General features: G+C 35.9%; 4 protein-coding genes across 11 annotated transcripts; 3 read left to right on the forward strand and 1 right to left on the reverse strand.

Moving 5' to 3' along the window:
• The first annotated feature begins 1,454 nt into the window (after positions 1–1,454).
• CLEC7A (C-type lectin domain containing 7A) lies at positions 1,455–27,776 on the forward strand. 5 transcript variants are annotated; one of them, XM_025995225.2, is made up of 7 exons: positions 1,798–1,958; positions 11,364–11,537; positions 13,241–13,339; positions 14,974–15,111; positions 16,203–16,354; positions 17,700–17,818; positions 26,888–27,776. In XM_025995225.2, exons 2-7 carry the CDS (start codon positions 11,435–11,437, stop codon positions 27,030–27,032), a joined length of 756 nt encoding a protein of 251 aa, XP_025851010.1. In that variant the 5' UTR covers positions 1,798–1,958; positions 11,364–11,434; the 3' UTR covers positions 27,033–27,776. The 5 variants fall into 5 exon arrangements, with proteins under 5 accessions (XP_025851013.1, XP_025851010.1, XP_025851011.1 ...); XM_025995226.2 differs by lacking the exon at positions 26,888–27,776 and adding an exon at positions 24,554–25,999 and having other exon boundaries at positions 1,875–1,958; XM_072766043.1 differs by lacking the exon at positions 26,888–27,776 and adding an exon at positions 22,039–22,272 and having other exon boundaries at positions 1,875–1,958.
• Positions 27,777–37,357: 9,581 nt separating this feature from the next.
• CLEC1A (C-type lectin domain family 1 member A) lies at positions 37,358–63,609 on the forward strand. Of its 3 annotated transcripts, XR_012002962.1 has the most exons (7): positions 37,358–37,667; positions 48,289–48,387; positions 49,926–50,102; positions 51,808–51,959; positions 54,114–54,232; positions 55,567–55,808; positions 56,671–57,753. XR_012002962.1 is itself a non-coding variant. In XM_025995603.2 (6 exons), exons 1-6 carry the CDS (start codon positions 37,553–37,555, stop codon positions 55,715–55,717), a joined length of 813 nt encoding a protein of 270 aa, XP_025851388.1. In that variant the 5' UTR covers positions 37,358–37,552; the 3' UTR covers positions 55,718–57,753. The 3 variants fall into 3 exon arrangements, 1 of the variants encoding a protein (XP_025851388.1); XR_012002963.1 differs by lacking the exons at positions 55,567–55,808; positions 56,671–57,753 and adding an exon at positions 62,676–63,609 and having other exon boundaries at positions 54,166–54,720; XM_025995603.2 differs by having other exon boundaries at positions 55,567–57,753.
• LOC112917576 (C-type lectin domain family 1 member B) lies at positions 60,994–86,908 on the reverse strand. 2 transcript variants are annotated; one of them, XM_025995604.2, is made up of 11 exons: positions 86,797–86,908; positions 86,090–86,188; positions 84,747–84,866; positions 84,442–84,593; positions 81,697–81,803; positions 75,301–75,401; positions 73,758–73,838; positions 65,667–65,813; positions 63,764–63,915; positions 62,211–62,332; positions 60,994–61,543 (listed from the first exon to the last, which is right to left on the reverse strand). In XM_025995604.2, the coding sequence occupies exons 1-11, from the start codon at positions 86,858–86,860 to the stop codon at positions 61,411–61,413; spliced, it is 1,278 nt and encodes a 425-aa protein (XP_025851389.2). In that variant the 5' UTR covers positions 86,861–86,908; the 3' UTR covers positions 60,994–61,410. The 2 variants fall into 2 exon arrangements, with proteins under 2 accessions (XP_025851389.2, XP_025851340.1); XM_025995555.2 differs by lacking the exons at positions 60,994–61,543; positions 62,211–62,332; positions 63,764–63,915; ... (1 more) ...; positions 73,758–73,838; positions 75,301–75,401 and adding an exon at positions 77,604–79,679.
• Positions 86,909–95,259: 8,351 nt separating this feature from the next.
• CLEC12B (C-type lectin domain family 12 member B) lies at positions 95,260–102,884 on the forward strand. Its single transcript, XM_025995605.2, has 6 exons — positions 95,260–95,419; positions 96,955–97,053; positions 98,998–99,216; positions 99,722–99,876; positions 100,257–100,372; positions 102,576–102,884. The coding sequence occupies exons 1-6, from the start codon at positions 95,326–95,328 to the stop codon at positions 102,724–102,726; spliced, it is 834 nt and encodes a 277-aa protein (XP_025851390.2). The 5' UTR covers positions 95,260–95,325; the 3' UTR covers positions 102,727–102,884.
• Positions 102,885–144,179: the final 41,295 nt, after the last annotated feature.

A 144,179-nucleotide genomic window follows, 5' to 3' on the forward strand; every position in this document is an offset into this window, starting at 1 on the left:
CCCACTGATATACATCTGAAGGCTCTATCCCCCCATGCACATGGCCCACTGATATACATCTGAAGGCTCTCATGACTCAAGTTTTATTAGATGGTAATAAGTGACCTTTTCCCAATAATAGTTGGGCCCCTCAAGGTCTTGCAAACCTGGCTTCCAAAATTCCTTAGAGAGTATGCTATTCTCAAACCCCTCCCAACTCCCAGGTATATAATCAGCTACCCTTCACAGTCCTGGGGCAGCAGCTCTTCCTGTGCATCGGTCCTATTCCTATACTTTAAAGAAACAACCATTTGCACCAAAGATGTCTCAAGAATTCTTTCTTGGTCATTGGCTCCGGACCTCAGCCCAACCCCCCCCCCCCCTTTTTTTTAGTTTAAAATCCAATTTTAATTTGTATTATATTCATCCAAACTCCTACAACAAACACCTCACCTCAACAACTTAGGTCAGTACAATTCTCAACGTTGCCCTATCCCCACTGCTGGGGTCAGGCAGGTCCATTGATGTCACTGTATGTGAGCCAGCACGTCAGAGCCAGCCTCTCTTCTCACCTGGCTACGCTGATGGGGCGGCTCCCATGCTTGCAGCTGTGATCCAGAGGGTGTCTATGCTGAATGCAGAAACTGCCACGACACTGGTCACAAGCCACCTGCAGCATCTCTTTCTTCTTGCACCCCTCTTTTGAGCAACCTCACCTATATTCCAAAACTGCATCACTGCTGTTTTCTTGTGCTCTTTCCTGAACTCCTGCTGCCTTTGTCTTTCTCAATTCAGGTTTTTTCCAGTGTTGTCCTCAGTTCCTCTTCTTTGTGTGTGGCCTGCAAACTGTAAACATGACAGGCGGGGGCAATCACAGAACTCACCTTGTTTGTTTTCCATCTCCCATGAATCATGGCCCCTTGTTGTCTGATAAGCGATGTTTTAAAAGTTGTTGCTTATTATTTGCCTGCTTTGTTTGTTTCAGGCTTTCTTTTTTTTTTTTTTTAAAGATTTTATTTATTTGACAGAGAGAGAGAGAGCATAAGAAGGGGGAGTAGCAGAGGTAGAGGGAGAAGAGGGAAAAGCAGGCTCTCCATTGAGCTGGGAGCCAGACTCAGGGCTCCATCCCAGGACCCTGAGATTATGACCTGAGCCAAAGTCAGACACTTAACCAAGTAAGCCCCCTAGGTGCCTCTGTTTGTTTCAGGATAAAGGTGGGTTTCATAATTAAGTACTTATGTTTTTCCTTCTGTTGGAGCTACTGATATCTCTGAACAAACATAGGTTGAGCTGAATGGATCTCTGGAAAAAAAAAAATTCTAGTTCAAGACCAGAACATGAATTTCTTGCCTCTGTTTCTAGCAGTTTCCATTTCAAAGCTGATGACAGAGCTGTCTTTGTATGCCAAGCCACAGTGCCTATGAGTCACCGTCCAGTCACACTTGTTATTTCTGTCTCTAGTTCTTACAGGCATTGGTGGTTTGTTTTCCTGAACCTTAGATTTAGAGGCAATTGACCTAATCTTATCAATTTTGGGGATCTCTCTCTCTTTTACTTAGTTTACATTACTGTTTCTTGATCCCAGTCATCAAAAACATATTCTTATCCTAGTTATTGTTTTAACAGTAAATAACAATTTAAATCAATTTAAACAATAAAGTTATTGTTAAACCACTACAGCTTTTGGTCTGTAGCCTATTTATGTATAACCTGAAAGCAAAGCCTGGTTTTTACATTTTTAAAACTTTATTTAAAAAAATACGCAGCAGAGACTGTAAATGATTTAATGATTTATTTATTTATTTTTATCTATGATAGACACAGAGAGAGAGAGAGAGAGAGAGAGAGAGGCAGAGACACAGAAGGGAGAAGCAGGCTCCATGCCGGGAGCCCAACACGGGACTCGATCCTCGGACTCCAGGATCGCGCCCTGGCCCAAAGGCAGGCGCCAAACCGCTGAGCCACCCAGGGATCCCCCTGTAAGTGATTTAGAGTCTAATATTTACTTTCGTTCTTTGCAAAAAAGTTTGCTGAATCCTAATGTAAATAACTTCTTGTTTATGCCATGTTTATTTCTCATCAAAAAAGTGCACAAGGCCCCTGAAATTGTACTACCTAAGGTCAAATCCTAGTCTATTACTATCTCTGTTGTCAAAGGCTAGTTTTTAATATCTTATTATCTTGATTTCCTTAATTGAACTCTTTAATTGGATATCTTATTACCTTGATTTTCTTTTTTTAAAAAAATTTTTTAAAACAACTTTATTATTTTTTTTTATTTATTTATGATAGGCACACAGTGAGAGAGAGAGAGGCAGACACACAGGCAGAGGGAGAAGCAGGCTCCATGCACCAGGAGCCCGATGTGGGACTTGATCCCGGGTCTCCAGGATCGCGCCCTGGGCCAAAGGCAGGCGCTGAACCGCTGCGCCACCCAGAGATCCCTACCTTGATTTTCTTTATAGAAAGATATGAATCATGCTAGTAACTCATAGATCCTCATATCACATCTAGTAGCTCATAGATAGATAATTTAATGGGATAATGTTTATACAATTCTTCATATAGTGCCTAAGATTTGTTAAGAGATCAATAAATGTTAGCTATTTATAGTATTAGTTCATTTTCTTCCTGTCTTTATGAAGTCCTACAAGTGTTTCTGTTTTAAGAGTAGGTCTCAACCTATTACAACAAATTGGCCAAATAACAAGACTTTCTTAACCTACACATTTAATTGTGTTTGTAAGTATTATTTAGAACTTTTTGTTGTTGTTGAAATAGTGTGCTGTGGAATGTACCCTGACTTGGCACTTGTTTTCTTATCCATAACAAAAATTACCGTTCAAAGTTTCTTCATTTCTACTTTGTAGAGATTCTTCTGAGTTAATTAGGGCTCTGCAAGGCATTTGGGTCAGTATGAGAATAGATGGTATTTAAGTGAACATTATTTCAAATACTGGGTTACCTTAGAATATTTCAGTTAAGCTGTGCTGGTTTGGAAACATGAGCAGAGTCTGCATGCTTTCCTAAATGTATCATTTAAGTTTTTACATTTTAGCAAGTAAAATGAGCAAATTTTAAATATCCAATCTTCATATCTTAATATCTCCAAATGTGCTTTCTTTGCACCTACATTTACTTCCAACCTCTGCCTCTCCATGACCATTTATTCTATCCTCAAAGTATGCGTGGTATTAACCTGTCAAGGATTCCATGGACCAGAAAATTGATGGGCCACTAGTGTCCTGGGAGCAAATTTTTTAAATGAGAGAGAAATAAGTGGTTCTGAGCATTTGCACAGTTGGGAAACTCAGAATTCTAAGTAGAAGTATTAGCCATTTGGCTTGTACCTGGACCATAAGAAAATATAAATTATTAAATTGGCTCTTGGTTAGAACATATTTAAACTTAATGGTCCATGTTATATGTCAGTGAATAGTTACATGCTTCAACTCTTCCCTGGTTCTTTTACTCCATTAAGAGCACAGCTGTCAGATAATATATAACTCTACCATTAGAGAGTAGACAATCCAATAGTAGTATAAATTATTTAAGTTCAGTAAAGCAGCCTATAAGACTGATAGCAGAAATCTACCTGGATATTTTCATAAATGTCAAATGATCTGCCTTTGCTAAGCTCTTTTTTCTGAGATATATGGGACCAAGTCTTTTATTTCTTTATAACAAATCTTGAACTTTAACAAAAAAATTTAAATGAGTATTTTTTAAAAATATGACCATAATATTAAGCATGTGTATTACATTTTGGAAATAATGTAGGATACCTACTTAATATATAATTTAAAAATAGCTAATTATATATTTCAGTAACTTAATTACCAAAATAACAGTATTGGGATATTTTGTTTTCTCCAAGTTATTTTAATTTACTTTCACAGAGAAATGTGGTTTAAATCTTTTTCTCATTACTTTTTTCTTTTTTTGGTTATTCATTCATTCAACAGCTCTCTTGAGTGCCTTCTTTCCTTAATACTAACAGCATAAATAGTAATGGATATACACAGAGCCTATTTTCATGATGCTTACAATCTAGTGTGGAGGAAGAAAGTCAACAATTAAATAAAAAATAACTACATGTATAAAATTTTATGCATTTATTTAACATGTGCGAGTACAGCTTTGGACTTTGGGAATTAGTAGTGAGCAAGACAAGGTCCCTGCCCTCTGGAAACTTATGATGGCCAAAAATTAAAATTTAGTGGTGTCTGGGTGGCTCAGTTAGTTAAGTGTCCCACTCTTTGTTTCAGCTCAGGTCATGATCTCATGGGTCATGAGAGCTGGGCTCCATGCTCAGCTGGGAGTCCACTTGAAGATTGTCTATCTCTGCCCTCCCCCTCAACTGTGCTCTCTGCTTACTCTCTTAAAAAATAAGTAAATCATTTTCAAAAATTAAATAAACATATATGGCAATAATATATATGCCTTTAAGCAGAATGAAAGTCGTATTTTTATTATGAATCAAGTAAAGCCTGCAGAAATTCTTCAGTTTTACTCATGAGTGAATAAAATAGATTTTCTCTAACTTGTCTTGAATTCTTATTGAAACCAGCAGATGGCACCATCACCTCGTTCATTCCGGCCTAATTTTGCTAAATGTTTTTAATTTACACTGACTACTCAGATCACACACCCCATGGAATCTGCTTTTAATTTTTAGTTATCCTATACCGTTCTCATTCGCATCCAAGGTTCCCAACAGAGATTTAAGACCCATCATCCCCATATTACTGGTGAGGAAATAAGCAGGAAAAAAATTAAACGACATATCTAAAGTCAATCAGTGACAGAACTGGAGCAGTCAGGCACCATGATGGGAAAAGGTCACTTATTACTGTCTAATAAAACCTGAATCATGAGAGCCTTCAGATGTATATCAGTGGGCCATGTACATGGGGGGATGATTGCCAGCACGTATCTTGGGGGGGGTTTCAGAGATAAAGGAAATTTCTAAAGGAATTTTTATGTTAAAAAGTAGACGTACAGGGTCCTGGGGTTGGGCTAAGATTGCCTTCTGCCCTTAGCAAAGTATGAACATTGAGACAGTTGAGTCCATAGAGGAATATCACTCTGCCTGTTTCAAGGACTTGTCAATATGCTTTGTCCTCAGCTAGTCCCCTGTTCCCCCATCAGTAACCTAATGCAAATAAACAAATAAACATACAAAAAATGTCTCCCACTTGAAAATGACACCAACTGTCCTTTGTTTTCCTTTGTTCTCAAGACAACTTGGTGGTGATTTGGGACTAGAAATTAGGATTGCCAATACTTGGGTTCTTTCAGAAGGCATATAATTGCTTGTTTTCTTTTTTCCCCTTAATTAGACATAACTCTGGAGACACTATAGTAGACATTGGACAAAGAATGCCTATAAAGACAGAATTCTTGTATTTTTGGAATTTATAAACAAGCTAGACAATAGATTTGGATAATTTTAGGCTACATGTGAAGGTGCATATATACATTTTACACATATATTATTACTTTTAAAAGTTTTTAAGTAATTTATACATTGACCTAAATATATTTATTGGTAACATGCAATGAATCAGAACCTAGTGAAAGGAAAAAAAGAAGAAGCTAGTGTAAGTTTTTGAACTGTTTCAATGAACAAGACAAACAAAATTCTGAACTCATGGAGCTTACAAACATGTGAACAGGAGTCTAATTATAAAGATGAGTGATATTCAAATAGTGTGAAGTGCTTTTGATGAGGGAACAGAGGGCTAGCTGAGGACAAAGCATATTGACAAGTCCGTGAAACAAGCAGAGGGACATTCTTCTACAGACTGAACTGCCTTGATGTTCATACTTTGCTAAGGGCAGAAGGCAAGCTTAGCCTGACCCCCAGGCCCCTGTGAGTCTACTTTTTAACATATAAAAATTCCTTTAGAAATTTCCTTTATCTCTGAAACCCCCTCTTCCCCCCCCCCCCCCCCCAAGATATGTGCTGGCAATCATCCCCCAAGCACAAGGCCCACTGATATACATCTGAAGGGTCTCATGACTCAAGCTTTATTAGACAGTAGTAAGTGACCTTTTCCCATCAATAGCTAGCCCCCTCAAGGTCCTGCAAACCTGGCTTCCAAAATTCCTTAGAGAGTATGCTATCCTCAAACCCCTCCCAACTCCCAGGTATATAATGAGCCACCTCACAGGCCCGGGGCAGCAGCTCTTCCTGCCCATGGGTCCAATCCTTGTGCTTTAATAAAATCATCTTGCACCAAAGATGTCTCAAGAATTCTTCTTGGTCGTCGGCTCTGGACCTCACCTATATTCCAAAACTTTATCACTTTGAAGATAAAAACAAAAAACAAAAAATTAAAAAAAAACCTATATGATATGATTCAGAATAATGGAAAGCACCCTAGTTGTATTCTACTGTGGAGGCCGAGAAAATTAAGGCCATTCCACCTTAAGTTCAGTGTTAGCACAAGTACAGCCATCTCGGGCCCCTGTGAGTAGGAGCTGAACTTTACCTTAATTCAGTTAAGCCCCATATTAGAATGAGAACAGAGCTCAATGCCCTTAAAAGCCCCATATCAGCATGTAAACAGAACTTGAGAAATTCCCCCACCCTTTCTGGAGGTCCCCTAGACCAGCCCATAAAACTAAGCTGAAACCCACCTCAGGGTCCAAGTCCCTGCTCCTCTGTGTCGGGTATATTTGGACCCAAGCTCGAGCTTGTAAATAAACCCTCGTGTGTTTGCATCGGTGTCGGCTCCTTGGTGGTTTCTCAGGTACGTAATCTTGGGCACAACACTACTTCAGCCTGGGTAGAAGTAGCTGGACTAGAATCAACCCGGAAGGACTGCCCAGAGAGAATGATGTTTGAACAGAGAACTGATTATCCAGGAAAGTCTCTCATACAGAGTTCTGAAGGAAAAGCATGTAGTCAAAGTGTAAGTGCGAAGTCTCTCAGACAGAAGCAAATTGGTGTATTTGTGCGATAAAAGAGAAGGCCAGTGTTTAAGGACCTGAACAGAGACAGGGAGATGGTTAGGAAATAGAACTAGAAAGATAGTCTGGCATCTGATTATTTAGATCCTCACAGGGCCTGAAAATATAGCCAAGCAGGTGATGTGGGGAGTAGTGAACGATCTGCAGAAAATTAAAAATATAACAAAATTTATTAAGAGTCAGTCTACTTTTTATTATCACCCATAATCCTTAACAATGCCAATCATAAAATATTCCCGGAAAATATCTTTTGTGATTTTTTTGTTTAGTTTTAAATTTTTATGGTTATTATTTAGTTTTAGAACTCTGTTTATCTATTTCTCTATACAATAAATTCTTGTTATTCATGGTAGTTATGATCTGTGAAGTGGCAGGGAACATCAAATAATTATTGCTTCTGTGGGAACTACAGGGTTAGGTTTCTGTAATGTCTGATCACAACAGTTTCTGTCAACAGATTATTACATAACCTTGTTTTATATATGTTTCTGTTTCAATGCCCATTAGCAAATATATGTTGATTCATTAACATTGATCTCAGCCAACAGCACTGTAACTCATGCCTGAATAAAGCTTACCTAATACACATATTTTCTTTGTAAGGCACATCAGTCTTCTTGAGCTTAGGAACACCAGACTGTACTTCAGCACTATGTTTGAGGGCATTTTAGGCAGTGAAGTAACCAACAAAAAGTCAAAACACACACACAAACAAACAAAAAAGCACTACAAAGACAGTGAAAAGGACATTTCTTCTTCAGTTAGGAGAGCTGGAACAAGAGGGCAGTGTCAGTTTGTTCAAACTCCTCTGAAATCAGGCATGTTGGGTCGTAGGGGCCAGAGTAAGTTACTCTCGGATGGGCCACTCTGGCATAGAGATTATTCCCAATTAAAAGTCATCAAAGCCCAGCAAACGCAGGAAAAACTCTGCCTCTCCCACAGCTGCTTAAATTCACATTGGAAAGGAGAGCCTGCCACAGGCAGGAGAGTATTAACAGAGACCAACGCCCCCTTTACTAAAGGAATTTATCTACTTAATAAGGCAACCTTGTTTTCCCAAACATCTCCTTTCCCCTTCCTGCTAAAGGCCTTCCTTCCCTTGGTGTCCTAGGACCCGCCTCCCTCACCATCCCACATCAGCTTCTTGTTGTCTCCTTTAGAATCTCCTGTCCCCTCTGTACACCTATTACATTTGATTTTCTCCTGTTAGTCCATCTCCTGTCAGTTTGATTCTAAGTCCAGCTAGAAGAACCTTAGGCAGGACGAAGATCTTCCTTTCTGACAGCGGGTCTCCAACTTTTCACCGTTCTGCGCATGCCTGTGAATGATCATGAAAGAGCCCTAATTGATTTGGGATTATGATTAAATTTTAGCACTTAAGCAAATTTGCAGTCCTGGAATCCATGAATAATGAGGATAGACTTATCTCTGTGTATATCAATATATCTATATGTTCTTCAAATTATCAGGCTGATTCAGCTATTCTGAATGTGGTGCCTTATTGATGTAACATTTAATCTGACTCTTGATTCAACTAATTATAATTTTAGTTTATAAAATGTTTTTCATTTTTAAGAGTTCTTTTCAGATTCTTCATTTTTCTTTTTTTCCTTTTTTTTAAAAAGATTTTTTATTTATTCATAGAGACAGAGAGAGAAGGGGGGCAGAGACACAGGCAGAGGGAGAAGCCAACTCTATACAGGAAGCCGGACGTGGGACTCCATCCAGGGTCTCCAGGATCGCACCTCAGACGGCAGGTGGCGCTAAACCGCTGCACCACCAGGGCTGCCCAGATTCTTCATTTTTCTTTCAAGAAAAATTTGCTGTATCAATGCAATTTTTCGTCAAATTTAATTTCACTGACAATATGAATTAGATATTTGTTGTTTTTTTGTTTTTGCTGTTATTTGTTTGTTTGGGTTAGATTGATTTGTTTTCCACCTTTTTCTTACATTAATATTTAACAACAGGTATTTTTCTGAATGTATAGATTGCTCTCCCCACTGCCTCCTGTCCCTTGAAATACTGATTTCTTTTTCTAGTTCATCAATGATTTGTGTAATTACTCTTCAACTGTTTTAATCCCAGAAAAAAAAGAGAAGACTAAAATTTGTATTTATTGAACATCTCTTTGACAACATAGTGAGCCAATTCTTTTTGTACAATTGTGATTAAATAAAGGAAGAGATGCATAGAAAATAAAACTTGTTACACGTAATTTTCCCAGTGGGGGGCCTGGATTGACACTATAAAGCCAGCTTCTTCTTACTGCCTGGAAGGTGCTCACCTCATTACTGTTCTGTTAGTAGGCTGACCTTTCTTCCTTAAGCCAGATATGTAATCTGTGAAAAATCCCTGGTTTTCCAAAAACTTCGTTAGAGAACCAAGAGGCTGATGGACAGTTGAGATTACAATCCACGTGACTACTTTGCAATATGTTTATAAAAAGTTAGCAAAACTTTCGTGACAGGCCCAAGTAAGGGGGAGAAACTCATTTACTCTCCATTGAACTCTTTTATTTTGATATGTGTTAGTAAGAACTGCAGAGCTCTTGGTCTATAACATCTCCATGCAAACTTTTGCACAAAGAGATGACATCATATACCATGGTTTCTGGCACTTTAGTGTCCCTAGAATGATATTGAACTCTGTGAAATGCCTGCCTGAGAAAGCTCAGTGCTGCCAGGAAAATTTACTGTTTATTCCAATCAAAACTTGGTGCTAGACAGGTCTCTAAATTCCCTCCAAGAGCAGTTACCTTAAAAAACTTGCAATTATAAGCCCTTTCTCTGACCTTTGAAAAGTAAATCTATCACCTGAGACTATTTCTTCAAGAACCTCAGAGCCATATCTCTGAAATGCAAACATTCAGGAAGTTAAGAGAGATAACTCTCACTATCCCAGTCCCTGTGAGGGGATGAGGCTCTAACTTCAGTGGGGCATCACCTTGTTTCAATATGCACCTCTGCCACTGTCATAAAGATAGGAGAAGTTTATTTCTCTCCTAGATAAGTACAAACTAACAAATCTTCACATGGATTAACACCCCTTAATACCACTCAGTGTCTTTCCCTTACCATACCTTTTAAAAGTTTTTAGTATTTTGTTTTGGGGAAGTGGTCTCTCTTTTCTATTATAATAGTATTTCATGATGGTACATGTAACACTATCATGAAATACTTTTCTATTGTAACAGTATCACTGGTTGAAATCTGTCCTTGTTGCTTTAATGAGTGTCTGGCTTCATTTCAGATACCTCCTTCATTCTGCTTGCTTTATAGTCTTGTAAGTGGGTTGGGTACCTTTCTAGTTTCCAGTAATGATGTTTTCCATATCAATTAATTTGGTTATTTTGCATAGTATTTCTGTTCCAGAATTCTCCATAAGCTGACACACTAGTTTCTTTTTGTCTTTGGGAGTTATCTTCCAAGATCCCCAGTGGATGCCTGTCCCACAGATAGTACTGAACCTTATATATACTGTGTTGTTTTCTTTTCCTTTTCTATACATACATACCTATGAAATAGGCCTTGTGACATAGGGTTAGGCTACTATTCGACTTTCTGACAATACATCAGGAGGATCATCAGCTTCTTGATGGCGGTTGCCTGGGGATAACTGAAATCATGGAAAGCAAAACCACAGATAAAGGGTGGGGGTATGTATTTGTTATATGAATGTATGAAAAGATCACGTATTTTGCAGCCAGAATATGCCTTGGTTTGATTCTTTGCTTCAATATTTTTATTAGTGTCTTAAAACTGGGTAAGGGACTAAAATTTCTACATCTTATTTTCTTCATTTGAAAATAAAAAAATATATATATACCATTAGATTTGTTGGAAAATTGAGATTGAATGAAAAAAACATGTGCAATGTGTACTATCTGGCTCATAGTAGTTGTTCAATAAGTAATTACTACTTTGAATTATCAATCCCTGGCAAATCCTAAAGAGATTTGTTTCTCCTCTCTGTTGTTACAATGTCTCCTTATAGCATCCTTCAATACCTATCTGTAGGTTTCCTCTTTTAGGCAATGAGATTCTTTATAGATATGTTATCCTTATGTCACCGGCTCCTGCCAGTTGAAAGGATGGGCTTTTGATAAATGTTTGGTGAATGAATGAGTACATGAATAAATTAATGCATGTGTGAATTCATGTTTCATTTTTCTTATGTTTGGTCTGAAACAAAGATTTATCTGTTGTGCTGTCTTACAATTTTCTTAAGAATCATCAGTCTTAGAAACAGGATCTAAAGATACAAATGGGAACTTACTACAGCATAGTTTTCATTTCCTGCCTTTGGCTATATCTGATTGGACTGCTTACTTAAGCTCAACCTGTTAAAACTCAGTAAATGACTACTCCACATGATTTGACTCATACATCCTCTTTTGTCCACAGGCAATTGTCTTAAAAAAAAAGAGAGGGAAGAGTTCTCAAATGCTGTGTCAGTTCAGGAACTCAGTAGAACAATGGAATACCATTCTGGGGTAGAAAATTTGGATGAAGATGGTTATACTCAATTAGACTTCCACTCTCAAGGCATCACTGGGCGACCTGTGGTCTTAGAAAAAGGTATCTTTTCTTTCTGCCTTCAACATTCTTGTTCTCATTAACTAAAATACTTATCTGGAGAAAATTTGAGAGACATGACTAGTAGGCTGAAACCCTTTTAAAAGATTTTCAGAAGTCACTGAAGATATTTTGAAATATCTTTCCTCATGGCAAGCATTTGGTGACTAATTATTAGAATTTAAATTAATTATTAAGATGCAGAAAATACAATTTCTCTGTCCCATAGGAATAGACACCTCAGCAGTAAGGAACTATAAATAAGTTTGATGAAATGCAAAGATGAAAGAATTTCAACACGAATGACTTGTTACTTGTTTGTTAGAAAGGAGTAAATCATAGAATGGAAGTCATGGAGACTTAAAGAAATATATATGAACAACATCAGGATATGTGAGATAAGAAAGAGAAGAATGAAAAGAAAGAAGATAGGTGAGGGAAAAAAAGTGTGATTTTGTGAGACTTCAGAAGTCATAGGGTTTGGAATCATGAATCTGATGTGTTCTTTGGCATAAGATGTTGATTTGGGTTTTTTTTTTTTAATCAAATGGGAATCCTTTATATACTAGTAAAGGAAAACATATGTGCTAAATGACAAGATTAATTAGTAGAACATGACTCTTAAACATAATAGAAAAGGAGTAAAATAGGGATGCCTGGGTAGCTCGGCGGTTGAGTCTGTCTGCCTTCAGCTCAGGGCGTGATTCTGGGTCCCACATCCGGCTCTTTGTGAGGCACCTACTTCTCCCTCTATGTCTCTGCCTCTCTCTCTGTCTCTCATGAATAAATAAATAAAATCTTTGAAAAAAAAAAGAGTAAAGTATGGAGAAAGGCATTACAAGATGTCTCTCTTCATTGAATGAGTCATGTAGTTTCCTCTATGGTTCTCCTATTTGACAATTCTCTGATATACTTGTAGTGCTTATTCTCAAAGACAGAACTGTATCCTTGATACCACGGAATTAACATAAAGTGAGTTTCTGGTTATCAAGAGAAAGATTATTCACAAGATTTGACATGAGAATTTGCTTTCTTCTGCTTTATGGTAACCTGCATTGCACAATTATTTTCCCTTTACCACTTATGCAATTCTTTTCTTGCTCAACCAGCTGAGGAGGACTAGAAAAACTGGGTGATGCAAGAGGCAGGGAGGCAGATGTATGTTTCTGTATATTTGTTGACCAACAATGAGTTACGTATAATGTACTAGTAGTCTCCAGACTAGGTGCTTTATGTGTTAGCTCATTTAGTTCCTACAATGATCCTCTGAGGTATTATTACCCCAGTTTTTTTTTACAAAAAGAAATAAACAGAGTAACTCACTCAAGGTTATACAACAAATAAGTGAAAAGAGAAGGTTGTCCTTAGTGTCTAGTGCTATTTCTCCTAAATAAAGCTGCCTTTTATAAAAATGAGTGGGATTTCAGAAACTCTGGTAATGTCAGGACCTCTAGACATCAATGTGAACCTGAAATTAGGAGTGTGCAGATATCAGGGCACTGTGCTGAAATTATAGTTCTAGAATCTGAAGAGATATACTAAACATGAGGGAAAATTCAGATAATCCTAGATGACTAGATTATCTGTATATCAGTGATTAGTATTTCACTTTAGAATTTTCTAGATTTTGATAAACTGGATAACTGAAGTGCTTTGTGATTTATCATATTTCTTCATTTTAATTTCTGTTCCCTCTGGCTTCCTAGTAACTTGTGCTACCTCTCCTCATTGGCGTCCCATTGCTGTGACTTTGGGAATTCTATGCTTGCTAATGCTGGTGATAGCTGTGATACTGGGTACCACAGGTGAGTATTGGTACTCAACAACAACACCACTACCACCAACAGATATTTGTAAGTATTTATTATGTGCCAGGCACTCATTTAAGAACTTGAACAGTCATAATCTGATTGAATCTATGGTAAGGTTGAATCAGTGTTATTAATTCTCATTTTATTTGTAAGAGAAGTAGAAGTGGGTGTGGTGTATTTTACTTTTACTTTTCTAGGGTCATAAACTAGTTAATGGTAAGAACATAACTAGAAATTTAGGCAATCTGACTAAAAAAATGCATGCTCCTTTTTTTTTTTTTAAAGGAGAGAGAGAGAGAGAGAGAGAGCCAGCATGAAATGGGGGAGGCGTGAGAGAGAGAATCAAACCTGCTCCACCCTCAGCACAGAGCCTGACAATCGGACTCAGTCTCAGGGCCCTGAGATTATGGTCTGAGCCAAAATCAAGAGTTGGAGGCTTAACCAATTGAGCCACTCAGGAGCCCCTAAAAAATGCACATTCTTAACTATATTTCTTTACTATCTTCCCTGAACTGTTGGTTTCAAAGTTGTGAAATTCCTAAATATACTAATGGAAGGAAACCATTGGAGGTGAAGAAGGAAGTACAATATAGTGCTTATCTTCCTAATTAAATAAATTCTTTAAAGAGACTATGAATTATTTTTATAAATCATATGATTTAGAGAGTTTTATACTTGATCTTTAATCTAAACTCCTCTAAATAATATCAGGAATTACCTGAGGTACTTACTAAATAGACATTTTTTGATGGATGAATGAATTCCTTTAGATTTTTTTTTTTTTAGATATTTATTTATTCATGAAAGACACAGGGAGAGAGAGGCAGAGACATAGGCAGAGAGAGAAGCAGCCTCCATGAAGGGAGCCCGTTGTAGGACTCGATCCTGGGACTCCAGGATCACACCCTGGGCTGAAGGCAGGTGCTCAACTGCTGAGCCACCCAGGCGTCCCTCCTTTAGATTTTCTATATCACACATTCTATGTTCAATAAAGTATTATTGTGCCTTTGGAGTCTTCTCAAGGACCTCTCCCTCTCTCTCTCTCTCTCTCTCTCTCTTTCTTCTTGCTTTTTAAAGATTTATTTATTTATTTATTCATGAGAGAGAGAGAGAGGCAGAGACACAGGCAGAGGCAGAGGGAGAAGCAGACTCCATGCAGGGAGCCTGATGTGGGACTTGATCCTGGGTCTCTAGGATCACGCCCTGGGCTGAAAGCAGACGCTTAACCAGTAAGCTACCCAGGTTTCCCAAGGAGCTCTCATTTTTAAATAACAGAAGAAAGATAAAAGATTTATTACTATTTCAAATCTATCTTGGCTCCAATTGATGCCTATTACTTTCTCTTTCATACTCTTTCTTCTCTATCTGCTTTATTTTTCTCTTTTTTACTCACCATCATGGAAGTAATTTTTTCTTTCCATCTATCTATTATTTATTCTATCATTCATCCATCTATTTATCTACATATCATCTATTTTTACCTCTCAATCAGTACTGTTATCTATTTATCAATAATCAAAAGTATACCCCTCTGTATTCCAACAAAAATATGGATTTTGGAATTATAATTTCAAATATAGTAAAATGACTTTTTTTTTTGTCACTATAATTGTTGTTGATAAATGAAGCTTTTTGGAGATTCAATTCAGGCAGCAACCCATTGAAGAATGACAACTTTCCATCAAGAAATAAAGAGAACCACAGTCAACCCACACAGTCATCTTTAGAAGACCATGTGGCTCCTACCAAGGCTCTCAAAACCACAGGCAAGGGCAGGATTAAAAGCTGCATGTAATCCTTGATCTAGGATGGTCAATTACTGGGGTGAAGGCATGAGTTAGGGTGGGTACAGGTAGTGCTTTTATATGTAAGGATTGTGCATTCAAGGAAAGCACATATCAGTATTATGTATATGCCCCTGTCATATATACAATAAAGTGGTATAAATATCCCATGAGTTGGGCAGCCATTTCTAAATTGGATTTTTTTCTTCAAATCAGTAACTAATTTATTATTCTCCACCTATTTAGATCTATAGGAAATTGTATAATTTGATGCAAAGGAAATGTACTCTCTCCTTTGAGAACTGATATTTTAAAGTAACACAGATAGGATAGGAAATTAGATGTCAAAAAGGAAGAAAGGGAGAGAAAAGGAAAGAAGGGAAATGTGCTAAGAATTACGATTGGATGTTAATTAAACACATACAAAAGATATAGACCTAATAGACACATTCCTGAAAACTCTGGTTATATTTGTTTTTCTTTAATTATATAATTTCATTAATTTATTTCAATTTTATGCACAGTTGACCTTTATTCCTAATTGCATCATAACTATGACAATATTTTAACTTCAGTTTTTCATCTCTGAACCCATATGTCCTCACTATTTGTATCAAGTAGCTAAAGATACAAAACAGAGATACTCTATCATGTGAATAACTGCTTATTTCTTTTTTGAAAAATTACATTCTTAAATGGATCTCGTACTTCTAAAATAAGTTAACATGAAATTACTGTTTATCTTGAAGATTGATTTTGAATTGATTTATTTTAAGAATTATCATGAAGAAAGGGAATTCTGGACTGAATGTGAAAGAATGGAAGACAGGCCAAGAAGGAAAGAGGGTTGATGGTCTTAAACAGTGTTTATATACTCTATTTTCATATTTTAAATGAATGAGGGCATTTCAATGTGATCTCTTCTGTAAAAATCATATCCCTATAATTTGAACTGAAAATGGAATGTATTACTGGCAATTCATTGATTACTAAGTATCTTCAGGATGAATGTGCTTGAACTGAAGGAGCAAATTGCTATGATATGAACCTCATTGTTTACTTTTGATTTCCAGGAGCTTTTTCCAGCTCTTGTCCTCCTAATTGGATCACACATAAGAACAACTGTTACCTATTTAGCACATCATTAGCTTCCTGGAATAGAAGTAAAATACAATGCTCTCAACTGCACTCTAATCTCCTGAAGATAGACACTGCAGAAGAACTGGTAAGTGTAGCCTTCAGTTATAATTACCTGTGATCTATGTTAAGCAGAAAAATCGAGGTAGAGGGAGAGATGGAATCTCAAGAAGACTCTGCACTGAGTGCAGAGCCTGATGCAAGGCTTGATCTCAAGACCCTGAGATCACAATCTGAGCCAAAACCAAGAGTCAGATGCTTGAGCAATTGTGCCACGCAGGGGCCCACATATGTTTCACTTTAAAACAAATCTATTCAAACACACTCCAAATTTTTGGGACTATAACAATCAGGCCACTACTCATTTTTGTGGGTTTGAATTTCAATTCTTAAATTTGTGTAGGAAAATAGAAAATTCTCTTCCTTGTCATCATTATTATCAGGGAAAATAGCAACAATAATCATATACATTTATAAATCATTTACTCCTTCTAAGATACTGGGAAAGACAAAGAGGTTTAAAAAGGAACCTTGCTATTTCAGTGCTTATATAGTTTGTATGAAGAAACAACTCAACAGTTGCCTAAAGTTAAATATCTGGTATTGGCAATAATGACAAGAATTCAGAGAAAGATCCGTGGGTATATATAGTTTTACATAAAAAGTGGGACTTATCACACATTGTAAATGAAGGGTATAACTCAGTTGGTCTATAAGAAGGGATTAATAGTCAGGAAACACTCTACACTATAAATCTAAACAATCTGTAACTCCTATATTTATTTTCGCTTCCTCTCAAGTTTTGTATTTCTGTCATGTGTTACCCAACAGTTGTAGCTTGCAAGAAAATGAATGGAAGTAGATTATGACAAAGAAAGAGAATGACATCAGAAGTATGTCTGGCTTTTCAGTGTTCCTGTTATTTGTCAGCAATTTAAATTTCATCGTTAAATCTCAAGCTACTTATTTATAAAACGTGCACTGGAACTAAGTTATTTTCATATTTTTATCTAACTGCAAAGCATTCCTTGACAAAAGTGTTAGAAATTTATATATTCAATTTGAGAATATAGTGACCTGTTGTCCATGAAAATTGCTTAGGGACTCTGTTACTCTTAGATCTTGTCAGGCAGGTTGCATGGAGGCATTAAAATTTTGACATTATGGATCTATTCTTCATTGGAAATTTAAACAATAGTGACTCTGAAGAAATAAAATATACTCTGACACACTCAATGGATTCAATAATTGGCACTTCTCCCTAGGTTGATGCCAGTGTATGTATGCATTCTTCACCAGGGTAATTCAACCTGTTGTTTCTTTCTCAATGTCTGTAAGAATTTTTATCTCTATCTTCTTATCTCTATCATCTCTGTCTGTCTCATTGTCTCTGTCACTCTTTGACATGTATTTGTATTTATGCTTTCCTACAGGAATTTATAGTAAGACAAGTGTCTTCTCAACCTGATAATTCATTCTGGATAGGACTTTCTCGCCATCAGAACGAAGGACCATTGCTGTGGGAGGATGGCTCAGTGTTCTCATCTAACTTGTAGGTATCTGGGAAGACAAAGCTTCGTCCCCTTTCTCAGAAAGCTAAGAGAATGCCAAGAAGTTAAGAATCTTATTTGTGGGCCATTTATGAGAAAGGAAGAAAGAAATGGTGACAGAGAAAATGAGTGAATCGGGGGGGAAAGGAAAAGAAGGTAGAGGAGAACTTTATAGTCAAAACGAGTTGAGTGATGATCTAGTGCTGTCAGCACAAATGTTCTTCAGCTTTCTTACAAGGAGGGCATCTGGCACCTATTTGAAGTAGTCCAGTTAGGAGCCATCACTGTAAGTATAAAACTGTGATGAGGAGAATGACTTTGGAGTCAGTTCTCAGCTTGAGACAATGATTGGTCCACTGTGTGTGAAATTGGATAAGTTACATTGTCTATCTGAGCCCCTCTTCCTTCACTTGTAAGTGAGAATAAAAATAGTACTTATCTGTTAGGATTTTAAGATATAAAGGAGATAAAAGTCAAATCACTTAGCATAGTGTCCTTAGCATAAGTGATACACGCTATTATTAATTTTGGAAGCAACCACATTTCACATTTTATAAAGTTCTTTTAAACATATTTCTCATTTGCATAATTATAGATTCTCCCTTATTGTATGTGGATCAGTTAGGGTTAGAGAAGATATATATAGATCTCCTATTGGTTCTAAAGGACACTGACTGATCCATACACAATGAGGAATAATTGACACATGGAGATTTATTATGAGGAATTGGCTAGCATGATTATGGAGGCTAAGGGGTCCCACAGTCTACCATCTGCAAACTGGTGACCCAAGGAAAGCCTTCAAATATGAAGGGCTGGGAACCAGGAGAGCTAATGATGTAAAACCCAGAGTTCAGGTAGAAGATGAACTACACCGAGATGTCTCAGTTCACAAAGTAAGGCAGGAAAAGACAAATTCTTCCTTCTGAGACCTTTTTGTTCTATTTAAGCCTTCACCCACGTTGGGGTGAGCAATCTACTTTCCTGTGTCCACTGACTCAAATGTTAGTTTCACCCAGAAACACCCTCCAGACATAATTAGAAATAAAGTTTAATCTGGGTATGGCTAGTCATACCCATAAAATTACCTACCCATAAAATTAACTGTCACAAAGTATTGAGGTTTTCCTCATTGTAGTTGTCATTTATTTTCTTCTTTATATCTGAAGAATAGGAAATTAAATTCTTTTAAAAAATTTCTATTATGAATGTGTGTGTATCCGTGCAAGTGCCTCTTTTTTTGTTGGTTTGTTTTCCCATTATTCTCAGTAGGTGTGCTTTCCAATTCAATTTCTGGCTTTGTTGATTCTCTTTCCTCTGTGTCTTTTTTTCTTTAAAAAACTCTTTTATTTATTCCAGTTCTCATCTTTATTACTTCTTTCCATTCAATTTCTTTGTTTTGAATTTGCTATTCTCTCTCTAATTTCTTGTATGGATGCTTGACTCTTGAAATCTCCCTTTCTTTTTCTCAAGTATGTTCATTTAAGACTATAACTTTAATGTACTTTTATTGTCATTCTGTTCAAAATATTTTTAATTACCATTGGGAGCTGTTCTTTGACCTGAGTTATTTAGAAATGCATTTCTTAATTTATAAATATCTATATGTTTATCCCTTTGCTTTAGGTTTCAGCTTAATTCCATTGTGGTTGGAGAATATACTTCCATGTGATTGTAATTCTTTGACATTTATCTGCTTCTTTTTCCCCTACTGAAAGAAGTATATGATTCTAGTTACAATTCTGTAACTAGGGGATCCCTGGGTGGCTCAGCGGTTTAGCGCCTGCCTTCGGTCCAGGGCGTGATCCTGGAGTCCCGGGATCAAGTCCCACATCAGGCTCCCGGCATGGAGCCTGCTTCTGCCTCTGCCTGTAACTCTGCCTCTCTCTCTCTCTCTCTCTCTCTCTCTCTCTCTCTCTGTGTGTGTCTCTCATGAATAAATAAATAAAATCTTAAAAAAAAAAACAATTCTAACGATTTTGAAGTGCTGATGCCATATTAGGCACATATAGATTTAGAATCTATATACTCTACAGATGTATAGCCCATTCAAAGTACTTTTTCTTTTCTGTTAATCCTCTTTTTGAACTGGTTAGTGATTTTATTACTCCATTTTTTCTTATATTAATTTAAAATTTACTCTTTTACTAATTTTTTTGTACTTGCTCTAAAGATTATAACACCTATTCTTCACTAATCAAAGTCCAATAGTAATTAATTTTTAATGTTCTTCCTGGGCAATATAAAGACATTAGAATATTCCTTTACTCTGTGCTCTTCCTCCTCGATTTATATGCTATTATTTTTGTGTACTTTAAGGTTCTCACATCTTTTCCCACATTTTAAATCTCTACAACTGGCACCTGTCTTACAACTACTGGCCTTTTATAATCACACTGTAGGTCTGAACTGAAGTTGAGCTCTGTCAAGAAGGATGAATGTTCATTTCTGCTGGTCAAAGTGAGGCACCGTAAATCTGAGATTACTTAAACACTCTGCTTAGTTTTTTGTTTTGTTATTTTTATTTTTAAAATATTTTATTCATTGATTTGAGATAGAGAGCATACCATTGTGTGTGTGTGTGTGTGTGTGTGTGTGTGTGTGTGTGTGTGTGGTGGGGGAGAGGTAGAGGGAGAGGGAGAAGCAGACTCCCCACTGAGCAGGGAGCCCGATGCAGGTCATGATCCCAGGACCCTGAGATCACGACCTGAGCCCTGAAGGCAGCTGCTTAATCATCTGAGCCACCCAGGTATCCCTGTTTTGTTTTTCTAAATACACTAGTATTATGGATTCAAATAGAAGAACTGTGTTAAGTACCACCTTGTGGTTCAACTTCTCAGGGGATATAATTTTTTCCTACCATCTTCCACTTGGTGGCAAGATTGAGACATGCACTTCTCACTGTTGCTCTTCTGGTTGTAGTTTTAGTTTTCATTTACTCCTACACCAGACTAGTCCTTTGTTCTCCAGCTTCTGCAGGGTTTTCTACTACATTCCCATCTTGCATGAATTTATTTCACAGTATTAGTTAAATTAAATGGTCTCTCAACAATTGATGGCATCTCACATTTAGTAAAGAAAAAAAATACAGGGGGTCCCCGGGGGGCTCAGCGATTTAGTGCCTGCCTTCAGCCCAGGGCCTGATCCTGGATACCTGGGATAGAGTCCCGCATCAGGCTCCCTGCATGGAGCCTGCTTCTCCCTCTGCCTGTGTCTCTGCCTCTCTCTCTGTCTGTGTCTCTCATGAATAAATAAATAAAATCTTTAAAACAGAAAAAAAAGAAAAATACAGCCCTAGAAAACAGTAGGTGTATAGATTTATACACAGTTCATCTAGATTTTTCCACATATTTATGGTTTGCATTGCTTGTTATTTATTTCTGCTTCTTCTACCTTCCGTTTCAACCATTTACTTAAAGCTGAAGAATACTCTCTACTATTCCCAGTAGGGTGGAAATTTTAGAGTTTAATTCTCTGTGTTTGTCTAAAACTGTTTTTATTCCAACTTTTCTAAAAAATATTTCCTTTGGGTATAAAACCAACTAGTATAAACCTAGAAATGTGTACTTTGTTTCCCTCAGCCATTCAAAGATATTGTTATAATGTTTTTCTATTTTTTTATTATTGTTTTTGAATGGTCAGCTCTTTGAAGGTAATATATGTTTTAAATCTAATATCTTTGTATATAGCTTTGGAAAATTCTCATCCAACTTGCTTCAAATGTTGCTTCCACACTATCTTTCTTCCCTTCTTCTGGGATTTCAGTTATATGCATTATGGACCCAGTCAAAAATTTCTGTATGTCTTATTTGCTTTATCCTTCATCCTTTTTTCTTTATAAATTTACTTCTAATATATCTTCCACTTCACTATTTTTTTTCTCATCTCTGGCTAATCTGGAGTTAAAAGCCTCCATTAAGTTTTTAATTTTCTTTAGTGAATTTTTCAGTTCTTTGTCAAATCTACTCAGTCACTATAATTCCTAGCTTTCTTCCAACATTCTCAAATTTATCTTTCAACTCATAGTATACACTGAATATAGTTGTTTTAACATTTGTGCTTGATAATTCCAATGTTTTATATTCATATATGTCTGTTTCTATTATATTTTTCTCCTATTTTTCATTCATGTTTATTTTTCTTATTTGTCTGATTATTTTGTTATTAAGTTTTAAAATTTTAATTTCACTATAATGAACATATAGTATTATATCACTTTCAGGTGTGATAATGTGATATTCATCAATTCAGTGCATTACTCAGTGGTCTTCATGATAAGTGTACTCTTTAATCCCCATCACCTATTTTACCCATTCCTCCACCCACTTCTTTTTGGTAAGCATTTGTTTGTTCTCTATAATTAAGAGTCTGTTTTTTGGTTTGTCTCTCTATTCCTTTGTTCATTTCTTTCTCTTAAATTTCACATATGAGTGAAATCATATGATATTTGTCTTTCTCTGACTGGATTATTTCTCTTAGCATTATACCCTCTGGATCCATTCATGTTTTTGCAAATGGCAAGATTTCATTCTTCTTTGTGGCTGAATAATACTCCATTGTAACATATACCCTCTCTTCTTTATCCATTCATTTGTCAATTGCCATGTAGGCTGCTGCTGTAATATGGCTACTATAAGTAAAACTGCAATAAATAGGAGTGCATGTGTCCTTTTGAATTGGGGCTTTCATATTCTTTGGGTAAATACCCAGTGTGCGATTACCGGATCCTAGGGAAGTTCTATTTTTAATTTTTTGAGGAACTTTTATATTATTTTCCACAATGGCCACACCAGTTGCATTCCTAGCAACAGTGCAAGAAGGTATCTTTTTCTCCACATTTTTATCATTTTTTTAAAGATTTTTTATTTAGATAGACACAGGGAGAGAGTGAGGCAGAGACACAGGCGGAGGGAGAAGCAGGCTCCATACCGGGAGCCCCACGTGGGACTCGATCCCAGGACTCCAGGATCAGTGCCCTGGGCCAAAGGCAGGCACCAAACTGCTGAGCCACCCAGGGATCCCCTCTCCACATCTTTAATACTTGTTTCTTGAGTTTTTTTATTTTATCCATTCTGACAGGTGTGAGAGGATGTCTCTTGTGGTTTTGATTTGCAATTCCATGATGATTAGTGTTACTGAGCAGTTTTTCATCTATCTGTTGGCCATCTGAATGTTGTCTTTGGAGAAATGTCTGTTCATGTCTTCTGCCTAATTTTTAATTGGACTCTTTGTTTTTTTATGCTTGATTATTTTTGATAGTGTGCTTAGCATTACATCTTAAATGTTCGTAGAATTAATTTGAAATTTACAGAATGGCTTTTTATTTGCTTCTGGCAGGCATTGTTGGGTATGAACAATACAAACTGCTGAGTATGATCACATTTTGATTTTAATATCACTTAACTATTTCACTTCACCAGCCCAAGCACAGTGAATTTGTTAACAATCTTGACAAAATATATGTCCTACTTTTTTATAGCACTTGTTTGTCTTGAGCTTTCTTTTTTATTTTTTTATTGAAGTTTGATTTGCCAACAAATAGTATAACACTATATGTTATATGTCATCCCATCAAGTGCCCTCCTCAGTGCCTGTCCCCCATTTACTCCGTCCCGCTGCCCACCTCCCCTTTCACTACCCCTTATTTATTTCCTAGAGTTAGGAGTCTCTCATGTTTTGTCACCCTCTCTAATTTTTCCCACTCATTTTCCCTCCTTTCCCTTATAATCCCTTTCCCTATTCTTTATATTCCCCATGTCTTGAGTTTTCTTTTGCTATTTAAACATATAACTCTTTCTAAAATCACAATGGTGGACCCAAATTGACATTTTGATATGTTACTATGCCTTGGTTTCCTGGGTGGCAGTAACTTAATGCAGGTCTGTCCAACCCCCCCCCCCCCCCCCAAAAAAAAAACAACTAAACTCTTGAACATCAAGGAAAATTTTTGGAGAGCACCAGTCAGAATTCTCCCTGAGGCCTGAATCAAAGTTGTTTCATGCTTTTCACCTCGTCATTTCTACAAAACTATTCTCTCAATCATCCAGCCTCAGGGCCAAAAAGAGATAGATACACAAGATGAAGAGTATCAGTCCATAGCTTTTACAATGAGGCTCAGTGATGCCTTTTAAAGTTGATTAATTAATACTGTTCCTTCAGCAGACTAAAGAGCAAATAGAACAGACCCATACTCCCAACTTACCCATGATAGTGATCATAATTGTCTATCACTGTATTGTGATATAATTCTGCCTTTGGAATGCATTAAAATATATGATGTTGTTTTCCCTGCCTTTAAATGGTCTTGATATCCATGATTCTTATTTAGTTCTAATACTTCTCAGTAATAGCTCTCTGCTTGACCTACTCACCAAAGGTAATTTCACTAGCCTGTGGTTTTATTTGATAATTATACTCCTAGGTTAGAGGTTGAAAGATAAGTAAAGAACAGTCTATGGAATACTAAATGATTTTTTTAATTTTTCAAGAGTTTAGTTTTATGTGACCAGTAGTATTTTTCTTAAAAAAGATTTTGAGTCATGTTTATGCCCTAATAATGGAGGCTATTCTGTTACCACCTGAGAACTAATGCAATCTAAATTCAAGGTTCCTTTTCCATAACATAACCACTTCAGAAACTCTTTTCACCAATGTTCTTGCCAGTTTATTTCAGCATTGTGTAGATGGTAGACAGTATTTCTTACATTTGTTCTAATTACCTCATTGTATTTTAACAGATTTCAAATCAGAAACACAGACACCCAAGAAAACTCATCTCACAATTGTGTGTGGATCCACCTGTCAATAATTTATGACCAACTTTGTAGTGTGCCCTCATATAGTATTTGTGAGAAGAAAATGTCATAAAACGATGAAGTGTTGGTGTGAAAGAGCAGAGAGAAGTATGTAAAACAGTAAGAAGGGCAGAAAACAAAACAGAAAAGAGAGATATTTAAGGTCAAGACAACTGCTGAAAATATCAAGAGACCTCATCCAATTTTAATCTTAAATGAGAAACGACAGTGTGGAGAAGCTATGGTTCTGCACTTACCAACTGAATTAGCAGGCCAGTATTAGGTTCTGGTTAATAGAGCCCTAGGAATGGAGTCAGGTCAGCTGAACTTGAATCTTCATTCTACCACTAACTTAATATTAATGTGGAATTAGCCACAAATCCTTGGTGTTGCAAGAAGATCTTTATTTTGGGGTCTACTAGAGATTTTTTTTGTCCTTAAAAAGTGCCCCTGAAGTACACAAGATGTGTTTCCATGATGTGTTCCTCCACTTCCAGCAGTGTATCAGACAAAAGTAGAAGGCAAAGTGTATTCCTAATAGCAAAATGAGGAAATGAAAAAATATCCTCACTACAATCAGAGATATTTTATTATTTTGTCTATCAATGTGGTTATAATAGAAAACATCATGAAAAAGCAACTCCATCTTTTTTATTCCCACCTAAGTGAAATAGCGCAGAAAATACGTCTACCACATCTCTAATAGGATCTTGTATAATGTGAAATTGTATGGTAGCTCCTCTTATAATAAAATGTTCTCCTTTTAAAATACTGTCAATCAAAAAAGATTTGCTAATGAATATAGAAAAAAAAAGTAATCTGGGGGGCCTGGATGGCTCAGTCAGTTGAGCATCCAACTTTTGATTTCAGCTGGAGTGGTGATCTCAGGGTCCTGAGATTGAGCCTCCATGCTCAGTGCAGAGTTTGCTTGGGATTCTTTCTCTCTCTCTTTCTCTCTCCCTCTGCCCCTCCCCCTGCTCACATCTGCTCTCTCTAAATGAATAAATAAAATCTTAAAAAACCCATTCTTATCACTGAGGTATTAACATTCTGGAAGGCAAACCATGACTTGCTATTTTTTATGATTACGGTTTTGCAGTTTTTAGCAATTTTTCAATAATTATTGTTAAAAGGTTATTGGAACATTGTTTCCTCATATGATGATTTGTATCTTTCTCAGTTCCTCTTAAATTTCCCTCCCTTCTGCTATTTTTATTTCCAAACGGGACTTCCATATTACTGGAGAGGTAATTACAGTCTTCCCATGGTTATTAACACGTGGACAGAAATTGTGTCAAGTTTACTGGATTTTTCACTTTAAAATAGTTAACTATATGTTATCTGAATTTTATTGTAATAATAATAAAAAAAAAACGCTGATCAAAGAAACTTTGGTTTCTAAATGCTGTGTGTTGTAAACGTTATCACAATATGCCCTCTCCCCATCAGAAAATGATAGTAACCATTGCTGATAGAAACATCGGGGTGCAGGTGTCCCGACGTTTCATTGCATCTGAATCTTTGGGATAAATCCCCAACAGTGCAATTGCTGGGTCGTAGGGCAGGTCTATTTTTAACTCTTTGAGGAACCTCCACACAGTTTTCCAGAGACTTTTTAGAAGAATAATAAAGAAAATGTATTGTAGAAATTGTTTCACAAAAAAAAAGAAAAGAAAAGAAAAGAAAATGATAGTAAGTAACCCCAGTGGCTCAGGGGTTTAGCGCTGCCTTCAGCCCAGGGCCTGATCCTAGAGACCAGGGACCGAGTCCCATGTCAGGCTCCCAGCATGGAGCCTGCTTCTCCCTCTGCCTGTGTCTCTGCCTCTCTCTCTCTCTCTCTCTCTCTCTCTGTCTCTCATGAATAAATAAATAAAATCTTAAAAAAAAGAAAAGAAAATGATGGTAAATTTGGCACTTGGGAAGAGGTAGTATAGTAATAGTTCTCCGCTGAAGAATAAATTTGGGTTCTTAAGTATTTGAAAATCAAGAATAGGAATTTTTGATGAAGTTTCCTAATGCCTTTTATTTATTTATTTTTAAAAAAACATTTATATATTTATTCATGAGAGACAGAACCAGAGAGAGAGAGGCAGAGACATAGGCAGAGGGAGAAGCAGGCTCCTCGGAGGGAGCCCGATATGGGACTTGATCCCAGAACCCAGGATCACCCCTGAGCCAAAGGCAGACGCTCAGCCGCTAAGCCACCCAGGCATCCCAGGCATCCTGCTAATGCCTTTTATTTATTTATTTTTTAACTTTTTTATTTATTTATGATAGTCACACAGAGAGAGAGAGAGACAGAGGGAAAAGCAGGCTCCATGCACCGGGAGCCCGACGTGGGATTCGATTCCGGGTCTCCAGGATCGCGCCCTGGGCCAAAGGCAGGCGCCAAACCGCTGCGCCACCCAGAGATCCCTGCTAATGCCTTTTAATATACAAACTTGCGTTGTCACTATATGAAAAGAAATGTGGAAAAGGCAAAGATAATTTAAGTTGAGAGTTAAGGCATAATGTGAGGTTTTGAAGAGATACCATATCGTATAATTTTGTTTTTGATTTAATCAGTTCCTCCTGAGTCATGAGGATGGAGTGGATGATTTGAGAAATAATAATCAAAAGTAATTCTGGATGTGAAATGTCCATCTGTACTTAAGGCAGACAACAATATGTATTGTTTAAATATTTATGGTTTAAAGATAAACATGTGACTATAACAAAATGATGGTATAAAGTAAGATGCTCTAGGCTGTCCAAGCATACTATGTCTAACTTGTTAATACATGTGTATACCACACTTTACATGGGCATGTGTGTGTGGGAATGAACAGGAAACATCCACTTTCCAAGAGACAGAATAAGGAAAATAGCTACTACCTGCACTTCTGTCTAATGGGTAAATTTGAGATGAGTAATGATCATGCTAGAGGAAACACTTACCTACTGGAGGACTACCATTTTCTCTGGCCTGAGTCATTGTAGTAATTTTCAAGGTAATCTCTCAGTGTCCACATTTGTCCTTCTAAGCTCCTTTTTCAAACATAGCAGAGTGATTCTTTTAAATTTAAAACAAATCATGTCAACCCTCTACTAAAAAATCCCCTTGACTTCCCATGTATCTCAGAGTAAAAATAAATAAATCAAAATGAAAAAGAAAAGATCTTTTCAATTGTCTGTGGGCCACTTTACTTCTTTGACCTAATCTACTTTTCACCTCTTCACTATTTCCATTTAGGACACTGGTTTTTCTCTTGTTTCATAATAACTGTCATACTTCTACCTCAGGGCCTTTGAGCTTTCTGTTCTCTTTACCTGAATGATTCTTAGCCTAGATATTACAGGACCCACTATTGCACTTCCTTAAAGTCTTTGCACAAACATCACTTTCTAAATGAGGCTAACTCTGATATTTAAAATGGTCAACCCTCCTTTTTCTATACTCTTTTTTTTTGTTGTTGTTTTAAAGACTGATTGATTGATTGATTTTTAAGGAGTGACAGGGTGGGAGGAGGAAGGGGCAGAGGGAGAGAGAATCTCAAGCAAACATCCCTCTGAATGTGTAGCCCCATGGGAGGCTTGATCTCACAACCCTGAGATCAGAACCCAAGCCTAAATCAAGAGTTGGTTGCCAAAATGACTGAGCCAGCCAGTCTTCCTTTTTGTATATTCTTAAACTCCCTTACCTTTCACATAGTTTCATAAGCCTTGTCATAGTCTAATATACTCTATTATTTACTATCTTTCTTTTGTATTATCTGCCTCCCTCTGTAGAACGTAGGCTCTAAAGGATAGAGTTGACACTGATGCATCCTAGAATCTGAGAATAGCACCTGAAATAAAGTCGGTATTCAAAAAATATTTTTGTCATTTTTGAAAAAATAAGTATTTAAGTTCAAGTAGGAAAAATGTTAACATAGGTTGTTTTGCAAAAAGTATCAAAGATCTACTTCAATCAGTAAAATTTGGAAAATTGTTTTAATTGCTATTTCATGAGAATCAAAATTATTAGTACCTTATAAAAGTATTTTTTTTCAGTCCCCACTGTTGCAATTTCTAATATTTGATCTTCATACTCCTTTCTCCTATGTGTTTTACTTCTTTCTTCCTTCCAGTTTTTTTGCTGCCTTATCTCGTGTAACATTTTCTAATACATTAATCCAATGCAAATAACTAAGTACTTTTTGATTTACTGCTTTTTACAAGGCACGATGCAAAAGAAAGTTCTCTTTAAGTTTGTTTTATGTAGAATAAGCTGATGAACAATACATAGTTTGAGACACTAATAAATCTACAATATGTGCTTCCTAATCCACCCCTCATGGGGCCTGCCTGCTCCCACCCAAGCATCTTCTCTATTCCTTTATATTTGGTATGCTTGATTTAGCTAAGCTGATAACTGAAACATAGAAAAATATTGGTAGAATAATACAATTGTATTGATTCGAGAAGAATTTTTGGACTTTAACTAAAACAGTCTTTCCATTTCCTTCTCAGCTTAGAAATTTAGGTAAAGTTATTACCTGGCTTTCTGGAGTAGTTAGCAATAATTTCACACGCAGTTAGCAATAATTCTAGAAGTCCTGACTTCCAGTTAAATGTGTAATTGTTCATGATTATGGCCTACCAAATGTCCTATAAAATGTTAAATTGAGTTCATATACTGTAAGAAGAAAGATAATTGAATTGACAACAGGAGAACACTTTAATAAAATCAGTGTAGTTAACATACAGTGTTACATTACTTTCAGGATTACAATACAGTGATTCTACACTTCCATATATTGCTCAGGGCTTACCAAACAGCGTACTCTTTATCTCCTTCACCCATACCCCATCTTCCCTCCCACCCCCTCTGGTAATCATTTATCTGTTCTCTGTAGTTGAGAGTCTGTTTCTGGTTTGTCTCTTTTTTCCTCTGTTCATTTTTTTCCCATTAAATTCCACATATGAATAAAATCCTATTTGTATTTGTCTTTCTCTGACTGGCTTATTTCACTTAGCATTATACTCTCTAGCTCTATTCATGTCATTGTAAATGCAAGATTTCAATCTTTTTTAATTGCTGAATAATATTCTTATATCTCTCTATATCTAATCATCTGACTTCTTTATTGATTCATCTTTTGATGGGTACTTGGGTTGCTTTCATAATTTGCCTATTGTAAATAAAGCTACAATAAATATAAGGGTGCATGTATCCCCTTGAATTAGTGTTTTTGTATTCTTTTTTTTTTCTTAAAGATTTTATTTATTTATTCATGAGAGACACAGAGAGAGAGGCAGAGACACAGGCAGAGGGAGAAACAGGCTCCATGCAGGGAGCCTGACATGGGACTTGATCCTAGGTCTCCAGGATCAGGCCCTGGGCTGAAGGCGGCACTAAACCGCTGAGCCACTTGGGCTGCCCATGTTTTTGTATTCTTTGGGTAAATACCTAGTAGTGTGATTACAGGATCCTAGGGCATTTTCATTTAGTTCCATTTTTAATTTTTTGAAGAAGCTTCATATTGTCTTCCATAGTGGCTGCAACAGTTGCATTCCCACTAACAGTGAAAGAAGGTTCCTTTTTCTCCACATCTTTGCCAACACTTGTTGTTTCTGGAGATTTTGATTTTAGCTATTTTGATAGGTGTGAGGTGATATCTCATTGCTGTTTTGATTTGCATTTCCCTGACGATGATTGTTATTGAGCATGTTTTCATGTATCTATTGGCCCTCTGAATGTTTTCTTTGGATAAATGACTGTTTATGTCTTCTGCCACATTTTTAATTGGATTACTTATTTTGTTGTTGTTGTTTGTTGAAGTGTATAATTTCGATCTATATTTTGGATACAACTCTTTGTTGGATACGTCATTTGCAAATGTCTTTTCCCATGTAGTAGGTTGTCTTTTAGTTTTGTTGATTGTTTCTTTTCTGTGCAGAAGCTTTTTATTTTGATATAGTCCCAGTAGTTTATTTTTACTTTTGTTTCTTTTCCCTAAAGAGATGTATTTAGAAAGATGTTGTTACGGCCAGTGTCAGAGAAATTACTGCCTATAATATTTTCTTGACTTTTTGTGGTTTCAGGTTTCACATTTAGGTCCTTTATCCATTTGGAGTTTATTTTTGCATATGGTGTAAGAAAGTGGTCCAGTTTCATTCTTTTGCATGTAGCTGTCTAGTTTTCCCAGCACCTTTTATTGAAGAGAGTGTCATTTTCCCATTGTGTATACTTGCTTCCTTTGTCAAAGATTAATTGATCATATCATTGTGGGTTCATTGGGGTTTTCTATTCTAATCTATTGATCAATGTGTATTTTTGTGCCAGTATCATACTGTTTTGATCACAGCTTTATAATGCAACTTGAAGTCTGGGATTGTGATGCCTCCAGTTTTGTTGTTCTTTTTCAATATTGCATTGGCTATTCAGGGTCTTTTGTGGTTCCATACAAATTTTAAGATTGTTTTTTCTAGTTCTATGAAAAATGGTGTTGGGATTTTGATAGGGATTGTATTAAAGCTATAGATTGCTTTGAATAGTATAGAGATTTTAACAATATTCGTTCTTCTAATCCATGAACATGGGATGTCTTTCCATTTGTTTTTGTTTATAGTTTTCAGAGTACATGTCTTTCACCTCTTTGGTTAATTTTATTCCTAGGTATTTTATTATTTTTGGTGCAATTGTAAATGGAATTTCTTTTTAATTATCTTTCTGGGGGTGCCGAGGTGTCTTAGTTGGTTAAGCATCTGCCTTCAGCTCGGGTCATGATTCCAGGGTCCTGGGATTGAGCCCACATTGGGCTCTCTGATCAGCAGGGAGCCTGCTTCTCCCTCTCCCTCTTCCTGCTGCTCCTCCTGCTTGTGTTCTCAGTCTCTCTCTGTCAAATAAATAAAATCTTTGAAAAAATATTTATCTTTCTACTTCTTCATTTATTATATAGAAATGCAAAAGATTTCTGTACATTTTGTATCTTGCACCTCTTGAATTCATTTATCAGTTCTAGTAGTATGTTGGTGGAGTCTTTAGAATTTTCTTTTTTTTAAGTTTTTTAGAGATTTTATTTATTCATGAGAGAGAGAGAGAGAGAGAGAGAGAGGCAGAGACATGGGCAGAGGGAGAAGCAGGCTCCCTGTGGGCAGTCCAAGGTGGGACTCAATCCCAGGACCCCGGGATCACAACCTGATCCCAACCTGATTCACAACCTGAAGGCAGTTGCTCAACCACTGAGCCACCCAGGCAACCCAGGGTTTTCTATGTACTGTATCATGTCATGTATAAATAGTGAAAGTTTTATTTCTTCCTCACCAATTTTGATGTCTTTTATTTTTTTTCTGTTGTTTGATTGCTGTGGCTAGGACTTCCAGTACTATGTTGAATAAAAGTAAAGAGAACGAACATCCTTGTCTTGTTCCTGACCTTAGGAGAAAAATTCTGTTTTTTCCCACTGAGTATGATATTCGCTATGGGTTTTTCATATAAGACCTTTATAATGTTGATGTATGTTCCCTCTAAACTTTGTTGAGTATTTTGTTTTGTTTTTTAAGATTTATTTTGAAATAGAGAGAAACTATGAGAGAGAGAGAGAGAGTCAGAGGATGGGCAGGGAAAGAATCTTTCAAGCTGACTCCCCACTGAGCATGGAGCCCGATGCAGAGCTCTATCCCATGACCCTTGAAATCTGGACCTGAGATGAAACCAAGAGTTGGACACTTAGCCAACTGAGCCACTAAGGTGCCCTTGTTGAGGGTTTTTATCATGAATGGATTCTGTACTTTATCAAATGCTTTTTCTACATCTATCAAAAAAAATAGTATGCTTTTTATCCTTTCTCTTATTGGGGTGATGTATAATGCTGATTAATTTGCAAATATAGAGCCACCTTTGCATCCCAGGAATAAATCCACTTTATCTTGGTGAATGATTTTTTTAAATGTATTGTTGGATTTGGTTTGCTAATATTTTGTTGAAGATGTTTGTATTTATATTTATCAGAGATATTGACCTGTAGTTCTCTTTTTTAGTGATGTCTTCATCTGATTTTGGTATCAGGGTAATGCTGGCCTCACAGAATGAATTTGGGAGTTTTCATTCCTCTTCTATTTTTAGGAAAAGTTTGAGAAGAATAGATATTAACTATTCCTTAAATGTTTAGTAGAGGGATGCCTGGGGAGCTCAGTGGCTGAGTGTCTGCCTTCAGCTTAGGGCATGATCCTGGAGTCCTGGGTCCAGTCCCATATCAGGCTCCCCGATGGGAGCCTGCTTCTCTCTCTGCCTATGTCTCTGCCTCCCTCTCTCTCTTTTTCTATGTCTCATCAATAAATAAATAAAATCTGTAAAAAAAAAATGCTCAGTAGAATTCACCTGTGAAGATAGCTAGTCCTGGACTTTTGTTTGTTGGGTGTTTTTTGATTACTGATTCAATTTTAATGATTGTAATTGGTCTGTTCAAATTCTGTATTTCTTCCTGCTTCAGTTTTGGAAGGTTATATGTTTCTAGGAATTTATCCACTTCTAGGTTGTCAAATCTGTTGGCACACAATTTATCATAATGTTCTCTTATAATCTTTTGTATTTCTGTGGTGTCAGTTGTTATTTCTCTTCTTTCATTTCTGATTTTATTCAAGGCCTCTTTCTGTCTATCTCTCTATCCTTTCTTTTTTCTTTTTCTTTTCTTTTTTTTTTTTTTTTTTTTTGAGTCTGGCTAGAGGTTTATCAATTTTGTCTATCTTTTCAAAGAACCAGCACCTGGTTTCATTGATCCATTCTATTGTGGTTTTTAGTTTCCATATCATTTATTTCTGGTCTAATCTTTATTATTTTCTTCTTTCCACTGGTTTGGGGGTTTTGTTTGTTCTTCCTTCTCTAGCTCCTTTAGGTATAAGTTTATGTTAGGTTGTTTGAAATTTTTCTTGTTTCTTGTGGTAAGGCCTGTATTGCTATAAACTTCCCTCTTCAAATCACTTTTGCTGCATCCCAAAGAGTCTGGATTGCTGTGTTTTCAGTTGTTTCTTTTCATGTAATTTTTTATTTCTTTTTTCCAAATTGACTAATTCATTATTTAGTAGCATACTATTTAACCTCCATGTATTTGTAGGTTTTCCATGTTTTTTCTGGTGATTGATCTCTAGCTTCATTGCCTTCTGATAAGAAAAGATGTATGGTATGACTTTGATCTTTTTTAATTTTCTGAGATTTGTTTTGTGGCCTAATATGTGATCTATTCTGAGAATATTCTATGTGCACTTGCAAAGAATGTGTATTCTCCTGTTTTATGATGGAATGCTTATGAATATATCAGTTAAATCCATCTGGTACAGTACGTTATTTAAAGCCAAGTTTTCCTTGTTGATTTTCTGTTAAAGCATCTGCCCATTGATATAAATGGGGTCTTAATGTCCCTACTATTATTGTATTGCTATGCATTATTTTCCTTTATGTTTGTTAATAGCTGTTTTATGTGTTTGGGTGCTCCCATGTTGGATGCATAAATATTTATAGTTGTTATCTCTTCTTGTTGGATTGTCACCTCAATGATTATTTGGTGTCCTTCTTTGTCTCTTGCTATAGTCTCTGTTTTATTTTTATTTTTAGATTTTATTTATTTATTCATGAGAGAGAGAGAGAGAGGCAGAGACATAGGCAGAAGAGAGAAGCAGGCTCCATGCAGGGAGCCTGACGTGGGACTTAATCCTGGGTCTGCAGGATCATGCCCTGCGCCGAAGGCTGTGCTAAACAGCTTAGCTACCGGGCTGCCCCAGTCTATGTTTTAAAGTCTATTTTGTCTGATAAAAATATTGCTAGCTTTCTTTATACATCCATTTTCATGATCAATGTTTCTCCACTCCCTCATTTTCAATCTGCATGTTTTCTTTACGTCTGAAATGAATCTCTTATAGGCAGCATAAAGATAAGTCTTGTTTTTTATCCATTTCATCACTCTTTGTCTCTTGATTGGAGCACTTAGTCCATTTACATTCAAAGCAATTATTATAAGCAGGGATTTATTGCAATTTTGTTACTCATTTTGTGGTTATTTTTGTAGCTTTTTTCTAATTATTTTTCTACTCTTGCTCTCTTCTCACACAGTTTGCTCATTTACCTCAGTGATATACTTAGATTCCTTTCCCTTAAATAAAGGGATCTTTTGCTGATCTATTGCTGGTTTTTAAATTTGTGGTTATCATTAGGCTTGTATAAAGCATCTTCCTGCTTTATAGGAGTCTATATAAAGTTGATGATCAATTGAGTTTGAACCCATGCTTTACTTCTCTCCTCCCTGCGTTTTAGGTATATATTGTCATGTTTTATGTCCTTTTATTTTATGAGTCCCTTGACTGCATTTTACAGATATACTTATTTTTACTACCTCTGTGCTTCCTACTTTTCTTGCTCTTACTTATGGTGTTTTTTCCACTCAGAGTCCTCATCAATGTTTCCTGTAGGGCTGATTTAGTGGTCATGGACTCCTTTAGCTTTTGTTTGTCTGGGAAATTCTTTATATCTCTTTCTGTTCTGAAATATAGCCTTGCTGGATAGAATATTCTTGGCTGCAGATTTTTTCTTTCCTTTCAGCACTTTGAATATATCTTGCCATTCTCTTCTGGCCTGCAAAGTTTCTGATGAAAATTTCACTTATTGCCTTATGGGGTTTCCCCTTTATGTAAGTGTCTTCTTTTCTTTTTCTGTTATTAAAATTCTCTTTTCCACTACTTCTGCCATTTTAATTACTAAAAATTACATTTTAATTACATCCTTGGGTTGATTTTGTTGGAGGTTCTCTCTGTATCCTGGATCTGAATATTTTTTCCTTCCCCAGGTTTAGAAAGTTTTCAGCTATTAAGTTTTCAAATGAATTTTCTCTTCTTTTCTCTCTTTTTCCCTATAATGTGAGTATTATTACATTTGATGGAATTGCTGAGTTCCATAAGTCTGTTCTCATTTTGCATATTTTTTTCTCTCTCATCGGCTCAGCTTGATTACTTTCCATTGTTCAGTTCTCTAGGTCTCTAATTCATCTTTCTGTTTCCTCTAGCCTGCCATTTATTCCATCTAGTGTATTCTTAATCTCATTTATTGTGTTCTTCATCTCTGATTGGTTCTTTTTAAACTCATTATTAAGGGTCTTGCTGATGTCTTCCACTCTTTTCTCAAGTTCTGTGAGTAAAGTTATGATCAATACTTTAAATTCTCTATAAGATATATTATATCTGCTTTGGCTAGGTTTCTTGTTATGGTTTTGTTCTGTTCTTTATTTTTGGGACATATTCCTCTGTCTCCTCATTTGTTCTAACTCTCCGTGTCTGTTTCTGAGTGTTAAGGAAGTCAGCTACATCTCTTGCTCTTAAAAGTATGGCCTAGTGCTTCAGAGGTGTCTCCTATGTGTGTTGTGTGGGCCTTGCTTTTGAGTTTTGACTGCTTTTCCTTCAGTCCAGTCATTTGGCTCTTTTTCTTTGATGTGGACAATGTTTGGTCTTTGTGGTGTTATTAGGGGTCCACCTTGGGTTTGACTTGATTCAAACCAGGCATTTGCCAAGATTTAATAGCAGAAAATTGCAGGGTACTTTCTCTGTATTATCCCCTGAAAAGTTTTCATTTGTGAGCAGGGCCTACAATCAAACCCATAGTCTGCCCCCAGCCCACTGCTGGGGCAGCTCTCTCACTGGTATATGTGCTTGTCTCCTTTTATTCCAGGGCATGTATCATTTTAGAGTGATGTTGGCCTGTACTGGGGGCTGTTTGCATACTGCCAGCCTTGTGGCTGTAGTTTGAATGGACTCTGCCCAAGAATGTATTGGAGCAGACATGCCACTGGTTCTGGCACTGGCCAGAGTGGAGTCCAAAGTTTTAACAATGTGCATACTGGCCTCCTTGCAAAATGATCTGCCTTAACTAAGGCAGATCTGTAAAGCATATATGGGCAGGGCACAAAATTTTAACAAAGTGTTTGTTGGTCTTTATGGGACCCACTGCCATCATCAAAGCTGGCCCAGGGTCCTAAAAGTGTGTGGGAGCAAAAGACTGAATGTTGGCCAGGTTTGTGCTGGTCTTCTCAGAGATGCCACCTGTGGTGCTGAGACTGAGGCAAGATTACCTGGAAAGGGCAAATCTTCTGAAGCAGTGTGGATGGGTGGATTACTGTGGGTTAGGGGTATGTGTATTAGAAAATTAGGCACCACACTGGTTCCTGGGGGTGGTCATTCTTTATGCTGAGGGAAAATGGCACCTGCCAGCTACTCTGTTCCTGGGGAAGTCCAACAGGAGAACACTTTTAAAGCTAATACTGCCACTAACCAGCTATGTGACTTTAAAACAACCTCTTCATCTAACTGGATTTCAATCTCCTTTTTATGTAAAATGAAAAAAAGTACAATCAATAGATATTCCCAAACAGACTGTGCTGACATTCCATGTATATGATGCTTTATACTATGCCTTTGGAGAAAGGAAGAGGCTGGTTCTATGATCTCTTCTTTTTTTCATGAAGGCACAGAAGTTAAACCTCATCTAAGTGACTGAAGGAATATCTGGTAGATAAGAGACTAGGTGATATATATATATTTTGTCTGATTATTGCTCTGCAGAGCCTCAAGGAATCTCTGTGTGATTATATGAGCTTGCCTTTTTTACACTGTACTTACACAGGAATTACAAATAAATGAACAAAGGAGATTTGAGAAGGGCAACCCTTCAATAATTGTTCAGACAGAGACCGCCCAAATAGAAAACACATGCTATTTCCCCTCTGCCTGACCAATTTGGCCTTCAGAGTACAAGTTCCCAGGAGAGGGGCTGGGCCTCTCCAGGCAGGAACTGGAATCAGAGGCTCCCCCTGCTACTCGCTGGGAGCGAAGAACATTAGGAATGACTTTCAACGCCATAGTTCCTGTACTGTCTCACAGTAGCCACGCAGCTTGGGGACAATCAAGCTGCAGCTTAGCCTCACCTCGGCAGGAATCCAGATGCAGGCCAAGTACAGCAGCACAAGGGATATGCTGGATGCTGATGGGGACACCATCATGAGTGTGCAATCTCGAGCCTCTTCTACAACCCAGCAGCCAGAGCCCAGGCACACAGGTACTCTGTCTCTGGGAGTCCAGATTGGTCAGACTCTTGAGCAATCTGTGAGATAAACTATCTTTCTGAAGAATGTGCGAAGTGAGGGAAAGAGAAAGTGTTTCATGACTTACATTTATGTGTAGCTGTGGACTTTCCACAACTCATGTGCCTGTGTATGAACATCTGAAAAATTAAACTTAGTATATACACAGATGTTTGTTTTTTCTAAGATTCAATTGCTGGCACAGTGGTTTTCTTTTCACTAGCTTTGAATTTATAGCTTTGGAGGGAGGTTTCTAAGCAGACACATCAGCTCTGGTATTTTGTTGTCAGAATTCTGCATCTTATAGTTGTAAGGCCTTAGGAGAGTCATGTTGGGCTTTTATCATCTGTGAAATGAGGGAAGGATTAAAGTAAACACTTTTTAAGTGTCCCTTTAGCTCTAAAATTCTGTGATTTGATGATCTAAATAGTGGTCTCAGATTCAATTATATCCCACCCCACTCCCTTTTATTATTTTTCAGTCCATAGAAGAGAGAATTCCCATATATAGAGAAAGATCTTATTTCCTGGGAAACTCAGCATATATATGTAAAACATAACTTATTAACCTTATACTCCAACCATTTATAAGAAAAGTGTTTGATATATATGTGTTTAGAATAATTCCAGGTACATAGTTCTCAATATATACATGTTTAATATCAGTTATATTTTATAAGTAAAGAAACCGAGGCCCCAAAATACTTGAGTAACTAGTCCAATATCACAGTTTGTAAGCGGCACACCTGGTATTAGAACCTAGTCCTGTCTGTGTTCCACTGTGAGGTTTTTCCATTAAAACTTAAGTGACAGGGGATCCCTGGGTGGCTCGGCTGCCTTTGGCCCAGGGCGCGATCCTGGAGTCCCGGGATGGAGTCCCGCGGCGGAGTCCCGACATGGAGCCTGCTTCTCCTTCTGCCTGTGTCTCTGCCTCTCTCTCTCTCTCTCTCTCCCCCTATGTCTATCATAAATAAATAAATCTAAAATAATAATAATAATAAAATTAAAACTCAAGTGACATTTCTGCCTTACATTGACTGAGTTGCCCAGGAAATAAGATCCTTCTCTATGTATATGAATTCTCTCGTCTAGGGACTGAAAAATATATTTTTAGTACTATGTCAGAAGGTGAATTCCTGGAAATAAAAGTATAAGTTGGAAGCTAAGTAACAAATTGAATATATTTTTTAAATATTTTATTTACTTATCTATTTATTGATGAGAAAGAGAAAGAGAGCACAAGCTGGGGGAGAGGCAAAGGGAGAAGCAGACATCCCGCCAAGCAGAGAGTTCAACATGAGGCTCCATCCCAGGACTCTGAGATCATGACCTGAGCCAAAAGCAGATGCTTAATCAACTGAGTCACTCAGGCACTCCACAAATTAAATATTTTTATAATTCAATTCAAATATCTCTCTTATAAGGTGGTTAGAGTAAAAGGTTGATGAGTCCTTGGCATATTGCAGACACACCAGAAATGTGCATTACCTTTCAATATTTCATTCCTTGTGAATTCTTAAGTGTTCTGTGTCAGTTGGCATAATAGAGATGCCTGTTCAGTGACTGTATGTCCTTTTTCTTTTGACCACATTCAGGTGTTCTTCACCTGTATAAATCTGGGCACATATCTTTTCACTGTTCTCTTCCACTTCTTTATCACATAGCTTTTAAGTTTTCTTCATTTTCCCCTGTTAAACCTTTCCATTCCCATTCTATTCATTGAATGACCACCACCTGAGACTCACTAATATGATTTTATTTTATTTTTTGCTTTTTCCTAAACTATGTACTCAGTTGTAAGAAGATAATGGAGATTTCCAGCTTCCTTGATGTGAAGCAAAGTGACAATTTTGGGATATCAGTTTCTGTAGGCACCAGATATGTGTAATAAGATATGTTATGTTTTCCTCCAGCAAATCCTGTGAAGAATCAGCTCTCAGGGCTGTGGTTTTAAGTGGCTTGTGTATAACTTCATATTTCACCTTTGACTAGCACCAGGAACTCTCACAAGGATTGGTGATTAGCATAATCAGGAACAGGGTGTACAAATAAGTTCTACTGAGCTCAAGGGTGGAGAAGTAGGTGGGGCAGGATAAAACACTTGCTGAAAGATCTGGCAATCTTTCCATAAGAAGTCAAAACTGAAGAAACAGTAGGAGTAGAGGTTACAAAGAAGTGTCTTGAAGGCCAGCCTCTGAAAATAGTTATCTTCCCTTACACGTATGATACCTTGTTTTTATCTTGTAATAATGCAAATATGTAGAGGAATGCCACAGAAGTTTAATTATTTCTTAGGAAAATGATTTGATATAATTTTGCTGTTAAAAATAACTGAGCAAAAATCACTCCAGGAATATTTTGGCAATGCATAGGATTTAAATTCAACATAATATTGTTGAATAACATAATAACCTCATGACTGGAAAATTATTTTTTTTCTAGAATTAGTAAAAACAAATTATGTACACTTATTTGTCTTCTTTCATTTTTTTAATATAAAAGTTATGTTCATCTTTAAAAATGCTAAACAATTTAGAAGATGAAAAGTGAATGACAATGTCCTCATACCTAATTCTGTATTTTTGGAGAACTATAAGCAATGTGTTTTGGCTGAGGTGTAGAATTGGAGAGAGAGGAAGCTGGCAAGAAGGAAGTATGGGAAGTTATAAAGGGCCTATTATGTTATACTCAGGTATTTTGATTCTAATTCAGTAAAATTAACTCATGTAGGGATTTAAGCAGGGAGTAACATAATGACTTTTGTGTTTTTAGAAGACCATTTAGGCTGTAATGAGGAGGAGGAGTTGAAGGAGTAGGAAACTGGATGAGCTAATAGCTAGGTATTTTACATTAGTCTAAGCATGAGATTAGAGGAATCTGAACTGAAGTAGTATAGGAATGAAGAGGAGGAATCAGATGCCAAGGAGGTGGAGTTGATATTTGGTAAGAATTACACTTTCTGAGAATGAGCAAGATCACTGAAGATGACAATGTAAAACAAAAAGACAAAAAAAAAAAAAAAAAAAAAAAAAACCAAAGGAATAGAGTACCTAGGAGAGATTCTCTTACCAAATGAAGGGAAGGATGAGTGAGAGATTCCAAGAAAGCTACAAAGAATGATTGGTAGTGATAGAAGCCAACCAGGAGAGAGAGACATTAAGGAAGCCAAAAAATAATAACTTCATGAGAAACAGAAAAGTCAATGATAATAAATGGTGAATTTTAAAAATAATAAACAGTAAATACTGCAGAAAGTTCAAGTAAAAGGAAGGCTAAAAACGATTTTTTGTTTTAGCAATAAGGAGAAAAATTGATTATTGGTAATTCTTAATAGCAAGGGTTTGAAAGAAACATAGTCAAATAGGAAAATAAATATTTGTCATTTTCTTTTTTAAAAAAATCTCTCTTTGATGAACCAGCTATAAAAAGAAAATATAAAGTGTTAAATCTGAGGTAGAATGAGTTTTTGTGAGCGCATTTTAGAATTATTTCTTTCTTTATTTGACACAGAGAGAGCAAGAGCATAAGCAGAGGGAGAGGGAGAAGCAGGCTTCCTGCTGAGCAGAGAGCCTAATATGAGGCTCAATCCTAGGACCTTGGGATCATGACCTGAGCAGAAGGCAGATGCTTAACCAACTGAGCCACCCAGGTGTACCTAAAATTATTATTATTATTTTTAAAGATTTTATTTATTTATTCATGAAAGTCACAGAGAGAGAGAGAGAGAGAGAGAGAGAGGCAGAGACACAGTCTCCATGCAGGGAGCCCAATGTGGGACTTGACCCCAGGTCTCCAGGATCACACCCTGGGCCGAAGGCAGCACTAAACTGCTGAGCCACCGGGGCTGCCCAAATTATTTTTTAAGATGTGAGATTCTAACTCAATTGTAGCTTGAAAAGAAGTGCAGCAAGAGCATGTCACAGTAATAATGTACTAGGGAGAGAGAGAATAAAATCACTGATAGGCTAAAATTTCTACTGAAGACTAAATATAGACCTATCAAAAGAATATGAAAATCTATTTGGGTTTACAAAAAAAAAATAAAACCCTTTAATGATAAATTCAAGTCCTATTTTTCTCTACCTATATTAATTATAATATTCTCAAATTTTTCTAGCTTCATTTCCCCAACTAAAGCATACATTCTTTGAAGTGTCTGGCATAAATCACATCTAATTGATTCAACAAATCTTTAATATATGCCTACTTAATATCAAGTGGTACTGCAGGCATAGGAGATCCTTCTCTTTTATTGAAGTATAGTTGACACGAGACGTTAAATTAGTTTCAGATGTGCAACATAGTGATTTGACACCACAGGTGTAGCTACCATCTATCACCATACAGCGCTATTACAATACCATCCATTATGTTTCCTATGCTGTACCTTCTATCCCTGACTTATTCATTCCATAGCTTGAAACCTATACCTCCTACTACCCTTCATTCATTTTGTCCATCCTCCCAACTGCTCCCTCTCTTGCAATCATCCATTTGTCTTCTGTATTTATGGGAAGATCCTACTTTTAGGTGTTTGGAGAAGTGGAAGTAATAATTTGAATTAGTTCTAACAAAATGCATTTAATGTTATTGGATATATGTAGGAGACCAAGAAGCGAGTAGAGATGAATAAGTTACTGACTGTGTTTTACTCATGTGGGTATCTTTGAATGAAATGACATTCACTCTTGTCGGTAAGCCTGAGTCCAAGTTTTTCAGGCAGAGCAAGATGGGCACTAGTTGTCAGGACTATATGTACAGAGATAAAGGTAGATAGGTAGGAGCTACCTTGGTGCAATGTATTTATTGGTAAATTAAGAAAGACAAGAGTTCAGAGGGAGAAAATGAGGTGCGAATTTAGAACAGGATAAGATCATTTGGTGAATCATCATCAGATGGTTCAAACACAATGGCAAGGTAGATTATTGGCTTAAAGAATGGTTAGCCATCAAAGGGGCATGTGGGCAGATGAGGCTAAAAAGTGGGACTTAATCCTACTATGCAGGGTCTTATATAGCATGCTAAGAAACATTTTTTCCTTAAGGAAGAAATTAAATTTACACCCTAGAAAGTTTCACCTTGGGGATAGAGTGGAGAATGTATAATTGTAGGTGGCTATTCCTGAGATATTTCACAATAAAGAAGTGAAAAGTAGTAAGCAGTTAAAACACTAGAGTCTTCCTATAATTTCATAAGGAACTGGCTTGTAAGGGCAAATATTAATGTGGGATTTGTTGGGAGGATGGGAAAATTATTTAAAATATTCAGATCTGGAAGGAAGAATTAGTACCTCTGGCTCCATCACTTACCAGGTGTGCAAACCAAAGGAGACTAAGCAACTCCTAGGTACAGTAGTTTTCAAAAATCCAAACAAAAGTGAAAAATAGGGCTCTCTTAAATACTTTTTAGATGAACCCAATGAAACATTACAGTATCCATAACACTCAGGAGTTGTTGTTATCAGGATCTGTGTGTCCTTGGGTAAGCTCAGCCCCCTAAGACTTGGTTAACTACCTGTAAAATGGTGATCATAGTAGTATCTATTCATGGGGTGTTGTAAGATATGAGATAATGCATATAAATCATTTATCTTAGTGACTCAAGGATTGTTAGCAATTGTTATTAATAGTCATGTTATTTTTGAATATTTCATAAATGAAACTCCTTAATTGGAATATAAAATTGACTCACCTAAATTTTACTCTCTTTTCCTCTCTCTCTACATATATGACTATATACCTATATTTTCACGAACACCAGAAAATACCCTCAACTCATGGAACCTTGAATATTCTCCCATGAGATTTATTATGTGCCATAAGTGAGGATCAAGGAAATAAAGAGAAGTTGCTAAAAAGACAACATTTAAAAATTTAAAATATATCCCAATCTGCAATATCTCATGATTCAAAAATATTAAAAGTAATTTCTGAAATATTATGAACTTCATCACCAGTCTAGTCCTGATTTGTCTGTGAGTTCTGGTCAAGAGGAAAAATACAAAGTGTGGTGTTAAGCATGACAGTTTAATCCTGGTTCTGCTCCTAGTTTTTGATGTGGCTTTCTGCAAATTATTTAAATTTTCTTGCTTTTCCAGCTTTTATTATGCTTTCTATTTCAAAGTCATACTAACAGACTACGTCTGGTAATACATGCTTCATTTCTCATAGGCCCTGGGAATAGAAGTCTATAAAATTTCCTCTCTCTGATGCCCGATGAAGACTAACTGCTCGTGTATGACAACTCTTCATCTACAAAGTTTCTTATTCTTACAAAGGAGTTTGTGTTCAAAACTTAACCTTAGCACTGTAGCCTTTTATAGAATAGTTATAGTAAAAGGATACAGGAATTTTTTTTCTATATATATCTTATTATTCCTAAGGATGTTTATATCATTCCTTGCCCTGTCCACACCTTTTTCTAAACATGCCTCAGGAGACAGCATAGGGGTTCTCTTCTAAAAACTAAAACCACAATAAAGCCAAGCCAAACTGAAGCACCTCCCAGGCAGCTTATTTTTTCTTATTTTAGGGTGGGGATGGTCCCTAGAGAGAGACCTCATTATGATCAAGGCACTTGGAATAAAGCTTAGGGATATTAAATCTATAGTTAAAAAATAGTATCATCATCAAAAAAAAGAGACATGAAACATTTTTGGGGGGTTTTGTAGCTTCAGATATAGAATTTAGTGATTCATCACTGCCATAGAACACCACACAATGCTCATTATTTCAAGTGCCCTCCTTAATCCCCAACACCTACTTAACCCATTCCCCCTCCTACCTCTCCTAGAGCAATCCTCAATTTGTTCTCTAATGTTTTTTTCTTTCTTCTTCTTTTTTTTTTTTTAAATGAAACTTTCAACTTCATAGTCTTTCCAACATAGAAGCTGGATTTCCTAGGAAATGACCATATCTGCTATAGAAACTCCTTAGGGTTGTGTTTTTCTGGGTTTTGAGATAGAAAGAGATTGTGAATATTGAGAGAGGGAGGCAGGAAGGGAAAAAAAGGAAGAAGGGAGGAAGGGAGAGAGAGAAGAGAGTCAAAATAGAAAAATTTCCAAATGACCAGGGAAAGATGATTCATTAGAATGGAATTTTTAAAACTTTGTTTCTTAGCAGAAGATATCGTATACTTTTCTCATCTCCTGTCCTAGAGATAACCTTAAGAAGGATAATATATTTATTCTTTACATGGATAGAATTATTATTAAATAATATTCTAATTCCTTAAATCTGTACCCTCACTTCACAGTAAGATTTTACGATTGTTCTTTTTGATTCTCTGAGCAGAAGATCAGCACTTCTCCTGCCCCAGTATTATACAAGGAAAAACAGGTTTCTTAAGGGATAATTTGGTTGATTTCTACAGCTGTTCTTTTTCTTTTTCCTCTTATTATTTATAATTTTGGGAAGGGAAATATCAATTATAAAAACGAACAATATTTTAAAAATAGTTTATGCCTGGGGCACCTGGGTGGCTCAGTTGGGTAAGTGCCCAACTCTTGGTTTCTGCTCAGGTCATGATCTCAGAGTCATGAAATCATGCCCTGTTTCCAGCTCTGCTCAGCACAGATTCTGCTAGAGATTTTTCTCTCCCCTCTGCCCTAAAGAGAGGATTTGTTCTCTCTTTCCAATAAATAAATAAATAAATAAATAAAATCTTAAAAAATAGTTTATGCCTTTCAGATGTGTAATAATATAAATAGGTTTGCGCAGGAGTATATAGGCATATAACAGATATTTATATATAGGCAACGCATTCATTTAACATTAATTGAGCTTTTTTCATCTGATGTTCTAGGTGCTAGAATTGATATTCTTCTAGTGACTAAACAGACTATAATAATTAAGACAGCTATAAACCAAAAGAAGTGAGTAAGATATATAACATATTTGATAATAATAAGATATATGGAGAAAAATAAAGCCATCTTGGTGGTTGGTCCACATATGCACTTGTACTTCTGGAATCTAGAGCCATCCACCTACCTAAGTTTCTTGGGCTACACAGAACTCTCAGGAGACTGGGGATTTAGAGGGGATGTTCAGCTTAAGCTATATTCTTGTTCTTTTCTGTGCTTCTGATTTGAGATACTCTTAAGTATCCTTGAGAAACCAACAGTTTCCAGGAAAATTTAGACCAAACCATATAGGTCAGCTAATTGAAGAGAGAAAGCAAATCTCTCCAATATCTGTTTATGGTTCAGAATCTCACACAAGTCAGTGAATAGAGACCAATATGGTTAGAAGATGAATTTAGTTGAGTCCCCCTTCTGCTGTCGGAAATACTGCTAAAAGATCAAAAGATTTTTATAAAAAATCAACAGTTTAGATAATCCTCTGTGCCTCTGTAAAAATTATATAATTTAAGTAATATTAACTTTTCACAATTTCGTTCTTCATTCATATCCACATTCAAATATGTATTTGGCCCTCATGTGCCAGGCACTACTTTCAGTACTGGAAATATACTGGTGAACAAGACAGACAAGATCACTGTTTTCATGGAATGTACCTTCAAGGAGGGGGAGGATAGAGATGAAAAGAAACAAATGAAAGCCATGAAAATACTAATAATCTTATTTTTACAAAACATATGTAATGGCTTATATATTAGAAATGAACTCATGGAGCACTCCCAAGGATGGACATTTAAATGGAAAACTGAGTAGCAGAGTGTAACCTACCAACAACTGCTCTGAGGATTAATTAATGCAGGGCAGAGGCAGAGCTAATGGAAAGATACTAGGACTGGGACAAGCTTGTTTGTTTCAAGGATAAACAGAGGCCACTGTGTGTAGAGCATTTGAGTGAGGGGAGAATAGTTCAAAAAGAGGATGAAAGATCTAGGTAGGGTCCAGAAGAAAAAGACTCATAGAATTTTAAGTGCAAAAAAGCTATTTGAAGTTTTTAAATTGAGAAATAATCAAATTTTAATTTTGTTAAAGAGAGAAATCTGAATCTTCATGAAAAGTGGTTTGAATTTTATTCTATCTTTAATTTCTTTTAATTTTTTTAAATTTATTTATGATAGTCACACAGAGAGAGAGAGGCAGAGACACAGGCAGAGGGAGAAGCAGGCTCCATGCACTGGGAGCCCGATGTGGGATTCAATCCCAGGTCCCCAGGATCGCGCCCTGGGCCAAAGGCAGGCGCTAAACCACTGCGCCACCCAGGGATCCTGGATTTTATTCTATCTTTAATGCAATCCACTGAAAGTTTTTAACGGTGATGATTATTTTTTTAATATTCTTTTTTTTAAATTTTTATTTATTTATGATAGTCACACACACACACACAGAGAGAGAGAGAGAGAGAGAGAGAGAGACATAGGCAGAGGGAGAAGCAGGCTCCATGCACCGGGAGCCCGATGTGGGATTCGATCCCGGGTCTCCAGGATCGCGCACTGGGCCAAAGGCAGGCGCCAAGCCGCTGAGCCACCCAGGGATCCCAACGGTGATGATTATTAAGAGAAATTAAGATTCAAATTTTAAAATTTATCAATCTCAATGTCTCCATGATTTTTCCTTATTTTCCTGCTGGATTGTAAATTCCAAAGGATAGTAAACACATTCTCCGTTTCCATACTACCTTTCCCACTTATCATTCCCCATTTGGAAATAATATGTAACACAAATCTCTATACCTAGAATACATTATGTAGAGGACTTTGCTAAAGAGGAGATGAATTTATATGTCTTTAATCTTTTTGTTTTAGAACATGACTTCAATTCCCAAGGAAGTAAAACGCAGGTCTTGGAGACATCAAAAAATTTTTTAGGGTGTTGCTCTCCTTTGTTTCATTTTAATCACAATGCTAGATGCTACAAGTACCTGAGAGGATGAGGGTGGAAGGATCTCCCTTTCCTGATTGTCATTTAGATTGACAGCTAAACTCACTAGGTGATGGGTTCACTGTTGACTCAGTAGAGCCTCCGCAAACTCGTGGGGGTATGGCATTTATTATTTAACTTCAAAATTGAGATAGCTTAATTCCACCCTTGAGAAATTGATGATCATGTCTCTCTATAATCCATTTTTGCTGAGATATAAATCAAATGAATGAATAAAATCCTCACAAAAGAGGAACTTTCAACAAAGAAATGCCAAAAAAGGAAACAGTAAAATGATCATTTCTCTTTACTGACATGCAATTTTCTTACTGACAGCACATAAGGAACTCATTGGGGAGGTGTTTTGCAAAACTAACAACGAACTCATTTCATCTCTTTGATGATGTGAAAAATTGTTCCCCGTTCAGGGATTTCCACATCTTTTATAACTTAAATTTTGACAAAAAGATGGTTATGCAAGCAACTTTATAAAGATAAGCGCAATGCATAACTTGATTCCATGTGAAGTAGAATCGAGGCTTGTGGGGCTCCGGCAATGGGCAGGGCTTGTGAGGGAATACGGCTGTGGAAGTGAGGATGGCCATTGGACCTTTTGATAGTGCTTCTGAGGCCAGAGGGAGTGTTATCTAGCCCCTGGTTGCTGTTGTTCTTTCCCAGAACCAGGTCTTCTGGCTTACTGGTGGCATAGATCCAAGAGGAAGAAAAAAAGCGAAATCGTGCCTTTTCCTTTGTTCCCTGCAGGGCACCGGTCTCCCTCTTCAGTCTGGCGTCCAGTGGCCCTGACCTTGCTGTCTTTGTGTTTGGTGCTGCTGATTGGCCTGCTAGCCCTGGGGCTGGTGTGTAAGTCTGCACTCTGACTTGGGGGAGAATTCTGGTTCTAAGGTGTATCTAGGATGAAGAATATTTGTTACGGATTTTTTTTAACTTTAATTCTGAAGCCTGTGAATAATTCAATGTACCTTATTCTAAAGCACTCATTGAAATGAGTAGTGAAAGAAGCATTAAAATACAGCAATCACTTGCCAGCTAGACTTTTACATTGTGTTTGAGATAGGCAGGTTTTGTCTGTTTGTTTACATGTTGGTATTTAAAATCAGCAATTTTTTTGAGGAGGGCAGAAGGAAAGTCTATGGTGAGGGAGTGGCATGGGATGTGGGAGAGAATCTTAAGCAAGTTCCATGCTAATCGCACTAGGGTCTCCATCTGAAGACTCTGAGATCCTGACCTAAGCTGAAATCAAGAGTCAGATGCTCAAAGGACTGAGACCCTAAAATCAGCAATTTTTATGAATGCATGATTTAGCCCTCTTTCATTCTACAAAAGAGTACAGGAAGTGGTTTTTGCTCTTAGTATGCATGACCCAGCAGCTCATACAAAGGGAAGAGATTTCATTTATATCTACTCCCTCAATATAAGAACAGATTAGGTCCTTAATTTCTACAGTATTTTTCCAAAAAGTCCAGGAAATAATAGAATCATTTTGCAAAATCTTGTGAAAACCAAACAAGGAAAAATGCATGTGAAAAAGTCTTTAAATTTCACACCAGTAAAGACAAGTTCAAAAACTAAAAAAAGGAAGTGGGTGGATTTGCCTCATGGCATTGACACTCTACAGTAATATTGCCTGAGCAGGTGAAAAAGGTGGCTTAAGGTAAAAGGTTACATTGAAGAGCAGGTCAAACATTGGTTTTCTCTAGGAAATGTTAGAACTTTTCCTTTGTTATTATAATTTTTTTAATTAAAAAATATATTTCTTAGTGTTTCTACCATGGCCCCCCAATTTTTACTTCATTTTGATATAATTTGTTTTATAACCACCATCCTTATGGTACATAAAGCAACTATAAAGCAACTTTCATGAAGAATTTCTCAACTTAGATTTAGAAATCTGGAATTTAAACCTAAATGTTGAAATTTTCCAGTCAAGTGATATTAAGGAAATTGCTTGTTCTCACTGAGCCAAATTGGAAGCTATAAAACCATGGAAATGATAATATGACTATTTTAATGAATGAATAACAATATATAGTACATTGTCAATAATATATTAATAGATCAATGGTTTTAGGTTAAGCAGCAGTTTAAGAGCATACACAAAATATTTATTGAGCAGTAAATATGGTTAAGGAATTTAGTCCTGAAGTTAGAAAGCATTACTATGATTCTACATATTCAGATAAAAAGACAGATGTAAAACATTAATTTGTCTGAGACAATGCAGTTTACTATGTGCTACAGTTGAAACTTGAACACAGACAATATGAAATCTCAGAGTATGAGATCTTAAACAATATGAGGTTTTGTCTTCTCTATATGCGAAAAGTAGAAAGACAAATGAAGAAATCAGCTGTCCAGTCTGACTTGGTAACCTGGGTTAGTTTTTCAGATCTACCAGCTTTCCAATACTCAGCAAGACAGCATTTCTCACAAGGAAGAAAGATTGGGGAATCTCTCCCGACAGCTGCAATCCCTCCAAACCAAGAACAGGAAGCTTGCAGAAATCCTGCAGCGTGTGGCTGAAAAACTGTGTCGTGAGCTCTATAACAAAAGTGGAGGTGAGTCGTGTGTGATCACCTCTTTCTGCCCTCTGGCTAGCTGTCATTGTAGAGCTGACTTTCCCATCTGTGTGCCTGGGCATCACATGTCATTTAGTTAGTTGTCTGGCAAACTTCATGAAGAATTTGGACACTTAGGTCATCCCCAGTTATCGGAATTGTTTAGTTCGGATATGTCTGTGTTGTAATACATAAAAGGATTCTTCAAATTCAGACATTTTAAATAATAAAAACAACTAACTTCAAATAACCAAAATAACACCGCAAGTGAATAAAATACAGGGTTATTTCTCAATTTATCTTGACACCAAAAGACCTAACAGTAGTATACATTTCATAATGTGTTCATAAATCTTTTCCCCTTAAGAAGTTAATGAGCTCATAACTATAGTTCTCACATTTTAAGAATCATACAGGGATCAGGTTAAAAATGCTCCAGGGGGAGATGAACCATGCTTTGGTAACCACAGCTGGACAAGGGTGAAAGCATCACCTCATTCCTGTGCCTTTTCCTCCTGTCGGTTTTGGGTTTCATAATGTCTAACTCTATTCAAGTTAGCCTTTCTCTTCTGTTCTGGTCATCTTGCATGGATAGGAAGCAACATTCATTCTAAGTTGCCACTTTTTATTTTTATTTCCAGGACTTTAAGTTAGGATAAAGTCTTCCTCTTCCACTTCCCACACTAACCAGACAGCCAGATTGTGTGGTTACCCAGTAAAATGACACCCACAGGCACACTTCCACTTCTCTAAGTGATTCTTTTCCACATGACTAGTGATCTCACTTGTTACAATTTTCTTTCTTTTCTTTTTTTTTCAATTTTTTGAGGAATAATTGACGCATGGAGTTGTATATATCTAAAGTGTACAACGCGATGATTTGATATACCCATACATTATACAGTGATTATACACTGGATTGTTTTTAAAATATAGACATTTTCATGAAATGATTGAGTTCCCATCTGACCATAAGGGACTCGATTACAAGTCACAAATCTCAAAGGCCCAAGGCTGTGTATCCTCATCAGTGTAAAGACCATGACTCTCAGGGACTAGTTCCTATACTTACAGCCTCTATTCATGTAGTCTACCTCACCCTTCACCTGTGCACTTACTTCTCTGACTTTGGTGCCCATCTTAATTTCTGACACATGGAAATTTACCATTCTAATTCATACTTTACTTAGTATTTATGTCTTTTTTTCTCAAATTTTATTTACTTGTCTTTAGAATGAGAAAAGAGTCCATATCTTATTGGTATACATATACTGCATTTTAAAAATCCTTTGCAATTATATAAGAAGATTTTGATGAAGAAAATTGTGGAAGCTTCAATTGTTTTTTAAAGAAAAGACATAATGAGTTTTTGAACATATGAAAAGTTCTTTACGAAATTGAATATGCTCTGTGTGCTGAATTATATAGGGCAAGAAACAAGGAAGTTCCAATCATTCATTGCTAGATTCCAAATTCCATGAAAGCTGTAGTGTCTGCTTTAACTTTCACCATATACTCAGTACCAATTACAGTTTCTGGCATATAGAGTGTTTAGTAAACATTTGTAGTTATCATTTGTGGGCAATTAAATATCTAAGAGAAAGGAAATTGATTCTTTTTTGAGTCATCAATACCATATAATTTCAGGAGAGGAAAGATCGCACACCTGGATAGAAAATAACACTAAAATTGGTTTCTTTCCAAGAAAACAGATGCAGCCCTTGTCCAGAAGAATGGAAGTGGCATGGGGACAAATGCTACCGGTTCTATAGAGAAAGCAAGAGTTGGCAAGGCTGTGAATATTTCTGCATTGCTGAGAACGCGACCATGCTGAAGATAAACACGCAAGAAGTGCTGGTAAGATGCTGATCAGTGTTTGAATTTTTCTCAAAAAGAGATTCTTAAAAGACCTGTAGGAAAGACTCGAAGGAGTCAATGTCCCTAGACTTTTGTACTTACTGCAATCAAGACCTAAGCCTTATTCTTATTGTTTTGAGTGATTCCCTGAGGTATGTAAAAGGAGTTCTCCTCACTACAAAAGGCGTTCCCCTCTCCATACCTTAGAAACATGAGAGGAAGCTCTCCAAAATCCCCATCAGTCAGAAATGAAAAAAAAAAGCCCTAATTTCTTACCTCTTTTAGTTTGGGAAAGAAGGGCCCAATACTGAGGTAATGTCAGAAAGATGAAAATAACATTTCCTATTCTTCCATTATAAAAGGACAAGTTTTTAATTGAAAAAAAATTAATTAAATCATTACTATAACCTGCAAATAAACATATTGTCCTTCAGAAGTTTAAACCTAACATAGACTAGTTGAGGCAAATGTGAAAGTAAAATTATAAATTGGCATGTATTAAGTATACGTAATTAAGATAAACTTCTAAAATCATGTCATTGTTCCCACCCTTTTAAAAAATATTTATTATTCCTTTGAATTTAATCTCTTAAGCAGTGTAACTGTTATTTATTTATCATTGTTTTAGCAGAAGTCTTGGCACAAAGTAGTTTATCAATAAGGGATTATTTAATCGAAATAAATGCCCAACTCACTATGTAAATTCTTAACAGCCTTCTAGTTACTCTTAATTCCTACCCACTTTTCTGAAATCTGTGATGAATGCAACTCTGCAATATTTCTCATCTACTAAAATAACATTTTTTATATTTTCTTAATGGCTCAATTTAGGCAGAAAGGGAGGTAATTTATTTAAGACAATGTGTCCCTACCATAAGCCCACCTAATTTTTCTTATTCTCTTTGTTTCCTCCACTTTTAGCATAAAAGAGGACCAGATATATAACTGAATTGTATTACATATAATGGTAGGAAATATTGTGAAAGTTATACAGTGGTTTTGTCTCATGCACTTCAAAGATTTATATATATTTAAGTAATTTTCATATGATTTATTTTAAAAACTTTTAATTTGAAGTGTCTACTATACAATTGGAAATAATTTCAACTATACTTTTTTTTGATATACCTACTAGATGACTATTGCTTAGTGATAGTTTCATATCTATTCCCAATAATCTTTTATTGAACCATATGTCATATGTCATTAATTATCTAAAGGGTTGAGGACATAAAACAAAGTATGTATCCTTAAGGAACTCATAGTATAGTGGAAAGGAAGGACATTAAAATTGATAATTATAATAAATGTAAATAATATCTATGTTAAAGGGTAAGGCTGGATAGAAGGAAGAAGGTAATTTAAAAAATATTCAATATAGAAGGGTGCTTGGATGGCTCAGTCTGTTGAGCATTCGACTCTTGATTTCAGCTCAGGTCATGATCTCAGGGTCATGAGATCAAGACCCAAGTCAGGCACTCCCCTGAGCATGGAGTCTGCTTGTCCCTCTCCCTCTGTTGCTCCCCTCACATCAAATAAATAAATAAAATCTTTTCAAAAATTCAGGATAGATATATATGAGTATAAATGTATATATGAATACTATACAAAAATATAAATGCACACACACATATATATATGAAAAATTTCCCTTTCTCCCTTTCGTTTTCTGAGACATAAATCATCTTTCCAAATTTTCTCTTACCTCTTTTTACATTAAAGTATAATTCATTATTTTTCCCCCTTTCTGGCCAGTCCCTTTTGCATATGTTTATAAAGAATACTTTCCCCGTTTTTACCCTCTTCTTTCCATATTCTTCCATTCACCCCATGAGTAAATCTGCCCCCCATGTTTTTAATATAGATATTAGTGTTTACTCTGTGACTTGAAAATAATGGGTTATTTATATATTTTGATTGATGTGATTTTGGTTTTAGAATATCAGTATATATTCCATACTTACAAGATAAATTCTTTAACTTGGACAAACTGACCTCCGCACACACACTTTTTCTCTCAAGTGTACTATGACCTATATGGGGCAGGACTCATGTGTTGTTCTCAGGGTAAAAGTGCTGGCTGGCCCTACACATCTCTGTGTATTATAGTATAACATCTCTAAAGCTAAAGGTCTTCTTGTGTGCCTTTCACAGGACTTTGCCATGCCTCAGAGCTACTCAGAGTTTTTCTACTCTTATTGGACAGGGCTATCCCGCAACGGCAGTGGCAAGGCCTGGCTGTGGATGGATGGAGCCCCTTACTCCTCTGAACTGTAAGCCTTCAGCACATTTGATGAGAAAGGCATTTAACAGAGAGCTTTCACTTGAGTGACTGAGTTCAGCAATTTGCTTCAATAAGCATTAATCAAACATCTGCTTTGTATTGGATACTGTGTTTATAAGAGGATGTACAAAGATGTATAAAAATAAAACACAGTGCTTGCTTTTGAATGGCTTGTGAACGAGTGAAGGAGACATACAAAATGTTAGTAAAATAGTAGGGGCAGTTCTCTGTCTGGGTGCTTTCAGAGTTTTTATTTCAGGGTCTGAAGTCCTTTAGAGCATTAGTAATTAAGAGTCTGGGCTCTGCTGAGGGAGGATGACAGAGACGGAGATAAAGAGAGAGAGAGAAGAAGGAAGAGGAAGAGGAGGAGGAGAAAGATGAGGGAAGAGATATTTTATGGATGAATAAACTGAAACTTAGATTGGAATGGTAACTGACCTAAGACCACATAACTTCACAACTTATCAATACCCAGAGGTAATATAAGACCTCAGATTTCGGGACACCTGGGTGGCTCAGTGGTTGAGCATCTGCTTTTGGCTCAGGGAGTGATCCTGGGGTCCTGGGATTGAGTTTAGCATCAGGCTTCCCACAGGGAGCCGGATTCTCCCTCTGCCTATGTCTCTGCCTCTCTCTGTGTATCTCCCATGAATCAATACATAAAATCTAAAAACAAAAAAACAAAAACAAACCTCAGATTTCTTGGCTTTCTGAGCAGTGTGATAGGGCACACATTTTTCAGAATATAGTTTCTGAGGGACACTGGGGTGGTGTAGTCTGTTAAGCATCCAACTTATGTGAGCGTTTACTTATCTGAGCATTAGATAAGATTGTGTGTGATATCTTTTCAAATAGCTAAATGTATACTTAAATATATTACAATTTGAAGCCATGTTTGGCCAGATACCTTTCTTCCCTATATATCATACAGGATTTATTATCCCAGCAGATGCGACATTCTTAATGTAATCCTTTTTATTTTATAGTTGATTAAACTGAATCACAGAGAAAGTAGATGACCTTTCAAATGATGGCAAAATCATATGATAAATTTATATTATAGTATGCATCTTAGTTTTAGTTAGAAACAATTTTTGTTGTTTTAGATGAACTGATGCTTGCTTCTAGGGAGAAGTATGGACATTAAGGGGCTGAAAAGGAAGAGCGTGGTGACCCCATCTCTCCAGTAAATTCATTCTGCATATCTATTCTATAATTTTATCAATCTAGGAGTACTCCCAATGTACTTTCTGGATATTTAACATTTCATTTTAGAAGTTACCAGTGATCTGATTAAACTTTCTTTTTTTTTTTTTCTTTAAGGTTTGAGATTATAATAGATTTTACCAGTCTGAGAAACAGGGACTGTGTGACCATCCTCAATGGAAAAGCTTTCTCAAAGGACTGCAAAGAGTTGAGGCGGTGTGCATGTGAAAGAAGGGCGGCCACAGTGAAGCCTGAGAGCCTCCATTAGTTTCCCTGCACCATTACATGGAAGAGATTGACTCTCCCATCATAATTACAATATCAAGCTCTCTTCAGGGAGATTGAAGATCAGAACAGAAGTTAGTCTATTTATGTGTACCTGTACTAGTTTGGTTTCAGTTCCTATCTTCTCTCATATGATCCATGTTTATACAAAAATTCAGCAAAAAGGTTGAGCCAAGCAAAGTCAATGCAAAGGATATTTAAACCATTGGAAGATGGGGAACCCTGGGTGGCGCAGTGGTTTGGTGCCTGCCTTTGGCCCAGGGCGCTATCCTGGAGACCCGGGATCGAATCCCACATCAGGCTCCCGGTGCATGGAGCCTGCTTCTCCCTCTGCCTGTGTCTCTGCCTCTCTCTCTCTCTGTGTGACTATCATAAATTAAAAAAAAAAAAAAAAAAAAAAAAACCATTGGAAGATGGGAGAAAAATAGGAAAGGCAATTTTTCTGACTGGTGGAGGAAGGATTTTCATGTTTCTTGTTCAGGATCACCAGCATTTCTGAGCTTCATGCATATATTTACCAGTCACAGAGAAGTCCTATCTATGTACCAACCAGTCCCAGAATCTCATAAAGTTGTCATCCACCTTCTGGACTCAGAGATAACTTTCTAGTGTTCTTCCTTCTTAGCATCTAATATCATCTCCCTATTTCCATGTCTTCCTTCATATTGAAGGAAGTGAGAAACTTACTGAAATAGAGGAAATAAATGTGTGTGACATCTTTTGTGGTTCAGTCAGTTTAGCATCTGACTCTTGATTTCAGCTCAGGTCATGATCTTAGGGTCCTGGAATTGAGCCCCGCATTGAGCTTTCTGCTGAGTGGAGCCTGCTTAAGATTCTATCTCTCCCCTCCCTCTATCCACCTTCCTCCAACTCACAACCTCAATTTCTCTCTCTCTTTCTCTCAAAGAAACTCCAATGATTGTGTCCTTTCTCTAGGAATTTCTTCCAGGAAAGAAATATTTTCAGCTCAGTACCATATCCAAATTACTGTCCTCGATGCTCCTTCAGAAAGACTGAAGACGAGAGCAAAAGTCAGTCTCTTCCTGAAGGTCTATAATAAGTTTCAGCTCCTATTCCATCTGATTCATGTTTATGCCTTCCAGGTACTAAAGATTTAATAATAATAATAAATGTAAATAATGTGAAATGTGTGTGATTTGAGAATAGATTCTGGGAAAATTTCTGTGTAGAGATATTCTTCAAAAGGCAAGTTTGTCATCAGCACATACCGAAAGATGAGTAAATAAAATTTTAATAGGATGAGTTATCCAATCAGGTCATGGAAAGTGGAAGAGAGACTGTGATATCTGCGCACATCACTGGCTCCTTGTTATAGGTACCTCCTTTCTCAGGATACCCATATGCACGGTCATCACAGGGGGCACTCACTGCAAATAACACCATCACAACCAGTGACTTTGTTGATCTATAGAGAAATCAATTTTAGGGGTTTAATGCTAGTGATGATAATCTACTATAAACCTTTATTTTTCAGCAATGAAAACTAGGGTGCTTCAGTTTTATTTTCAGAAAACATCTATCACATGGTGAAATGACATTAAATTAGCAAACATGATAAAGAGAACATTTCTGTATTATTCATTTTCATAAGACTGCATTATGTAGCAATCACTGCTTGTGGATTTCTTCCTTATGAATTTTCCTTTCAATTTTCTGTTGATTAATTATGAAATTTCTTCAGTGTTGAACAGATTCTGTGTTGATTTATTGTGTCATGCAAAAAGAACTCTATTTGTGGTCATAAAATGAGAGTTATAGGTCCCATAATCTGATCTATTATTGGGCAAATCACTTTACTTCATTAAGCTTATTTCATTAAGTATAAAGTGGAAATGTTTATAATTTTCTCATGGTGCTATTGTTAGCTGAAATGAAGTAAATATGAAATTAGTTTTATAATCCAAATTGAAATATATAATGTAAAAATATTAAAAATATGTAAAATAAAGGATTTAGTAATTTTTTTTTAAATAAAGGAGCACACACAAACATAAATAACCCTTTTTGGAGACCTGCATTCTTCAGTTAATTATAGAAAGTCACTTACATTGGGAAGCTGTGGATATTGTCAAATATTTTCTATGATGAGAGCAGATATTTAATCAATGCATTTTATATAATAAGCATGTAACAAGAAAGGTGGATTAGGACTTCAGCTAAGAAATTAAGTGTAATTTAAGTCTTGTTACTACAGGAAGAAAATGTGGTTCACATAAGCAAAGTCAAATGACTTTGTGGACTAGGTTGCAAATAGGGACAAGGCACATGTGTTGACTCCTGGCATCCTACATAACTGCAGTCTAGTTCAGGTTTGGATGATAAGTGTCTCTTTAAATGCCATTGCTTTAAAGAGTCTAGGTGCCAGGACAGTGGATGTTGTATAGTATTTAAAGTATTCCCACAAATCTGCCACCTGAGGAAGTGTCACTTTAGATAGTGAAGAGGAAAAAAATAGCATTTATTTGACATTTTTGCTATTCTTGACCTTATTTCTCTCCATCTTTACCCTCAATCCCATCATCTGTATAACAAAACTCACAACACTAATTACAATATGAGCAAATATCTCAAAGTACAAAAGAATAGTATGGCACATTTTATCCACAAACTTTTTTAAATTTAAGAATAGGAAATAATCATGACGTGATTTGCTGAGAACATTTTTCCATGGAGAATCAGAGAGTAGTGTCCTATGAATTAATTTTTGGCTTGAGAAGAACTTTTCTCTTCCAGGCTCTTGTGTGTTTAGGTAATTCTGAAGAAATTTCAGGAAAAGTCAAATGAGGCTTTCCTGGTAGATCGGAGTTCCCTACGGTACACAGTGAGCTATTTCTTTTCCTGAGGATACTGAACCAGCTCTTAAAACTTATCAACAGGAAACAGGTCATGGGTTCTTTAATAGCAGGAAGAGTGTGAAGAATAAGGGGAGCTTTTTCTTTGGGGACAGAAGCAATTATGAAATAAGTGGAAGAGTCTAGCAGATTGCCTCAGTTTTGGCCTTAATATTGAGGGAGTCAAATACTTTGCAAAGGAATTCTTGTCCTTTTTGAAGAATACAAAAAATTCATAATCTGATTTAAAGCATACATTTTTACAAGGTTCATTGGATGAATAAATTTTTAGGATCTAGTAATTTTATTATTCTATCAATAATACTATTCTAATTTGTTTTCTTTTTTACACACTTAATGCACTTTAGCCATAGCATATAACACAGCTTCTTTACATTTGTAGAATAGATTTTTCTGTTTCCTTCCCACCCCCTTTTTTAAAAGTTAACTTTGATCTCAATGAGATGGATCAAAGATATCCAATTAATTCTTGGTGAGACCAAGATCTAAAACATGTTAGCCCAGTGCCAAGGCCCAAACTCTTACCAGCGCCTGGAAAAAGACCCTGATAGTTTGGACCCAAGTAACTTGTAAGAAAAAAATCTTCTATCCATATTTGCTATATGAAAGGCAGCATTGCCACTGAGGAAATTTGTGGGAGTTTATACCAGCTGCGCTGTTGATAAGATTCTGACTTGAGAATCATATATTGCTGGGATGACATCAGCCAAAGGATGTTTGCCTTTTGCTTCATTGTACTTTTTCTTAAAAGAGTTATTAAATGCTTCCTATCCTTTCTCTAAACATACTTCCATGACAATGCTCTGAAGGATCTTGAAGACAAACAGTTTCTACTACTAAAAATTTTTATTGTTTCTCCTTCGTTCCAAGTTATTATATTCAGCTGCCAGCTGTCAGCTGTGAAAGCCAAACACAAGACTCAACTTATACTGTGTTTTCTGTGCTATTTTCTTTTCCTAGGTTCAGCAGAAAATTAGAGAAAAATCCCTTTTACTGAAAGGTCCACCATTTCATCTCCAGGTCAAGGGTAAATTAAAAAAGAAAAAAGAAAAGAAAAAAATAATTTAAAAAGAAAAAGAAAAAAAAAAAAACATGCCTTTTCCCTCCTTAAAGGACCTTAGCCTTTAGAGGTCACTTTTTACAATAGACTTCTAGGTTCATTTAAATGATTTCCACTGCCTCAGTGAATTAGGTTTTATTTTACTTTATTTTAACAGTATCTTTATTGTAAAGAAATATGAGATTCTAATGTAGCTTAACTACTCCTTGTGAAAAATGAGATTAATTAAAATTATATTGAGTTTAGCTGGTATTTGATGAGAATTTACTGTGTAGTAAGTTATTCTAAGGATGGTAAGTGGTAGAAAAGTAATACAGTAATAATTAGTGATTTTTTCCTTCCTATAAATTGCAAGACACTTTAATATCTCCTATCTCTTGGGAGCAAGCTAATCTATGTCCAAGGAGCCTGCCGACCTAGGATATAGATCATCTATAGATTTGTCTGAGGAGATTCATTAACTTTAAAACAGATACTCTGTCCTGACAGCTGCTAACATTTTGCATATAAACCTTATCTTCTCAATATTCCTATAATATGAGTAGGGAAAAGAGTCATTTTTATCTGGATTAACCAAATAATGTTGATGCCTAGAGATGACAGGTGATTTACTCCAGATAATGGTATTGATAAAGTGTCAAACTCTAGGAAAGGCACTAACATACATTCATAATTTAATCTTCAAATAATAATATGAAATAAGTCCTATAATTATTTTACAGTGAAGAAATTGAAGAACAGGAGATGCACTTGAAAGTGCCTGAGTGTTACTTCTTCAAAAAAGGCATCCAGATGGCTAACAGACACATGAAAGGATGCTCAACACCACTTATCATCAGGGAAATGCAACCAAACCACAGTGAGATATCACCTCATACCTATCAGAATGGCTAAAATAAAAAACTCAAGAAACAACAAGCATTAGTGAGGATGTGGAGAAAAAGGAATCCCTGTGTGTATTATTGTTGGAAAGGCACACTAGTGCAGCCATGTGGAAAACAGTATAGCTGCCTGTCTTCCTTTTATTTTTTATTTGTTTTTTAATTTTTTATTTTATTTTATTATTTATTTATGATAGTCATACAGAGAGAGAGAGAGGCAGAGACACAGGCAGAGGGAGAAGCAGGCTCCATGCACCGGGAGCCTGACGTGGGATTTGATCCCGGGTCTCCAGGATCGCGCCCTGGGCCAAAGGCAGGCGCCAAACCGCTGCACCACCCAGGGATCCCTGTCTTCCTTTTAATTCGAAAATCCATCTCTCTGTCCTACCATCCTACTGGTTTAAAAGAGAAAATGCATAGAAATCTGGCAGGTAGAGACTTTAAATAAAAGGCCACATTTATTTATTTGTTTATTTGTTTAAAAAAAAAGGCTAGAAATGTATCATCTCCCCAGTGGCTTATAGATTTTTGAGCAGAGTTTATAGTCACTATAGGCTATAAAATTTAAAAAGTACAAAGAAATTATTTTTCTTCATTTTGTTCTCTCCTTTCAGTATTTTGTTCTCTATAGGCTATAAATTGATTTTATTCTTGGCAAATTAAACAATATCAAATAAAGGCCTGGAAAGTATTGAAGAAAACTACCAAGTGTAAATGTAGAGATAGGTTTTGAGGGCAGGTAGTGAGTTTAGTAGCCCACACATAAGTTTACTTCTGCACTTGCTCTCAGAATTTTGTGGCAGGTTTTCCAATGACCTATTCAACATACTCTCATAAGATCTCTTCAAGTACAATTTTTTTTTCAGTTAGAGGATCTCAATGCATACTTCTCACAGATAAAATATTTCCAAATGCTGCAGTTAGGAGAAGAAAGGAACTTGTCCTGTAGATATCCACAGAGCTGGTTAGTTGATTGCAATGTCTGTACTGGCGACCTGGAGAAGCAAGTCAGTGGATTTGACGTTAGGGTAACTGGTGAGAGGTGGGTAGCTTTTATGTTTTGTTTTGTTTTAATACGGTACCCTCCTGTAGCACCCTCTTTCTTCAGTAATAGAACTATTTTCTCTCAATAAAAAATATGTTAACATAATATCAAAAAACCTTATAAAAACAAATACACAAAAATAAGCTGTAATGTAGGATCTCTTTCCTGACTCTTAATTCTCAGAATACTAAAGCACCTAATCCTGTTCACCAATCTTCCTAGTTCTATCTAAAAAAAAAAATTAATAGGGAAAAATAAATCAAAGTAAAAAGCTTAACGGGGAAATCTCTTAATAGTTCCTATAACTTTTTTCTCCTAGCATTCTCTAGCCATTAAATGATATACAGGAAATGTCTGTGAAAATTATATTGTTCATTCAGCATCTCAAATTTTGTTGTGAATGTGCTAGAGCATCATGGCAGCAGGACTGAAAGGAGGAAGACTTGGAAACCATGAAGCTACTCTTAAATTACCTCAGTTTTGATTCCAATCAAAAGCCTGTGGAATGATCATGCTGGCTATGTCTTCTGGAGAAAATTTGAGGTGTAAAATAAAATGAACTTTGGAATCCCCTCATGTTCCTAATTTTTCTTGTCACATTTCCCTCAGACACTTACAGGTCAGGGGAGGGAGAGGAACCATCTTGCCAAAGCCAAGGTTTGCTGAGTCCATCTTGAGACAGTCCCACCCAGTAATCAAAGCCACTTTTGACCTTCTTCAGGCTGCCAGTGATAAAGTCCTAGAAGAAACAAGACCTGAACAGTGAGCTGAGGGGAAAACAATAAACTATCATGAAATACAAAGTTTGGCATTTTGCCTAGACAGATATTAATGGGGACTTGAGAGCTAAAGAATAGGAGAAAGGGTTTTATTTATTTATTTCTTAAAGATTTTATTTATTTATTTATTTATTTATTTATTTATTTATTTATTTATTTATCTGAGACACAGAGTGAGAGGCAGAGATACAAGCAGAGGGAGAAGCAGGCTCCCTGCGGGGAGCCCAATGCAGGACTCGATCCCAGGACCCCAGGGATCATGCCCTGAGCCAAAGGCAAATGCTCAACCACCGAGCCACCCAGGTGTCTCAAGAGGGAGGGTTTTAAAGAAGAAATATATCTTATAGATTTTTTTTATTGCCATATGATAGATGGTGTGTTAAGGACTATGGGGAAAATAGGTGTCTGGTATTAAAATAAACCTAACAGATCCAGAGTTGGGCAGATAATATATGTCAAAACAGGATGTTATACTGAACCTTCATTACCAGGAAAAATAAAAATATCCTTGACATCATAGACCATGTAGATCATTCTTTCCCAATATTCTTCAATATGAGAAATAGTTTGGGAGATTCCAGAGGAAACTTAACTACAGGCATATTTTGTCAGAAAAAAACACTTAACTTTTGTCACCAAATTTGCACAGAATAGTGTAAACCTATCATTGCTATAAGTCCAAGTGGCCTTAGTCTACTCCATATCTTTAACATATCCTTAAATTGTTCTCTCATTATTCTTGGAAAAATGAACTTTAACTAATTATTGAATATAACAAGTGTACATTTTAATAAGGTCAGAAATGTGTAACTGTATTCTACTTCATACATATTCATGGGTAAAAATGATTTCAGGAAAGCACCGTTTGTTAGGATATTAGTAAACTAAGCTTAATGTCAACTAAACATTTCATTTAGCAAATGCTTATTTTTATAGACCTCGCCATTTCATTACATCATCTCCCTTTTTATACTCTTTCTCTTTTTATTACAAAATTGCTATTGGCTGTTAACTTCCCTACATCATTGAAAATAACAAATTTGTAACAAATATACAATTATAATGGATGTATATCTTGGGATGGATTAACAAGTGACAAAATGATATTTCCTTTATTCCCTCTCCTTTCTGATAACAAAGGACGTATCACTAACATATTCCCCTGGATTTCTGGATCACGTCCTGGTTTTCTTGTTGTTATTGTTTGTCCTATTAAAAGGAAAACAAACCTTGGTCATTCCTACTTTGTGTCTTTTAAACCCTTATTATATACAATAAATATACTACTGTTATAGAATATTAAGAAATCCTATCTAATTAGAATCAGTCCTTTCTTTTAATGGGTATCAGGGTATTTTCAGAATGATATGAAACTATGAGATGGTGTTTACCATTTCTTCTTTGCTGTCTATTTGTAGAAGATTAGAGCCCTCCTTCAAACAGTCCTCCTTACTGGTGTGCCAAATTTTCCAGTTTTCAAAGACATGGTAACAGCTTTCTCCATTCTGAATCCAGTTGTCAGGACAAGGGCTACAGTTGTGGGCTTTGAATATACACATTTTACTTTGTTAAAGTTATTATAATAATATCAGCAGCACATTTCCTCAAAAGAAACCCTTGTCTCACCCCCAGTGAAGCTGAACATTGCAACCAAATGGTTCAGATGAGGCAATACTTACCACAATAAGTTTTATATAATTATTTCCAACTGCACTAGGTCTGTAAGAATTAGTTTAAGACAAAATTAATTTCAGAATATTTTTCCCAAACTGTTCCTTTTCTATAATAGTGGAACTGAATACTCTATTTTTATAACTCTTCATCTTTTTAAGTTTACAACACATATAGTCTTTATTGTTAGCTTATTGTTCCATGTCTGTAAATCTTACTGGCCCACTTTAGTTGGAATATATACTGGGCCATCAGGCAAGATAATAATAAGTTTCAAGTTGATGTATAAATTCTGAGAGTTAAATATGAAAATGTTTCCTATAGGATGCATAGAACAAACAGTGCACTTTGAGAAGTGATTTGAAATATGTGGATGAAGAAAACTGAAGAAAAACATAAGTGACCAATAAGCTTATTTCAGGACTCAGGTATAACTTATTTGTAAGCCATATTGTTTGATCAGTTCTATGAAATCTGTCTTAAGAAAGAATGTATTCACAAAAGAATTGTGCTCAAGAGTATAAAAGGGGAACCAACCAAGTGTTTCTTGCACAGAGGGAAAGACAATGAAATTTCTAGAATCCTAATTTCTAGAGAGAGGCCTTCTATCTAAGGTCACAAATAGTTCATTATCGTTGTTCAGGGTCGGCTGTTGAGTTGTTTAAAACTTTTCAATTTCTTTTTTTTAAACTTTTTTTTTATTGGAATTCAATTTGCCAACATATAGCATAACACCCAGAGCTCATCCCACCAAGTGCCCCCCTCAGTGCCCATCACCCAGTCACCCCAACCCCCTGCCCACTTCACCCTCACTGATATTTTCACTCATTTTCTCTCCTTTCCCTTTATTCCCTTTCACTGATTTTTATATTCCCCCAAATGAATGAGACCATATACTGTTTGTCCTTTTCCAAAGCTTTTCAATTTCTTTTGTTTGGAATCTATGCTAATTAGTGTCTTAACTATTGTTAAAGTTATAGCAAGAGTGGTGTTGACAAAAGCAGCTGAAAAATTGGAGATATATTATTTGTAGATCTCCAAAATGAATTATTGCCATTGTCTCAAGGTTAATGGCTCAGAGGTGGGCCTAACTTATGCATGCAAAAGTCTATTATATTTAAAAACACTGTTGGGCACACATTGATTCTGTAAACATTTTTTTTTTTTTTTGGCTAAATTTCAACTAGAAGGTAGGTTTTTGACCTCTTTCATTGGTAATTATTTAAATGGTATCCTATAGGGATGATTAATATCAATTAAGCAACCATAAAATACTTGACAAAGTATTTCTATGCAACACATAGAAATAAGGCTGTCTTATGTTTAAAATTCTAGTAAAAAATGTAAAAGATAAATTTGAAGTAATTTCATAGAATTTTTAAAAAGAGTTGAACTCTGCTTTGTAAATCTGCATTTCTTGAGATCTCAGTATTCTCCACATACTATTGTAGTATATAAACATATAAATAACATTGAACTGGAGTGTGGATCAAAAGATGTCTCTCCTAATTTAAAATTCTGCCTGCAATTTTGTAGACAGTAAGATGAGTGCCACTGTTTCTTTTGAGGAATTGGTGCCCATATTTGTATCTGCACCATGGAAACTGATTTTGTATCAATTACCTGAACTGAAAGAGTTTTGCATCAAGGTTTGGCAATATTTCATCTGAAGGCTATGGTTTCTCTTCCATTGTGTGAAATTCAACAGTGCTCTGTCCTGATGGATGAGCTTTTCTTGCTGTTTCATTGCAATGGTAGATACCTGGAACACTTCAAACAATAACAATAATTCTTAATTAAAAATACTGACAAATTACAACACAATAATTCTTCCATACAGAGTAAGGACAACTATAGATTACTGATTATTTTGTGACTTTAGTTTGCACTAAGTTTTTGTTTAAAGTTTACACTGTTCAGGGATCCCTGGGTGGCTCAGCGGTTTAGCGCCTGCCTTTGGCCCAGGGTGTGATCCTGGAGTCCCAGGATTGAGTCCTGCATCAGGCTCCCTGCATGAAGCCTCTTTCTCCCTCTGCCTGTGTCTCTGCCTCTCTCTTTCTCTGTGTCTCTTATGAATAAATAAATAAATAAAAATCTTTTAAAAAATATAAAAAAATAAAGTTGACACTGTTCAAGAATCAAAAACTTCAAAGGATACAGAGGAAAAATCCCCTTTGCCACTTGGATGGATGTACCCAACTCCACTCCCCAGAGCAGTCAGGCTTATGAATTTCTTTTTTATTCTTCCATACATATTTTGAATTTTATCAACCAATGAATATAAAATGCTTCCTCTTCTCTTTAAACAAATAGTAACAATCTACTTATATGGTTTTTCATATTTTATCTTACCACTTAAATATATTTTGGACATAATTCTTTCTGTATCAGTATACAAAGAGCTTTCTCGTTCTTTTATTTTATTATCAGACTCCATTATAAGGGTATATCATGATTTATGTTAGTCATTCTCTACTAACTTTTAGACTATTTGTAATCTTTTGGTATTTCGGAAACAAATACTGTAATAAAGAACCTTAATCATACATAATTTCACACATATGCAAGTATATTTTTAAGGGAAGTTGCTAGGTCAAAGTTTATGTGCATTTAAATTGTATATAGATATTTCCAAATTACCTTCATGTAGGTTGTTGGAAGTGGTATTTCAATATCATTTGAATTTGCATTTCCATTTTTACTCTTGGTGTTGAAACTTTATTTCATACATATAAAGGTCAGTTGCATTTCTTTTTCTATGAAGTGTATAGTTATATATGGCCTATATAATCACATGCTGTAATTTTTTTCATTGAGTTTCTAGTCTTTTCGTTATTGTTTTATATGAGGTCCTTATTGTGCTATGAGAATTCATTCCAACAGGTCCGGGATCAGCTTGAGCAGTGTTTCTTTTTTTTTTCTTTTTTTAAAAATTTATTTATGATAGTCACAGAGAGAGAGAGAGAGAGAGAGAGAGAGAGAGAGGCAGAGACACAGGCAGAGGGAGAAACAGGCTCCATGCACGGGGAGCCCGACGTGGGATTCGATCCTGGGTCTCCAGGATCGCGCCCGGGGCCAAAGGCTGGCGCTAAACCGCTGCACCACCCAGGGATCCTTGAGCAGTGTTTCTAAAGTTCCTGCCTGGCACTGACCTCTGGACAAAGTATGAGACATACTGAATAATAGTATATAACTTTGTAATCATCAGTCTGAGGATTTTTTGGTCAGATGATCCTGGCTTGTCAGCATTGTTTACTGATGCCATATGAATGATGATTTGCCCCTGGTCACAAGGAGATTCTGAGTAGGCTCTGCTGTTGAAGCTGATTACCTGGCAGAAATATGGCTATGTGGTCAGCATAATAAAAAAGTACCCAAGCAAGACTCATCTTGGGTTCCCTGCTACCAAAGTGCTCTGTGTTCCTGACTCAAGAGAGAATTCACATCCTGAGAGGACAGTTACAGAGGGAAGACAAAGTGCTTATTTGCACCCGGGCTCTTCAGACCATATCCTTACCTTAATGTGGTTCTTAAACTGTATCCTTTTCTTGTAATAAAATGTAGATTTGTCAGCACTGTCATTTCAAGTCCTGTGAATCTTCTTCTCCATTCCTATTTAACTGATTCTGTTACCGCACTTAACATTTTGGTAATGCATGATGTGAGCCATGAATCTCCCAGTGTCTTTTGATTTTGCTTTGGGTAGTTCACCCCACCACATACATCAGATGCTTTTTGAGTCATTTTTAGCAAATGTCTTACACCTGAGATTATATTTTTATAAATATATTTCACTTTCATATTTTGATGTAGCTGGAATTTATTTTGTTGGAATGTATAAGATATGACTTCCAAATTCTTTCCCTAGATGGCTACATTGTGCTCTCATATCATTTACTAAACAACCCACTCCTCATCCTCTTTTAACTGCCATCTTTAGCTTACTGTAATTTTCAATAAACTACTTTGATATATTTATATTATTTTAATTATATTTAATCTACTTGCTTATCTACTCATATGTCAATACCGCATAGGCTTCATTATTTTAGATTTATAATTTATTTCAATATTTGGCAAGGGCAGTCCTCCCATTTTCATATTATTTTTACATTTTTTGTAGTTCTTTACCTATAAATCTGAATAGCTTTTTAAATAAGTACTTTTTTAAAATATTTTTTAAAAATTTATTTATTTGATAAAGAGAGAGAACAGGAATACAAGCAGGGAGAGGGACAGAGGGAGAAGGAGAAGCAGACTCCTTGTTACACAGGAAACCCAATGCAGGGCTCGATCCCAGGACCCAGGGATCATGACCTGAGCTGAAGACAGACACTTAACCGACTGAGTCATCCAGGCACCCCAAATCAGTTCTTTTTAAAAATCATATTATAAAGTATCAATTCCTATTTTATTAAATATTTTTTAACATAGATATTGACTTTCTTTATGCTGTTTGGCTTTTATAGAATTCCTTGAATCTGTTGCTTCATATTTTTAATCAGTGTGGGAAAATATTCATGTAATAAGTCTTAAAATAATATTACTTTTGTCTAACTCTCTCTGTCTTCTACACTTGGGTCTACTATTTCACATATGCTAATCTTTCTCAATATACTCTAGGACTCTCATCCTCTTCTACGTTTTGCTCAAGAGCTATGGACAATGGATGAATATGCCTTATCTATCAGTAATCCTGGTTGCTAGTGGCTTGGATTATGTTCCTTCTTCTTAGCGAAAGGTTGAATGTAACCAGAGTGGGGAGTAAGAGAGTGATGTTATTTATTTATTCTATTTATAATCTGGTATGTTTGGAAATTCCCTTTTAGGAATTTGAAGTATTGTTCCAAAATTTTGAATTTTGATGTTTTCTAGATTAATTACATTCTTGAGTCTATTTCTGTTTGTTTATTACTACCTGAAAAGGTTGTACTACATAAAGCTGTAATAAAATTGGAGAAAGGGAAAGGAGACTTCTCTTTAGTTTCCCCCTAAATGGGAAGCAAGGTATTGTATCTTTACTGGTGTTCTGCTTGTAATCAATTTGCAACAAGTGAAGAACAAAGATTCAAGTGTATTTACTTAGGGGAATATAAAACAAATGTTTTTAAAGCCCTCAAAATAAGAGCATTTTTTATATCATGTTATATGATATATCTAATTGATGAATTAAGAAAATGAAAAAGAACAGTAAAAATAAAGGGAAAATATGACTTTTTAGAAAATATTTTGCACTATAGAGTTTTTAAAATAGAAAGTAATTAGCATAAATCATATGGTAGGACAAATAGAAAATATAAAATAGTAGGAAGAAAATAAGAAATTACTCCTACTTACATTGAAACCTACCATTCAAATAACAGTTGCTAATAGTTTATATCTATTGAAACTTTTTCCATATGTGTATGTAAAAAACACATCTATTTTACATATAATGTTTATGAGACTGTATTTTTCCATTACTGACTTATTAATCATCTTATTTCATGGCAAAATATTGCATAACCATATCTCCATGTTAATAACAATAGTTCTAAAAGACTTCTTTAAATTACTGCAGTGTATCCTTTTATATCAATGTAACATGATTAATTTTTACCAGTTATTTTATTTTCAGATATCTATGTATGCACTTTTGATGGTATATAGGAATAATTTATAATTAACTCATTCATTACTTTATTACCATGATACTTTAAACAGGATATAGATTTCCATTCATTACCCTTTGTGAGAAACATGTCCTTTTTTCTACTATGTATATTAAATTACATACATTATATGTGTTATAATGTGTATAGTACATTATTATATATATAATTTAAATATTAGTATTGACTTTTACAATGAAAATTTTCATGGAAAAAACATTTCATATTCTTTGTTAAAATGGAATGATGATTAAGATAAAATAATTATTAAAAATTAAACATGATTTTTATAGCTCAAAATCTACTGGCTGTAACATAATCTATAACTAGGAAGGACAAACAGGAATGTTTGAAGTACACAAAATTGTTTCTTAACACAACCTTTTTGTTTTTATAACTAGTTCTACTTAACAAAAGTCCTAAGAATATTTTGAGAATGTATAAGATGACCTTGGTAAATGACAATTTTGGGGGGCACCTGGCTGGCTCAGTCAGTTGAGCATCTGCCTTCATCTCAGGTCATGATCCCAGGGTCCTGGAATCAAAACCCACCATGAGCTCCCTTCCCAGTGGGAAGTTTGCTTGTCTCTGCCTCACTGCCTTCTCTCTGCTCATTCTCTCCACTCTCTCTCTCTCAGATAAATAAATGAAATCTTTAAAAAAAAATGACAGTATCAGTAGCACAAAAATGAAAGTCACTATACTTGAACAAAAGCCAATGGTAAAAGTATTTTACATTGGTATAGTGATATTTAAAAATTTGAAAAGTATTTATACTTATTAACACACAAGAAAAGAAAGCCAAAACTTTTATTTGTAAGTATGTCCAGAAATAACTGAAAGTTTTAAATACTTTTTAAAAAAGATTGTATTTATTTATTCATGAGAGATACAGAGAGAGAGGCAGAGACATAGGCAGAGGGAGAAGCAGGTCCTCGAGGGGAACCTGAATGGGACTTGATCCCAGGACCCCGGGTTCATGTCCTGAGCCAAAGGCAGATGCTCAACCACTGAGCCACCCAGGCGTCCCAAGTTTTAAATACTTTATTTTCTGGCTAGCTTTTCTTTATCTTCATTGAAATATTTTCTTCACCCAACTTTTGTTCTGGAAGTTAAAAATATTGTTTAATACATTCCATGGGATTACAACATTAAAAAACAACAAAAAGTAAACACTGATATTGTCACCATATATCTCCTTCTCCTGATCCCATTTTTAGTTACTTCTTATATATCTTTCCAGTATTACCTGGCATATGAAGAAAATATTTGTTCTCAATCAAATTGTGGTGTACTGTATACATGACTTTAGAAGTTGCTTTTTTCACTTAAGGATGTATCCGGAAGACATTTATGTATCAGTCCATAGAGAGCACCTGCTTTTTACTGCTGTTGCTTCCCCCCCCCCCCCTTTTAAAACCCATCTCTCTCCTCTCCCTCCTTCTCCCCTCCCCTCCTCTCTCCTCTTCTTCCTCCTCCTTCTCTATTTCCTCTTCTTTCTCTTCTCCTCCCTTCTTTTCTTTTCCTCCTTCTGTTTCTCTTTGTTTTCCTTCTTTTTCTCCTCTTTGTTTCATGGTATTCCATGGTGTGGATGTAATATTGTACTATTGTTAATTTAAATGATCCCTTAAATGATAGGCATTTGAGTCCTTACTATTTTTTTTATTCCCCGTTGCTGTATGTGTAGGTTTATCTATAGGAAAAGTTTCCAAAAGTGGGATTTCTGGGTCAAAAATAATTAGTATAGTTTAAAATAACCCAGAGTTTGTCAGGAACATGATTGTCATAATTTATCTAAACAGATTTCATGAACTATACAGAGAGAAAAACAAAATTAAAATTATATTGACAGCAAGTTTCTTGAGGACATGGAAGATGTAGAGTATGCTTTTACAAACACCCTTAGTATGTACTATGTGTGTTTTTTGGCTATGTAATAATTGGTGATTGGAGACTATAGGTTCATTTTTATATAAAGACATATTCTATATCCCAATTACTTAATAATATTACTTGAAGTATTGCATCTTTAGATAATCTTGTTTTTAATTGAAAATGTTCTTTATAAACTTCATTTGTTTTATCTTCTAACCCCAGGTAGTTCATATTTATAAAGCAGCATTGAAATTTATTATATCGGTGTGATATTTAAACCATATCTTTTAATATTTGCAATGCCAGTTAAATATGAATTCTTGGGGGATCCCTAGGTGGCTCAGTGGTTTAGTGCCTGCCTTTGGCGGGGGGCCTGATCTTGGAGCCCCGGGATCGAGTCCCACATAGGGTTCCCAGCATGGAGCCTGCTTCTCCTTCCGGCTGTGTCTCTGCCCCCCACCCCCTCTTTCTATGTCTATCATAAATGAATAAATAAAATCTTTAAAAAAATATGAATTCTTGTACTGTCATTAGAATGGAGTTCAACAATATTCTGTTCAAAGTGTCCAGATTTTAGAAAAGAAACTGAATCATTAGATGTTAATTGATTTATCAGTTAGTTCTCTTTCAACTCTGGCATCTATTTCCAGTGTGTCTGTTTGATAAATATATATTTAAATGTGAGTTACTTAAAAAAAAAAAGACTTGGATTTGGTTTAAATAATGCATTTTTATATGAAGCACAAAGAGAGTAGAGTGAGATAAGGAAAGCTTTCTGGAAGTGCTAACATTTGCTGTGAGCAGTAAAATTTCTTTTGAGATGATAGACAAGGTAACAATTCTTTATTGAGCTTCTAGTAATCCTTAAATCAATTTTCTAAGAAGAATCAGGAAAATAAACTCACAACTAATATGAACAAGATTAGGTTTCTTGTATTTTGTGAAAGTAAATCTGAACCCATCTCTTTCTCATTGTAGAACTCATAATTCTCCCTCATTGCTAGTCTTCTACATAAATAAATGCTTTGCCAGAGCATATGAAAAGGAAGAATTATCTGAACTATAATTTTTATCTCTGTCTTTCTAACCTTCTTAGTACTAGCATGAATGATAATGCAGTTATTAGTTGTTTTTTTGTTTATTTTTTAGAATCATAGCCCTGTAATTATATTTTATAGAAGTTTCACTTGCCAGATATGAAAACATGTCTTAAATTTAAACTAAAGGAAATAAATGTGATTAAATATGGCCCACATAAAATGCTTAGATTTGCATTAAACTTATTAATTTGTACTTTGCCTAATGTAAAGTGAAAGACTTACTAAAATAATCTGCATAAAAATAAGTTTAGAATACATACAGTTTTAGAAAAGAAAGCTTTATACTTAATCCTGCAAATTGCATACTAATATGATTCACAAATTGAATCATAATAATAGGTAATTATTTGCATTATTTTCCCCAAAGAGACCTACAGCATTAGAATTGGGCTAAAAAACATGCAAATGAACATTAAATGTTATTAAAAGTGACATACAAGTGCTTTGTGAGTTATATAAATGTCCCATAATTTAAATTAGGAACACTTGGGGGGTCTGGGTGGCTCAGTCGGTTAAGCATCTGACTTCACCTCAGGTCATCATCTCATGGTCCTGGTATTAAACCCCTTATCGGCCTCCCTGCTGAGCAGGGAGTCTGCTTCTCCCTTTCCCTTTTCCTCTATCCCTCCCCAGTCTCATGTTCTCTCTCTTGAATAAAAAAAAAAAAAAAATCTTAAAAAAATTAGTAAGTCATTATAAAATAATCACTTATATGCATTTACATGTTTCTAATTGTTTCTCTATTTATAAATTATGACATTTTATTTATAATGATATACATAAACAGAATTGTATATAAAGGTATATGCAGGGATGCCTGGGTGGCTCAGCAGTTGAGCGTCTGCCTTCACCTCAGGGCGTGATTCTGGGATCCAGGATCGAATCCCACATCGGGCTTCCTGCATGGAGCTCACTTCTCCCTCTGCCTGTGTTTCTGCCTCTCTCTCTGTCTCTCATGAATAAATAAATTAAATCCTTAAAAAAAAAGCTATATTCAGCATATATGTAGGTTTGCAATGTATAATTGTGTATAAAGTATATGAAATATATGTATATAGATTATTTTGAAGATATCCTTGTGTACTTACACTTGAGGCCCAAGAAAACGGAGGTTGCTATTGAGCCCACGCAGAGAATACATGTAATCACTGTCACCAGACACCATGCTCCTGGAGTAGGATGGGGCAATGACAGTGAGTTAGAGAAAGTAGATGAGAGAAATGGGTTGGGATAAAACTAGACTGAATGAAAGAATTAGTATTCTTACTCGAGAATCCTTGAGGCCATGGGAACTGTGATAACAGGAAAAAAGAACTCCAACTTTTTGAAATGCAAGTTAAAACTCAGAACACCTTTGATTTAGAAAGATGTCAAATCCAAGAGGTTAAGTAACATACTCCTCTTGCCTCTTATGATGCTACAATCTTACTAACTAGTTACCTATATTCTATTCCGACAATCTTTTAGAGATTATAGCAAACCAGGTAGCAGGCTTTCATATTTGAAAGTAGAAATGCTGTGGCACATCATCCCTTTTCAGTGCCACTTGAACATGACTGTTTCTGAGATATTTCTTTTAAACATACAATTTTGGATGAGGAATACATCCCCTCCACCCCAGGTAATTTTGCATCTATCCAGGAAAGAAAAGTGAAGAATGTGTGGTTTGTTATATTCTTAACACAAATCGGAGAAAAAATAAAACTTATCTTTGGATTATGTGGTAGGCTGAATAATGCCCCTGTCCCAAATGCCCATGTCCTACTCTCTAGAACTTGTAAATGTTACCTTTTGTGGCAAAAAAAGACTTTACACTGTATTAAGTTAAGGATCTTGAGATGACATTATGCTTTTTATCTGGGCCTTTATAAGTGAGAGGTTAGTGGTCAGGGTGCTACATGATGATGGAAGCAGAAAGAAATTTGAAGGCGTAACTGCAGGCTTTGAAAATGGAGGAAGGGGCCATGAGCCAAGCGGAGCAAGAAATGCAGCTCTAGAAACTGGAAAACACAAATAAATGGAATCTCCCCTAGCTAGAGCCTCTCGAAGGAATGCAGCCCTGTCAACATTTTGCCCAATGAAACCTATTCTGGAATTCTGATCTTTAGAACTGTTAAGATACTAAATTTATGTTGTATTAACTCTCTTGGTCTGTGGTAATTAATTATCAACACAATAGGAATCGAATACAAATGTTACAGAAGAACACCAGGACTGATCACCATAGCACACAGCTTCAGGCTGGTAAGATTTTCAGTTTTTCAACCTATTTTTTTCTCTTTATTTCCTAGTGTTTGTCAGATAACTTTCAGGGCATTTTATACAGGAACTAAAATAATAAAAATATATGATTTTTTTCATTTATCTTCCAAATCCAGGAATTCTTTGTCCTTCCAGCAAGAGACAGGGGAAAAAGTTACCATATATTTGTCAAATCCATTGATCTCTTCCTTTTGCACCTTTAATTACTCTTCCACATCACTTCATTTTTTAATATTAGCATATCATGCACATTATCATATGCATGCATATGTGGGTTATTTCATTAGAAAAATCACCTTGGGCTCATCATAGAACAGGAAACAAAACATAAACTGCAAAGTCTTGGATTGAATAATTAGAACTGGTTACCTGAATATTTGGTGGAAGATAGGTGGTTCTGGTAAAAGCTTGGTGTTGGACTATCCCAACGAAGAGAGGTGTATGTTTCTTCCTCCTGCATGTCTGAGATGCTGTGATAGGTAAAGCAGTCCACATGAGAACCTAAGACAAATAACTCCTCTTACGGAAGGAACAAGCTCATGAAAGAACTGAAATTGGCTACTTCTCACACTAGTGGGAAACTATGTTTGGGTTTAATATATAGAATAGATGCATTTTCATCTGGAAAGCAGAAGTTTATGAAGTTTAAGCCAAAGTATAACTTGTTAAAGTAGGAAGCGAGAAAAGAAACTGAATTGAAAGGGTCTAAGGTAGAGTAAGTTACTGCTCTGGGTTCTGAAGTGCAGCAGTTGTTGAAGTGGATTATACCACTGGATTATTACCAAGATGAAAAGAATAAAGGTGTAAAAAAATGCACTTCTATTTGGTACAAAACATGAAGAATGTGGATGACATAGACAGCAAAGATCCGAGGTTAGCTAACATTGGACAAACCAGGGTATAAGGAGCTATAGATCATTGTGTATCCTTATCCTTAAAAAAAAAAAGCTAGGAAGGAATTTCTCCCCTAAAATAAATTTACCCACTGTATTAGGGTAATGTAGTTTCTGTGACAAGTAAGTCTCAAAAAAAATCAGTTGTTTAACACAATAAAGATTATTTCTTGCTCTCATAACAATTTAGCTCCAGTAATCCTGGTTAGTGGGAAGATTTCCTCCAAATGGGACCCAGGCTTCTATCTTGTGAGACTTTGGAGTCCCTTAGAAAGGAAAAGAGAAGATGGCAAATCCGTGTCTACTTCTTGAAAGCCATAATCAAGAAGTAGCATATAGCATGTCCACATGAACTAATGCAATGCCTGTTTTAGCTCTAAAAGGCTGGGTCTGATAAATGTAATTTTTGCCTGGCTAGCAAACTTTTGATGACTACTTTGCTCTAAATGAGAAGCATGAATTATTTAGTGGATAGACGGCCATTTCTGCCACATCTTGTGATTATAGCCTTGGTATTAAGAAACTTGATATTTTAATCATCATTCACATATTGGCCATTTGTCCTTATGGCCAAGGATCATATCTTGATAATTTATAGTTTGCAAATCTCAACAATCTGCAAAATTGCAATGTTCTTTTTTGTTTCACTGTCTCCCTGGATCAATCATTGATCTCTATAACAAAGCAAAACAAATGGCATACTCAAAGAGTAATCTAAGGGCATTGGATAAAGACACTGTTTATAAAGTTTGGGGAAGGGGTAATGGGAACAAAAAGAGGTGCTGAAATATGCATTGGGATGATGTTATTACCCCTAGGCCTGAGGAGTTAAGAGGAGGGTCTTTGAACTGTGACTGTCTGATGGGGGCCATGGCCTAAGATACAGAACACACAGCCTTTGTCAAATGTGGCATGGTAGGGAGAAAGCCAAGGGAATGAATACCCTGACCATGCTCTCCTTTCACCCTTTGATTACTGTGAGTGCCTCCCAATAGCTAAATTAACTGTAAGCCAGAGGAAAGTTGCTCCAAGAAGTGTTGTTCATTTGAGCTCTACCTCCCAAGGCACAGGGTGGGCCTGAGAGGATCTTAGGAGGTAAACCCAAGCAAATTCTCCATATATTTCAAATGATTTTCATGCATCCTGAGATTCTAACCTGAAAAATAATGTGACTTAACTCTCTGTAGCCTTTATCATGTAATGATTTCTATCCTGAGGAAGGAGAAAAAGAGGAAGAAACCATAAGTATACCAAACATGCATTAAAACTAATGTTGGGAGTACAGGAAAGGAAATTCAGTGAATTGTCATTAACTCCCAGGTGCTCTCAAATTTTATCAGTACCAAATATCAAGCTCAGGAAGATCTAGTTTTCTCTAATACAATACATTCTCTGATAAGTTTCTTTGGGGGAAACATTGGGCTCTCCCAATAAAGGATTAATATGTTACTTGTATTGCTCTTGTTTTTAATTGCACTACCTGCTATTATTCATTACATTCCAAGCACTGTTTCAATGGGCTTTTATGTGAATTATTTTGATTCTCAAAATAGCTCTCTGATAGAAACACTATTATTAGTATATTGTAACTTAATTGTAAATTGAAGCACAGATAGATCAAATTATTCACTGAAGTTCATTTGGGTAGTAAGTGGAAGAGTTAATATTTGAAACTAGGTGGTCTTATCACAGAACCTGTGCTATTAAAATCTGTACTATTCCAATTTCATGTATAAGATGCTTTTGATCTGAGTACCAGAGAAAAGAATTTTTGTAGGCATGGTTTGATTGGTTTATATATTTTTTAAAGATTTGATTTATTTATTTATTCATGAGAGACATACACAGAGAGAGGTAGAGACACAGGCAGAAGGAGAAGCAGACTCCATGCAGGAAGTCCAATGTGGGACTCGATCGTGGATCCTGGGATTGTGCCCTGAGCCGAAGGTAGACGCTCAATCGCTGAGCCACCCATCCCTATAGGTTTACATTTTTTAATTACGTTTTTTTTTTTTTTTTGCCATGAATGAAGATATATTCTTTGAAATTTACTGGTGCCATAGTAACATATAAACATATGTTTTTCCGTTTGTGGGCAATAAAACACTAAAGTCCAGAGATATGGTTGGTTGTTTTTGGATGGTTTTCTGAATTATTAGTTCCTATTCCATCTCTCTAAGTCAATAAGTAAAAACAGTAAAATAATGATACTATACCTCAAAAGCCAAGATCTCAAGACATTTGAAGTAGAAACAGACTCTGAAGCATTTGCATTATTTTTCCTTAGTCCCCCCCAAATCTGCTTGTTGATATTGATAATCTACATCAAGATAAAGATTCAAGTGTCTTTGAGTGTTAGAGCACAAAGGTAAGTAATACATATTTATTGAATATATATTACATGCTTGGTACTGTATTCAATATTTTATATATTATACTAAATGATCCTCACTATTACCTGTGAGTAAAGTAATAATATCAAGCCCATTTCATAAGTGAGGAAACAGAGTAATTTAGCAAAAGCCGCACAGGGAGGAAGTTCTAATGTAATTTTTCTCAAAATATATTAAAACTTATTTGTAGCTTTGTCTCAGCCTTCCACTGAGAACCTTATGCATTTGTATTTGAACATCTGTATGCTTTAACAAAGATCTCAAATGGAATGTTTCAGAATCTTATTTATAAATTTTGTTACCACCAATGTAAGAATAAAGAGTACTTCAGGGAAGCTGTGGGAAAGAAAGAGTGACTCTCCACATATCTATAAATTCTTCATGAATTACTCAGCAAAAACCAAGCATAGAACTGTCAGGAAAAGATAAAACATTTGTACTTGCTGTTTTGTTAACTTGCCTATAGACCTTGTTAAGAAGTATTTTTCTTATTTTTAAGCACCATCAAGTTTTTTTGCATAGAAATTTTGTTTTCCTTGTGCAGAAGGAAACTTTATTTTCTTTGCTTTTGAATCTGACTGAAGGTGGATTCCAAATCACAATTGTGTAATGTTTTACAGATCAATCTTCTCACACAATGAGAAGCAGCTATCTTTCTGTTTCTGCTGAGCCAGGAACCGTGTTTGGTGCCAGGCATACAACAGCAAATGGGAAAGTCATGGTGTTGGCCTTCATGGGACTCTGATGTTTTATTAGATTGTACAACTGTAAAATAATGGGCGTGATTCTATCTTAAATGTGAGAAAATGAACGTTAAAGTGACTACATGACTAATTGGTCCATGGTTGTACATTAAGTAATCATACAATCTAGATTATTCTACTTACTCCAAGTTTAGTATCCTTTCCATTACCTTATGCTGTCTTTCAGATTTAGGTATTTTGCACAGCTTAAGCCAATTAAGTTCTAACTTTTCTTATTTCAATTTAAAATGTATATGTTTATGTCTGAAAATGCACCAAATCATACCATGTTGAGGTGATTAGGAATGGAAGAGAAGGAGAAAGAAAATCCATGGAAACAGGACAATTGAGAACCAATGATCATTCACAGATAGGCTTCTGGATGTATAAAGAAGAAACAAAGTTATCTTATCCCGTGTTATAAAGGGATATATATATATTATTGTTTGAAAAGATAATGCAAAGGTGACTCCAAGAGAAATAAAGGGAAAAATAAGCCATTTTATGGCTAGCGAGTTCTGCATCCAGATCTTGCATTGTAAAATTGAGCACTTGTCTATGACATCTCTTTGCATTAAAATAGTGCGTCCACATTCACCATGCCTGCCTTTCTCTCACATATTAAATAATGCTTGTTCTTACAGACGGTAGGGTAAATTTTCCCATTATAAAAATAAGCACAATTCATATTTTCTCTTTCGTTTCCAGAAAGCTCAAACCTGTGAATGGAAAAGATAGAATAAGTTCCTTCGAAAGCTATATAAACAGTCAACAATTAAACTCTGTGTGAAAGTATTTTGTTGCACAAAGTAGAAACAAAAAGTAGGGGGATTAAAGCAAAAAGCCACATTCAGATCATTGACGAATTTTCAATCTGCTTGGGAGTATAAAGTATGTACATCTGAGTAACTCAATAGCATTTTACTATAGCAGTGATTAAGCAAAAGTGAGCAGTAGGCAAATAGGTGTCCAGAGAAAGAGATGGATGGGATGTGAAATGATAGGAAAAGCTCTACTTTTTCATCTTTTCATGGAAGATAATGCTTTAGTTCTGCCTTGAAGGAAGGGTAGGATTTAGATCAACAGAGAAGAGGTGAGAGACCCCATAGGTCAAGTAGCTGCACCAAGTGGGACTGCGCTTAAGGAAAAGTAAGTTGATTAAACACTTTTGAAATGAGGATTTATGCTACAAGGTAGCAGAGATAAGGCAGCACATTCTATTGTGGTTGCCTGTTAACTTGTGTATGTTCTCTGCTGTGGTGATTATGACAAGAGAACAAAAAAAATGTATATATTTAATTTATTCACCAAATACCTATGGGATACCTAGTATGTGCCTAAGTTTGTGTGTGTATGCTGATATTGATAGAGTAAACAAGGACACAGTCGGTTCTACTGGGGAAGTTACATGATGGTAAGAGGATATTGGTAAGAAGCCAACAAATGGAAAATTTCAGAGAATGGCAAGAGAAATGAAATGGTTATGATTACGGACTCAAGTGGATGTAGGTGGAAGGAGGTTAATTCAGTTTGTGCAATTTAAGTTGACCTCATTGAAGAAGTGATGTTTAATATTTTTATTTTATTTTTTATTTATTTATGATAGTCATACAGAGAGAAAGAGAGAGAGGCAGAGACACAGGCAGAGGGAGAAGTAGGCTCCATGTGCCGGGAGCCCGACGTGGGATTCGATCCCGGGTCTCCAGGATCGCGCCCTGGGCCAAAGGCAGGCGCCAAACCGCTGCACCACCCAGGGATCCCAAGAAGTGATGTTTAAACAGACACATAAATCACAAGGAGGAGCTCATCATGGAGTTCTGGAAGTGGAGCATTCTAGAGGAAATCAGTAAGTACAAAAGCCCTAAGACAGCGAAACAAGTTTAGTTCATTGAAAGCACAGAGGGTTCACCAGTTTGCCTTCAAAATGGTGAATGAGTCAGTAAATGATAGGAAATAAAGCTCAAGATCTAAGATGTTTGCTTATAGTTGCATTATCCTTTGCTCCTACCCATAGTAAATACTTAATATCTGTTGAATAAATTAATTGAAAATTTAAGTAATGATCAGATTGTACAAGTTGTGGTTATCAGTGTAAATTTTAACTGAAGAGACATTACAGTTTTGATATACATGATGAGCAAAGGTCTTGAGATTGGATATTGGAAAGCATATTAAATACTCAGTGTAAATGCCTCCTTTGCTTGGGCTGTCTGTAGAAGGATGGAGCCTTATGATATGAACATTAGAACCACCTTGTGAACGGTGGTTGCCTGATTTGTGGAGACCTCTGGGGTAGAAGAGTATGCAAAATAATACTGGAAAGTCAAAAGAATCCTAGAAGTAATCACTTTCAACCATTAAATAACAAAAATGATCATTTTGTTTGAAAAATATGTGAAGAGACTCAGATCAACCTAAACACACACACACACACACACACACACACACACACACAAATGTTTCAATGGTAAATTTGAGGGTAGAAATGAATGGGGAAAATATCAGGAATAGAAATGGATTGTAACTTAGATTAAGAGTAGAGGAATGGGAGAGTAAGTTAAGTAGAACTGTCTTATTAGAAGTACCATGTCAGTGAGTGTGCTGCTGCATATATAGCACACAGTAGGGCATAGAGCCACCTACTAACTTTTAAGTAACTTGTCCTCAAGAGGGTAGAGGATCTCAAGAATAAAATTTTCTAGTTGTGCCTTGAATTCTGAATGTCCAGTGACTTACACATCTTTGGAGGGCACATAGCCATCTTCCCACATCCAGATCTCATTAGGGTTCTTGCGGGATAATCCAACCCAACGAATTAATCCAGTCCTGGACTTTATGTATTTCTATTGCAAACACAGATATATATAATGGTCAGCCTGCTTCCACAGTTCTTATAATGGTGTAAAAACAAAACTTTGTGATAAGATCCTGAACAACAGAAACAAGTAAGATTATATGTCTATGTTAATGCTCATTAATTATATTTGATATTTAGAATTGTGCCAAGTTTCTTTGTTTTAGAATAAAAAATTGCTTGTTGAACACAGAAAAAAATGTTCACAGAAAGCAGGTATTCTAACCTTTCTACACGCTTATCTTCCATCAATTGAAGACAAGAGTTTCAAATAGTGTGCCAAATATGGCTCTTAAATAACATAGTAGTAAACAACTAGAGAAGGAAAATGAAAAAAGAAATATATTGTTGGTGAAACTTTATTATTCCCTAGATTTAAGTTCTACTTACTTTGATTTCGTTGCTTAGTTTAGTTTGTAGTAGCCTACAATATTTACATTGGAAGTATTAATTTGTTTTAGTTGATTGAATAAAAGAAATTATATGATGTCTTTCTCAAAAGGATTACAAACAGCATTTGCTTTTTCTAATTTATACCTTTTTCTACTTAGGAATTATCACTACCTACTATAGGATACACTGTACTTACTTGTTCTGTTCATTGCCTATTGCTTCAACTAGACTATAAGTTCCCTGAATCTAGAGACTTCTGTATGTTTTATTAAGTGCATTGGTTCAGCTACTGGAATAGTTCCAGTGCATATTTGTTGAATTAATAGATAAACCAATCAATTAGTCAATCAATCAATTTATGGGTAACAAAATTAGAAAGAGTCAAATGTACTCTCAAACCTCCTAGAAAAACAGGTAGGTGAGAAGGCATTCATGGCAGGTAAAAAATGACTTGAGCTTCTTGACAGAAGTGAGGCACAGAATGGCATTCCATAAGAAAGTCACTTTTGACTGCTTGATTTTTATTTATTTATTCGCTTATTTTTAAGAGATTTGTCTATCTGTTTTAGAGAGAGAGACAGCAGAGGAAGGGGTAGAGGAAGAGGGAAAGAATCTCAAGCAGCCTCCCTTTTCATGGGTTTCGATCCCATGACCCTGAAATCATGACGTGAGCCAAAACCAAGAGTCAGACGCTTAACCAATTAAGCCACCTAGGGATCCTGACTGCTTATTTTTTTAAAGGTTGAGCTACCCCTCATCTTTCTATTAACTCTTGTTCTTTCTTTAAAATATATCCACATTATATACTTCACCATAAGAAGTATATTCTACTTGAAATTCACCTATTGTTTCTCAAAAATGACATCACTTCCTCTTTCATTTATAAACTTCCAACCTGCCATCAGCTTAGAATAGCAAGATTCAAGACATGTTTGTACGTCTTCAATTAATCTCTTATTGAAGTTGAGATTTTAGGGTACTCTCATTTTGCTTGATCAGGAAGAAAGTTAATTTATTTACCTGAATATCATCTCTATGAATTTCAGTTCACAAAAAAAGTTAGTGGGTGGTACAGCAGTTAGACTAACAAGGCACACAAATGATCATGAGTGTCACTGGAATGATCTCCTCATGTCTGGTCCATTACTTTGGCTCAGGAATGTATAAGTCAATTTAAAAAAAAGATTTTATTTATTTATTCATGAGAGAGAGGCAGGGGGAAGAGACACAGACAGAGGGAGAAGCAGGCTTCATGCAGGGAGCCTGATGTGGGTCTCGATCCTGGAACTCCAGGATCATGCCCTGGGCCGAAGGGTGGCATTAAACTGCTGAGCCACCCAGGGATCCCCATATAAGTCAATTTTGTTGATCAATTACAGCAGTTCTAAAGAATATTACTGGCTTGACTATTTGAGTTCATTTTAATCTCTACACACAACCCAAATTCAGATCTTCTACTTGCTTTCATTTTTAATATACAGAATGTGAATAATTACCACATTGGAGGCTATCGGTTAAATACTATAAACAATTTCTGCCTTTCAAAAAATGTTTTAATGAATCTATTATTTGACAGAAGGGAGACTCCAAGGCTTGGTTTCTGATTTGCTCCAGGATTCGCAAAAAAGAGAAAAGCTACCTTAAATAATAAAGGGAGAGTGCATGAGTGAATGTGAACATATTTCACTTCAAAACAGGACCTTTGTTAGAAGCTGTCCAAGAGGAAAAATGTGGAAAAAGAGACATGTTTAGTAGAAAAATTTCAACTGAAATCCTGTGTATTTTTCAAATAAAGTTGTTCCCAAAACTATGGAAAAGTCTATGAAAAGGTGGAGTCTGAGTCATGGTTTGTTCGAGTTCAACTGTTGAACAATTTAGCAGAAACTGAGGACTCACGTGATAGTTGGATGACATTTCTATTTATATTTTACAATGGTATTGAATTTCTTTATACTTTCAGATTCTCTTATGAGTTAGTAAATGCAATTAAAGGAGTTGAGAAAAGTGAAATGGCTTGTCACAGAGATAACACCAGAACTCTAAGTCTCATTAGTTCATTTTACTCCTTTTTACTCTTAAATATGGTCATTTCTACTGGGCTTGATGAGGTTCTCAGATTAGCAGAGATTGGAAGAAATGAGGGAAAAAAGTATGCATATATTTTAAAGTCAAATGTTTCACTTAAGATTCTTCTCCTTATGACTCCAAAATATTTGACACAGGAATCTCCTTACCAGAACCTTCTGGCTGGTGATCTTCAGCAAAGTAGCATTCACGTCAATACAGTACTGCTTACTCTCCTCCCATGTCAAGTTGTGCTTGAAGAATCCATAGCAACTATCTCCATAATATCTCCAGTTTCTGTCACATGGGCTGCATTTATGGCCTTAATATGAAACCAAGCATAGGAGTCCATACTTTTTACTTTTGCTTTTCCCACATGTCGGTGTTTCCTGTAGATTTCCAGGTTCCCTACAGATAATATCACAGAAATACTCCAGGGGGAGGGGAGATGAAAAGGTTACAAAACCATACTTACGGACATTGCTCTTTGGTTCCGATTGTTTTATTAAATATTGGCAGAATCGCTTTGCTAATTGGTTCAGTGTTCCTGAGACATTTTTATTCTCCACTTGTTGGTAGTTTTGCTCTGTAACAGCTAGATGAAAAAGTTAGATAATAATTTATAATCAGGATAATAATGGTGATGTGAAGACTTTTCAATGAACTTTAATTTCAGTAGAACTGTCAATCTGTGAAGTGTTTCCTAGATACACACAAGTAAATGAGTACTGCAAAGGGGTCTGGGTAGTGGGCGGTATAAAGAACAAATTAAGAACTGTGCAAAACTGACACCTGATGGTAATCCAAAAGAAGAGGTAAACTATGTGAAGGAGACAATCACAAATAAGAAAATGCCATGATCAAATTGCATGCCCAAAGCAGATGTTTTGATATTTCTTTGCTTTGATATTTCAGAAGTGGATGACCTCTGTTATTGTTTTTAAGATTTATTTATTTATTTATTTATTTATTTATTTATTTATTTATGAGAGACACAGAGAGAAGCAGAGATACAGGCAGAGGAAGAAACAGGCTCCCCGTGGGGACCCCTGATGTGGGACTCGATCTGGCAACTCCAGGATCATGACCTGAGCCAAAGGCAGATGCTCAACCGCTGAGCCACCCAGGTGTCCCAATTTTTTCACATAATATGAAAATATCAATTTATTTTAAAAATACATATTGATTTCTTGTTGCACTCAAAATGCTGTGATATTCTGAAGAATAAAAAAGATGGCAAACAAAAGATTCTACAATATCTTGTGAGAAAATAAGCAAGCACACAAGCAACAGCTACATGGATGGTAATGTGACATTGGAGGGCTTTTAGATTTATACAAAGAAAAAAATAGATACAGTAGGTGGGATATGAACTGCTTCTGAGTGAAAGTAAATGCATTCATTAAACAAAGTGGGAAGGAGGGCATTTTAGGAAGAGGGAATAGAATGGAGTGAAATTTAAGACAGGAAAGAGGATGTGTTTGTGAAATAGAAAAGTCCACATTGGCTGGAACTGAAGATACACAGGATAGGGAGAAAAAAATTTGAAAAGATTGTGTGGATCTAGGCTGAGGGGAATCTTGAAGACCAGTTTAAAATTCTTGAAAATAATTTAAATTGATACATCAAAAAAGTGGTTTGAATCAGAAGGGAAAAGTCAGAGTTCTCCTTTATTGGGAATGTCTTGGCAGCCATGTATAAGGTGATTGAAGTAGCAACAAATAGATATGTAAGGACAGTTAAGCTTAGTGGTGTACACCAGGATCCTTAGGTATTTCTTTCCTCAGAACAAATCTTTTGCAGTGAGCCAATACTTACACATTATCCCCAGAGTCACCAGCCCAACAATTAACCCCACGCACAAGATCAGCAGAATCAAAGCCATCACACGCCACAAAGATGAGTTATCAGAGTCAACTGTAGGCATACAATAAAGATGTTAAAGGGCAGGCAGTACAGCACAGCTATGGGGCAGCATCACCCTTACCCCTGCCCTCTCAAGACTTTCTGAGTGATATAAACTGCCTCATTGACAGATTTTGCTGATGTTCCTTTGGTGATCATCAGGTATAACCCATTCCCATTCCACACATCCATCCTTTTCTAATGGACTAATCCCTGAGTCAAAATACAACTGTTAAGGCTTTGTATGTCTTTGCTTTGTTTTGTGCCAACCCTGACAAAATACTTGCTCTTATAAGCAAGATTGAAGAATCATATCCATTTGCTGACAGCTTAGAAAATGAGGTTATAAAACATTCTTTTCTCTTCTGCTGTTGGTTTCTATCCCTTCTAGGAGTAAACTGTATAAGCCTAATGTAATGTACCCTGTTTTTATCTTTTGTGGCTTATATTCTAAATAAGTCTGCCTAACCCAATGCAGCTATTACTCAAATTCTGTAGTGCAGGATGGTCATCAGGAAAATAAAATAAAACTATACGTGCTATTGCTAGTAGAGAAAGGGAAGTAGAGTTGACTTATTTCAATAATTAACTTCCAAATTGCTGGCTTTGGATATTCTTACCTGAGGTGAGAGCTGATTTTCGGGTTTTAATATTTAAAGTGATGTATCCATCTTCGTCCAGCATGGCTTCCTTTGGACTGTAAGTGAGCTCAGGGTTCAATGACTTGGCAAAATTGTGGTGTCCACTTTTATAGATGTTAGTGTCTGTCAGTCTGTGATCCTCTCTCTCTGGTAAGGTGGGGCCGTGTGAGTTGGGGCACATGTTTTTTGTTTTGTTTCACTTTGTTTTTGTTTTTTGTTTTTGGATTTTTGCTCTTCCAGGAAGCCCTTTCGTAACTGTTGTGAGATACATGGACCTTGAACATAAAAACATAAAAATAATAACTTACAGTAAAGGAGTAAATACGGTATTTGTTTCCTGTTTTCTTATCTTCAACTCTGAATAAAGGAATATCTCATTATTATGTCCTTTTGAAGAACAAAAGTTCATTCTTCATCTTAACCTTAGTGGAGTCTAAAGCATATTGTTTCAATGAACTGCTTTCTGATGAAAATTCATGGATAAAACATGGGCAGATACATAGTCTATTCCATTGTGAGGAGCAAGTCTAATATAATTTGATCTGATATGAGCTAGAGTAGGTGTTTCAGGGTTTTGTTAGAAGGTGCCATTCCTAATTATGACATAGAATTAGTTCAAATTTTTGCATCTTTCACAAATTATATTTTTCAAAAATTGGAGGACTCCACAGGAGACAGGTTTCATATTGCTTGGGCTTAGGCATGAGAGAAAAACAATCAAAGTGAAATAATAGGGAGTTAGTGATTACTGCCTTTTAGTAATATTTTCACTTTAAAGTGAATTTCCAGCGATGCCTGGATGGCTCAGTGGTTGAGCATCTACCTTCAGCTCAGGTCGTGATCCCGGGGTCCTGGGATCGAGTCCCACATTGTGCACCCCACAGGGAGCCTGCTTCTCCTTCTGCCTATGTCTCTGCTTCTCTCTGTGTCTCTCATGAATAAATACATAAATAAATAAAATCTTAAAAGAAAAATAAAGTGAATTTCCAGGAAGGGAAAATCTTCATTAAGTGAAATTGTGTAATTTCAGGTATAGTGGTGCTTTGATGAAGAGCTATTTGTGGAAGGGATAGGTTCCTAGTGCCCTTCACATCAGAATGTAGTATGTATTCCACACATTTAACTATAAAATGGGTTTTCAAATTGTTATTGTAGCTCACATTGAAAAGAGTTATAATAATAGCCAGAGAAGTCTAACTTCTGTACTAATGTAATAATATTAGTGAGGATGTTGTGTCTATTTTGTTATTAGGATAGCTTTTATATAGTTTTATAGCATATATATATATATTTGTCAAATCTCATAAAAGTACTAAAAATCAAATAACCAAACTTAAACTCCACACCCATTTTTTTTTTTTTTTTTGGTCACTGGGTTTTATATTTCAGGTAGACTAGTTGGTAATTCTCAAACATAAGAGGGGTAAATTCAGATCGTTTTTCTACCATCAATTTATTTATGCTTCCGTCCGTGTCATTTCTGATTCAATCAAGGTGGACTGTTCGCTCCTCCTAGCAGTGCATGCTAGCTTCTATCTCCTAGCACAGCCTGGGAACTATTCTAACCCTCCTTCTCCTCTCTGTCCACTTTTATTCACACTCCAAATTCTGAGGCTTTCCTTCCACTTTTATTCCTCTGTTCCATATTCTGTCACTGTCTTACACCAGTTTTTTCCCCCCTAAAATATACAGAAATCCTGAAAAAATGTGACTTAGTGACAGGAAAGAATGTGGAGGGTTTAGTTCAAGCGATACTTTTTCAATAAACCTTTATTCTGTTCTCTTAGTAACCGAATATGTAACTTCTGAAAATATGTAGTTGAATTAAATCAAATATGTAAATTCAAGATCCATGGACATTTGGAGGCTTTTACAACTATTGTAAACATTTTCATGTTTACATGAAACTTTACAGAAACTCTCAGGAAGTATGAAACATAACAGCTTGCTTTGTTGTCATTTCCACATTCTCTAGGTCTTGGGTAATTGGTTGAGTTATAAAAAATAATCCCATTTATTCTTGCAAATCACCAGAAATATACCGGGCTTACTTGATTCATGAATGCTTAAAACTATATGTTTAATACCAGATGTAGGTAAAGCTGAAACCTAAGCCTTAGATGATATTCTTCCTATAGTTCAGCCTCTGGACTTTCTTCTCTTTGTTTTTTCCCCTTTTAATGATTACAGTGCATCATTGGTTTTTGGATCTTTGATAACACTAGGCACAGGTTGAGGTTCTTATGTCCAGATCTATGTTCCATAAAAATATATTTTCTCTTATTTGTATCTTCCAAACATGGCTTGGAGTTGTTAGGAAATATGCTGGGTGAATACTGAGTCTCTCAGGGTCAAAGCAGCCCCTCATAACATTAGTCTTCATTCTATTTTCTTCTTCTACACATTCTATAAATACAAGCTGAATTACTCAGCAAAAATTAAGCAGAGAACTGCAGGAAAAAAAGATAAAGATTACCAACTATTCTTTTTCCTTTTCTAAAATCCAGAAGCTTTGCTAGATATCATTTTTTTAAAAGAAAGCTTTACCCCCAGTGGGGGCTCAAACTCACAACCTCAAGATCAAGAGTTGCATATTCTACCAACTAAGCCAGCCAGGTTTCCCTTAGTTATCTCCCTACAAAGTCTGTAAACACCCTACAAAGTCTGTCATCGGTATGTTATTTCTGTTTGTATATTTTATTGCCCCTCTTTTCTTGGCTTAGTAAAGTATAACTAAAAAAGTCCTTTACTGAAAATATTCTGATGAGTTTGAATTTGGAATAAAAAATCTTTGTTTAATATTTTAGACATTAATAGGCTTTTTTACATAAGTTATCTCTTTAATTTTAAAGCAAATATTCTATTAATTTAACTATTTCAGACACTGAAATTGGCATTGAATATTCATGGAGAAAGTCATGGTACTAGTCTTTATGGAGCAGTCTTAGATTTTAACTATCTAATCTTTTTTTAATTTAGTGTTTAGATTAACTTCCCTAACCCCACCATATGCCAGCCTACATTCCTGTCTCTTTCTATCTTTCTTTCTTTCTTTCTTTCTTTCTTTCTTTCTTTCTTTCTTTCTTCTTTCTCTTTCTTTCTTTCTTTCTTTTTCTTTCTTTCTTTCTTTCTTTCAGAAAAGAGGGAGCCTTGAACAGAAGTAGGGCAAGGAGGAGGGAGGGGGAAAAAGGGAGGGAGAAGGAGCAAGAATCCCAAGCAGACTCTGCCCTGAGTGCAAAGCCTAATGCCGGGCTCAATATCATGACCCTGAGATCATGACCTGAGCCAAATCAAGAGGCCAATGCTTAATCAACTGAGCTACCCAGGTGCCTCTCCTGTCTCTTTTAGTTGTTTCACTCTTTTCCATTACCTCTCTCTCTCTCTCTCTCTGTCACACACACACACACACACACACACACACACACACACACAGAGGTATTTTTGTCATGTATCTCCAAAGAATGTATTCTATGCTTTAAAATAGTGGCTGGCATACAGTTACCATCCAGTACATATTTGGCAAATGAATGAACATATGTACAAAGTGCATTGCCATCCTGATAATACACAGGTGGAAAGGGAATGTTAAGGAATGTGGGGACATTTCTATGATCATATTTCTTGTAAAAAGCAGTATCATATACCTAGTTTCCAAGTTCTTTCCACTACATTATAAAGTCTTTCAAATATAAGTATTGCCCAGACTCCGTTATCTATGTTTATAGCTGAAGAATGAGTAAAAGATACTAGAATCACAATGACAATGTATCGATTCAATGAGAAATTAGTGGAATTCATAATATTGTGGTAAGATTGTTCAATATATAATGAGGACTAGTGGATATACAAAAGAGAAAGACCAAAGAAAAATGATGTTGACCATTATGAATGCTATGATATGTCTCTAAACTGAAAAAAATATATAAAGGAAGGGAGAATTTTGCAGCTGGTGATAATCTTTTTCAATTTTTTGTTTGTTTCAGAGACAGAATTTGATGATTCATCAGTTGCATACAACACCCAGTGCTCATTACATCACGTACTCTCCTTAGGGCCTATCATTCAGTTACCCCATCCCCCCACCCATCTCCCCTCCAGTAACCCTCTGTTTCCTAGAGTTAAGAGTTTCAGCCTTTTAAGGCACATCACCTTTGTACTAACCCTTAGGTCCATTTATCAGTGATGTCCTGTTGCCTCTCATTAAAATTGTTAGTTCACATTTGACTTACTAGTCTTCTACATACATACCAAGTACTGTTTATCTTTGAAAAAAGCTAGAATTTCCTGTCAGGAAAAAAAAGCAAAATTAATATTTTCTCTTTCATTTTCAGAAAGCTTAAACATATGGGCTGAAAAGTGGAATGTTTTACTAAAAGTTAATGAGCTAGGGGCCCCTCGGTGGCTCAGTCAGTGAAGTGTCTGCCTTCAGCTAAGGTCGTGATCTCAAGGTCCTAAGATCAAGCCCCACATTGGGCTTTCTGCTCAGCAGGGAATCTGCTTCTCCTTTTCCATCTGTTATCTCTCTGGCTCTCACTCTCTCTCAATAAATAAAACCTAAAAAAAAAAAAAAGTTAATGAGCTAAGCAATGAATAGCTATCAGATAACAACTGTGGCAGAGCATTTTGTTACAGAGTTGAGAAAAGGGAAAAATGTGCCAGATAGCATCTACCACATTGAGAAGTTTATATGCACATAATATCTGTAAAGTTAAATAGTAATCAAATGGAATATATAAGCCTTGAGTTAAGATTTGAAGGAAAGGCAAAGGTTACATAAAAAGAGAGAGGAAAGGAGTACTTTTTATTTTATCAGGCAGGGCAAACATCCAAAGTTGTGGAAGTATGAGTGAGTATGGTGCAATCAAGGAAAGCAAAGTGATCAAGTATAGTGAACTGAGGATTCATGTCACAATATTGGGATATAAGATACTCCGCTAAAGTCAGTATAAAATATACACTGCAGGGATCATTAATTGATCTATTATTTGAACACACATTTATTGATCATTGTGTGTGTGTCTCAAGCACTATTCTATTTTCTGATATAACATGGTAAACAAAACATATAAAAGTTGTGTTCTTATTGAGCTTATATTCTAGTGGAGGGTGGTGAACATAAATAGCAAAGAAACAAAGAAATAAAACAGCAAGATAATTTCAGATCATGATAAGTGTTAGGAAAAAATCATATATAGTAGCTCTTTATTAGTGAAACTTGGAGGAGGCCCTGGTTGTGTTCGTTTCACTGGACACATAAATGTTGATCTGATATTTAAGGTAATCAATCTGCCTGTATAGCCCTTTATTTTAACCAGGATATTTGATTATCCTGATTGGATGAATATATATTTCAACATAAATTAAAAAAAAAAAAATCCCCAAATAAATTCTATCTTATATTTATCTTCTAGCTCCTCCTTGTGGTCATTTTTTGTTGTTGTTCTGCTTTTATCTTTAGGGCTTTGATCCCTCTGGATTTAATCTTTATTTTCTCCATTCTTTGTTGTAAATAGTTTTGAATTAACTTCCATTCTGCCAAATCTCTATCCAATAGAGGCTCCTCTTTAAAGGTGTTCTCTGAAATAGTCCTATAATACGTGAGAATGGAATGATCATTGAAGAATGGAGTTAGAGTATAATTTCTTATTGTATAAACTCAGTATTACTTTTAATGTACCCCAAATCAACAATACTTCCATATTTAATACCTGAATTCCTTTGCTTTCCACAATAAACAGTATTTTCAGGTGGATTTAATTCATATGAAAGCAGCATGAAAGTCAAACCTGATTCTGAGTTTTGGGCTTAGGAACTGCGTGAAGTTTTCATTTACTAAAATGAAGAAACAGTGAAACCACTAGGAAAGAGTTGTATTTTATTTTATTTTATTTTATTTTATATTTTATTTTATTTTTTGGATGTGTTACATTTAAAAATCCTAAAAAATCCTATAGCATATGTAAATAATATGCCAAGTCTTCAGTCAGATATTTGGGCCTAGTGATCAAACCCTGGAATGAAGATATACATTTGGAGATCTCCTATGTCACTCCAAGCCATGGATCTGGAACATCTCATCCATAGATGAGCAGAAATGGGACAGAGGGCCAGGAACTGAACTCTGGACCACAACAGTATTTTGAAGTCAGGTAAAGAGGAAACAGCAAATCTGAGGGAGGATTAGGTAATGAAACGGAAAGAAGAAGATAATGGTGTTTTGTAGAACAGTGTATTTTGGAAGACACCTGAGTAGCTCAGCAGTTGAGTGTCTGCCTTTGGCTCAGGGCGTGATCCTGGGGCTGGGGTCTCTGGATTGAGTCCCACATCAGGTTCCCCACAGGTAGCCTGCTTCTCCTTCTGCCTATATCTCTGCTTCTCTCCATGTGTGTCTTATGAATACATAAATAAAATATTAAAAAAAGAATAGTATATTTTGGAAAAGAATTTTAAGTTAAAGGAAATAATTATATCAGATCCTGCTTATAAGCTGAGTAAAATGAATCTGGAGAAAGAGCCATTGGATGTGTCAATGTGGGGGTTAATGTGATTTAGGAGAAATGTCCTAGAATTTGGTAGATGACTGCAACAAAGTGTGATCAGAATGCTAGTGTAATCAGAATGAGCTAAGAAATGATGGAAGTTCTATAGGGAGACAAGGATAAATGGTGATTTCTAAATTAATAAAATTATAAGCTAATAATAGATAATAAAGTCTTTTAGAACCATAATAACAGTAAGTATGTAGAAAGTAGGACCAATCCTTTCTCTTATAGAAATTATTAGCAACGAGGTGAGATTCTTCATCACTGTTTTACCCAAATATGATTTTGTATAAGATTGTAAAAGGTTAAATGTTTTCTTAGGGAACTTGAAAGTAAGAAAGAATCAGGGCAATGAAAATGAAAACTCAGTCTTTGCAAATTTGGTGAAAGTGAAAGAGAAGATAGAAAAACATCCTGTATTCTCATTTTCATAATCACATATTCAATTTAATTTTCCTCATGTTGATGGTCTCTGTGTTTACTCAGGTTATGTAGAATAGTAAATATAAACATAGATATAATTAATTCCACATCTTTGGCAGTGGAGTTTAACTGATTATGACTCAGAGCCTCCAAACATTTTTTTGATGCATCAGTTTGGGAGAAAAAAGAAGAGGAAAGATAAATACATGCATAATTATGTATATAGAGATTATACATAAATGTTAGTGAAGAATTATTATTTTTACATTTTCTTTCTACAACCTATTGGATATTTGTTCACACTCCTGAAATAGGTGAAATTTATTCCACTTTAACCAAGATAATCTTTTTAAAAATATCATTTATTTATTTATTTATTTGGCAGAGAGAAAGAGCACAATTCATTCCATCTTGAGCAAGATAATCTTTTTTTTTTTTTTTTAAGATTGTTTATTATTCTGAGCAGGGAGCCAGATGAGGGCTGGATCCCAGGGTCCAAAGGCAGATGCTTAACCCCCATCAAGCCACTCAGGCACCCTTGACTAAGATAATCTTCATACAGAGGTGGATCTTGGGAGGTTTTGGATCAGTCCTCCAGCCATCTGAAAACAAAAACCTGCACCAAATCATCCCCAGAATAGGCATGTAATCTTCTTCTTCCAAAAGTTTCCAAAGGAAACTTTAGGAAAGATTCATTCATTCTCTTGTTCAGGTATGGCCCTCAAATATTTTCTGAGTTCTGTTAGTTTGCTATTGCTCCATTAGCCAAATCCACAAATACAGCAGCTTAAACGACACAAATCTATGGTTTCACAGAGCTGTGGGTTAGAAGTCTGACACGATGCGGGGGAGGGGGGGGCTCAATCAAGGCTGTGGGCGGGGCTTGTGTTCCTTTCTGAGCGCTCTATGGGAGTCCACATTCCCCTACCTTCTGGCCCACATTTCTTGGTTCTAGGCCATCTTCCTCCACCTTCAGCCAGCAAAGCTGTATCTCTCTGACCGAATCTAGGAAAGGTTTCCATTTTTAAGGATTCAATTGGGCCCATCAGATAACGCAGGATAATTTCTTAATCTCAAGGTCTGCAGTCTTTTTCACGTCTGCAAACCCCCTTGCCATGTAAACTTACCATATTGAGAGGTTCTGGGGATTAGAACATGCACAATTTTGGTGAGGAAGCTGTTATTCTGCCTTCTGCAGGTTCTCAACAACGATGAATTTTCTTATAGAAATTAGTAAATTTTGCAAGAAGTGATGCTGGGATTAGAAGTAAATGCAGTCCTTTAAGAGTCTTCACAAGAAACAATGCTGAAAGAACAGATTGAGATCTATGATATTCTGATTTTTAAAGAGAATATTTGACTTCTCTAACTTTCTCTGCAAAAAGGCTGATTGTCATTCTGTCCTAACAAAGGGGCAGTGGGGAGTGTCTTGGGTCAGTAGAGTATGTTTATAAAAGCTCCCAGCCTTGAGAAGAGCACTCTGTTCCTGGGCCTGAAGATTTTTGAAACATTAATTACATAATTTATAGTAGTGCTTTCTTCTATGATGTCTGAAGAAGTGACTTACGCGACACTCACGTTTCAGGATTCTGTTGGAGAGAGAAATAACCGCGATAGAAATTACCTAAGGAATAGAGGTAGGAGTTCAGAGACAGCAAGATGTGACCTTGGGGGAATGAACAGGTTGTAAAGTTTTGGTTCCAATGCTAGAAAGTGATATGCTGTGGAATCTCCACAATAGAGCAGAGTTGTGGAATATATAGTAGAATGAATGTTCCCAATTTTGGTGAGAAAACATGCGACTTCCAAGACCACTTGAAATTGTGTGATGTTGCTATATTTCCTGAAGTTCTGTGTTATTGTGAAACGTTGGATGTAGGAGAAAGTGAATTGGAGCTAATAGAATTCTTTTCACAAGTTAAGTCGTTGGTATTTATAATTTCTGAGATGTCAGGTGAATATTCTTTTAGTAGCCAGGTTGGAGGTTTCTAAAATAGAGAATGTAGAGGGAATTTTTCTTTTAGAGGTACAAATAGCTGAAGAGAGAAATGGGAGGATGAGAGACTCAGAATTAGACAAGAGACAGTTTCTGTTTAAAAAAAAAAAACTTTTAGTGAGTGGAAACTCCTAGTATAATTAGTAGTGTTGAATCAATAATAACAATATCCATGTAGTACTTTATATGCATTATATATATTTTTATCAAAATATAATTGTGAAGTAGATGGAATAATATTCGCAAAACTGAGTCTGAAAAAAAATCAAATGATGTAATCAAATTCCTACAACTGGTAAAAGTCCAAACTCAGTGCTAGTCTTTTAGCTTGTTCCTTTATACCCTATTGGAAGAAATATTGATCTCTATGGTCAGGAATCAAATTTGATATATTAGACTATATCCCTTATTTTCAAGAATCTGTTGACAGTTCAGGCTGTTTCCCCAAGTCATCTAAAATATTGGAACTACTTTCTCCTTCTCTTGGATTTATTTTTTACAAGTGTGGTTTGTGGGCTTAATTTACTCACTCAAGATTGTATATACAAAGGGAATGAGAATAGGCTTGTCATGGGTCTAATAACAGTGGTTATACATTATTCTTTGTTCGTTTAAATTATCGCTGTAATCCTTGAGAGAAAAAAGTTGTGGGTGTGATGTATGTGATAGCAGCACACCTGGAGATTTGCAATCAATCTGTCTGAAATACTGGGCTAGATGCCATTAGATCCTGAATTAAGAAATATTGTAGATTAGACTACACATTCATTTGGTCTTTCATTCTCTACTCATTTATTATCTGCTAGATGATAAATAGACTGGATAATAGATAAAAGTAGAATACACAGTAATACTTGCCTTGTGGAGGTTTGTAATCTCAAAAACATGAGATCCTTTCTATTGTCAGGATCATCCAGAGACGCAATTTCCACAACATCTCATACATGCATTTAGTGAATTTAAAGAAGAAGGATGTGTGATGATGTAAAACAAAAACCTAAAAATTAGGAGCCACTCTTAAAGGAAAGGAGAATGTGGGAAGAGAAATGGAGGAGAACTGATGATGGGGCCCTTATTGCATATCATCTTAGGTATTTTCTAGATGGAACATTGAAGAAGTAAGAGAAAAATCAACAACTCCTCTGTAACCACAGTTTCTCTGTTGGCTTTCTTCAGAGTATCCAGCTCCTTCCCCCATATGGCGTCAGGCTGCCCTGAGTCTGCTTACTCTTTGTCTGCTGCTGCTGATTGGGCTAGTGACCTTAGGGATTATGTGTAAGTACATTTTCATCAAACCCAAGAAAAGTGATTAGAGAACACATTTGTAAACTGTGTAAATTTGAGTTTGATTATACTATGTGATCATGTTCTCCTTCATTCTCCCAAGGCTGTAAGATAAACAAGCAGAGGACTGATTTTATTATTATGAGGATTTTGCCCTAAATCTATTGTTTTTTCTTTATAAACTAGACTGGGTCATGAAGACAACTTTAATTTTTTTTTTATTGGTTGGAATAAGGAGCTTCTATTCTGCATAGACACACATCCACTTATTACCCCAATGGTAAGAAACAGGGAACCAAGAGAGGTAGACTCAAGGAAGAGCATGCTGTTTCATTCACCCTGAAGACTTAGCACAACACTGGCTTAATTTACTCACTCAAGATTGTCCTAGTATATAAATAGCTTGCTTGCTATAAATGAATAAGAGATACAAGCAAGGAGGAATAGTGCTTGAGATACCTTACCCTCTATACAGAAAGTTGAACCACTTCCATGTAACAATGGAAACTCCACTCCCAAGCACAGTAGCCAAAAAAGGGTATTCCCTTGGTTTAGACCCATCATTGAGACATCAGGGTTGGACAGGATAGGGAGCCCTGAACTAACAATAAATGGATGAACGTCCTGAGAATCCATACTCTGTAAGATATTGTTAAGTATATGATGGTCAGAGTAGTGAGTTGGTGCAATATTCCCTTTGAGGGGATGTGCAGTTAAGAAAGTTTATTTTCTGAATGATACTGGCATTTTCCATGCTACTTTCATTTATTTTACATATGTAGGATTTCATGAATAATTAGAATTTAGACATACCAATTTGGATGTATAAATAGGGGCTAATGATGTAGAGTCTGCTTCTCCCTTTGCCCCTTCCCCCTGCTCATGCTTTCTCTTTTTTAAAAAAGATTTATTTATTTGACAGAGAAAGAGATCATGAGTGGGGGAGGGGCAGGGAAGGGGGAGAAGCAGGCTCTTTCCTGAGTAGAGATCCCAATGCAGGGCTCGATCCCAGGACCCTGGGATCATGACATAAGCCAGAGGCAGACACTTAACAGACTGAGTCACCCTGGTGTCCAAAATCTTAAAAAAAAAAAATGAAGATACAATGATACATAGTCATTGGTTCACCATGGAAGGGTGAAGACTTTTATGAAGTGCAGTGCTTTTAGTGCAATGACTCTTACATTTACTGTGATGATGAATTACCCAAAGTGCTAATTAAAAAGACAGATTTTGGGGTGCTTGGGTGGCTCAGTTGGTTGTGTCCAACTGTAGATTTTAGCTCAGGTCATGATCTCAGGGTTATTATATCGAGCCCCACGTCAGGCTCCATGCTTAGTGTGGAGTCTGCCTGAGATTCTCTCTCTCTCTCTTTCTCCCTCTGCCCCTACCTCTGCTTACTCTCTCTTTCCAATAAATAAATATAATTTTTAAAAAGACAGATTTTATGGCTCCAGAGCCAGAAACATTCTAGTATGGCATCAAAATCTATATTTAAAACAAAACCAAATATGTGTGTGATTCAGATAAAAGTAGTCTGCACACCATATTTTGAGATACCCATTGCCTTAAAGGATTCTGTTCCTATTAAAATAACAATTACATGAACCAAATCCAAATAGATAAAAGGAAAATATTTCCACTAAAAGAATGGCAAAATGCCTGGCACTGCCTTATGTTAAATATCAAAGATATATGATTATTAATTCATTATTTTAATACAAGTATAATCATACTTAAAATATTAAAAATTATAAGGATGAGCTCCAGTTTGCAGTCAAAAGGCATCTGGTGTGTTTCTCCCAATACTTCAATTATTGAGAGCTACTCATGAATATTAAACAATGTGAGAAATATTTCTGTGTAAAGAGAATTAGCTGTGGCTATAATGAGAATGGGAGGGTATACGAACTTGTCTCCTGTTATGTTTTGGAGTTTTGCAGACATCTAATGAAATTAACTCAGATTCAGAGAAATTAAGTCAACTTCAAAAAATCATCCACCACCAGCAGAATAACTTATCCCAGCAGCTGAGCAACTATAGGAGCTTTCCCACAGAGGAGAAATTTCTCAAATCACAGATTTCCAGTCTATTGAGGATACAGGAACAAATGGCCATCAAACTCTGCCAAGAGCTGATCATTCACACTTCAGGTATTTAGCACCTACTTGCCAGTCAAATCTGTTGCCCCAGTTTGCATTGATCATGTGAGTCACCTCGTAGCATGAGAAATTGTGTTCTCCAATGACCTCTAATGATATCACACTAAATTTACAGAAGACAAGAGAATATATCAATTTATTTCATATTTTTAAAAACACAGAGGTGAATTTGGGAAGTGTCTTGGAATGTTACCAACCTGGATACTTCAGCTTCTTATTTTGTGGGCTATTTTTAGGTGACCTTAAGTTTTAAGAAGCTAAAAGTAGAACTGGTAATTCTGACCCCAGGAGACTGAGCCCTGGAGTGAGAATTTCAATCACTGTTGTCCCAACCCAGAATTGGAAGTGATTTCATTCTCACAGTCTCCTAAAGCAGTATGGTTCCAGAATGCTGGGTCTCAGATACCTCCTCAGGTTCAGTTATTTAGTTTTTAAAACCCTCCCAGTCACTCCAGTGTTATTTAACTTGTACTAATGGGTGTTATTTCTTTTTCAGACCACAAATGTAATCCTTGTCCTAAAATGTGGCAATGGTACCAACACAGCTGCTATTATTTCGCAACAAATGAGGAGAATACCTGGACTAACAGTAGAAAACACTGCATGGACAAGAACTCCACCTTGGTGAAGATAGATAGTTTGGAGGAAAAGGTCTGGTTGAATCTCCTTCACTGGTTATAGATATTCATTTTTTTAAAGATTTTCTTATTTATTAGAGAGAGAGAGAGAGGATGAGCAGAAGGGGCAGAGGGAGAGAAAGAACCCCAAGCAGACTCCTCACTGAGCATGGAGTAGAAGGTGGGACTCGATCTCCGGACCCTGAGAACCAAGAGTCAGATGCTTTACTGACTGTGCCACCCGGGCGCTCCATTTCCTGGTTATAAAAATTATTCCTAGCATAGAAAGTAAAACAGGTGGAATTTCAGACTCACATAGTAGGCATTCAGTGAGTTTTGAGTGAGAATTAACATCTTACAACTGCATACCCGAATGTGGCTCTCACATAACATTGTTCCTGTTGTCTCTCTCAGGATTTTCTGAAGTCACAGCCATTACCCACACTCTCTTTCTTCTGGTTGGGCTTATCATGGGATCCATCTGGAAGGAACTGGCTATGGGAGGATGGCTCTGTCCCCTCTCCATCCTTGTAAGTCTGTAACTGTTAGAGGGAGAAACAAAAGAAGCTAATAATACTCAAAATTGGAATACTAAGAAAATAAATCTTAATTGTAAGAAATATAAATCTAGATACAAAAAAAAGAGGAGAACATACAAAGGAAAGAGTGCTTCAGTACGAAATAACAAAAGCAAGAGTACCTAATTTCGTGTATGTGACAAACTCATGGCAAGACACTGAAGCTTATCAATTAGATTAAATTTACTTTTTTATTTAACAAAAAAAATACACTTACTTTGCTCAAAGTAGTATATAAATATTAGCCCTATGGTAAAAACACTGTTATATTCCTATTTTATGGATGAAACAGTTGTCATAGAGAGATTAAATAACATGCCCAAGGTCACTAAACTCCAGTGGCCAAATCAGAACTTGAATGCTTTTATGACCATAAGTTTGGGCTCTTAGTTATCCTGGCTCTCCAATACTATGGTCACAAGGGTGATGTTTATCCTAAGAACATACATTAACACATTTATTTAAATTCAATAATTGTCAGCCATTTTCCAGTAGCAAGTAAGTCTGAATTGATGGATTAATTTAACAATTAGTTTTGCTACAGGGACTTACCATATATGTAGTGTATATGGCAAATATCCTTCATGACTTAAATGAACTAAATCTGCCACTTCAAAGTTTTGAAGAAATATTTAAAGTACATACAGAATATATGAAACTTTGAAGATTACAGTTTTTGTGACTAAAGTTATAAAAAAATAGATACCATCTTAAAAATATGGAAAGGAACACATAGTTTATAATATTCTCTAAGCAACTACAAACTAAATATCTTGAGGAACACAGTTCATCACAACTATATTAAAATGATTCAATTATATTTGTATTTTTAATATTATAATATAATATAATATAATATAATATAATATAATATAATATAATATAATAAATAGTATTTGCCTATCACATGAAATACAAGAGCATTGTCATCTTTCTGGGTGTGTTAAGTTTTTCTCCATCTCCCTTCCCATCAAGTTATTCCCCCATACACATCCCTCCTGATTTACTCACTGCATGTTGTCAAAATTTCCTTAAATTGAGTTATAACCTTTCATTTACTTCAAGGATTCTAGGCTACAGCTGTGACTCTCCAAATTCCCTGAATAACAATGAATGTCTAGACTTTTCTCCCTAGATATATTTTATCTTCACCCATTTCCCACAATTTTGTCATGGCTTTTTCTACTCACACCAATTTCTCACTCTCTAACTACCACCACTACTAGTCATATTAAATTGATGAGTCTGGTTTCACACAAAAAATCATGGTGACAAGCATGTCCAAAGTCATAAACACACAATCAAAAATGGCAGTTACTTCTTTGTAAATGGAGCAACACTGGGCATGAGATGATTAAAAACTAATCTGAGATGTTCTGCTGGACTGCAGATTTACAGAACAGGACTGAGATACCTGTAAGTGCAATTGTTTCCACTTTGGGCTTTAAGAAGATGGATCCCCTCTCCCAAAGGAGTTTTCATCATCCCTCCACTCACTCCTAGTGAAAATATGGAGGAGGTGGCCCCCTGCAGCAAGGTTAGGAATCTGTGGATACTGACACCCTGAGGCTATGGGTGTCACACTCAGGGTGGTGGGACTAAGCTTTAGAGTCATGTCCCCCTCACACACACCCCCCAAAAAAGAATCATGTTGCCTACTGATTAAGGCTGCTTCTGGCAAGTGCATACTCCAAGAGGAAGATTTAATAGGCCCAGCCATGAAGTAAGAAAAGAATATTGCAGATCAGTTGAATAAAAAGGCACATAGGGTATTTACACTTGATAAGTGTAATTTTATAATGATTTTTTAAAGATTTCTTTATTTATTTGAGAGAGAGAGAGAATCTCAAGAAGACTCCCTGCTGAGCATGGAGCCAAGGGAGTCAGACATAGGTTTGATCCCATCACCCTGAGATCATGACCTGAGCCGAAATCAAGAGTCAGATGCTTAACTGGCTAAGTCACCCAGCAGTCTATAATGACATTGACTTGAAATGAAGCATTCAGATTTGCCAGTTTTAAGAACTTTGATATGTTATGGTTATAGAAGTCTCTCAAAGTTCAGATAGATAGTCTTTGGAAACTGAGAACACTGAATTGTGATTAAATATCAAATATGAAATTTGTAATTAATTTTAAGTGGATTAATTTTCAGATTCAGCACTAAAGAGTATGCCCAGATCAATGGATCCAAAGGTTGTGCCTATTTTCAAAAAGGAAATATTTATATTTCTCGCTGCAGTGCTGAGATATCTTGGATTTGTGAAAAGATGGCTGCGTTAGTGAAAATTGAAGATTTGGATTAATATACTTCTTCCAAATTCACCAAGATGTAAGGGACTTGTGGTTAAATTCATGTGAAGAAAGAGAAAGCTACTCTACTAGAGCCAAAAACAAATGAAAAAAAATGACTGTGTATTTAAACTACCAGGCAAATAAACTTCAGAGAACATTTTCCACTTCATTGTCTGATGCCTTCTGGTATGGTGTTCTGGTTATTGCTGGAGACCCTGGGGAAAAATTCTTCTATGGCTCTATTATTCTATCTCAGCATCATTTCACAGAATTCCCTTTCTTGAATAAAGGATTCTTTTCCTGTTTTGTTATTACATATGCACAAGTGCGCAGGGGTGACATGTATGTATTTAGCAGCCAGTACTGACACAAGCCACAGCACTGGAAGGGCATTCAGGAGCCCCTGCTGTGATAGTGGTCTGAGGGATTCCTGGGTAGGGGTCCTGATGACTAGAGCAGCAGCACTATGCCAAATATTTCAGAAATATCTTAACATCTTAGCAAATGGTACCAAGTGTGTACCAAGTGTACCAAGTGTACCAGTACCAAGTGTATGTGTGTGTACCAAGTATAGCAGCTTTGTAATATAGGTGAAGTATTACACCATTTAGTATTTATATCCTCATTTATTTAGATCAAGTCATGTTGAAGTTATTATTTTGGTAATCTGGATATTATTAACAGAAGTTTATAATCTTTCCATTGAAATGTTATTGCCTTGGGATCCCTGGGTGGCGCAGCAGTTTGGCTGCCTTTGGCCCAGGGCGCGATCCTGGAGACCCGGGATCGAGTCCCACGTCGGGCTCCCAGTGATTGGAGCCCGCTTCTCCCTCTGCCTGTGTCTCTGCCTCTCTCTCTTTCTCTCTCTCTCTCTCTCTCTCTGTGACTATCATAAATAAATAAAAAAAAAATGAAATGTTATTGCCTTAAGAAAAGTCCTAAAAATTGCTTGAAGATAGTAGGACCATTATATTTTATTTTAAAGAACTTTTTTTTTTAACACAGTTGGTCAGCATCCCTGAACTTAAGACGTCAAGCCTTGTAAATCTAGAGCTTGTGAGTTTTTCTGGGACAAAATTGCTGATTTAAGAATATCAATGAAGGAGGTAGTTTTATTTTGCTTCTCATATAATTTCATAGCTATGTATAGGCCAAAGGAAACAGTAAACCAACCTGCAGTACTGATTTGTTTAAATCAGAGATCTAGAATTTGGGAAAACTGGTATGATCTGAGTTCTAAGTGAGGTGCATTTCAGAATACTTTGACGCTTCTTTAAAAGAACATCATCATATGGACATCTAGTAGCGTGTTACTCTTAAACTTTTACAATTGTGAGCTCATGGACATTTTACATATGCACTAAGAGAAACTCTAGAACAAAAGAATTAAAGTTTAATGTGAAAATTATAAGCAAAATATCTTTAAGTACAAATATTAAAACCTAGATAAATATTTCATCATAGTTCAAGTGAACAGACTTTACTAATTATCATATAGGATCAAAATACAACTTACATATACACAGATATTTTTAAAAAGCAACTTTACTCTTTCATTTCTTTAGTAGCTTACTGTCATTGTCATTCTCACAAAGATAAAATTATTCATTAAAGGTCAACAACTGTACTTGACTCCCACACATTTGGGTTTTTCTCTATTCCCATGGGAAAGATAATTTCTTCTTTATTCTTCTATTTCTAACCATAAAAAAGATCTGCTATTAATAGTTAAAATATCTTTGTTGGTTATTTTGTTCCTATAAAGAGGTTACATGTTTGTTCCCCCCCCCCCCCCCCCCGCCGGTATCTTTTATCTCTTCATTCTTCTCTCATGCACACTCTGGCTTTCACACTGACTAAAAGAGAACAATTCTGTCTCTGACTTCAGAGGGGCTCTGGAGTTCAATTAGATCCTACTGCTCATAGACATCTCCCTGCTTTTCTGCCACCATGATGTCATCTCTGACAGCCTTTACAATGGATGAGTAAACCTAAAGCTCTTGAAGATTCACTAACGTCTTCGTCAGAGTAATTTAGCCCACATTGCTTTCTGGTGCCTTGGTTTATGAGACATGGCATATGACAAAAATTTCTCTCTCTCTCTCTCCCTCTTATGCAAAATACCTAGGAGATATCACACACACACACACACACACACACACACACACACACACACTCTCTCTCACACACATGTACTGTCATAATTCCTGGGGAAAGGCCATGTTTTGTACTTATTTTGGGTAACTGTCCTTCCTTCATTGAAGAGTTACATGATTTCCAAACTTGTCTTCATGTAAGATTTATACAGATAGTCCCCCATAAAAGGACAGATTCCTGGGCCACTTCTTACAGCAATTGACTTAATGACTGGAGGGCAGGACTGCAGAAACTGTAAGTTTCACAAAGTCCACTGCTGATGCTTAACTCAGCCTGGGTATTTGACAATGTTTGGATAAATGACTTCAATACTACCTTCCTTGAGTAAGTATGTTCAGAGGCAAAGGTAGTGGAACCATCCTTGAGCATCGAAGGCTCTTTCATTTCTGTCTTAAAAACATTTATATATTTTTTATTTTATTTTTTTCCAGCTTCCTTGAGTTATAACTGACATGTAACACCATATAAGTTTAAGATGTACAACCCAATGATTTGATGTATGTATGTAGAGTGAACTGATGTCCGCTATCAGTTTAGTTAATACATCCATCACCTCAGTGGATGGCTCTTTCTGCAATGTTAGCAAAATTAGTTTGGTTCGTGTAGGCCAAATTCGGACAAAGGTAATTACAAACCTCAGCTATTTCATTTTTGTGACCTTGTCCAACAACTCCTTAACGCGGAGATTGGTTGGGGTGGTCAGGGTAGATAGGTGTCACACAATGTGATCTCTCTGGCCTTGTGGAAATAGTTCTCAAATCAGCTGGACACTGAAATTATACAGAGGAGCTTTGAAGAAATGCTGAGGCCTGAGATTATCCCACCTCTTAAGACTCTGAGTTAATAGATCAAAGGTGTGGTTAGGTTATTGAAAAAAAATTTAAGCTACTCTTACAATTCTAATTGTCAGCTAAGGTTGAAAACAACTGCAGTGAAATCATTCTAGTGACTATTAACGTTGGTGTGGGGCTACTGTGTTAGTAAAACAGCCAACCTTCCATCATATATTAAAAGAGCAAGTGAGTTAGTTCACCTGCTGAGGATTCCATGGTGTTGGGACAGTGGGCATTATGACTGTTACCCAAAGCTAAGGTCAAGGTTGTAATCGAGGCTGCATACTGACCAGTTTATGTAATCATGCTTGTATACATTTGCTTATGTATAGATAAAGAGGTGAAGGACTTATTATTAATGCTATTTTCCTCTGGGCAGGTATGATGGTAATAAAATTGGACAGGAAGAGGACATAATTAACTTTAATAATAAATTTTAAAATTCAGTTACTCTAAGGAAAAGGCCATCTGTAAATTCAGGGTACACATTCTAAGAGAGGACGAGAGGATTGAGTTTAATGTCCCAGTAGTTTTGGGCACAGGGCTGGAGGGTAGAACAATCCACAGCACAGGTGGACATAAGCTCACAGCTTCTCTGCCCCAGTTCCTGGGAACTGGAAAGTGTCCCTTAATAAAGCAGTGAACTGACAAGGTAAATCTCCATCTTAAGGGCCAAGTCGTTTCTTGAAGGCCAAACACCTATTTTTTAAAAACTATGCTGGAGAGAATGTCTTCTGTTTCTAGCTTGGGGAGATAGATGTCTCGGTGGCTTTCCATCCAGAACCTCTATGATTATGCATTGCAGGTGCTGGTACTTGGGTTTTAGGGGAAGAAATAAAAATCCTGAAAGACCGGAGGAGGCTTGTAGGCTGCACCAGCAGGAGGCAGTAGACTAGGAAATTGAAATAAGGAATTTGAAATTTTGTTGTTCTATATTTTGGTTGTTTGCTCTACTTTTAATGAATTACCTCATAATGAGAGAAAGGAAGAGATTGTGAGATTTTTATCTCCTGCGTAAGCCAAGGTTATAGCAAAAATAGCCATCTCTGGACTATTAAACTAACAGCCAAGGGAGAAACCTGTAGCCACTATTCACCTGCTTTTAATCTCAGTCCTCGAAGTTTTACAGTACTGAGCAAAGGCAAATTATATTGGTAGATAGAAAGAACATCTAAACAATTGCATTAATTTGGTAATGATGACAAGTCATAATTTTCTGGTCTATTTCCAAGATTCTCAAGTCTTAATATTTGTTTTTATTAGAGGAGTAATATTCCAAGTTTGATTTTTCCTTAAATGATTGGCTTTATCATTCAGTCAAATAGTTTATAGTGGAATAATCAAAATAACCTATCTTCATTAAATCAGATAATTCTCCATATATACAAAAAATGTAGATACTTTTTTAAAAAATATTTTATTTATTTATTCGTGAGAGACATGGGGGGTGGGCAGAGACATAAGCTCTATGCAGGGAGCTCAATGTGGGACTTAATCCCAGGACTCTAGGATTATGCCCTGGGCCAAAGGCAGACACTTAACTGCTGAGCCACTCAGGTGTCCCCCCCTCCCAAATTTAGGTAGTTTCAAAGGAGACCAATAGCTCCTTTGAAAGCATAGGGACATGATTTTGACTCAATTCTTGCATGATATTTTGTAATTTTAATTCAGAAAATAGAATTTAAATACTTGAATTCATGAACTCATTTTATAAACTTGGTTGATAATTTGGAAATGTCACAATGTTTTATTTTGTTCATTTCTAAGTAATAACTGTGGGTATGGAATGGGTTACGTTGAGATAGGAGGCCCCTGACTCCCCTGACTAGGCTCACACAGGGGCCTATGTGACCAGGCTCATAGAAATCCCAAATGTGGAGAAATGCTGAGGCCGACAAAACCAGAGATAAGGGAACAAACTAGACCACCTGCCCTGGATGTTAGGGAGTATTTTTTTTTTTTTTTTGGCAGCTATGTTGTAATCACAGAAAATGACCAGACCTCAGAAAAGTGAGCCATGAAGGATGTTATCAATCATCTTTGCTTAAACCAAGATGGCACAAGAATCTCAAAGCTACAAGCTTCCCAGTCAGTTCTCAAAAAAAGACTGCCAATAGCCCTCAGTGTCAAACCATTTGGGAACTTCCTCTCTCTAGAAAGCTTTTTTTCATTCCTTTCTGCTTTCACCTTCCCTTAATAAGCTTTCATTTCATTTCACCCTTTTGTGTCCATGAGATTCATTCTTCAACTCCTTGAGACAAGAACCCAGTAACCCTGCAACAACTGTAGCAAAAACTGAAACTAAACTAAAATAAAAGTTTTTTTGAAAGAAAATACATTTTTAAAATTCTTTGTATTGAAGGAAAACTGGAGGCAAATTTTGACATCTGTACCTCAGAATTTTTTCTCAGCCTTAAAAGAAAATACCTAAATTTTACATATAAATGTGGTTTGCTGCATTATTTTTTTCATCTTTTAGTATGGTTTGTGTTTGAATACAGAATCAACCTAATGGACAAGTATTGATTATATCCTCTCAATATCTAGGTTTAAGTTCCTTCTTGCCACGTTTTTTTGGAAATTATGTTCTCTTTTCTTTGAAAGACTCTACTTCTCTATTTTCCAGGCACCGTGAATCCCTTTCCTCATAGCAAAAGAGACAACCACAGATCCAGATCTGAACTTTCTGTTTTGGTAAAACACAAAGGGGTAGTTTAAGGGGTAGACCTATGGTTTAAGGTCTGTAGGAGCAGATCTGTGACCCAAGCAAGACAAATCTGAGTTCATGAACTGATGAATGGAAGCTCAGAGATAGATTTTTTTTTTAAGTTGGATTTTTCAGTTGGGTTTGCTAAGATACTTGTTGCCTTATCAATTTAAAGAGAAGCAGAGAATAGCACAATGCAATTTCATCCGTGGTGCCCCGAATTTGGTAGCTTTTTCTTCAATTTTGTGTACCACCCTAATCAGCTTCCCCTCTGTAACATAATAAACACCTTCATTAGTCTAAGCCATTTAAATGGACTCAAATTTCTATTAACCATAACTAAAGAGAAGTGACTAATTCAAAACTGTTTTCCAAATCCTATTGAAGCAACGTTTAGTCCAAATCTACATTGTCCTTCAGAGATATTTAAACATTATTGTCCTTCAAATATTTTACTACATTCTAAAGCCTAGGAAAAATTACTTTGGTTATATTACATGGTTATATTACAGTGTTAACATATATTTAGCTTTCTGTCCTGTATTCCTGTTAGATGACAATAGGGTTGTAATTCAATTGGCAGAAATCCAGCATACTGTAGATCTTAAGTCTGTGCTCTGACTTTGGCAATTTGATATCAAGTAAAGTATGAATATAGCTTTTCTTCTGGTTTCCATGCTAGAAAAGAAAGCAGGCCTTAAGAGATCATTATATATCAGAATAATCATGACATTACATGCTTAATCATGAAATGAATGAAACAGATCACAAAAAATGTCTTCTCAAGGATGTGTAAATCTCTTAGTTATAGGAATTCTAACAGCCCCAATTTCATCTCCAAAAATGTTTACAGTAAAGCATACTTCACAATCTGTGTTTTCCCAGTATTTGTAATTGAATAGATCAGAACTTTAAAAACTCAGTCTTAGGTACTTTATAAGAAGAGATGTAAACTAGTGTCATACTAATCATGGCCAAAATAATCTTAGTATTCCCAATATTTTCATAAAATAAACTCTGTACAAGGTAACTTCTACTTATTCAGAGTACTGAATGGCAAATCTATTTTATGGCAACAAACCATAATGGTTAGAGCAGAGACTCTGGTTTAAATCCCAGCTCCATGGCTTACTAGCTCTGTGATCTTGAGAAAGATACTTAACATCTGTTTGACTAATTTGTTTTCATATCCAAAGCAGAGATGATAATAGTCTTTATTTTACAAGCTTGTTTTTAAAATTAAACAAGTTAATATAAAATAATCTTTAGGAAAAGTGGCTAGCATACGTCACTATTATACAATAGGAATGAGTGTCATTGGACATTCTGGACAAAATAGAAGTTTGCTGAATGGATAAAGTTAGGTTTCCTAATCAATGTAAACACTGGCATTTTGCATTATTTGTCTACTTTAAAACAGCTGTCAAATGATTTTAAATATTATCAATTTTAATACAACAATGTGAAATAGGATGTTCCTGAAATCCAATTATATATATTTTTTAAAGTAAAATTTTATCATAATTTGGCATGTGGATAAATGCTTCAAAGGTGTACGATAGACATTTATACGTTTTGCTTCAAAGCATCAATAGTATATACTTGTTCTACTTTGACAAAATAGTTTAATGAACAGTGTATTTGCTAGTCAGTCTAGAAGAATTTCTACCTTTTAGGAGATACTTTAGATTCTAATTGTGTGTATGATTATATATATATATGACACACATGTATATGTGATACAATTGGCTCAGAATTTGCCATTCACAGACTCCCACACATATATACATAGTTGAGAATAGTATTTACATATTTAGCTCCCTCCTAATTATGTGTATAAGTTATTTGGTCATTTATAGAAGAATATTTTGTGCAGCTGGAAGTTCCCAAGAAGCTTGTGTCCCTTTAAAATATTTCCATTTTAAAGGGGCCTTATTTCTCTCTCTCTCTCTCTCTCTCTCTCTCTCTCTCTCTCTGCCTCCTCTTCTCCTCCTCCTCTTCCTTCTCCAGGGACTCTCAACAGGGCAAGTATCAGAAGGGGCAGGATCTTGGGAGAACAAGGCATCTGCTTTATTCCCAGCTCTATCTTACACAAATGGGCATACATCTCTGCAGGCAGAGCCAGAGATGCTGGACAGCCTGCCAGAGTAGAGGTTGGAGTGACCTGGGATAGTCTCCAATAAGGAACACCTAAGAGCCCTGATTGCTGGAGAAGTATAAGATCCCATCAGGTGGCAAGTACAGACAGGGGCAGGTTGGTGCCAATTTGCAGTTGCCTCCTGAAAATGATAGGGGATAGGCTCCTTCTACCCTGGAGTCTATGCAAGTGGTTGTGGTTGAACTCTAGTTACACAGGTCTAGGAGGCTTCTGCTATCCAAGGCCTACTGAAGGAGTGCCAATGCTCCCCTATGCTATACATAAGTGTATAATGCTAGTCAGTGTAGCCAGGGATCTGGAATAGGACAATGATCAGGAAAGACTGGATTGCAGGAGAGGGCTATTGAGAGATGAGGTGCATAGCTAGTCCAAACCCTATCTACGCAATGGTGAATGTTCCCCCTGAAAGCAGAGCTCCAGCTTACCCCACTCTTTTGTCAAAGAGGGGCCAGGTGAGATGGCTGGTATAACCACCTATCAATCTAAAATTGTCAGAAGGCAATATTGAAGCAAAAGTATTTATTTAGGATCAAAGAATTGCAATTCAGGGTACACAGATTTGGGTAGTAACCCAAATAGTGTCCACTAAGAAGCAAAAGTCAGGGGTTCTAAAGTCAAAAAAGTAATGTTTGTTTACATTGTTCACAAAGAATTTTGATTGGTATTGGCAGCAGAAAACTAACCTTGACTAAACATAATTGGTAGCTAAGGCTTTCACTGAGCAAAAGTCCACTATTGTAGCAAGTTCTTGCAGAGTTCTTGGAGTATTTGTAACATGGCCCATTTAATTTTTTTAAAATTTGTTATTTTTTTTAAAGGTTTTATTTCTTTATTCATGAAACACACACACACACACACACACACACACACACATACACACACAAAGAGAGGCAGAGACACAGGCAGAGGGAGAAGCAGGCTCCATGCAGGGAGCCCGACGTGGGACTTGATCCCAGGACTCCAGGATCATGCCTTGGGCTGAAGGCAGGCGGCATGGCCCATTTCAAAGGTTCATGGTTCCACTTGAGGAGAAGAGTATGTGCATAAGGCCCACCTCTTTCATGGCCACTTCAATTTTAAAATCCCTGGATGCAAATGACTTCATTTTATGTCACCTTTCAAAAAACAAAACAAAACAAAACAAATAAACAAGAACAAGAAAAAGAGATATCCGGGAGCCCCGTTGCTGGAGAATCCCAGGAGCCCCTTCAGGCAGTAAGACCAAATTGAGTCTGTTGCCAATTTGCAGCTGCTGCCTGGAGCAATATTCAAGGGGCAAGGCAGGGGTGGTGATGGTGGAGGGTCAGGGGCCCTAGGGGCTGTACCTTTGGTGCTGGGGACTAGCTCTAATGGCCTAACACAGCTGGGCTGCTCAAGGACTACTAAAGGGGTGCTTAATGCACACACACACTGGAAACTTTAGCTTAACCAGGGACCTGTAACAGGGCAAAGGTCTAGAGAAGTCTGGCCACAAAAGGCTTGGGACGAAGGCATCTACTTAATTCCAAGCCCTAACCTACAAAAATGTACATATTCCCCATGAAAGCAGTACTGGAGAATACAGAACTGCTTGGCCAGAGAAGAGCTGGGGTCCTGGCTGGGGTATCCTTTATATCAAATTTCCAATTCTGAAGAATGTATCTGTTGATTTCTAGCTGCTGGGATAAGTTCTTGGGCATGCACTGAAAAGTTATTGAAGTTGTGGTAATATTTGTTTTTTGGGGGTAAACTTTTGATTACTGGAAATCTTTATTTCAAACTACAAAATATAGTTCCTGTCTTCAATCTCCTTGGACCAGGGCTGTTAACAGCCAGCAATAATAAATTTTTGAACAAAATTACAATATTTTATTTCCTAGGGAAGTTTCATTTTTTAAAAGATTTTATTTATTTGAGAGAGGGAGAGAGAAAGCATGAGTGAGGTGGGGGGTGGGGAAAAGTTTAGAGGGATAAGCATACTCCCCACTGAGCAGGGTGCCTGATGTGGAGCTTGATTCCAGGACCCCAAGATCAGTGATCTGACTGAAGGCAGATGCTTAACTGACTGAGCCACTGAGCCACGTAAGCGCCCCTTAGGGAAGTTTTAGTTGTACAGATTAATCCTGCCCTAAATGTCTAGCACTTACCCCTGGGGGATAACCCAGAGCAATTGACACAATGAGCAGCACGAGGCAGTGTCAACAGAGAAGGCAGTCACACCCTACAAGGTGAAGGACATTTCAGAGGGGACAGGAAATGGACAGAGAAGTAAGAAATGGCCAAGAGGGCCTCTTGAAGGTTATTCTTTGACTCTGTTTTTCTCTCTCCACCCATCAGAGAACATGTAGAAGAGCATTATGGACTGAGAGGCCAACATGGAGAAAAGTAAGGATGATGGCATGATTTACAGAGGCTATCCACTGGCCCAGCATCAAGCCTTAGAGCAATTTCATGTCTTTCACATTATCTTCCCTGTATTCCAAGAGCTCCTGTAATCATCTCCACTTGCTCCTCCCTGTCCTGTCTCTCTGCATATACTACATCACTCCTCGTTGCCTATGTCATCTTGTACTTTCCTATCACTCTAGATTTGCTTAGAATCTCCCCAGTTCAAGGATTCCTTTTCCCAGTTTCTCTCCTAATCACCTAATCAATGGTCTTCTTAGGAGTTAGACCCAAGTCACCTGTTCATCAAAATCTCTTTTGTTTCCATAGCCCCTCTTCCACTACCAACTGTTCTTACTTTTTCTACAGATAATGTCACCTTTTTGCATAATATAGAACTTGATTGATTTATAGAACCTCAATCTTGTGTAGATCACATTCCCAGACATTGTTAAGCAACAGAAAAATACTGCTACAGCGGGATATTCTGGGTTTGATCATAATATAGGCCCAAGAGTAGGGCATACATGTATTACACATGTTTGCAAATCATTCAAGGAAGGTCAAAACATTGCATGTTTAGTAGAATAGCCTTTTTTGACTTTTCCACAAATTAGCTATAAAAACAGAAAATTTCTATTCCCCTTAGAATTAACACACAAACACACACACTTTCAAAATTATCTGTGCCTTTCTGACTTCCCCTCACTTAAAGTTACTAAAATGGAGAAATTTACTTATTCGTAAAGAGTTATTTGGATTATGGTTAGGAAGAAGAGATTTTGATTCAACTCATTTCAGTAATGACTTATTCAATATAATGATACACCGTATTTTAGTATCAACTTCCTTTCTCTATCAAAACAAACCCACAGACCTATGAAAACACCACAGTATCCAAAAAGCTGCAAAAATATCTTCATTTACGTTTTTATTATACCCTGATTCAACTAGAGGGAAGGGTTAGCATTTAGAACATACGATCAATCTTCAACAGCTGAAAAGTGGGCCTTCTACTAAGAAAGGAAACAGGATACTGACAAAATGTATCCATCACCAGAGAATACCAGTACATTTATAAAATATCACTACAGCAGCTTGTGATTCAATCAGAAAGTCATTATATACTTGTATTTCCAGAAAAAGAAAAAGATTTCCTCAGAACTCATGAACCTTTCATTTTAAACCCATTTGGCACCTAACCAACTTCCTTATTTGAGATAAGGAACAAAAGGAAGAGAAACATCATAAGAGGCAACTTTTAGTTTCAGCTTCATGTCAGTACTGGTTAATGTATATAATGTGTTGCTTAAATCACCAGACCTGTGAGCTTAAAATATTTTAGAAAAAAAATCTTTCTTTAGGAATTTAGCTGAGAGGACACTTGAATGGCTCAGTTGATTGAGCATGTGAGTCTTAGTTTTGGCTCAGGTCATAATTCATGGGTGATGGGCTCGAGCCTTGTGTCAGGCTTCTTGCTCAGTGCAGCAGAGTTTGCTTAAAGATTCTTTTCCCCTGTTCCTCCCCCACAAAATAAATACATAAATCTAAGACAAAAAGAGTTTAATTGAGGAAGAGACATCAGCAGGATGGTAGAATAAGAGGTTTTTTTTGTCACTTCACAGAAACACTAATTTAACAACCATCCACATATAAAAACATCTTCACCACCACCACCATCACCAACAAGAGCAACAACACATCCTCACAAGAGTTATAGAATCCAGGTGAGAGATTATAGCAATTAGAGGAAGCATGGAAATAAGAAATGCACCGATGGGAGTAAGGATAGTCTCACTTTGTACACATCAGCCATCCTGATGCTCAGGAAGTGCAGTACCCAGAGAGACCTTCTCCACTTGGGAGCTCTCCCATGGGGAAGGAGACAAAAGAGCTTTGGTGTCAGGCTGGTTCCATTCCAGTGCAGCCTCCATGGGTGCAGACTCCTGACCTACTCATACAGCCTCAGGCTCCAAGCCCACTTTAGCATCAAGTCAGTCTCTCCAGACCCAGTCTTCTGATCAACCACTATGGACATAGGCTCCAGGCCCACCTTTACAGATCCTGGCTCCAGGTCCACACTAGCATCAGGCCAGTGTCTGTGGACCCAGGCATTAGGTCAACCCACTCAAGGACCCAGGTTCCAGGCCTGCCTGCCCCTGGTTCCAGCACCAGACCTACCCAGAATCTCTGTCATGGCTGATGGATGAAGGCCTTTGCCGGCCAGAGCCAATCTATGAAGTCTGGAAGAAAAGACTACTTCTTCATATGTATAGACACCAAGTCAAGGCTATATGGATTGTGAAGAATCAGGGAAACATGATATCACCAAAGGAACAAAATAAAATACCAATAACCAACTCTAAAGAAATAGAGACACCCAAACTGCTTGACAAAGAATTCAGAAGGGATAGGGAATATTTTTAACCATAGTATATTTGGTGAAAAAAATATCTAATGGCAAAATTGGGTTTTGGAAAATGTTTGAATGGCAGAAACTACTCAATTCATTAATCTGGTTCAGATGAACTGTCATTGTCTTTGTGGAGTCTTCCTTTAATCCTCTTTCTATAAACTTGTCTATTATAGTTTGGGTTTTCCTATGTTGGTGCCAGTTTTTATGGAACTTTCTATTCCTGGGCTTCTGCTTCAGGAAACTTTGATTCTCTGTATCCACTTTCCTGTCACTTCAATTTACAGTGCAGTGACCTGTGGTTTCAGTTCCCTCATGGATTTAAGAAGAGTTGTTTATTTTCAGTTTATTTAGCTTTCTTTGTTGCTGTATAGATGGAAGTGATAATTGTCAAGCTCCTTATCTGCCAGGTCAAAACCAAATGTCCATTATTTCTTGTGTAATCTCATTCATAATCATTTCTGCAGTTAGAGTATCCTCATTTATTGAATGGCTGGATACTGCATAACTAAAAGAGAAAATACAGTAGGAATTAAGTAAAAAGGAAGCAACTAAAGTCATGATGTGACAAAATGTTTTTATTCCTCTAAAAACAACATAAAATGAGTTAATAAAGCAACTTTTGTGTGTGTGTGTGTGTGTGTATAAATATATATAGGATTCCCTAGGAAATAGACTCTGAAACTCTGAGATATCTGTCTAGAAACTTTTTTTTAAAAGATATTCTTTAATTATTTAAAAGAGAGCACAAGTGAGGATGGGGAGAGTGGAATGGGGCAGAGCAAGAAGCAGACTCTTCACTGAGCAGTAGCCTGACTTAGAGCCAGACCCTGGAATCATGGGACCTGAGCCAAAGGCAAGTTGCTTAACTGACTGAGCCATCCAGATGTCACTAGAAACTTTAATGTCTCTTCAGAATGAGAGTATTGAGGGTTAGGGAAGCATAACTGGGTAAAGGGAGAAGTTATCCATCCACACAACATAGTTGCAATAGAGGCCTCAGCTGATTCCATGGGGAATTGTGGAGCAAGGCTTGTCTTTCAAAGTTGTACTTCTTTTTTTTTTTTAAGATTTTATTTATTTATTTGTAGAGACACAAAGAGAGAGAGAGAGATGCAGAGACACAGGCAGAAGGAGAAGCAGGCTCCATGCAGAGAGCCCGATGTGGGACTCCATCCAGCTTCTCCAGGATCACGCCCTGGGCTGCAGGCGGTGCTAAACCACTGTGCCACTGGGGCTGCCCTAAAGTTGTATTTCTTGAAGCAAAAGGGCTGTATCCTTATATCCTTCAGGTTGACCAGACTTTTTTTTTTTTTTTTAAAGGCTGAGTAAAGGGATTTCTTCTGCCTGATTGCTTAGCTGGAACACCAGACATTTCCCACCCTTAGACAAGAACTTACAACATTGGCTCTCCTGGGTCTCCAACTTGCCAACTGCATATCTGGACATTTTTCAATCTTCATAGTTATATGAACTAATTTCTTATAATAAATTTATAACTTATTGGTTCTGTTTCTCTAGAGAACCCTGTCTAATACAGATTTTGATACTGAGACTGGTTCTAGAGAAATAGAGCATTAAGGGTAAAGTTTCTAAATTGGTTCTAGAGTTTCTGAAATTGGCTTTCTAACTGGATTTCTAACTGGATTAGATTTAATGGCTATAACCAATGTTCCATGGTGTGATCTGGCAATAGATATCCAAAACATCACTCCTGGATACTCATAATCAACCACTTAAAAAAGCAAGAATCTTAAGAGACTCTTAACAATAGAGAAAAAACAGGGTTACTGGAGGTGAGTGGGGGGATGGGGTAAGTGGATTATGGGCATTATGGAGGGCACTTGTAATGAGCACTGACTATTATATGCAAGTGATGAATAACCAAATTCTGCTCTTGAATCTATACTACATTATATGTTAATTCACTAGAATTTAAATGAAATCTTGAAAGAAAAAAAAAAACAAGAAGCTGGGTGACTATGATACTTTCAAACATTTTGGTCTAACTAACAGATATAGTGAGACTGGCTGGTGGTTTCTACTGGACATAGTTGGGAAAGAAAAGAGTGAGCTCAGGGATTTGAACTCTCAGCTGAGGTGCTGCCTAAATAATCTAAAAACTTTATGTATACAATGAAGAACACCCTTATATTCTCTAACTACAGGTTTGGGACTGTTAAAAATCAAACCTAGAATTTCATTCTATGATTGTTTGAATTACTATAGAAATTGAACCCTCAGTGTCATAGAGTATTTACTGTTAAAGGAGAGCATTGATTGGGGAAGAATGGGATCCTATCAGTTGGAAAGGGGACATGTGGGAAGATCTTGATGAAGCTGGAGATATTGAGCCTTTAAATTCTGATGAGTCTTCTTTGCCACTGGAAGGGATCTCCCCATCCCCAGAGGGAACAGTCTTTTATCCCCAGTGGGAGTAGCCTCTTTAGCCCCTTCTGAGAGGATTAACCCTACAATGCTGAAGAATTTGAATGGACTTCTGAGACAGTTGCTCTGCAACTAAACTTGTAATAAGATTCAAGTCCCAGAAGGCCCCAAAAGATAAATGGACAAAGTGTGACCCATGAGAATGTGAGCAATATTTCAAAACAACTACTTGAGTTTTCTAATTTATACAGACAGAAATCTGGGGAATGTGTGTGGGAATGAAATTGGATCGGGCTAAATTTGTTAATATGAGCTCACTAAGTAGAGATTCTGCATCTAATATTGCAGTTTGAGGATTTAGAAAGAGCTGTAACAATTTGTTTGGTTGGTTGACTAAAATGTGGACCATTTGTGGACCAAAATGTGACCCATTGTGAGCAAGGTGGAAATACTAGAACTGTTTTGGTTTAATGTACAGAAAGAGATTCAGAAGTTGGAAGAGATTGGAATGTTAGAGCGGATTTGTTATTTAAAAACTACTCACCCACATTGGGAAGGTTCAGGGACATACTTTTTAAAAATATTTTATTTATTTATTCGTGTGTGTGTGTGTGTGTGTGAGAGAGGGGGGGGGGGGCAGAGACACAGGCAGAGGGAGAAGCAGGGAGCCTGATGTGGGACTCGATCCTAGTACTCCAGGACCATGCCCTGGGCCGAAGGCAGGTGCTAAACTGCTGAGCCACCCAAGGATCCCCAGAGACATACTTTTCACCATGAAGAAATAAGAACTCTGAGATCACTCTTCTCTGTGGAACTATAGTCACTGAATTGGGAAATCTAGATACAATGGAGGATTGGATCCTAGATGGCAGTGTCAAGGAAGTGTTCAATTGCAAAGACAAGATGAGTATGATTACTATAATGGATAGCAATGCCAAACCAGTTATTAGAATACTCTGACTCACATGGACCTGTGGCATTGGCCAATTAATGATGGTGTTCCCAGAAGTGAAATATATGGGAAGGCTACTACATCCTCATTTGACTGGTATAAGCAGAAAACTTCTAGATTAAGTGAATAAAAGTCTAACATGAACCATTGAAACATAGAGCCATGGTTCTTCAATCAATTCCCATATTTAAGGAGTTTACAGAGCCTGAATGATAAGGCTGGGTCCCCATGAAGAAGGATTTTGGTACACGGACTAACATTTACACTGTTAATCTTCACTCCAACCTTCCTCAATGAGACCTACAGTCTTTTACTAGGGTAATTGTGCATTGCATAAAAGGAAACCATCAGAACTTTCAAAGACTATTGGACACTGGCTCAGAACTAATTCCATGAGAACCAAGATGTCACTGTCATGTACCTATCAGAGAAGTGGCTAATGGAGATCAGGTGATCAATGGAGTTTTAGCTCAGATCCCTCTCACAGTGGGCTTGGTGGGCCTCCAAACCCATCCTGTGGTAATTTTCCTTTTCTAGAAAGTACAATCGGAATAGATATACTCAGCAACTAGCAGAATCCCCTCATAGCAACTCCAGACTTATGGAGTAAGTACTATTACAGTGGGAAAGTGCAAATGGAAATGACTAGAAGTGTCTGTACCTGGGAAATAGTAAACCAAAAGCAATATCATATGCCTGGAGGAATTGCAGAGATTAGTGCCACCCATCATCAAGAAATGGACAAGGGAGGGGGTGGTAATTCCCATCTCATTCTTCCTATTTGGCTTGAGAAGAAGATGGATGGATCTTAGAGAAAGACTGTAGGTTATTGTAACCATCTGGTGATGACTATTCCAATTGCAGTTGCTATACCAGATGTGGTTTCATTGCTTCAGCAAATTCAGTATATCTCCTAATATCTGTTATGCAGCTATTGATCTGGCAATTGCCTTTTCTCCATTTCTGTCAATAAGACCAATCACAAGCAATCTGCTTTCAGTGGGCAAAGCTAGTAATATACTTTCATTCCTTTACCTCAGGGGCATATCAATTCTCAAGGCTCATGTCATAATTTAGTTTGTAGAAATATTACCTTTCCTTTCCACATGGTCTTTTACATTAATGACACTCTGTGGACTGGATCTAGTGAGCAAAAGGTAGCAATTACTCAAGGTCTATTGTTAAGACATTCGTATGTCAGAGAGTTTGATAAATTTCAGAAAAAAATTTGACAAAAATTCAGGGGCCTTCTTCCTCAGTGAAATTTCTAGGGGCCCATTAGTGCAGGGCATATAAAAATATCTCTTCTGAGATAAGATTAATTATTGTCTCTGGGCTTTCTTACAGCCAAAAAAGAGGCAGAAGACCTAGTGAGCTTCTTTGGATTTTGGAAGCAATGTATTCCTCATTTAGGTATGTTGCTCTGGTGCATTTATTTTTGGCTTAAAATAAAGATTTGAATATTGTCTGTATTCTGTTTTTATAGCCACATACAAAGATGAGGACGTCAAGAGAAAATATGTAATAAAAAGAGCAAAGAATATGTTAAAACTCTGAGCCACACCACCACTTGAAAGGCCAAAAAAGGAAAATACTGTAAAAAAGGCGAAATAATTGAAATGAAAGAAAATGGATGAAAACCAGTAAAGAGTGATAATAAAGAAAAAAAAAGGTAGGCGAGAGTCACAGCTTGTTTGATCAATGATGTTTTATGAAATTAGGTAAATGTACTGCTGACACCAGTAGACATGGATTTGCCAATCTGGAAATCATTGATGCATTTGCAAGCACAGTTTCAGTCTAGTGATAAGGGCTGAATACAAAATATGGTATGAAAATGAGTAAAATAATTTTGAGAGGTAGAGAAAGCAATAAGGTGCTTTCTAGATTCTTGACTCTAAGACGTTACCTATGTTTCATCTGAAATATCCCTGCAATTAATCTTGTATCCCCATGTAATACACTTATGTTATTACTGAGGTTTTTAGTCTATGTTAACCTCTATTCTTTTACTAACTATAGACATTTTGTAACCAATGACAAAAAGCCAGGAGATGCAAGATCATTTTGCTGAGTACAGATTTCAACTGAGTGTATCCTAGAACTTTCTAAATAAATACTTTCTTAATAGACTTTTTTTTCCTCTTTCATAATAATCTTCATTTCTATTGATTAAATGGAATCATGGAGGGATACATAGTTATAATGCTCCAGTTATTCCCATTCTGTAAATTAGTAAAGTGGTAAAGACAGAACATTGAATTATAAGACATCTTGGCTTCATCGTGTCTTAAATACAATTTTAGGCATAAAACCTAAATTGTGAAACTCAATTTCTTCCCTTTAACAGTGAGAATGATTATGATAATCTATGCAAATCATAAGGTTCATGTAAGACAAGAAGAAAATATCTAAAAATCAATTTTTTAAAGATTTTATTTGTTCATTCATGATATATATATATATATATATATATAGAGAGAGAGAGAGAGAGAGAGAGAGAGAGAGGCAGAGACACAGGCAGAGGGAGAAGCAGGCTCCATGTCCCAACGTGGGACTCAATCCCAGGACTCCAGGATCACACCCTGGACCAAAGGCAGGTGCCAAACCTCTGAGCTACCCAGGGATCCCCTAAAAATCCATTTTTGATGTCACATTCTTTTCATTAATATCACCTGCTACTCCACCCTTTGATGTAGTGCTTAAAAATTACAACATGTGTAAAATTCTAGCAAAAAAAGATATAAAATTAGACTAATAGTTCCTGGTTTTGCATTATACATGAAGCTAAACTTTAGATAGATTCAAATCTAAATGAGAAAATTAAAATATTAGAGAAGAAAATGCAACATTAAGCATTCCATGCCAAAGAACAACATAGAAAATAATTACTACATGATTGATAAACTGGGAGAATGTATGTTCAATGTTTAAAGATACAGAGGGTGGGGATTTTTGTCTGTTTAACTTACTATTGTACTGCAAAATTTTTTCATATCTTATTTATCTTTGCAGGTCCTCAGCAAAGTTCAGAAACTTCACTTTTGGGACACCTACCTGAGTGGCTCAGTGGTTGAGTGTCTGCTCTCTGCTCAGGGTGTGAACTCAGGATCTGAGTCCTTCATCAACCTCCCTGCAGAGAGCCTGCTTCTCCCTCTGCCTGTGTCTCTGCCTATCTCTGTATCTTTCATGAATAAATAAATAAAATCTTAAAAAAAACGTTTCACTTCCTATGCATCCATCCTTAGTTCTGATTTAAATTTCAGGTTGGTCTTGTAATCACCTTTCTCATCAGTAGTTCTTCACACTTTGTTTCCTTCCACCTTTTTCTTTTAGTCTATTCTTTATGAAAATAGGGAGGATAGTCTTGATCTAAGACAAAGGACTAAGCTCTAAAATGAAAGCTAATCATGACAAATACATTTTCTACTTTCTCTGAGATCAGTTTTGTTCTCACTTCATTAAAACTTAGTATCAGTAAAAAATTCTATTATCACCCAACTCCTTAGAAAAAAATATCTTTTATTATCCTGAAAATTTTTTCCAAGCTCTGCTAAAGCAATCATGAATATGATAGAATCCTTGGATTTTATATCTCATGACTCTTAACATATAGGACTGAAGAGTATAAAGCAGAAGATGCTACTTAAGAAATGTAGAGTAAACTCTATGAATTGCAATAGTTGGAAAGAAAGAAATGAGAGTCATAGATATAGCCTTCAGAGAAAAACTGTGCAAAAGTTTTCTGTAAAATATATCCATGTAAAATATATCCATCCAATTCTCTTATTGAGAATGAGATGCTCAATAAAAAACTTATTATAAAGATTTCTAATTTGTAGAAAAAAAAGAAAAACTGTTCTTTCCAATCTCTTATATTAAAATTTTGTATTTTTATATCCCAAAGAAAATTTATTTTGTTCACTTACTGTATTCGAAAGCAATACAAAGTCATTTGCAACAATTTGTTTTCACATTCTCTTTAATGTAGCCTTAAGTATTTATCTATGTATTTATTCTAAATTATATGCATACTGTAAAGGAATTTCCTCAGACAAACTAAAGATATTTGGTGTGAGAAAAAGATTGAGTCATCAAAGGCATCATCTGTGGTAATTCCCCCAAATTTCATAATACCTTGAGTAAGTGTCTTTCTTCTGTCTTCAAAACAGTTCTTTGAGAAACAAGTATTTCTAGAGGACTCTACTGGATCTGAGTAAGGTGAACATGTAGTAAACATTTTCTGGACTGAACTTAAATACATGTTCTATATTTCCCATTTTTAAGAATTCAACTATTAGCAACAAAGTTGTATCTAGCTATTTGTTTATAATCAGCAAACAGCTTGCCTGAATTAGGATAGTTGGAAGGTAGATATGTAAAATTAAAATATTTAAAAATCTTCTTTCTTTATTTAGAAATTAAAAGTGAAGTAAAGCTTTTTTGTTGTTGCTGTTGTAAGAGATCATCACTCTATCTTTTCTTAAGCATTAATTAATAATGTGATTTAAGTTTATTTTGATTGGCTACATTATTTTGATATGTTCCACTAATATTAAATCACATTCACTAGATGTGGAAGGATTATTAGGAATTAATCAGGCAAATACAATATTAAAGTTGCAAGGAGCAGCATAGGCAAAGGCTTGGATGTAAGATATCTTTTTGGTGGGCTTTAGGAAAGTAAGCACAATAAGAACTTATTTTATGAAACAGTGTGGTATCTAATAGCTTTGGAGATTTGTTTCTTTCTCATATGATTGAGAGCTTTATATACTATATGTGCCCAATGTTCTGGAAGAGGAGACAAAAGAGTGGAAGACAACAATAGTATTTTTTAAGTTAATTTTTTAAATAATCTCTACACCCAGGCACTTGGGTGGCTCAGTTAGCTTAGCACCTGCCTTTGGATCAGGTCATAATCTCAGGATCCTGGGATGAGCTCTGCATCAGCCTGTCTGCTCAAAAAGCAGCAGCTCCTCCTTCTCCCTCTACTCCTCCCCCTATTTGTGCTCTCTCTCTCTCTCTCTCAAATAAATAAATTTAAAAAAAAAAAATCTCTACAACCAATGGGGGTCTCAAATTCACACCCTGAGATCAAGAGTCATATGCTCTTCAAATGTGTCAGCCAAGCACCCCAGAAACCAAAACTATTTCACACTAGAGTTGTATGTAGAATGGAAAATAGGGAATAGCTAAAAAAAGTTACAGAGGTGTGAGATAGCTCAGACTGATGGTTTACTATGCCAACAGCATAAAGACATTAAGAGTAAGAGGATCTTGTGTACTGATCATGGGCATTTACATAATTTAATATGCTTGGGCAGAGTTCCATGTATTGATGTCATGGTACACTTTAAAGTCCGTATAAAACATACTAAAAATTAAGCTATATCCAATGAAATGCATTAGGGATTTTCTGATTTTTAAAAGAAAGATTAATAAATGGGAGTTAGGATGGAGGAGACATGAAAAACTGCATTATTAGTGGTGAGACATGATTAGGACCTAGAATAAAGTAAGGTGGGGAATGCGATTAAGATACACAAGCATAGAATAAAGTTCCTAAATTAGATACCATCTGGATTGCTAGAGGAGAGGGTAAAATTGAAGTAGGAAAAAACAACACTTCTCATATTTTTACACTGAAAAATAGGTGCTGGTATAATAAACTTGTCTTTATTTAGTCTGGTGTTCCTTTGGATTAATGAAGCAATTGTTCAATTGGGTAGGTAAAAACTTGCTCTGGCTGTTGGGAGAGAGAACTGCTTGAGATAATGATGTGAGCTTCACCCACATTTAAATAAATGTTCATGTATTTGGCATTTGAAGAAAATAGCATTTGTAAAAAGTCTAAAATAGAACTTCAAGGAAAGACTGGAGAGAGAGAGAGAGATCCAAGGAGATAAAAAAAAGTCATCAATAAAGCAATATGACCACCATGAATGAGGTTAAAGATGAGAATTTCAAAGAGATATGAGTTATCTATAGATTTCTATAGTTTGAAATGCTCTAGGACTGAAAATTGCCTAAATAATTGGCAATTTTATGATCAAAGGTGATCTTAAGTATGTTGAGTTTCAAATTTCTCTTAATCTTACTTTTAAGAGGGATCCCTGGGTGGTGCAGCGGTTTGGCGCCTGCCTTTGGCCCAGGGCGCGATCCTGGAGACCCCGGATCGAATCCCACGTCGGGCTCCCAGTGCATGGAGCCTGCTTCTCCCTCTGCCTGTGTCTCTGCCTCTCTTTCTCTCTCTCTGTGACTATCATAAATAAATAAAAATAAATTAAAAAAAAATCTTACTTTTAAGAATTTTAAAATTTTTAGTTAGCTTTTAGTATTTTTCAGATTTTTATGACTACATAGCCAGTTATTACTAGAAACTGGAAATGTCTTTAGAAAAAAATTTAAAGCACATTTTTCATGAATATAATTTTCAAGTGTGATACTCCAGTTTATAATAAATATATATTTTGGTCTTCCATCTACAGTTTCTGGCTTACAGCTCCTAAATTCCTTGGAATTTCCTAAGTGACAAATGCAATGAGAACATCTTTTTAAAAAACATTTGGCCTCCTGTCCTCAGTTCCTGAAATCAAATCACCTCAGAGCCATAAAGATGAAATGGCTCATTTTTATCTTATGTTTTGTCATTCATAACAAGTCAGAATCAGGACTTGCAAGACACAGTTTATGTTAATGAGGTGATTTTTGGAAATCCCCTGGCCAACGCGGGTGGTTGCCAGAGGAACCAACTGGTGAAATGATTTCTGGGCAGGGTGACAGGCTGGAGGTGGAATGATTTAATGGTCAATGATTTAATCAAGTATGCCTAAGCAGTGAGGTCTCTGTAAAAACTCAAAAGGAAGGAGTTCAAGAACTTTCAGTTTAGTAAATCAGAAAGCTTCCATTTTCCACTGTTGCCTGGTCCTAAACACCAAATGCCACAGGAACAGGAGCTCATTTGTTAGGGACCTCATCCTACATATCTCTTCGTCCAGCTGTTGACCTGTATCCTTTAATATGCTTTGTAATAAACCAGTAATCTAGTGAATAAACTGATTTCTTGAGTTCTGTGAACCACTCTAACAAGTTAATGGAACCCAAGAAGAGGATTGAGGCAACCTTTGATTTACAGCAAGCTAGTCAGAAGCATTGGTAACAACTTGGACCTGCAGTTAGCATCTGAAGTGGAAGTAATCTTGTGGGACTGAGCCCTTAACCAATGGGATCTGACAATATCTCAGGACAGATAGTGGAAGAATTGAGTTGAATTGTAGGACACCCAGTTGTACAGTTGCTTGTTGGTGTGGGGAGAAAAACCCACTACGTTATTATTGGTGAGCAAAATTGTAATAAATATGCTGTATTTTTGGTGGTTATCATCCTGAAGGACACTTCAGTAGTCGTGAAGATAATAGTGTTTTAACTATCACAAGTCTTGTAGTAGAATCATTTCTATGAACATATTTCTTAATAAGAAATTATCCTAGCAGGACTAGAATGAAACACATGTGGTAACAATATCTTTAACTTTTATGATTCTGAAGGATTGCATTTGCAAATGCAGCAGAATTAAATTTTCATAGGAAAAAAATCAAATGTGTGTGAAAACATATCTTTCTATAATTTGACTAAATTGCCAAGCCTTTATTCCTCTAAAATGCCCAGAAATTTCAATCATTCCAGTTTGCCAAACAAATGAAAATATATCTAGACTTTTCTCACTATCTTACCTCTCATTGACAAATATTCAGTAAATTCAAAATTCTCTCATTTTTTTTGTTATATCTTACCAGGGAGGTACACTCAAATACTGTATTTTAATATCACTTAAAATAATTCTTGTCTGGGTGCTTATGCAGCAAAACTGGTATATATTTAAGATTATTTACTTCAGTTAGGTCCTTTTTTTTAAGGAATTGCCTTTTTAATTTTCATATAAAAATATTTATGGGCCTAAAATCAAAACTATAATGCAAATCTAGCTTTCATGATATTCTCCTATCTCTTTTCGTTCATTTTTATTAGTTGTGGTTTATCCTATATTTATTTCTTTTAAAAATATGTAAGAAAAGTACTGATATGTATCTGTATATGTATGTATGTATCTAAATTGTAGCCCTCCCCACACTTTCTTAAACAAAAGGTTGCATCCTATAAACATTGTTCTCCTTCCTGCTATTTTCATTTATAATATTTCTTGAAGTTAACCTATAACCACATAAGGATTGGGCTCTTCCTCATTGCTTTTAAGTGGCATATTACTTCACTGTATGAATTTACAAAGTTTATTCAACTAGTCATCTATTGATGCACATTTGAGTTACTGTTACTTTTCTTAGTGCAAAGAACAAACAGTGCTGTTAAGAACTGTCTTGTGCATTCAGTTATTTTTTTTTATTTTTTATTTTTTGGCACTGTACTTTGAGTACAGATTCCTAAGTAGAATTTCGGGGTCAAAGAGTAAATGCACATGTCATTTTGCAAAATTCTCACTGGAGATTTCATCACCTTTCAGTTCCCCCAGTCGAGTGTGAGTTTCTTGTTTTCCCCACGATCTCACCAGGGGAATATTTGTCACACTCAGAATATTTGTTATATGCATTTTTCTTATTAGCTGTGCAACTGAATTTTCTCATATGTAAAACTTAATTTTAGTGAATGAGTAGGATGTTTTCACCATAAGAGTAAGAGAGAGGATTAAGGAGAAGGGTTAGGGCTAGATCAGAAATTCCTTAATAGTATCAATCTTATTATCTTGAGAAAGCCTTCATAGATTTCTCATGGATGGAAATATATAATGGTCTGGAGAAAAAGAATGACATGATCACAAAACAGAGCACATCTCAGATGTAAACTTTTATTTATTATTTGAACTTGTTTTTAAATATCAGAAATAACACATTTACTCTCGAAAATTGTGGGAAATATATGTGATGTTAATAAAATTAGTCCTCTATGTAACAGGCTTATTTATAACTTAGTTATAAAGTTGAACTGCTGAAACGTGTTCACAGAAGCATTTTGACTTGCATTAATGTTTTATGTCTCCTCATTTATATTAAAAATTCACACACAAATGAAAATGAAGAAACTGCCAATACTTGATTTCTGTCACCTACATTTCCATCTGCAATCATTTACTTAGGTACCTTTAGACCCCATGGGAAAAAAAATATCTAACCTTCAGAACTATCAATAACAGGAAGAAGAGAATTCTTTTCTTTTTTTAAAGGAATGAAATGTTTTCCATCCTAGTGGGTTCTTCAGCACTTTGTCCAGTAAAAAACTGGAAAAGTAATGTTAATTTTATGGATGTTTTCCAAAATATATATTATGATTGTAAATCATTTATTTTTTTTTATTTTTTTTTATTTATGATAGTCACACAGAGAGAGAGAGAGAGAGAGAGAGGCAGAGGGAGAAGCAGGCTCCATGTACCGGGAGCCTGACGTGGGATTCGATCCTGGGTCTCCAGGATCGCACCCTGGGCCAAAGGCAGGCGCCAAACCGCTGCGCCACCCAGGGATCCCTGTACTTCATTTATTGATGAATCTAAGAGGAGTAATACTTTTAGAAATTTGAAATTTCTACCTAAAAATGAGTTACATTACTGTTTTTTGTTCAAGTCATTTTGGTATTTTTTACTAGTTTTAAATCTGCATCATTTCATATTCACTATTAATTTTTTATATGAGTTTTATATATTTGTTGTTATGTTTGGCAATGTCTTTTCTCTCATTAGAACAATTTGCTATTCTAACAGATTTTACTTGTATATAGTAAAAAATAGGTCGTGGACATTTGTCATGAGACTGGCCTAAGATTATTAAGTTATAATCTTATGTCATATTTTTTAGCTATTTTTTCAACACATTTTCTACAAATCCATAATTAATATTTTATCTTTGATAATCAGATTTCACTAATTTCTTTTTAAGATTTTATTTATTTATTCATGAGACATAGAGACATAGAGAGACACAGGCAGAGACACAGGCAGAGGAAGAAGCAGGCTCCATGCAGGGAGGACGACGTGGGACTCGATTCTGGGTCTCCTGGGCCGAAGGAGGGCTAAACCAATGAGCCACCCAGGGATCCCCAGTTGTCACTAATCTTTTAATATTGTCTGTTTCACTTACTAGACTTTTGGGGCAATGTTAAATAATAAAGGTGATAAATTCATTTTGGTGATTACAAAATATAAAATCACTATTTTGTTTCATTTTAGCACTAATTTTAAATGGATATCATTTAATATATTATCCAATCATTAGCATATTAAGGAAATATTCTACCATTCTAATTCACTTAGAGTGTTCTCCTTTTTCTCTTCTTCCACCAGCTTCTCTTGCTTCTTCTTAAATCAGGAGTAGTTATTTACGTCTATCAATTTTTTTCCTTACTTATAAGCATACCAGATATAATTATTCAGAAAGAGACATTTAGGAAATGAATAGGTGCTAATACAGTAAGACATGAGGAAGAAGTATGATTCTGTAGAAAATGTGAGAAGCCCTCAGTGTCCTAAATTGTTTACCTGAGTTCCTAGGAACATAAATTTATGAAGTTTCTAGGAAGTTTGCAGCAGCACAAAGAATGTTACTAAAAGGAAGGCTTAAAAGAAGTCAAATACTGAGTTAAAAGTAAATAAATAATTTTTTACTAATACAGGTGCACATTGAGAACTTGAGAGAAGAGACAAGGTCATTATTTCTATATCCAATATTCTATACAAACATACTAGTGAGAGTAAGATAGATATTAATTGAATTTAAAAGTTGCTATAATTTCAGGATTCAATGGAAGTACTCAAATTATACAGTAACAGATTGTATTGGAAAAACACATAGTTCTTGCTTTGCAAATTTCCCATAACACATTTTTCAGTGATCATGGTTCACTGAAATAACACCAGTCCCCCAACAACACAGTTCAGTTTCTATTTACTACAATATATTTTGAGTAACTGCTACTACATAAGTAACAGATGCTCATTATGACAGAAGTGACCACGCTTGTCACTTCTTTCAAAGTCTGTCCGTGATTGGTCACTGAGAATCTCTTAGTTCATTCACCTATTGATGGTAAGGCATATTGTTGTTTTCCCTCTTTGCTTCTCAGCCATAGAAATGCTTTAGGCAAGATAATTAAACTTTTAAAACACTTCTACTGCTAGATAATGTACTAGATCAATCTGATTTTTGTAAGGTCTTGAGAGAAAATGAAAATTTGCTTTTTAGCACCAAATACAATTTCATTAATCTAAGGAGTTATTTCAGCTTTTAAAACCTTGTAGACTATTGACACTGCACCTGGAGATCATGCAATTTCTCTAGCTGGGTTTTAGAAGAAGTAGTATAGAAAGCAGGCAGCTGAAAATATTCAAACAGCTTGGCTGGAGGTAAGAGAATATCCTTATCATAGACAAGAGCTTTTTCTACACCATGTGAATGACTTTGCAGAATGGGAATTAAATCAAAATAAAGTTAAAGATAAAATAGCTGTCAACTGTACTTCAATAAAAATATTTTAAAAATAATAATAATAAAGAAGAAGAAATAGCTGACCATGAGAATATTGATACTGCCATCATTTCAGAGACTCAGAGGATTCCTAACTTACTGAAAAACTGAGGAACTTGCTGAAGACAATTTCTTGGCATAGATGAGGAGAGGATTTGTGCTGGATGAGACGAAGCGGCCTACAGAAGCGATGTCAGGAAAAAACCTTCACATTAAAGGAACTGTTGGAAATCTTTCATGTCTTTGACATCACAAAGACTAAAAAATGTTAAAAGCTGATTCTAACTTAGAAAGGAGCATGACAAGGGATAGAAAAGATGTTCAATCTGTATAGTAAGTTGTGTCACAAAAAAGGAGTTGTACCATTCTTCTTGCTGCTCCAGATAAGTGAAAGAAACCACTTTAATCCTCAGTGCTTTTAGTATTTTAAATGACAATGTATTAAGTAATGTTAATTTTACTTTATGTCATTTTCCTACACATTTATAACCAACAGTAGGAATTTCTTAATGTTTTGACAAAAAAAGTTTTAAGGGTCCCCAAACAATCAAAACTCTTTGTTTTGGATTTTGAGATCAATTTTTCAAGGTTTCAGCTTACATGGTCACTTTTATCTTGCATTATATTACAGTAAACTAGGAGTGTTTGCATTTTGCTACAATTGAAAATTTGGTATAGTTAGTTTATTTTTATAAATATAATAACTATGAGAGTCATTAGATTTTCCAATCATTTCATTTCCTTTGAATGTTGCATGCTTGACTGGTTTCAACACTTGAAATCTTTATTAGGGTGTCAAACCTATACCAAAAACAAAAAAGAATTGTGTGATTTATTTTGAAAAATAAACTATTACCTCATGAGTCCAATCTATTATTGCCGAAACTTATTCTTTTCTTGTCAGATTATTTTAGTTAAAAGAGACCAAAGTGAAAACAACTCTGGTGATTTCTTACACTACTTCAAGGATTCACCAGAACCCTCAACTGTCTAGGGCCTAAAGTCACCTCTTGGCCTTTCATTAACGATTTCACCCAAGAGGTCACTGAAAATCCGGGGTTGCCCAGGACACTTCTGATTTATGCCGGGTGCCTTGTGTAATTATCAATAATGCTTCCTTGTATTCTCAAAGTCTTCTGGTTTGGACAATAAATCATGTGGTCACCCTGCACAGGGTAATATACTTGACCCCCTTTTGACTTTGTCTTTATACTTCTGCTTCATTCCGTAGGGCCTTAGGAAAGCACAGAATCAGATTGTAAAAGGAAGGACGGAAGCATGGCAGAGTTTCTGAATCTCTGCCTTCTGTGTTCTCAATTCCATGAGCTTCTTCAATATAGAACAGATTTTTTTGCTGAAAAAGAATTGCCTGAGCTACAGGCAAATGCTCCTGGAAATTTTTTACCTTCTCTTGATACATTCTGACCACACATGGAGGATGGATGGCTGTCAGAGAAACAACTTCAAAATTAGCATATTAGATTTCCTTTATCATTGACAAGAAAAAAGTGGCAGGTTAACTCACAGGTCACAATGCAAAGGTTTAAAACACTTCCTGCTGCCTGATCTGTCTTCTTGAGAGTGCAGTTCAGATTCATCCAGGGGATAGGTGATGTAAGACATCTAAAGAACAGCTATAAACAAAGAAAATGTCAGGTATTGCTCCTTTCCACCACTGGAAGCTAATTCAAATGCCACAGAATCAGATTCATATCATCAAAATTCCACTCAATAATAATTTCATTTCTTGGCTCCTTGTCCCCTTTCCCTCAGTGAAGTTTTAAAACCTTTTATTCTTCTCAAGTTTCCTCTTGGCACTATCCCTGCACTCTTAACATTGGGCAGATGATAAGCAAGAAGAGAAGTCATCAGATGAGCTAAGTCCCCATTCCTCCAGAAGCCACCATGCCTACATTGGCAGAGGTTCTGCATTTACAGTGGAGAGCTTTCCCATTCATTCAGAGACCTTCCACTCTTTTCCAATTTACCCATCTATATCCTATTCTCTTAATCTTTCCCTCTTTGCTGAGCCCTACCCTGAAGTGAGTCATATATGTCTTTAAAACTCTTCCTAGTACCGTGAATTTGTTCCTGAAATATAAAAAAGGAAGCTTGTCTTCCTTAACCTTCAAGATGCTTAAGGAAAATCTGGAATTTAACCTTAATTTATCATTTTATTTGGATTTCAAGTCATTTCTATTTTTTAAAAAGATTTTATTTATTCATGAGAGACAGAAAGAGAGGCAGAGACATAGACAGAGGGAGAAAGAAGCAGGTTTCCCATGGGGAGCCCGATGAGGGAATCCCAGGACCCCGGAATCATGACCTGAGCCAAAGGCAGATGTTCAACCACTAAGCTGCCCAGATGCCCCTCATGCCATTTCTAAATATCCTTTTTGAGCACTGTATTTGTCTTTTTTTCTATATATGTAATATCTCAACCATAGTTAAGTAATAATTTGCTAATTACTGATGTATTATTTTGATTCACCTTAGATTATAGCATCTCTTAAATTTATATGGGTAGGGCTTATTGTTATATCCTCAGCATGTAGTCCATACTGCAGACCTTAGTAAACACTTAAGAAATATTTTTTGGAAGAATAATAAAATGTTATCAGTATGTGCCCCATATTACTTCATTGGTAATACTCTTGCCAGAGTCATCTTTTAATTGTCAACTAGCTTTTACTTTTAAACTTATATTGGGCTCTAAAGATAAGCAGACTAGGCTTTGAGTCTTTGTTTGGCTACTTATTCAGGTGACCTTAAGAAATTTGCTTATCCTCTATGAACTCCAGTTTCCTAATATGAAATTTAGGTATGATGCAACTTATATTACACATTGATTTGTGCTAAATAAAACATCTTTTTTGGTTTGTTACTTAGAATAGGCATGTAATAAATAGTATTTGTCATTACTTGTATACATTATTTAGCCTCTTTGAAGTATTCTCACTGCTGATTACATTATTCATGAAACTCTTCTCTCCATTAGCTTCCATGACATCACACCTGCTTTTTCCCCCTTACTTCTTGAATCACTTATTCTTAAACAATTGTGCTAGTTTTCCTATTTTCCTGCTCCATTTATGTATGGATATGTAGGATTCTATCCTTTGTCTTCTTTTCTTAATCTACTAATTTATTTTGGATATTATCACCTAACCTATGGATTTTATTTTTATTGATCAAAACCTACCAGGCTTAAATTCCCCTTGCACAAAGTCAAAGGACATAATAATCATGAATAAATAGTTGATAATTACTGTTTAAGAAAATTACATGTGGGCAATTTTTAAAATTCTTCCATAAAGCCATCTCCCATTCAGCTCCAACTTGAAAGGCATTTTATGTCCACATCATTTTCACAAGCACCATAATTTGACCTATTATAATTTACACACACATCAGCCCCAAACACAAAAATACCATACATACATAAAAGTGATCATTTTTCCTTGTATAAATTCAAGACAAAAAACTTAAAATGGTCTGCTATCTTTCTTTCATATCTCATTCCTTGTTACACTGTAGCATGAAACAATTTTATTTTTTCTTAACTTCTTAATTGTTTCTTAACTTTTTTCTTGATTCAGATGTCTCTTTTCTTAAAAATGTAAATTACCTAAATAATACATTAAAACAATAAAAAAAATCTCTGTGACATTTTAAGTACTCCCTTTGCATACAGCAAAAAAACCAAAACCAAAAACAAAAACAAGAAAACAAAAACAATTTTTAAAAACTCAAGATACTAAGGAAAACTTGAATCTCAGCCAGGCTTAAAGTTTGCCAGTATCACAAGTGGATATACAATACTGAGCAAGACACGTTTTTTATCTTCAAAGAGCTAGCAATCTAACAGAACAAACAGACTCACTCATAGTTGTTAACTATGTTTTAACTATGTTATGCTGAGGGAATATGAAACAGAAAGCCATTAACTGAGCTTATTGTGATGGCACCAAAATTTTAAAGCAATGAGACTGAAACTTGAAAACTGAATTGGATTAATCAAGTTTAAAGGGGACAGAATAAATTTTCAGGTAACAAAAGTATAAAAATGGCAAAAATCACAGAGGCATAAACCACATCCAAGTTAATGCTGATGACAAAATCTGTTCGGTTGGAGCATGCTGTATATTACAGTAAATTTTTTTTTTATTACAGTAAATTTAACAGACATATTTTCCTGGGAAGTAAGGGCTTTTGCATTCTACACTTGGAAATTTGTTATTTTTTCTACACTCCTATTAAAAAAAAAAAAACAACAGCAAAATAATTCTGAAAATTCTGAACAACAACTCTAAGGGAGAAGAGAATCCCTGATTTAATTTGTATCAGTGGCCAATTAAAATACACTTCACAACTGGAAATAAATCCTCGCTCTCTCCTTTCTGATTCTATGAGAACCAGAAAACACAAGGAATAAGAGATACCAAGGAAATATAGTTCTATAGCTTGCCTCTTGTGACATGGCTCATGGACCAATCACTCTAATCATTGTACATACTTGCCATTTGAGCCTGTGATAGGGGAATTCCCCAAGAACTCCACTCAAAGAGAGGAGGCAAAGATAAAAGACATAAGGGCCATTTATTAGGATTAGCCAAGGACTAAAAACAAACAAACGAAAAAAAGGATTAGCCAAGGACTAACATCACCCAAATTCTCCTTACCTGTATCCTAGCAATACCAAAAACTTTCTGTACATGTCCCCCAAATCATAACACCAACCTGGGTTGAGTTGCAACTTGTATTATTGTCCATATTCATCTGGGCATGACATTTGTTTGTATTTCCATGCCACATCCATGACTCCAGGCATGAGTGAAATCTAACATCTGAAAAACATAAAAACATATGAAGAAAGTCTATAAAGATATGATACTGATAAACACATAAGCATAATATGTATGCGCAGATACAGTATAAATTAGCATATATCTCAGAAATTACAAACATTTTCATTGTGTACTGAAATGACTAACAAAAGTCACACATTGAATGAAATGGCTACTTTTAATATGAGAGAAGGAAGAGAATGGGATCTGAAATGGAATGGGATTTGGATCTGGAATAATCTGAAGCAGAAGGAAAATCACAGATACAGAGAAAGAAAAATGATGAAGGGATTATTAAAAGCAATCAGAATTCTTCAGTATTTTTGGATTGATGCAAAAAGACCCTAGTCTGTCTCAAGTCTGCTATTTTTTTTTTTTTTTACAGGAACCCAATCATCTCCCTGTTTCCAGAGATCTTTCTATAAGACTCTGCTTTAAGTGGTCACAGTTTTCTGTAGCTCTCAGGTGGAATTTCAAACCCTCTCCATGCTCTATGTGAACACTCATCACAACACTCCAATCATAGCTGTTAGCTTGCTCAGCTTCTTGTCAGACATTCACTGAGAATTTTCAAAGCACCCCATGCTATCCCTCACTAATTTTATTGCACTATGCCTTCACTCCCAACATTCAATGTTATACTCTCACCCAATCTTAACTGTTTCTTCTAACTGTGTAGTTTCTTACACTACTTACTTATATTAATGAGCACTTATTACACTGACTTGTAATTTTCTGTTTACTTGTCTGCTTCTTCTATCTTACCTTGAGTTATTCAAGACAAGGGATAGTTATAACTGTTAGGCATAAAACTTAATATTCTCTCTTTTTTTCTTTTACTGAAAGAAGGTAAGAAAGGAAAGAGTCAAGAAAAGAGGGAAGAAAAATCAGTAAGAGGCTATAGAATTTTCAGGAAAGGAAAGGACATAGTTCCTTTCTGAAGAATTTGGTTGAACTCTCTGGCAAAGTATAGGTTTCCACTGTGAATGTTGTGATTGTTGTTTATATCCAGTCTCATTTGAAAAGGAAAGCTGCCTGTTCATACACTTCATCTTAGTCTTCCAGAGATGGAAAAATATCCAGAAAGATTTCTCACTTTTTAGAGAGATGTAATGGAAAAACTATCCTCTTTACATAGCAATGGAGTCAACCCATACCAACTATCTATTCTCTCTTAGCAAGCATGATAGGGTATACAAGAACACCTGTACATGAAAGAGAACTTGTATGAAAAGAATTTTAAAAAGAAAAAGAAGAAGAATAAAGGTATGTAAGAAAGAGGAGGGATATTTTAAATACTCTTTTAGTCAATATACTGAGGGGACTCAGAATAGGATGCTACAAAAACCAGAATTCTCAAGAATCATTTAAGGTTTTATCAAGTTAAACATATGATTGTTGAAATAATAATCAGTATGTCAATTTTAAAAAGGAGTCTAAAACCAGAAAATAAAATATATAGAAAAGATGAAAATTTGCATTCCTAACATTTGAAGAAGAGATGTCATGGAAAGTGTAGGAAATAGAGTGAAGAAAAATGAACGTAGAAGTAAGAGAGTGCATTTTTCTTAATTTGAAAGACACAAACTTTCAAATTGAGGAGGTATTCAGATTGAGTGCACAAGCAAATAAATGACTAAAAGGCACTCATACCCAGAATATCCTAAAACTTCAGCTCTCCCAAATGAATATCTTAAATGCTGAAGTCCGGTCATTTCTATGGAATGAAATGACACTTGGAATAGACTTCTTAACAATGTTGTTTGCTAGAAACTGTGAGGCACTTCTAGTACTCACAAAGAAACTAATTTTTAACTTTTGAATTTATACCTAACCAAAAAAAAAAAAAGACCTTTTCAGACATATCAGAAAAAGACAGAAAATTCATCTCCCATATACCCAACTAAACTCCATTATAGCTGAACTCTATAAAAATGCGAGTGTAATATGTGAGGGTAAAAGATGAAAGAAGGAATTAAAAAACAAATGAATCTAACCCAAGTAAGAGAGAGAAAGAGAGAGATTAAATTGATAAAAATAATTATACAGATAAAGAAACTAAGTCAAAAGAGACAAAAAGTGTTTTTTTTTTAAATAGGAGAATTTGTTAATGATGACTTTATCTCCATCTTTTCTTTATCTCAGATATATTTCAAGATTTCAGATTCAGTAATATATCCAGGGAAAAATGAATGTGCTTATTAATAAGATTAGACAATCAAGAGAGCATTTCACTCACCGTTTTCTTTCTGCTTTAGGTCTTCACAATATTGTGAGGTAAAGTTGTTCAGCTCTTTTATTGTGTTTTGTGTCATGTTTTTAAAAATGTTATGCTCATTTGAGGCATTATTATACATATTCATCCATATTGTTACATTTTCCTCCAACTGTTGTATATTGCTTTGTTGAACATCATACTCTGTTCTGTTGCCCGAGATGAGTTTCCAGTAATCTATAATTCATATCAGGAAATTAATAACTTTAACACGGTCAAAGTTTTCCAATAAATTATGTTAATATCACAATGATTATTTCCAAATTTAATGGAATACTCATATTAAAATGATATCTACATATGTGTAAAATACTAACCATTGTGCTTTAAGATTAACATTTATTCGAGATTAAAAAGGTTTTATTTTACTCAATAGAGCACTTATTTCCTGTTGAAAGAAATGCCCAACAAAGTCTAAAAATAAAATATAAAAAAGATTCATGTGAAGCAGAGATTTCAAAATAAAAGATGATGCAATTCAGTTAGTTTATAGAAATCACACTTTTGAGATTAGGATGCACCATAATATTATTGATGAGCCTATGTGTTGTGATTTGAGTTTCTTGGACAAATACAGCCATGACTTAGGATGGAGATGGTAAACATCAGCCTCAGGATTAAAAAAAATCAGAACACAGGGATCATGTCCCTAAAAACATCAGAAGATTCAGAAAACTTCAAAACTTCTTCATTTTGTGGATTGTTATAACATGTTTTGGCTTTTCTATATAGACTCATACTAGTTTACTTGAGAACACTGCAATTTACTAGAATCTTTCATTTTTTAAGTTTTATGAGGATCAAGTTAGATAAAATTATAAAGGATGTGTGCTCAAGCAATGTTAGTAATTATTATATATAATCTTCCTCTTCTTTCCTCAGGATGCCTTTGTACTCACTGTTATAGGAGGGAAATAAAGAGGGAAGAGCATCATCCACTAGCATCCAGGATTGAAAAGAAATGCTCCCAAAATATGGACTGCTTAAAATAACCCTTTAATTATCAAATAATCAATAGGCATTTAAAGAAATAAATTGTTATAGGGCTTGATAATGTAGTTGAAGAATAGAAGACGTGATCAATATAGCAAAGCAGAGAAACATGAGTGAAAGACAAAGGGGCATTAAAACCATAAAGTGTAAAATTAAAAGATAGATGTATGGTCAAATACTCTACCCTGGTCACTTATAGACCACACAGAACTGGAGAAATATTTTAGTTTCTCTTACCTGGAAATTGAGTGTAAATATGATAGGATATGATGTGGGTAAAGTTGAATGAAATCATGCATGTGAAGAGCTTGGGAAAACATTAGTATTCAAAAGTGTTAAGTGATATAATGTTATAAGAGTATTTAAATTATCAAGCAAAAAATTGATATAAGTGATACTACTGTATGAGTTTAAAGATATTAATGCATGTTTTTAATTTTAATAGCTTTTACCTCCTATTGGCAGATACCAATGGCTTTCAGTTTCTCCTCCTTTTCTATATTTTGAAGTTTTGGCAATGTACATGCATTATTATCTTTATTGAAAAAATAAATTTAAAGTGTTTAATATCCTTTTTCATTAAATGTGGAACAAATTTCTGATCAGATCACAGTGGATTTAGAATTTTCCTTCTCTTTTTTTTAAATAACATAAAGCAGCCCTTTAAGTATTAAAAATAAAGTTTTGCTATCTTAAAGAGAATTTTCCTTTTCTTATAAAGAACCAGCTTTGATATTCAAAAGGTCACTCATTTCTGTTTATTCATTTGTTGGTTCATGAACCTACATATTATTCATTCAGTCAAAGAATACAAAGGATGAATAAGACACAGTCTGTGTCTTTTAAAGCTTATGTTATATCAGAGGAAAGAAATTCTGCTCACCAACTATTATGCTAATATTAAAAACAGTTATAGAAGTTTCGGGAAAAATGATCATTTGAGAGAAATTATATTTCAAACGATTAGCACCATGAAACCAGCTTGTACTTATCTGAAGCTGATGTGATTACTAGGAGAAAATAACTGGCTATTAATTAAGGAATTAGAAAACAAATCAAGTTGATAACGGGATTTTGAAAGATATCTGCAACTAGAATGACTTTGGCAAGAAGAAAATGCATGAAAAATGGAGAAATTGCTTCAAGTATATGAAATCATCATGAAAACTCTCAGGATATAATTAGTTGTATTTTTATTGTCGCATTGATTTCACAGTTTCTAGAATAAGACTTTACATTACTATCATTAGCATCATTCTGCCATGAGTAGTTGCCACTGAGGGTATTTGATGTTAAAATATCCTCAAGACAATGACTAATATGATGTAGTCATACATAAATGATACTCTATTAATCTGGAAGTATTATGTGGATATGTCTTAAGACTTGGATTCTTTTGCAGTGTGCCTGATAAAACCAATTGACAGGTTCAGAGAAAAGGAGATACTTACTTATAATGCCTAGGGTCCCTAGGCCAGCCAGCATCACCAGGTTCAAGATCAGCGAAATGAGAGAAATAGCACGCCACACTTTTGACAGAGTGCTATGTCCTATGAAGAAGCACCAATTCATAAAAATGACATGAAGCAACACATTTATGTGTTTGTTCTTTCCCTAACCCCTAACCCTCTCCATCCCATGGCCCTTATGTATAAAAGTATTGGAATTTTTTTTTTTTATGAAAAAAATTGCTTGTAAAGTCAGGCAAGTCCTCATTTATTTTCAGTCAACTTGAATATATTTTTGCATTCACAACTAACATTGAAAATACATAATTCTAAGTAAATGTGATCATAAGACATATTTTGGATACTTTCATGGACACTCTCTTGTCTACATTTTAGTAGTCTTTTTTCCCCGTCCTGCTTCCCATCTTGCTGTTTCCTTGTTCTTCCCATCCTCAGGTAATTAGTGTTGGCCACCTGATGGATATTCTTTCCTAATTTTTCTATGCTAATATTGAGATACATTATTTAATATGATTTATAATCCATCCTCTTGATGATTGATCTCTTCTAAGTTTTCTCTTTAATATATTATTAGGAAATCATCTACTTCCTTTAGATTATCAAATCTATTGCCATGAAGTTGCACAGGCTTTACTCTTACATGTATTTATTCTCTCCCCTATTTCGGGCTAGATATTTAAACATATTCCTTTTTAAAATTTTATTTATTTATTATTGAGAGATAGAGAAAGAAAGGGGTAGAGGAAGAGGGAGAGAAAGAACTCAAGCATATTCTCCCAGTGAGAGGGGAGCCTGATGTAGGGATTAATCTCATAACCCTGAGATCACGACCTGAGCTGAAACCAAGAGTTAGATGCTTAACCAACTGAGCCACCTAGGAGCCCCAGACTTAATATCTGATAATTTTGCTCTCTCTATTGTCCCTTAATTTGGCTACTAGTCTTTTTTTAATGAAACCAGTGAGCAGATTAATTTTTCTCTTTAAAACCTTTCTGTTTATTGATTTAAGCTTTTAAATTTGTCAACTCTCTCTTAATTTCTCTTGTGATTTTTTAATATATACATTAAGATGAATTAGTATTTTTTAAGATTTTATTTATTTATTCATGAGAGACACAGAGAGAAAGAGAGAGGCAGAGACACAGGGAGAGGGAGAAGCAGGCTCCATGCAGGGAGCCCAACATGAGGACTCGATCCCAGGTCTCCAGGATCACACACTGGTCCAAGGTGGCGCTAAACCGCTGAGCCACCGGGGCTGCCCCTAAGATGGATTATTATATTCTTCTTCTTTAATCATAAAAAAGAGGGATGATAAATCTTTCTTTCATACTTTTAGCTGTTTCCAAAAGGAAGTGTTTTCCTTTTCATTGTATTCTAAGTGTACGTAATTTTATTACAGATAAATTTAGACTCTCCAACCTAGACTTTTATAATACTTTAATTCCCTCACCACTTCTCTTCTAACAACTGAGTTTTACAGTGACGGATTAGTAATTTTTGTTCTAGACTATAATACTAAGACTTTCTCTTGCAGTATATCCATTTCATTGCAAAAATAATTTAGCATGGTTATTATTACAACTTTCATTATAGTGATTCCATTGTCAGCTATTACATTTTGACTTGCCCCTAAATTTCTCCCTACTTTGAGGTCTGATTAATTCCTTGTATGTCTGAAAAGTTTCTTGAATATTTTCTTAGAAGGTGTTTATGATAATTTTTTATTTTGTTAAAATGGATGAATTAATCTTTTCTGAGTTCAATATAGGTGATGGCAGTTTTTTACCCCTCCATCTCTATTCAGTACTAGAGAATGTCTAATTATTCTTTAATTATTTCCTTGTTTGTATCTGTTCTTTTTCTTCTTTATGAAATCTTATTATTTACATATTGGATCACTTGAATAAATTATCCAAGCCTATATGATTTTCATTACTTCATAAATTTTGAATGATTTCTTCTATATGATCTACAAGAACATCCAATAGGACATTGATGGTCTTCATTCTTCCTTTTAACTCAGGATGAAATGGATGAAAAAGGATGAAATTATGAAAAGTGGTAGGAAATAGGGGTCCCTATGTGGTGCAGTTGATTAAGCACCCATCTCTTGGTTTCAGCTCAGGTCGTGATTTCAGGGTCCTGAGATCAAGCCTGGCATTGGGCTTTCCTCAGAGGGGAATCTGCTGAAGTTTCTGTCTCCCTCTCCCTCTTCTTCTGCCCCTCCCCCCTCCAAATAAATAAATCAGTCTTTCAAAAAAGAACAGCAGAATGGGAGGAAATAAGATTATAAAATAAGAAAAATTCAGCAAAACATGAAAATACTGGTCAGTAGATGGAGAGAATAATAAAAAGGAGATGGTTTCCTATAAATAAAGGATATCAGCTTTATCACCTTTTATCTTCCTTTGTTCCCTTCTCAAAAGTTTTCCATCTTTTTGCTTTAAAGATAATCTCTGATTGTTATGTCCCAGTGTCTACCACAAAGCTCTTCTTAACTTTGTCCTGACTCAGTGGCTGCATTTATTCACATAGGACTCACCTGCCACAGCTCTGCTCTCTGCCAGCTCAGCTGTGCTCTCAACTCCCTCTGCTCTACTTTCAGCTTCACCATCTATCTCCATTTCAGGCACTTCGTGATTCTCTTTTCAGGAAAAAAAAAAAGGTAAAATGGTTTAACAATAGTCCCTTTTCTCTGGTCTTCTTTACTTTCTAACTATCCATATATTACCAGTGTTATTGGTCTGATTCTGATGATAGATATTTTAAATAGACAAACACTGGGGTGCCTGGGTGGCTCAGTCAGTTGAGTATCAGACTCTTGATTTCAGCTCAGGAAGGTCATGATGTCTCAGGATGGTGAGATCAAGTCCCTTGTCTAGCTCTGTGCTGGGCGGGGAACCTGCTTGGGGGTCTCTCTCCTTCTTCCTCTGCCCCCCCTCCATGTTCACATATCCTGGCTCTCTCTCCGCCCCTTCTAAAATAAGTAAGTAAGTAAATAAATAAGTAGAGAAACTTTGTGTGATGTTTTACAAAAATAAATTTTAAACAACCTCCCCAGCTGTATACAAAGGGATAAAGTTGTATAAGGAAACATGTGTTGGAGCATATGTAACAGTACCTATATTACATCTCCTGGTGTATAAGCACCCTACTTCAGTTGTTATATGTCATCCCATTATACTAACTGGATGGCAAGTATGTATTACTTCTCCCCAGTATATACAGTGCTTTATCAATATCATAGATGCAGAAAAAAGGACTCTGCTTGGAAGAACTGGTCCCTAAAATATTATCTACCAACCTGATGCTTCAAATTATATAAACAGAGACTTGTTCCTGAAGTGATTTTTCTTCCTCGTCTGAATATAAAATACTTTGGGGCAAAGTCATAAATTAAAAACTCCACATATACATAGAAAGCATAATTTTATAGTAAGATCAAAAGGACTTAAACACAAAGGAATAAAAATAATGTAAATAACAAAATATAAATAACAAATATAATTCCAGGGAAGGCACAAGAAACCAATTACCCTATACAAAATACAAAAATTTTAATCAATATGATTTTGATGTTCCCCTTAATCATTATTATCTTTAATTTTCTAGAAACTAAACTGCGGGATAAAACAGACTGGAATTATATGGCTTGGAATGATATTATGTAGAGATAGGAACCCTCAGTCTTGTTCCTTCTCAGAAAGAAGCAAATGTTTATCGCATCATACGACTGGGATTCCAGGGTCCTATAAATCTCATACACAGCGTATGTCTATTTTGTATCCTTTAGCCATGAAATAAAAATCCTGCATGGTTATGTTCTTGCTATTACTGATTTCCTTCCCATAAAAGCCTGTATGTGAGACCATCCTAAAATGTCTAAAAAACATAAGAAATGCTATTTTGGTGACACTAGAGATCTGAATTTTCAGAGACTTAGCCTACCATCTTCCCCCAACACACACACACACATACACTGTGATCTTACAGACTAAGTAAGACACACAACTAGGCTCTGGCATAGGAACTTCACTATGTTCGGGGATTCCATAACTGAGATCTTAGGGGTCTCATAGCCTTGAGGTGAAGGCAGGGAGAACTCACCAGGGTAGTTAAATAGTTCTCTTGTCTGTGAGTCTGATCCTACATAGAGACACTTACCTGCTCTCCTGAGACAGTAGCTCTCTTGGGATATCTTTGACTTGGAAGGATTTGGAAATTTGAGAGTAGCATAAGTCACTTCCTCAGGCATTACTGAACCTATAAAGCACAATTGTTCACTGTGTGTGATGCATGTCACACAGAAGCTGCTCTTGTGGCAGGCATAACCTACACACGTGGAGACTAAGTTCAGGGATCTACCTTTGTAAAAACCAA

The sequence above is a fragment of the Vulpes vulpes genome, chromosome 8 (genome assembly GCF_048418805.1).
Source record: "Vulpes vulpes isolate BD-2025 chromosome 8, VulVul3, whole genome shotgun sequence".
NCBI classification, from domain to species: domain Eukaryota; kingdom Metazoa; phylum Chordata; class Mammalia; order Carnivora; family Canidae; genus Vulpes; species Vulpes vulpes.

Bases quoted from the DNA above. Each gene is read 5' to 3' on its own strand.
- LOC112917576 (XM_025995604.2), bottom strand. From the start codon at position 86,860: ATGCTGGACGAAGATGGATACATCACTTTAAATATTAAAACCCGAAAA. The intron at 73,839-75,300 runs GTAACCAGTTCT...ATCCTACTCCAG, and splicing joins ATCTTCCACCAAATATTCAG to GAGCATGGTGTCTGGTGACA. The intron at 63,916-65,666 runs GTAATTGATACA...GTATATTCAAAG, and splicing joins GCAAAACTCTTTCAGTTCAG to CCCACAACTGTAGCCCTTGT.
- CLEC12B (XM_025995605.2), top strand. From the start codon at position 95,326: ATGATGTCTGAAGAAGTGACTTACGCGACACTCACGTTTCAGGATTCT. The intron at 99,217-99,721 runs GTATTTAGCACC...TTTCTTTTTCAG, and splicing joins GCTGATCATTCACACTTCAG to ACCACAAATGTAATCCTTGT. The intron at 99,877-100,256 runs GTCTGGTTGAAT...TGTCTCTCTCAG, and splicing joins TAGATAGTTTGGAGGAAAAG to GATTTTCTGAAGTCACAGCC.
- CLEC1A (XM_025995603.2), top strand. From the start codon at position 37,553: ATGCAGGCCAAGTACAGCAGCACAAGGGATATGCTGGATGCTGATGGG. The intron at 37,668-48,288 runs GTACTCTGTCTC...TGTTCCCTGCAG, and splicing joins GCCAGAGCCCAGGCACACAG to GGCACCGGTCTCCCTCTTCA. The intron at 51,960-54,113 runs GTAAGATGCTGA...TGCCTTTCACAG, and splicing joins TAAACACGCAAGAAGTGCTG to GACTTTGCCATGCCTCAGAG.
- CLEC7A (XM_025995225.2), top strand. From the start codon at position 11,435: ATGGAATACCATTCTGGGGTAGAAAATTTGGATGAAGATGGTTATACT. The intron at 11,538-13,240 runs GTATCTTTTCTT...CTGGCTTCCTAG, and splicing joins ACCTGTGGTCTTAGAAAAAG to TAACTTGTGCTACCTCTCCT. The intron at 15,112-16,202 runs GCAAGGGCAGGA...TTTGATTTCCAG, and splicing joins CAAGGCTCTCAAAACCACAG to GAGCTTTTTCCAGCTCTTGT.